The following is a 144,179-nucleotide window of genomic DNA, read 5'->3' as shown; positions in this document are numbered from 1 at the left end:
CATAACTTGTTTGTTTGCCTTCTTGCATGTTTAAGTACTCCTTAATGTGGTATTTGAATATTTCACATATATTATTTAATCCTTAGAACACTTATTGAACAAAAAGTTAACTTGTGTCCCTTCAGTACATGAGTAATTAAACAGAAAAAATAATTGCATGCCCAAGAGCATATGAGGACCCTTTGGTAGAATTGGAAACTGAGCCTATGTTTTTAATCCAGAGTCTCAGCTATGCTTAAAAATGACAGCATATGGTCTGTTTCTAAAAGTCCTTGCTTTGCATCTGCTATGTGAACTGTAGTTATTTTTGAGTTGTATGTGGGAGGATGGAGGAAAGCTGCTTACAATTAGGAAAAATAGTTTCTATGTGATCAGAATTACTTTAAAATGCATTTCTTCAAAATATCTATCACAAAGAGATAACTATGATCCTGAAAAACCAGAGGTAATTAATTAGAATTAATGCAGGGACCACCTCACGGGACGGGATTCATGGACCACGCATCAGACCAATATGATCAATACAGAAGCCATTTATTTTAGCATTCAATCACATTATATATATTATTATTTTCTAAATACATGATGTAATCTATTATGATTGGATAGCTCAGACTATCATGCCCTGTTCATGCGCCTAATAGCAGAATATGATTTGTTAAGCTTAACTATGTTAGTATCTTGATCGTACCAGTTTCTACATTCTTTTACCTAATTCCTTCTCTATCTAATTTCTATTCTAAGCTTGCAAAGTTTCTTTCCCACACACACAGCTGCCTTCATATCTACATTCTAATAAGCAACTCGTCCTTGACTATTCTTCAGGCCCACTGTCTGATATAACTAAAGTCTGAGGCCTGCATCTGAAGCCTGTGTCTGAACCTCATGCAGCTTACGGTCTCATATAACCAAAGTCTGGGTGGGCCGCATGTCCATTTTTCTTCAGGTACATAGCTACAAATTAATATTAAGGACTGTATTTACCATTGGATATAAGCAGTGATACAGACTTCAACGATTTCCAACATTTATATAGATGTAAGCACAACTGGTAAATTGAGCTAAGCATGCCTTGTGGCAGGAAGGTGAAATTAACATTAATGATGGATTTATGAGTGTAAGTTTTTATTAGATTATCTGACACACGTTTTTCTAGTATATTTATTTAGATTCCAGTTTACGAGTGTTTGTATGCAGATGTTCAAGAAAACAGATATACGTGCTTAACTTTAGGTTCATGGCCTAAATCGGAGCAACCCTAGGGACTGAGCGACCTTATAATTGTGATAAGTACACACAGAGCTGTCCAGCAGTGTTGCAGCAGAGAGGAATCGAATACGACCAATATGATCGATAAGCATGATTCGTTTATTGCAGCTCTGTGCTTGATTAATATAACACTAATTCATGAATATGGAAATACACACACTGTGATTGGTTTGATATAACTGAGGGCATTACATAGGACAGATATTTTTGTGGTTTACAAAGTACATTCTCAGATCCTTTTTCTCAGGCATCTGTCCCTGTTTATGAGTTACAGATAACCGCCAAGGATACATCATCCTTGCCTAAGATTAGCTGTTGCCACCTGAAGCTGGCCAGATTACTACATTTGCTTATTAGCTGGTGCACTAAGGTCTGCAAGCATACCTAACATATTTTACAGTTTCAGCTCTGCTTTGTTCTGTTTTATCTCACTGATGGGAACATGACCTTTTAATGTAAGCCAGTCTTCCACATAGCAGACTGGCAGAGCTGGAGTAGAGTATAATTCAATCAAGTTTCCTTTTTACTCCTGCTTCAGGCACATCAAGATGCTGTAGCTACAAAGGAGGGTGACAGAAGGCCAATTATAATCCTCCTTCATCAAAGCTGATATTCAGAGTCTGTACAGTTTAAAGATCAAGATTGAAATGAATACTGAGATTGTATTTTTTAAATATTTCATTGATAAAGATCTCAGTATTGGTGTCACTGTCATATAAAAATTTGGAATAGAGGTATGTAAATCTTATGCACTGATCAATGCATTATTGTCAGTGGAGTTGTGCCAGTGATGTGCAACGGAGAGGATTTTTCTTTATTTTTGAAAGGGCTAAGACTGTATTTTTACATTATTTTCATATCTTAATTATGTTGCAACTTTGATTAGTTTTGACCACAGAAATGAATTTTACCAGTTAATTCAGTTCCAGATTCTATGAACAGATTTATTCTATTTAAATACATATAAAAGTAGTATGTTTTGATCACCTATTCCATTTCTTTAAACTGTTTTATAGTATTGATTGGGATAGCTTGGATAAGTTTTCTGTATCTTTTGATAGACTTTGTATCTATATGATATCCCTTTTTTCTATAATAGCTAATAACAGGACAAAGGGTAATGAGATAAAGCTGGAACACAAAAAGTTCCACTTAAACATAAGAAAAAAACTATTTCACTGTGAGGGTGACGGAGCAGTGGAACAGGCTGCCCAGGGAGGTTGTGGCATCTCCTTCCTTGGAGGTCTTCAAGACCTGCCTGGACATGTTTCTATGCGACCTGATCTAGGTGAACCTGCTTCTGCAGGGGAGTTGGACTAGATGATCTCTAAAGGTCCCTTCCAACCCCTACCATTCTATAATTCTATGATATTTAAAAAAAATAATATGTATTTATATATATGTATGTATAATATGCAGAAGCTATAGGGGCCCAAGTATAGGGCTGCCATTCATGCTGAAATTTTCTGTTTAAAATATTTCATTGGTAGATATATACTTGTGTAGACCCAGTGTTGTTGAGTCTATGTATGTGATCTCTCATATACATGATAAATCAGTGTACATAATAATCTGTTTATGCATGTACATATTCATGGCCACATTCCATGGCATCATCTTTTAACAATATAGGAATAAACTTCCAAACATCACTTTTAGCCTCTGGAAGGTTTTCCTTTCCAAACCAAACTCCAGACTATAATAGAAACAATTAAAAAATGCACTGTTTCTTCTGTACTGAGTGTTTTTGAAATTTTGAGGTTTTGTTTGTTTGTTTTTTTTTTTTAATGAGTCAAATCTGAGATAAGGCCTAAAGTCAAATAAAATTCGCGTGTAAAGAAAACTTATGGGTTTTAAGCCTTGAGTACAGAATATAAAGTTTCTGTTAAATTATTCCTCTATTAAATAATTTTATAAAACATTTTCTACAAGCCCTCATGAAATCCCTTAAACATTCAATACATGCTGCTTATGAAGAATCTACCATTAAGGGCATTGATTTAAATAGTTGTTCAATGCTAAAGGCAAGACAAAATGTTTGGGGCAGAGAAGACAAAATAGGTAGTAGGTGACTAGGTACAAAGATGTAAGAAAATTGTTACTGTTAGGAACCAAAAGGAAATACTTGCAGAAATGATGGTGAGATAGCACAGGCCAGAGGTTTCCAAACCTGGTTAGTGGGTATATGGTCATCATTGGTAACTTCCAGTATCCAGGGTCACATGCTTTTCTAGCCATACAAAACCAGAGCCTCATCTATGGTTCTTCTCCTCCCAACTTTCCTACTGCATGTTCCCATATTCCAAGCTAGGACTGCAGTTCAATGCTCACACTCATCTTCCCCATCTATTTGTGCACCTGCAGAAGTTTACTCTAATTTTGCACTTCAGCCACATCCTTTCCCCTGCGTACATCCAAATCACGAATCTTCACTTCCAGCAAGTACAAAGTGGAACCTCAGCTTCCTCTGTGTGCATGCCATCACCCTGATCCTGGTCTTCCTATTTCCTCATGTCTTTGTCCTCTTCCTGTATCCTGAACCAGAAGTGCAGGTCTGCCTGGGGGCAGCAGAGTTGTTCGTTATTGTTGGATTCAGGTGGTGGCTGCAGAAGTTCCTAGCTGTGTTTACAGAGTCTTTACAGGACCTAGTAGGCAGTTACAGTGCTGCCTGTGTAAGATCAGTGAGAGCCAGGAACTGTGGCTCAGTTCAGCATTGAGCATACCACAAAAGTAGACACGAGTGGTTTGTGCACTTTATTTTGGCCATATCTCTTAGAGAAACAAGGAAAGTCAGTAGCAGACAAGTGTGGAGAGACAAGAGTCTGAATCTTATTGGAAAATAAAAAACATAGATCTGCTTTTTAAACCAAATAAGCTAAATCAATGCAGAAGTCCAAAGAGATGCCTGTATTTCAGTCTGTTTTACATAAGTTGAGCCTGAGTCCATTTCTTAGGAGGGAAAAAGAAAAAAACATAACTCGGTATTAAATTTAATTATTTTTTCCACATGTGATTTTGCAAATTGATGTATAGACAAGTTTAATCTAAATTGGTGCAACTTTCTTGCGCAGTCAAGCCCTAAGCTACGTGTTTGGAAATCAGGAAGGACTTCACTGTTCTCCATTAGTTGTAATGCAGTGAAGTGGAGTTAGCATAAGAGGTGAAAGCTTTAGTTATTGAATCACATCCATAGGTAGTTAAAAACAAACAAGATCAAGTTTAAATGGACCTTTTGAACAAACGGGAATCAATTACATTAACAATAACACTAGAATAATGTAATTATTCTTATATGTGAGAAACTAGTCAGCACTAGTTTGAAAATGCTGAAGGCTGAAGTGGAGATGCTTTGGGAGACCCGTGGAAAAGGAATTAGACAAACTGATGAGAAGAAATGACTGGGGTTTTGTGTTTGGTTTGTGTGTTGTTTTGGGTTTTTTTTAATAATCTAGAAACATTTCATGCTTCTTGCTAGCACAGAAGTGTCTATACTAGTGCAAATATGTGTGTGATTCTGTATCACATCTGCTTATCTTAAAATATCTTAACCTTTGATATATAAAAATCCAGTTGGTCATTTGGTCACCAATAAACCATTTTCAGTCTGCTTCCCTTCCAAAATCCTGCTCTCTGTAAAAGACATTCTAGAATCTTTCTCTGTTGCTTGACTAAAAATTGAACAATTGTCATGGTTTGACATGACAGCCTTTTATGGTAAGGGGAAGGGGCTGTAAAGATGGCTTCTGTAAGAAGTTGCTCACAGCTCTCCCCAGCTCAGAGCCAGACCCACTTCTGGGGCTGAGCCAATTAGACGCCTCCATGATCACTTTTTAAGAAGAAGCTGGAAGAGGAGGTTTCTTCCTCCATCTTCGTTGTTCTTCTGCCCCTTCTTTTTCTTCTGACTGGTGATGGTGCAAGGAGTAGGAACAGTGATGAAGCTGAGATTTATATTCATTTTTTTAAAGACCCTGCATCGGCAGTAGAGACTCATTTTGCTAATGACCCCATATCGGGCCAGAGACTCATTTTGCTACAGCTAGCCCCAGTCCAGGGGCAGTGATTCACTTCATTAAAGGCCCAAAGCCAGGGGCAGTGACTATGGCCAGAGGAGGCTGTGTCCTGTGAGAGGGACCTAATCACTTCACTACAGACCCCAAGCCAGGGGCAGTGATTTTCTTCTTTAAAACTATGGCTGGAAGAGACCGTGTCCCAAAGGAGGGACCCTTTATCACTATGGTCAGAGCAGGCCATGTCCCAAGGAAGGGACCCAATATCCATAGCTGTAACTGTGGGAAGGAACCCACGACAGAGCAGCTCATTAAACTTATGCCCAGACGAGGCCTTGTCCCGAGAGAGGGACCCTGTAACTGCAGAAACTGCAACTGTAGTGAAGGATCCACGCCTGATATGTTCACCAAGGACTGCGTCCCATGTGAGGGACCCCGTATCGGCAGAAGCCGCAGCTGTTGGGAACAACCCACACCAGAGAAGTTCGTTAAGGACTGTGTCCCGGGGAAGGAACCCCGTGTTGGAGCAGGGGAAGAATGCCAGGACTCCTCCTCATCTGAGAAGACAGAAGCAGCAGAGCCCATCTGTGAGAGACTGACCACATTCCCCATTCCCTGGCCCCTGAGGCATTGAGGGGGGAGGAGGTAGAGAGAGTGAGCTGGGCCCGAGAAGAAAGGAGGGATGGGGGAGGGAGATTCTAAAGTGCTGGTTGTAATTTTCTCATTGTCCTACTCCCTTTTTGCTTTTATTCCATTCTGTTTCTTGTAGAATAAACTTTCCTACTTTCCTCTCTAAGTCGAGTAGTGGAGTCTATTTTGCCCGGAACCGTAATTGGTAGAGAGCCCTCCCTGCCTTTGTCTTAATCCACATCAATCTTACTTATCTTTTTACTCCCATTTTGCTGGGGCCTCCGCCATCCTAACGAGGGTGGCGGTGAATGGGGGCACTGAGCGAGAGACTGTCATGTTGCTGCTGTGCTAGCTGGGCCAAACCATGACACTGATCTAGGCTGTGATGGCTCCTAGGAAACACCACCACCACCTCTTCCTACATTTTTCAGAAAGCATACTTGCTTTGAGACATTAGGATGATGTCAGAATAGTTTCAATGTGTTATCTTGCAGTGCTGAGGCAGGTGCAATTGGTTAGCTCATCACTTCCGTGAAGCGAAGTGTAGCCTCAGTAAAAGGAATATACCACCCCACGCTGGTCATGTGAAAATAAAAATGCCTTTCTTTTAAGGCCATGAGGGAGTAGAATCCAGAAAACACACAAATAGTTTTTGATACCACCAATAACAGTACCCATAGCATTTTTGGCCAGCTCCAGAAAGATTTCCTGAGGGCAACCTAAAGAGCCATATAAAAGTGTGTCTTGATCCCACAGTCAAGATACTGGATGCTTACATCAGTAATTGTCTAAGCGTTACTACTGCTTTTGCAAAGCATTTTAAACTCCTTTCTCTTCTATGACAATATAATTCTCACTCTTCAGAACCGCATGAAGATTTTACTCAGCTGTGCCTTCTGCTTTCAAGAGATATTCAGGTGTGACAGTGTCATGACAAAGTTAAAAATACCAATAATGACTGCAACTCAGTATAGGCACCTTATAGCCCTTCAGCACTAGACTGGGCAACATCATTCCTTCCTAGTGAGTTTGTCTGCTTCATCTCAAGTGGCACACACTTTTCAAATAGTACAGATTCAACAGTACAAATTTTTATTTTAGCATCTCCAAGGAAAAGAATATTTATGTATGTATTGGGTCTGGGATGGTGGTGATTTTCCACAGCAGCTCTTGTAGTGCTGTGCCTTCTGTTGGTAGCTAAAAATGTGTATTGATAGCGCATCAACTGTTGTGGCTACTGCTCGCACAGCATCAGGGCTGTCCCTCCAGCATTCCTTCCCCCACCTTCACCAGTAGATGTGGCTGGGCAGGATCTTGGGAGGTGCCATGGCCAGGACAGCTGACCCAGGCTGACCAAGGAGATATTCCATACCATATGACATCATCTCAGCAATATAAACTCGAGGAGAGGATCAGGAAGGCGGGACGTGATTCATTTTGACTTTCCAAAGCAACCGTTATGCGTACCAAAGCCCTGCTTGTCAGGAACTGGTTGGACAAAGCTTTTGCTTTGCTTCCCGCGCGCGCGGCTTTGCTACTTCTTTATTAAACTGCTTTTATCTCAACCCACGAGACTCCCATCTTATTTTCTCCCCTCCCTGGCTTGCTGAGGAGGGGGATGATAGAGCAGTGTGGTGGACACCTGGCATCCAGCCAGGGTCAAACCACCACAGTCTTTTTGGTGCCCAATGTGGGGTGAGATAACAGCGGTTTTACATTAAATGTGTGTCGTGGTTTAGGCCCATCAGGGAACAAAGACCACGATTAGCCTCAAGTACCGAAGAGGCTGAGAATTGCTCAAGGGCAGGGAGGGCTTAATTGCCGCTTAAGGTTCAGGACAAAACGGACCAGGCTACTCGGTTTGGGGAAGAAAAAAAAAAACAGAAAATAATTTAATGCAACATCAACTAAAACATACCCACAAAAACCCAAAACATAACCAAAACGAAACAACACAGAGGAATACGTCAATGAAGAGTCCAACCAGCCTTTTTAAGAACACCTTCCGGCCACACCTCCCCTCTTCCCGGGCTCAGAGCCCTGATCCCGGGGTTTTTACCTTGCCCCCCCCTGAACGGTTCGGGGGGGCAGGCAGTGGAGGTCTCAGTCAGTCTGCTCCCAATAGCTTCTGCCGTCTGTCCCTCCTCAGGACGGGTGAACTCCACACCAGTCCTCCCTGCGAGTCCGTGGGGTAACTCACACACATGGCAGCCCTGCACGGGCTGCTCCGACGTGCACCCATTCCAAAGGCTGCAGCTCCTCTCTGCCTCTCGTGTGGGGCTGCTCTGCGGCGTGCAGGCTCTCCAACACGGCCTGGGCCATGGCCGTCTCCCCACACAGTCCCTCGCCCGTCCGGGCTCACTCACATGGAGCTGCTGGTGGCTCTCAGTCCTGCCACGGATCTCCACAGGTTTCAGGGGCACAGCTTGCATTCTCGCCACGGCCTGCAGAAGGGTCTCCGGTCTACTGCTCCTCCTTCCTTCCTCCTCTGGCTGAAGGGTCCGCGTGGTCGCCTCCATCTTGTATCCCTCTTACACCTCCTGACTCGCATTTCAAATTCCCGTCCCCTAAATAGTGATCGCAGAGGCGCCAGATTGGCCCAGCCAGGCCGGAGGTGGGTGTGAACCCAGGAGCCGGGGGAGGGTCCGCAAACTCTTTACCGGGTCTTCACTGCAACCCGCTCCCCCTGTTACTAAGCCAAAAGCTGCTCCTTGCTAAACCAGAACAATGTGCTGTAACTATAGTAAGTTACTAAGTGCAAAGCTCCTGTGCAGGTCACGGAGTCATGCCGTTGTGCAGTTTATTTTTTATTTAGCAATGTTTGGGAACATGCTATTAGTAATACTGGCTGCTGTGCTGTGCTCTAATATTTATAGCTTTGCTGTGTTGGTTGTTCCACTCTGTGAGAAGGATGAAGGGACCTGGGAACATGATGGCCCAAATAATAACTATAAGTTTCATTCTGTTATTGATGCGTTTACTGTGCTGTGGGAGCTATCTTGTGGAGGTCATGGGGCAACGCACCTCCTTCTCCCCAGCTCAGACTGATGTGGGTAATTTTGTTATACAGACTTCCCAGATCCTTATTCACCCTTATGTGAGTTGTTTAATATTACTAATTAACATGGCTGGTATATTACGGATTTTGTGGAATATGGATTCATCCTGGTATAAGAGAGGACAAATTTGGGATGAAGAGATGTTGGAATGCCCCCTGAAGCAGCCAGTCCCTGGGTGGCAGGGTGTGTGGATGAATTTAGGCAAATTCCTAGGACGGTTATCACCCCCTGTAACCTGGGATTTTACACCTGAACAGGTAAAAAACCCTGCTTTACTGGCATGCCACCTGATAGAAGAGTGTCTTGCCTACCCCAATGAGACCCATTAGGTTCAGGCACTATACTGGGGCCTAGTCTGTGCCTATCGAGCTGCAGTCCAGTCCTCTCAGAGAACTATGGTTGAGGTGGAAACTCAAACTGTATCTGAGACCATCATGGTTGAGGCAGGGAATCAGACAACAATGCATATTTATGAATATTATTAACAATATTTATGTAACTTCAAGTGATCAGAATGGATGTTCTTCTCTGAACCAAAATATCTGTTACTGATCAGAGGCAATTTGACTGAGCTTTAAAAGTCTCAGGTAGAAGCTGAAAAATAAAGAAACTAAAGATGGATTTCAAATGACTCAGAAGAGAAGCACAGTCACATACCAAAGCTTCTTAGATGTAATATCATTTTCACTGGTAATAGAAGAGAGTAATAGAGGATCAGTAACTTTGCTACTTGTGTAGTCAAATATTAGAAAAAAATTAAATTTGAGAAATAATAATAAAAGATGAAATTGTGGTGGTGATCAATGGACCACATCTAGTTGGAGGCCTGAGGCTAGTAGAGTTCCCCAGGGATCGGTACTGGGGCCAGTCTTATTCAACATCTTCATCAACATCTTCATCACCTGGATGAGGGAACAGAGTGTATCCTCAGCAAGTTTGCTGATGATGCCAAATTATAGAATCATAGAATGGTAGGGGTTGGAAGGGACCTTCAGAGATCATCTAGTCCAACCCCCTGCAGAAGCAGGTTCACCTAGATCAGGTCGCATAGGAACATGTCCAGGCGGGTCTTGAAGACCTCCAAGGAAGGAGACTCCACAACCCCTCTGGACAGCCTGTTCCACTGCTCTGTCATTCTCACGGTGAAATAGTTTTTTCTTATGTTTAAGTGGAACTTTTTGTGTTCCACCTTCATCCCATTACCCCTTGTCCTGTTGCTAGCTACTATAGAAAAGAGGGATGTCCCAACCTCCTGACACCCACCCTTTAGATATTTATAAATGTTAATAAGATCACCCCTCAATCTCCTCTTCTCCAGACTAAATAGTCCCAGTTCCCACAGTCTTTCCTCATATGAAAGATGTTATATACCCTTGATCATCTTTGTGGCCCTACGCTGGACTCTCTCCAGCAGTTCCCTGTCCCTCTTGAGCTGAAGAGCCCAGAACTGGACACAGTACTCCAGATGAGGCCTCACCAGGGCAGAGTAGAGGGGGAGAAGAACCTCCCTCAACCTGCTGGCCACACTCTTGATGCATCCCAGAATGTCATTGGCCTTCTTGGCCACGAGGGCACATTGCTGGCTCATATTCAGTTTATTATCAATCAGGACTCCCAGGTCTCTCTCTGCAGAGCTGCTCCTCAGCAGTTTGACCCCCAGCCTGTCCTGGTGCAGGGGGTTGTTCCTTCCCAGATGCAGGACTCTGCACTTGTCCTTGTTGAAGCTGATGAGGTTCCTCTCTGCCCAACTCTCAAGCCGGTCGAGATCCCGCTGAATGGCAGCACAGCCTTCTGGGGAAACAGCCAGTCCTCCCAGTTTGGTGTTATCAGCGAACTTGCTGAGGGTACGCTCTGTCCCCTCATCCAGGTCGTTGATGAAGATGTTGAATAAGACTGGCCCCAGAATCGATCCCTGTGGAACTCCACTGGACACAGGCCTCCAACTCGACTCTGTGGCATTGATCACCACTCTCTGGACTCTGTCATTCAGCCAGCTCTCGATCCACCTCACTGTACATTCATCCAAGCCACACTGCCTGAGCTTTCTGATGAGGATGTTGTGGGAGACAGTGTCAAAAGCCTTGCGGAAGTCAAGGTAGATGACATCCGCTGCTCTCCCTTCATAACCTTCTAGCCAGCCGGTTATGCACTCATAGAAGGATATCAGGTTAGTCAAACAGGATTTCCCCTTGGTGAAGCCATGTTGACTCCCCCTGATAACCATCTTATCCTTCATATGTTCAGTGATAACATTCAGGATGAGTTGTTCCATCACTTTTCCAGGGATGGAGGTGAGGCTTACCGGCCTGTAGTTTCCTGGATCATTCTTCCTGCCCTTTTTGAATACTGGCGTGACATTGACCTTTCTCCAGTCCTGGGAGGTCTTTCTCCAAACTGGTCCTTTCTCCAAACTGGGGGGTCTGGCTGATTCACCAGAAGACTATGCTGCCATTCAGTGGGATCTCGACTGGCTTGAAAGTTGGACAGAGAAGAACCTCATGAGGTTCACCAAGGGCAAGTGCAGAGTCCGACATCTGGGAAGGGACAACCCCATGCACCAGTACAGGCTGGGGACTGACCTGCTGGAGAGCAGCTCTGCAGAGAGAGACCTGGGAGTCCTGATTGACAATAAACTGAACATGTGTCAGCAATGTGCCCTCGTGGCCAAGAAGGCCAATGGCATCCTGGGATGCATCAAGAAGAGTATGACCAGCAGGTTAAGGGACGTTCTCCTCCTCCTCTACTCTGCCCTGGTGAGGCCTCATCTGGAATACAGTGTCCAGTTCTTTTTACAACTGAGCATAACATTTTGTACTTAATATTTGGATTACAGTTGTGCCCAGGAACTCCACATCTGAATTAACACTCTAATATGTTAGTCAAATGTAACAAAACAGTCTTTTCTGCATATTGTTTAGAACCGAATTATAAAACAAAAGATAAATGCTCTACAAGAGGCAGATACAAGGAGAATGAGAACTATGAGAGACTCAGATCATCTATGAACATTGCACCAGAGGAGAATTTGTACATAAAATATGAGAAAGGGCAGAGAATATTTTGTAATGCCTCCATCTTTGTTCTTTTAAGGTTTTGGTTTGGTTTTTTTTTTTTTGAAGTGTGGCATAGGAGGAAGCATGCTGCTGGTCAGTAAATTTAGCCTTGAGGTGAAGGCTGTACAATCAGTAGCAGGGAAAAATGCCCAGATTATGCATCATGATAATATATAAGAACTGTTATATAGAACTGAGACATCAATTATATCATCATTATATAGAATTGATACATCAATTTCTACTATTTGAAATCCTATTTGACCAACCCAATAGCCTTCTATGGGTGCATTACTGGCTGTCTAGATGACGGGAGAGCAGCGGATGTCATCTACCTTGACTTCAGCAAGGCTTTTGACGCTGTCTCCCCTAACATCGTCATCAGAAAGCTCAGGCAGTGTGACTTGGATGAGTGGACGGTGAGGTGGATAGAGAGCTGGCTGAATGACAGAGTCCAGAGGGTATTGATCAATGGCACGGAATCGAGTTGGAGACCTGTGGCCAGTGGAATTCCACAGAGATCGGTGGCCAATGGCATCCTGGGATGCATCAAGAAGAGTGTGGCAAGCAGGTCGAGGGAGGTTCTGCTCACCCTTTACTCTGCCCTGGTGAGGCCTCATCTGGAATACTGTGTTCAGTTCTGGGCTCCCCAGCTCAAGAGGGACAGAGAACTTCTGGATAGAGTCCAGTGCAGGGCCACCAAGATGATCAGGGGACTGGAGCATCTTCCTTATGAGGAAAGGTTGTGGGAACTGAGACTATTTAATCTAGAGAACAGGAGGCTGAGGGGAGATCTCATTAATATTTACAAATATCTAAATGGTGGATGTCAGGAGGTTGTGGCATCCCTTCTTTCTATTTTATCTAGCAACAAGACAAGGGGTAATGGGATGAAGCTGGAACACAAAAAGTTATATTTAAACATAAGAAAAAACTATTTTACTGTGTGGAGAATGGAGCACTGGAACAGGCTGCCCAGGGAGGTTGAGAAGTCTCCTTCCTTGGAGGTCTTCAAGACCCACCTGGACGCGTTTCTTTGCGACCTGATCTAGGTGGACCTACTTCTGCAGGGGAATTGGACTAGATGATCTCTAAAGATACCTTCCAACCCCTATCATTCTATGATTCTATGATGTCTGATGGTATGGAATAGTCCTTAGGCTAGTTCAGGTCAGCTGTCCTGGTCATGCTCTCTCCCAGCTTCTTGTGCACTTCCTCACTGGCAGAGCATGGGAAACTTAAAAGTTCTTCACTTAGGATAAGTACCCAGTAGTAACGGACAAAGCATCTATGTGTTATCAACATTACTCTAACACTAAATCCAAAACACAGAACTGTACCAGCTATTAGGGAGAAAATTAACTCTATTCCAGCCAAAACCAGGACAAATACTAATAAATTCAACTTGTTTTTCTCATCTTAAAATACTGGTAGTTAGAGGAGGCAAAACCATTTTTGAACAGTTGTGGAGGAGAGTTGAGTATCTGTACTCCCACTTTTACCTTGCACTCTTTTTTTGTTTTGTTTTGGTTTTTTTATCTTTCTTCTTCATCTGATGCTTAAAAGAGGAAGATTGTCTATATTAATTCTTTAGCTCTCTTAGTAAGGTCAAGGAAGTTCTATTTGCTTATTTAGCTTAAGAGTTTTGCTTCTTTCACTAAGCTGCTTAGGGCATCATTCATTTTGTTTATGTGTATGATTGGAGTACTTAATTCCTCTCACTGATGGTCACATGCACAACTTTGTCTCTTTCTGAGAGAACTCCATTCCAGATCAGTAGCTATTTGCTTACTCTTCCACAAGGATGGAAATTCAGAATATTTATCTGAGACTAGAGAAGGACAAACAACTGTACTTAGGTTCATAGGACATAAGACTGAATTCAAGTTTCTGTCTCATGCTTTTTGAAGTCTTCTTCCATTTATATCCCTACAGTTTCATATATGTCTCCAGTTATTCCCTGTGCAGGACACATACTAGCTCATTGGAGTCACACAGGGACTAATATAAACCCAAATACTGTCACTTCCTTGAGGCAACATCATCTTAAGGATCTTAGTCAGTGCGGTAAGGAAATTCATCAGCCCTTCAAGACTAGTCTTCTATTAAAATGGCCAGTAATGTTGGTTTAACCTATAGTACTGCAGTCAGTATTGCAAGTATTACCAAAACAGTAATGTTACAATCAATGACAGCTCTGACAGTAGTGGCAAAATCACTTACAGTTGCATGTCTTAATGCATATTCTGTGTGTGAATGTTTTAACAAATATTGAATATTCAGAAAAAAAAACCCCAAGGGGGAGGGAAGTAGGTAAGTGTATGATTCTTAATTCTGTACATCCCAAAGGCAAGATATTTTATCAAGAAGTAAAAATCAAACTAAATCCTGACTAATCAGTTATTTCTGCCTCCAATATCATTTTTGCCTTGACCCCTATACTGAATTTCTAATAATACTGGATGAGTTTTGACCAGAAGAGACTCAGTTTTTGGAGACATTCTTTGTACTCATTCCTTTGTCATTGGTGCTAGTCCATACTGTGAAAAGATACTGGTCTGATTTAAACAGTGTAAAATAACTAATTTTAGTAATTTAAATAAAAAAGCTAAAAAAAGCTTAATTTCCTGTATTTGTTTTTAATCTTGCTTTTTACTTGTGGCTTATCCTCAATAGATCATTCTTCTCTCATTTATACATCAAAACATACTTGCAAATAAACATACAATGTTTCTTGGTTTTATTCTTTCTACTAACAAAAGGACTTCTCTACCTTTACATATTAATGTTTTGTATTTTATTAGATTCTGAGGTTCTACATTTATATGTTAAAAATATCAAAGATGTTTCTACAAGATAATTTTTATTTATAGTTAAGATAATGTTTTAGAAAAAAAACATTTAGACTATTTTGGTTAAACTGTCTTATGGTGGATATGTGTTTTATACATATTTTGTATTAAAATGGATTGGTTTATTAATGTATTACATCATCAGTTCTCTAATTATTTTGGTTCATTGTGGTGCAAATTTTTCAAAGTTAGCTTAAAAACATATAACCACTTCCTTAGGCCATCAAGGTTTTTTAATAATTGTGAATAACGTAATTTTCAAGAAGCAATTTATTTTATTTTTACTAATTCCTTTTAGTTGACAAATTAATACATAACTGAATGAAAGTACTACATCTCGGTCTTCTATCATTTTCATCCATGGCTGTGGATTTTTCGCAACCGTAACTTCATTTTTAAATTATTTCTGCTGTTTTTCTCAGGTATTTTCAGAAGTCTCAGTTCTAATTTATTAATGAGGAACAGATTCAAAACCCATGTATAATTTTGGTTTTATTTCTGTCTTGAAACAGCCTGAATCCTAACTTCAACCAAAAATCCCATGGACACCAGCTGCTTAGCCCCCTACAGCTAAGAGAAAGAATCATAGAATCATTTAATTTGGAAAAGATCTTTAAGACTGAGTCTGACTTTTTAATACCTAGCATGTGTGATTACAGTGGGGTAAAGGATTAGCAACATAAGAACTTTCCATTTGGCATCTCTATCTGTGGAAATGAAATAACAGCACATTTGAAGAGATGATGCATCCAAATGTATCCTTATGCAGTAGATCAGTTGATCCAAGGCATTTTAAATCAAGAGATCTTAGCAGGTTTGCATTATGCCTACCACTTGTTCAGTCAGATGGATTTTTTTATTCAAAATAGAATTCAAAGCATTCCTGGTGATTTCCAAATTGGTGATAGCTTAAAAAGTTTCTGTCTTTGCAGCTGTGTCATATATCTAATCGAACCTAGCAACTGCCATAGATTTGGTTATCAGTTCTGACTTGTATGTAAGCCTATGCTATGTGTTGATGTTTATAAACCTAGTTTGCATTAAGTCTTAATTATTCTACAAAACATCAAGTGTTTGTGCATGTTGTGGCCCATCATCCATTTTATCTGCAATGGTGTGGTGGATTTGCACCTTCATATGTATAGAAACTCTATTCTATGTCAAGACTGGAAGCAGCCTGGGCTGCAGTGACCATGCACTGGTGGAGTTTGCAGTCCTGAGGGATATAGGATGGGCAAAGAGTAAAGTCAGGATGCTGAATTTTAGGAAAGAAAATGTCCATCTGTTCAGGGAGTTAGTCAATGGGACACCCTGGGAAATTGTCCTCAGGGACAAGGGAGCAGAACAGAGCTGGCATATCCTTTTAAGGATGCTTTCCATAGAGTGCAAGAGCACTTGATCCCCAGGTGTAAGAAATCAGGAAAGGAAGGCAAGAGAGTGGCATGACTGAGTCAATATCTGCTGGTCAAACTAAAGGGTAAGAAGGAGTTCAGGATTTTGTGTTGTAGGAACAGAATACCAAGCAGGATCACAACCCTGGACTTTAGCAGGGCCAACTTTGGCCTTTTCAAGCAATTACTAGGGGACATCTTGTGGGACGATATTAGAGGATAAAGGGGCTCAAGATAGTTGCTCTGTATTCAAAGATCACTTTTTCCAGGCTCAGGATCAGAGCATCCCAGCAGGTAAGAAATCAAGAAAGGGAGCCAGGAGACCTGCATGATTAAACAGGGAACTGTTGGGCAAACTCAAGTGGAAGAAGAGTCTATAGATCGTGGAAGAAAGGGATGGCCACTTGGGATGAATATAAGGCTGTTGCCAGAGGATGCAGGGATGCAACTAGGAAAGCTAAAGCCTCGTTGGAGTTATACCTTGCAAGGGAGGTCAAAGACAAAAAGAAGAGCTTCTTCAAATAAATTGCAGATAAAACTAACGCTAGAGGCAATGTAGGCCCACTGTTGAATGAGGTGGGTGCCCTGGTGACAGAGGATACAGAGTTACTGAATGCCTTCTTTGCCTCTGTCTATACTGTTGGAGACTGTCCTTAGGAGTCCCAGACTCCAGAGGAAATCAGGATAAAGGAGGATTTTTGTTTAGTTGATGAGGACTGGGTTAAGGATCAGTTGAGCAATCTGGATGTATACAAATCCATGGGCCCCGATGGGATGCACCCACGGGTGCTGAGGTGCCGCAAAGTTTTCAGCTCTTGGCCTAAAAACCAGGCTCAAAGCCTGAAGAACAAAACCAGACTCGAAGTCTGAAAACCAGGCTCGAAGCCTGAAACCAGGCTCGAAGCCTGAAAAATAAAACCAGGCTCGAAGCCTGAAAAAACAGCTCTAAGCCTACTTCATGCGACAATCAACCCAAGGTCCGATTCTCAGCTGGGTGGGAAGAAATCCAGTCCTACTCAATGTGAGTGATAGCAGAAATCTTCTTCTTTATTGAGAGCAGGCTCTAACTTATATACACAGCAGCTTCAAAGCTAGCTCAGCAACAGCAGCTAATAGATTACATTTTCTTGTTCATCCTACTTGCGATTTCTGCGATAAGCAAGCTCCCTCACATTTTCCCATCTTGTTTTTCCCCAAAGTTGTTTACCACTTTTAGCCGAAAACAGTCCGACCTTGAGGGAATAGAAAGTGGCCTGCTGTCTACGTGACAGCAACTGCTTTAACCATGGCTCTGATTCTGGTCTTGACTGTGCATCAAATCCATATAACTAGAGCCCAGGCTGCCTTGCCCCAATGGGCCTAGCATTATACCCCGGGATCCATGTCCATGCTCCCTCATTTTTTCTCCACAATTCCCCCGTTTTGTTTTTGCACAATCAAGACTGAGTCAGTCAATTTATGCACTGCCTTTTTAATACAACTATATACTATTTTAAACATTATAAGCAAAAGCATAATAATCAATACCCATCTTAACCCTTCTTTGATTAATATAGTCAACCAAGGTGACAACCCCCCAAAAGCTGATTGAAGCCAATTATCCAAAGGTTTATAACCCACCATAATATTCTTAGCATGAGCCTTTAAATATGCCAAAGCTTTGTGAATAGATTCACTATGATCAGAAAGATTAAAACAACACATGCCTTCAAAGTCTTGTCATCCGTGCCCTTGTGCCAATAGCAAAAATCAATAGCTGCATGATCTTGCAATAAGGCATGTCTAACGCTTTTCTGGTCTGCCAGTAATTTTTCAATAACATCAGTAGTAACATTAGCTTGCTGCTCCGACCAACACACTATTTTTTCTAATTGCCGTAAGGCCTGGGCTGCAGCCAACCCAGGTACAAATGCTTGAAGCAAATACATTCGCCATAATGGACCACAATTGTACTTTACCATCACAATCTCCTTTTAAATTGTGGGTGTTTCTTGTTTTCCGTAACTTGGTAATTTTTAACCATTCCTGCTGTCGAGGAGCAAACAAAGTTAGTTTCCCTAAATAACATGGCCCTCCAATTGGGTTAGCTGGGATTCCCTGCCACGCTCAATCCCCACATATTAAGAAGATGTTATTAGGTAGGGCTTTAGCAGACCCATTGCTTCACAGAGTAGGCCCCTGAGGGGTCCCGCGTTCCCAACCAGTGTTACTTCCCCCATATATCAACCCAGATAAATTGACCATCCAAGTCCCATCAAATTGTCCTATGGCCAATCCACAATATCCTCCTTTTGGATCTACAAATCAACTATATGCACTTTTGGGGGAAACATCAGTCCACTGCTTAACCATATTTTTATATTGTTCCATTCCTCTTAGTCCTTGATATTTAGTCCCAAAGCTAAAACAAGTATGAGTCCAACTCCCATTCGTTATGTTTCCGATTGCTTGACTTCCCAGCAACTCCAACTCTTGTGGGTCCCAGGGAAGAGGGACTTTGAGCCGACTTAACAAGTCCGCGGCACAGTCCGATGTCACTTTGCCGGAACAGGAGGCGCTCCCACTGACATATTTCTGGAAATCACTAGGATCAAAATCTGGTATCCCAACCAGGCAGGTGCGGAATGTATCACTCACCGACTGAAGACTCAGACAAAAGTCAACTTGGCCTATCTGATTCGCCCAGGTGACCCACATGTTCTGACGTGGATTCACTTGATTCAATGGCGATGTGTGAACTGTCACCATCAGGATTATTAGGAGTAACAGCCACTCTAGTCCATTTCGCAGGAACCCATATTGGAACTGTAGATGTAAGCACAGACATATAACCCCTGCCTAAATACTGCACTTTAGCTGGGCCCTGCCATATACCTGTTCGTGGATCTCTGTAAGTTACCCACATTGCCGGCGGTCTTTTGGATGTTTCCACCATTCCTTGATGTAGTCGAGCTGGAGGTTCTTTCTCCTCCCCAAAGATACATAAGTGATTTATAGTAAACAATACCTTAGACAACCGTTCCTGTGGGTCCTGTATGTTGGAAATCTTACTTAAATATGATTTTAACACTTGATGAGTTCGTTCCACTATAGCCTGTCCTGACGGTGAGTGTGGTATCCCTGTAATGTGTTTCACTCCCCAGGTTTGGAAAAACTGTCTCACCCGTTGACTAACATACGCAGGGCCGTTATCAGTCTTAATGGTGCCTGGCACCCCCATAACAGCAAAACATACAGTGGCATGTTGGATTACATGCGTTACCCTTTCTCCTGCTTGAGTCGTTGCCCATATATACTTACTGAATGTATCCACAGTTACATGAACATATTTAAGCCTTCCAAATTCAGAAATGTGAGTGACGTCCATCTGCCACAATTCTAATGGTCCCAGACCCCTGGGGTTGACCCCTAGACCTAACCCTGGACCGTAGTGGCTACACTGCGGGCAAGCCCTCACTATCGCTCGAGCATCCTCTATTGAAAGGTCAAAACTTCTCTTTAGACCTCTGGCATTTTGATGAAAGGTGGCATGGGCTTCTCTTGCCTGATTGAATTTATTTACAGGCACCCCCAAAGCTAACAGCTTGTCCGCTCTAGCATTTCCTGCTCCTAAATCAATGTCATACTTATGACTTCTGATGTGTATTACACAATATGGAGATGTGCGCTGCCGGATAGCGGCCTGCATGGCTCTAAGTAGGTCAAAAAGACATCGATTGCGCACATCTTTAATGCGAGCATCTTCTATTCGCTGAGCAATTCCTGCAACATAAAAAGAGTCAGTTACAATATTCATCGGTTTACACCACCACATTTCAAGGGCCCAAACAACCACAAGAAGTTCTAAAGTCTGTAAAGAGTCCATTTCCGTGGCATGTAATAGCTGGTGTTTCCATTGTCCTGCCTCTTCCCAGAATATAACAGCCCATCGAGATTTCTTTCCTGCATCTTTATATGCTGTAATGGCACTTGACAAAGGTTGCTCACTTTAGCTTAGGATGAATAATCCACTGTTGTTGTGTCATCCACGTCAATACCTTAGATTTTAGGGACTGTACGTTTATCTTTTGGGCAGATGACAATAAGCTAAGCTGTAGAGGCTCCGATGTTTCCATGATCCATTCCAGATCTCTTCTCGCTATAGGCACATATATTGTCCCTGGCTCTTGGCCACTCACCTGTAAAATTCGAGTGCGTCCCTTTCTAATAAGCATTGCTAAACCCACAGTTTTTTGTTCAATTGTCCATTTAGGCTGTAACGTGGTGAATAGCCATTCCAGGACGATTAGCTTCCCTTTTTGTTTTTTGCACTGTGTCAATGCATCAAGAAACTGTTCTTTGCCCTGCAAAATGGTCAAATCAATGGGGCAATCTGGATCACGACGGTCGACTTGCCGAGTGGTAATGAGGTCAGAAATTTCAGTGATGGTTTGCAGTTGTTCTGCTGTCGGCTGTACTTTTGCCGACGGGTCTGTTCCCTTCAACAAGGGGCGCAGCGGTTCTAGCATGTCATTAGTGATTCCAACAATAGGGCGCAACCATTGCAAATCCCCCATTAATTTTTGTGCATCATTTACAGTTTTTATCTTGGTATGAATATGGAGCTTTTGCGGCCTAATATGAGCCTCCGTAATACTCCAGCCCAAATACTGCCATGCTGGATGTCTTTGTACATTTTCAGGAGCAATAGTCAGTCCCTGTGCTTGTAATATGGTTTCTAGATCTCTCTCTTGATCTACAGTAAATGCCTCCTCCTGAGCAATGAGGATATCATGCATACAATGATACACAAGTGCACGTCTAATACTACTTACGTCACTAATCAAGCCTTCTAATGTCATTGAGGTTTGGTTACTTTGTTTGCTAAGCCAGCATCCTAATTTGCATAGCTGAGTTAATAAAGCAGATACTCTTACACCTGGAGCAAATATACTAGTTGCTATTATTGCTGAGGGAGACCAAAGGTAACATGGTCATCACATTCGCCAGTAAATACATGCACAAATTGTTTTGGACAATGTTTCTAAATCATTGTGTCATTAGGCATCGAGATCGTTAGTTGTCCCAAACTGCATGGTCCCCTTTGTAATCTCAAGGGTATTCCAGGCCATGCCTGGTCCCCACAAATCAGAAAAATTCCCTTTGGTAAAAGTACAGGCACAAGACTAGACCTGGATCTTTTTGGTGAAGTATAATTGCACCAAGATGTTGTGTTCTTATACACGCCCAGGATGGGATCCACATTCTGTCTCAAATGTTTTGGTATTGCTGGTAAAATTAAACATAACACAAAAATCCATCTTTATAGATCCCAATAATTCTAACTCCTGTGGCTCTGTTGTCATTATTGGCAACCATGAAATCATCAAATCCCAGCTGTCAACTTTGCCATTACCCTTAACTAAGGGATTTGTTTCTAATGCATTTGGTACAGGCCATTGTGCCACATCTAATGGAACCCCCACCAAACAGGTAGAGAAAGGATTATCTGGAGTGGCCATTGATAAACATATTGTAGACTAATTGATTGCTTTGGCCAGTGTAACCCACATGTTTTGCTTGGGTTGTTGAAATTGCCTAAAACCATTTACAACAATCATTTGAAGCATCAACAGTATGATAAAATCCATTTTTTTTACTCCTGATCAAAAAAAATCCTTCACCAATGAGTCTAAAACACAAACCACCTTTTAGCTTCTCAATGTCAAAATGTTCTGTTCTTCCAAGTTCCATTTCTGACACCTAAAACACCTTAGAAAGTTTCCACTGTAAGAAAATCACTATTCATCATCACATTTACAGCAAAATGCATAACATCACGACCAACAGATTTTACACTCGTTGAGGCAATGGATTGAGGATGGAAAGGATGAGCCCAGCGGTCCGTGAGGGCTGGGGCCGGTGGTGTCGGCGCGGGGTGGGGAGGCTCCGGAGACACTGACCGGGCGCGGGAAGCGGCTGCGCGGCGGCGGCTGCGGATGGAAGGGGCGGGGGGGGTCTGGCTCACTCCGTGCCGTCCCCGGCGCCGGCGGCGCAGTCGGTATTACTCTCTCCTGTGTTTTCTTTTTCTTCCCTCGCGTGCCCGATGGTGCCCAGTCTAACACGGGGTCGCGCTCCCCCACGCTCCTCTGATCATCCTGCGCTGCACCCCCGCCCGACTCTGCCCGCTCGGCATTCCCCTGCAAGTCGTCCCAGAGGTAACTCGGAGGGCTGGGCTCGAATGGGAAGCAGCTCTCCCGCGGGGGCTCTGCTCCGAAGCCTCTTCGCCTCTCTGACTTTGTAAAAACTCTTGTGTAGAGAAGAACTTTTTTTTTTTTTTTTTTTTTTTCTCAGCACGTCCCACTCAGCGACGGGCTGCGCACCGGGCTGGCTTTCAGTGGCGACGGGCTGTGTTTCCATGGTCTCTTGTCGCTCCAGTTTCTTTAATACTTCCTGCAGGAACCTATCCGTTCCCTTGTCTGTCTCCTTCAGCCTCGGCGCAACAGTCAACGCCTGCGCTGCAGGCATGGCCACACGCTGTTCTGCTTGCATTTCTTTTAAAGTATTTATCACGTCCCTCCAAACGAGACCTAGATCTTTACTGATCTTACTATTGTCCTTATCACCACTAATAGTGGCTTCCCAGAGAAGGTTTCCAATTTCTCGCCACTCACCAGAAAAGGGAGATGAGACATAATTAGTCCCGATACCAAACAGTCCAGCTGTTGGCTCGGCTACAGTCTCAGGCATATCAAGCCGCTGAGTTACAGCAGTGGCCAAATCCTTTTCCATCTTATATCTCTTCAGACAGTTAATGACCTCTCTCCACGGTTTTATCAGTTTCCGAGCAGTTTTGTCTTCATCTATAACCAAGTCCCAAAGACAAGTCCCATATGCTCTCCACTCCTCCTCATCAAAATATTTCTCAGAGTCTTTAAAAAAGCCTTTACAATAACCATGTACAAGTAGACCAGATAAATAGGTCAACTTAAAGTCCACCCCCCGCTTTTCTAAAAAGCAATGTAAAAGTGAGAGTGCTACCTCCTTATCCATCTTGCCAGCTCCTCATCTCATCGCAACCTGTAGTCACTCTCCTGGGTACAGCAACTTCCTCTTGGGATCCGGTAGGCTTCCACCTCCGATGACTGCCTCTGCCTCCGGATTTTCAAGTCTCAGCTCCCCGCAGGCAGGCTATTTACCCGGTAACACCCAGTGAGGCCCCACGTTGGGCGCCTTTTTCCGCAAAGTTTTCGGCTCTTGGCCTAAAAACCAGGTTTGAAACCTGAAACCAGGCTCGAAGTCTGAAAAATAAAACCAGACTTGAAGTCTGAAAAAACAGCTCTAAGCCTACTTCATGCGGCAATCAACCCAAGGTCCGATTCTCAGCTGGGTGGAAAGAAATCCAGTCCTACTCAATGTGAGTGATAGCAGAAATCTTCTTTATTGAGAGCAGGCTCTAACTTATATACACAGCAGCTTCAAAGCTAGCTCAGCAACAGCAGCTAATAGATTACATTTTCTTGTTCATCCTAGTTGCGATTTCTGCGATAAGCAAGCTCCCTCACATTTTCCCATCTTGTTTTTCCCCAAAGTTGTTTACCACTTTTAGCCGAAAACAGTCCAACCTTGAGGGAGCAGAAAGCGGCCTGCTGTCTACATGACAGCAACTGCTTTAACCATGGCTCTGACTCTGGTCTTGATTGTGCATCAAATCCATATAAGTAGAGCCCAGGCTGCCTTGCCCCAACAGGCCTAGCATTATACCCCGGGATCCATGTCCATGCTCCCTCATTTTTTCTCCACACTGAGGGAGCTGGCGGAAGTCATTGATAGACCACTCTCCATCATCTTCAGTAAGTTGTGGAGAACAGGAGAGGTGCCTGAGGACTGGAGGAAAGCAAATGTCACTCCAATCTTCAAAAAGGGTAAGAAGGAGGAGACGGGTAACTACAGACCAGTCAGCCTCATTTCCATCCCTGGAAAGGTGATGGAACAACTTATCCTGGGTTCTGTCTCCAGGCATTTAAAGGACAAGAGGGTCATTAGGAGCAGTCAACATGGCTTTACCAAAGGGAAGTCATGTTTGACCAACCAGATAGCCTTTTATGAAGACGTAACCAGGTGGATAGAAGGTGGTAGTGCAGTGGACATGGTTTATCTGGATTTCACTAAAGAATTTGACAATGTTTCCCACAGCATCCTCGTGACAAAACTGAGAAAGTGTGGGCTGGATGACCAGGTAGTGAGGTGGACTGTTAACTGGTTGAAGGGAAGAAGGCAGAGAGTTGTGATCAATGGGGCAGGGTCTAGTTGGAGGCATGTATCTAGTAGAGTCCTTCAGGGGTCCGTGTTGAATATATTCAATATATTCAATAATGACCTTGATGAGGGAACAGAGTGCACTATCAGCAAGTTTGCTGGTGATACTACAATGGAGGGAGTGGCTGACACACCAGAATGCTGTGCTGGCATTCTACAAGACCTGGACAGGCTGAAGAGTTAGGCGGGGAGAAATATAATGAAATTCAACAAGGACAAGTGTAGAGTCTTGCATCTGGGAAAGTATAACCACATGTACCAGTACAGGTTGAGGAATGATCTGTTAGAGAGTAGTGTAGGGGAAAGGAACCTGAAGGTCTTGTTGGATAGCAGGATGCCATGAGCCAGTAATGTGTCCTCGTGGCCAAGAAGGCCAATGGCATCCTGGGGTGTATTAGAAGGGCTGTGGTGAGTAGGTGGAGAGAGGTTCTTGCCGCGAAGTTTTCGGTTCTTGGCCTGAAAAACCCAGGCTCAAAGCCTGAAACCCAGGCACAAAGCCTGAAACCCAGGCACGAAGGCCTGAAACCCAGGCACGAAGCCTGAAAAACCCAGGCACGAAGGCCTGAAACCCAGGCACGAAGCCTGAAACCCAGGCACGAAGCCTGAAACCCAGACACGAAGCCTGAAAACCCAGGCACAAAGGCCTGAAACCCAGGCACGAAGCCTGAAACCCAGGCACAAAAGCCTGAAAAACCCAGGCACGAAGCCTACTTCATGCGGCGATCAACCCAGGGTCCGATTCTCCTACTCAATGTGAGTGATAGCAGAAATCTTCTCCTTTATTGAGAGCAGGCTCTAACTTATATACACAGCAGCTTCAAAGCTAGCTCAGCAACAGCAGCTAATAGATTACATTTTCTTGTTCATCCTAGTTGCGATTTCTGCGATAAGCAAGCTCCCTCACATTTTCCCATCGTGTTTTTCTCCGAAGTTGTTTTCCACCTTGGGCTGTTAGCTCGTTAGCTGAAAACAGCCCGACCTTGAAGGAAGAGAAAGCGGCCTGCTGTCTGCGTGACAGCAACTGCTTTAACCATGGCTCTGACTCTGGTCTTGATTGTGCATTAAATTCATATAACTAGAACTCAGATTGCCTTGCCCCGTCGGGCCTAACATTATACCCTGGGGTCCATGTCCATTCTCCTTTAACCACTCCTCGACAGGTTCTCCTCCCTCTCTACTCTGCCCTTGTGAAACCATATCTGGAATATTGTGTCCAGTTCTGGGCCCCTCAGTCCAAGAAGGATAGGGAGCTGCTGGAGAAAGTTCAGCGCAGGGCCACAAAGAAGATGCAGTGGACATCTCCCTTATGATGGAAAACTGACGGAGCTGGGGCTCTTCAGCTTGGAGAAGAGGAGACTGAGGGGTGATCTTATTGATGTTTACAAGTATGTAAAGGAGGGGTGTCAGGAGGATGGAGACTGTTCTCATTGATGTCCAATGATAGGGCAAGGGGCAACAGGTACAAGGTGTGTCGTGGTTCGGCACAGCTAGCACAGCAGCACCACGACAGTCTCTCTCTCAGTGCCCTCATTCACCCCACCCTCGTTAGGATGGCGGAGGCCCCAGCGAAATGGGAGTAAAAAGATAAGCAAGGTTGTTGTGGATTAAGACAAGGGCAGGGAGGGCTCGCTGCCAATTACAGTTCCGGGCAGACTTCACTACTCGACTTAGAGAGGAAAGTAGGAAAGTTTATTCTACAAGAAACAGAACTGAATAAAAGCAAAAAGGGAGTAGGATGATGAGAAAATTACAACCAGCACTTTAGAATCTCCCTCCCCCATCCCTCCTTTCATCCTGGACCCAGCTCACTGCTCCCGATATCTCTACCTTCTCCCCCCTCAATGGCTCAGGGGGGCAGGGAGTGGGGGATGTGGTCAGTCTCTCACAGATGGGCTCTGCTGCTTCTCTCTTCTCAGATGAGGATGACTCCTGGCATTCTTCCCCTGCTCCAACATGGGGTTCCTCCCCCAGGACACAGTTCTTAACGAACTTCTCTGGTGTGGGTTGTTCCTAACAGCTGCGGTTTCTGCCGATACATGGTCCCTCACAGGGAATGCAGTCCTTGGTGAATATCTCAGGCGTGGATTCTTTGCCACAGTTGCAGTTTCTGCAGTTACAGGGTCCTTCTCTCGGGACAAGACCTCTTCTGTGTATAAGTTTAATGAGCTACTTTGTCATGGGTTCCTGCCCACAGTTACAGCTATGGATATTGAGTCCCTTCCTCGGGACACGGCCTGCTCCGACCATAGTGATAAAGGGTCCCTCCTTCGGGACACGACCTCTTCTGGCCATAGTTTTAAAGAAGAAAATCACTGCCCCTGGCTCGGGACCCTTAATGAAGTGAATCGCTGCCCCTGGTCTGGGGTCAGCTTTAGCAAAATGAGTCTCTGCCCCTGTTATGGGGTCTTTATCAAAATGAGTCTCTACCGCTGATGCGGGGTCTTTAAAGAAATGCAAATAAATCTCAGCTTCACCACTTCTCTCCATAGAATGTAGGGGAGTCTCTGCTCCAGCACACCTCCTCCTCTCTTTCATCACTGACCTTGGAGTCCGCATGGTTGTTTCTCTCACTGTTCCTACTCCTTGCACCACCACCAGCCAGAAGAAGAAGAAGAAGGGGCAGAAGAAGGAAGAAGATGGCGGAAGAAACCTCCTCTTCCAGCTTCTTCTTAAAAAGTGATCATGGAGACGTCTAATTGGCTCAGCCCCAGAAGTGGGTCTGGCTCAGAGCTGGGGAGAGTTGTGAGCAACTTCTTACAGGAGCCATCTTTAAAGCCTCTTCGTCCTTACCAGAAAAGGCTGTCATGTCAAACCATAACAAGGTGGAACATAAGAGATTCCAAAGAAACATAAGAAAAAATTTCTTCACTGTGAGGGTGACGGAGCACTGGAACAGGCTGCCCAGATGGGTCGTGGAGTCTCCGTCTCTGGAGACATTCAGAACCCACCTGGACAAGTTCCTGTCTGACCTACTCTAGGAGGTCCTGCTCTGGCAGGGGATTGGACTAAGTGATCTTTTGAGGTCCCTTCTAACCCTTAAGTTTCTGTGATTCTGTGACATCTTTCTGGCTGGGTGTTTGCAGGGATTTGCACCAGAGTCTCCTATTTCTCTTTTCAGTGCACTGAGACTACTGGGGGAGGGGGTATTCTGTTATATGTCTCCTAACTATTTGTGCTGTCTACATTTGTCATTTAAGTATTAACTGTCAATTATTAAACAGGATGTTGATTAGGAAACAGTTTCTAATCCAAGTTCCTGTTAATATCTGATTACAATATAATGGAAAACAACTTAATAGGAGAGAAAAAGTTAGGGAAGGTAGCGACCCTTCCTACTTTGGTCAGAGATCCACTGGTGCCGAGCTCCTCTGTCCAGCTCCCCTTCAACCTTCCTCCGTGTTGCAGCCATGGAATCAACAGGCTGTTCGCATCCGTCCGTGTTTAAGCGATTCACATTCAAGCACTGTCCCTGTCGGGGCAGCCTGCGTCCCTGTTCGGGTGCCAATTGATGCGCGGGAGCTTTCTGGAGTCAAAGACACATCCTCATGGAGGTAGAGTCAGTGCTCGTTTATTAGTAATACACATTGATATTTATACAATAGTACAGAATTCAGGTGATAGTAACATAACATTTATTGGTTACATCTGCAAAGCAATATGCTACTCAACACAAGCTAATTGGTTAATTGTTAAAGCTCATACTCTTAGTTTAAGCAAAATCTCAGTACAGCTGTGGTTAAAAATATCCTGCTTTTACTTCTTCTCAGCTGCTCACTGTTTTCAGGCAGCCTCCTCCTGGCATGCGCCCAAGGTCAAGCTGACCTGGCTATCTATGTGAAAGCTTGGATTGTGCAAACATGCTTCTAACAAAACTCCATATCCTGTATTAGAAAGAAATTTCACTACAAGAAAATGACCTAGTACACTGTAATGTGATAGTAAGGATACTTTCCAGAAAAAAAAAATTGGTTTATCACCCTAGAAAGTTGCATGAATTGAAGCCTGCCACATGCATTTAGAGCTACTACTCTAACTACTGGATTTTGAATGAGATAGCAATATTTATATTTTAGCCATTCTGTTTATTTCCTTGTATGAAAAATGCCATAAATGTGTTGTTTCAGCTTGCTCTATGAGACACAGAGAAAGGGAAGAGAGTGCTGGCAAAAAACCCAAAGATATAAAATTTACTTGTGGGTTCTTTGTGGATACTTGAGTAGAACAAGGCAAGGTTTGTGGAGAGAGAATTAAATTACAAATATCCTGGAAAGGTGATGGAGCTTCTCATCTCTAAACATATGAAGGAAATTATGGTTATCAAGAATAGTCAATATGGATCCACTAAGGGGAAATCCTGCTTGACCAACCTGATAGCCTTCTATGATGGCATAACTGGCTGACTAGATGAGGGAAGAGTAGTGGTTGTCATCTACCTTCACTTCAGCAAGGCCTTTGATACTGTCTACCATAACATCCTCATCAGGAAGGCTCAGGCAGTGTGGGTTGGATGAGTGGATGGTGAGGTAGATCGAGAACTGGCTCAATGACAGAGCCCAGAGGGTGGTGATCAACGTTGCCGAGTTGGAGGCCTGTGGCCAGTGGAGTTCCATAGGGATCGGTTCTGGGGCCATTTTTGTTCAACATCTTCATCAACGACTTGGATGAGTGGACAGAGTGTACTCTTAGCAAGTTTGCTGATGACACCAAACTGGGAGGACTGGCTGATTCACCAGAAGGCTGTGCTGCCATTCAGCGGGATCTTGAATAGCTTCAGAGTTTGGCACAGAGGAACCTCATGAGGTTCAACAAAAGCAAGTGCAGGGTCCTGCACCTGGGGAGGAACCCCATGCACCAGTACAGACTGGGGATTGACCTGCTGGAGAGCAGCTCTGTAGAGGAGGACCTGAGAGTTCTTGATGACAGCAAAGTAAATATGAGATAGCAATATGCTCTTCTGGCCAAGAAGGCCAATGGCATCCTGGGGTGTATTATGAAGAGTGTGGCCAGAAGGTCTAGGGAGGTTATCTTCATCCTCTACTCTGCCCTAGTATAGCCATATCTGGAGTACTGTGTCCAGCTCTGGGCTCCCCAGTTCAAGAGAGATAGGGAACTTCTGGAGAGAGTCCAGAGAGGGCTACCAAGATGATCGGGAGACTGGAATATGTCTTTTATGAGGAAAGACTGAAAGACCTGGGACTATTTAGCCTGGAGGAGACTGAGGGGAGTCTTATCAACACTTATAAATACCTGAAGGGTGGGTATCGAGAGGATGGGGTGAGTCTTTTTTTGTTAACACCTAGTGAAAGGACAAGGAATAATGGGCACAAGCTGGAACACAGGAAATTCCTCTTGAACATGAGGGGAAACTTCTTTCCTGTGAATGTGAGGGAGCCCTGGAACAGGCTGCCCAGAGAAGTTGTGGAGTCTCGGTATCTGGAGGTTTTCAAAACCCACCTGGATGTGTTTCTCTGCAGCCTGATTGGGGTGAACCTGCTTTAGCAGGGGGTGTGGACTATATAATCTCTAGAGGTCCCTTCCAACTCCTACCATTCTGTGATTCTGTGATTAGTTTGTTTGCCGGGACTTTTGATAATATTTTAATATTATGCACTATTGTGTTACCAGTGGATTCTGGAAAGGGCATTACATTTGAAACTTGTATAACAGAGAGAGATTAGATTCAGCATTTGTTCTAGACTCCTGTCTTCAATGAACATTTGTCTTCTTAACATACATAGGTGAAACATTTCAAATTTCTCTCTGGTGTATTCTGCTGTTTGAGTGGGATGAACTGGGCCATCATATGTTTTGATGAGTAGCTTTCCTGCTTCTGTCTTATACTTCATTTAACATTGATTCCAAATTCCTTTTTACACAAGAAGATTCTTGCTAGAGGGAAATACGTGCTAAGAAACAAAGGATATGGAAAGAAATGGTTTTCTCATTTTTTTTCTGTAATGTTCTTTGTTTTCAATCTGAACTTTTTTCTTGACTGATTTTAATTATAATTAAACTCCTGCTTCCTCACAGAATTTAAAGGATTGTGGATGGGTAAGAATAACTAAAAAATAATTATTCCCATTCATGTGGGAATGTTGTGGGCCTTTTTCTCTGTTTTCCACTGCAGAAGGATCTTACTGTGATTTAACTGTGATAATGTTCATGGAAAGGAAACTTGTGTCAGTTTTTCTTAGTTACGGATCCATGGCCTGCATCTCCCTGCTTTTTCTGTTCTGTGTCTCAACCTTCTTTTCTGGTCTCTTCTGTCTTCCATATTTAATCTTATTTTTGTCTAGTGCACTTGGTTTCCTGATAAAATTAGACAGATGTAATCCTTGTGTCATAATTTCTGGATAGTAACTTTTAAATCTCTAATTTGACAGTGGACCAAAAGATTCACAGATAATAAAATTTTGACAACCTTCCTGGCAAGGCAGAAGTTAGGGTAATGAGACCCAAACTAGCACTTCCTTGATTTGTTGGACCTCACCTTTCATCTGCTCCATCTGTGCAAGCATCGCCATGGAGAATCTTGCCCATATGGTTGTGAGCCACAAACCTAGGTTTTAATTTCCTGAGTCTGGGTAACCCAGATCCTTTGCTTGACACTTTTCTGTACTAGAGGGAAACTAGTGGAGATTCCCACTGCTCACAAAAATCTCATATAAACCTTTGTACCTGTATTTTCCTACTAACTGGTGGCAAGCCTTCACCCTCCTACCTTACTGACTCCATCTTGTAGGTATTTCAGTATGATAAGCTCTCAAAAGGTGTGCTGCATTAGCTGTCTGTCTTCCAAACAGCCTTATGATAACTATGACAATTGCTTAAACAGAAGAGGTTAAGAAATACGTCCCATTTCTTGGTTGTTTTTTTTAAAGCTGATTTTGTTCTCTCGTGCTGTTTTGCATACTTCTCTGCTATGTAGCTGTTTCCCACTTCTTATTGTAGTGCGCATGCTGTCCTGATTCATCAAGTACCCTCTTTCACTGTTCTCGTTATCCAGATATGTAGATATTATAAGTATACTGCCTGTCATACTAGTTCCCTTTGCTGTTTTGCTGGAAGCTATGCTGTGGATACTAGTTTTGGCTCCTTCAAGAGTGGTAATAGAAGAAAAGTTGGCTCAGGACACTTCTTAGCACTGGAGACTAGATAGCTGGCTGTTAACTTAAATACCGATTTAATTGAAATTGTTGGGGAGGTAAGATGAAGAGCCACACAGCAAATTACCTGTGCCAGTTACGAACCACTAGTGTTCCCTTTCCTCAGTGCCTCTGAACAGTTAAGGCTGTGATGTGCAGTATGTGTGTGGAACTCATATCTAGTATTGCAGCAGAGTAAACAGAAAGTGAAACTAGTTTTCGGTTAAAGCAGAAAAAAAATGACTAAAAATAAGATTGGAAAAAGATAAGGAATTACTGGGTTTTACTTTCATCTTTTAGATCAGTTTTAAGCAGTATGTGTTCTTATTTTGCCCAGTAGCATATGTATAATATATATAAAATAATGATATATAAAATGTATGTAATGCATATGTATTTATATATATATAAGCATGGGGCAATCATAAATTATATAAAATGTAGCAACAACAAATGCTGGATTCTGCACCTGGGTACAAATATAAATTGGGACAGGAGTGGCTGGAGATCAGCCCTGCAGAAAGGGATCTGGGTGTGCTGGTTGACAGCAGGCTCAATATGAGTCAGCAGTGTGCCCTGGCAGCCAAGAGGGCAAACTGCATCCTGGGCTGCATCAAACATATAACTCGCCAGTCAAAAGAGGTGATTATCCTGCTGTATTCAGCGTTAGTGCGGCCTCACCTTGAGTACTGTGTGCAGTTCTGGGCCCCACAAAGGATGTTAAGGGACTTGAATGTGTCCAGAGGAGGGCAACAAAGCTGGTGAAAGGGCTGGCAGGCATGTCCTGTGAGGAGCAGCTGAGGACTCTGGGTTTGTCTAGTTTGGGGAAAAGGAGGCTGAGTGGCAATTTCATTGCTCTCTACAGTTTCCTGAGGAGGGGAAGTGGAGAGGGAGATGCTGATCCAGTGACAGGACATGTGGGAATGGTTCAAAGGTGTACCAGTTGAGGTTTAGACTGGACATTAGGAATCACTTCTTTACTGAGAGGGTGGTCAGAGACTGGACTAAGCTTCCTAGAGAGGTGATTGATACCCCAAGCCTGACAACGTTTAAGAGGCATCAGGACAATACCCTTAATAACATGCTTTAACTTTTGGTCAGGAATTTGGACCAGGTGATCGTAAAATTGTTTAGGTTGGAAAAGACCTTTAAGATTATTGAGTCCATTGAGTTAGCCTAACTCCACCAAGTCCACTACTAAACCATGTGCCTCAGTGCTACATCTACAAGTCTTTTGAATACTTCCAGAGATGGTGACTCAACCACTTCCCTGGGCATCCTGTTCTAGTGCTTGACAACCCTTTCAGTGAAAAAAATGTTTCCTAAAATCATTGTAGGTTCCTTCTAACTGAACTAACTAACTTCTAACTTCTTCTCTTCTAGCCTGTATACACAAAATTTGCTAATTTTGACATGAGATTTCCTCTGATATATGTTGAGCCTAAGGAGATAAGATACACTAGGTCTTCAAGTAGTTTGAGTTTCTTTCCCCACTTCTTGTGTAGTTGGTCCTATTCCCTCTTTACATGTGAAATTGAGAGTTTATGAAATCTACACAGCATTAAACCAAGTCACGTAAAGAAGACGGCAAAGCAGGATCTGCATTCGCATCCCCACTTCTTCGTGGGCAGCAGCCTTCAGAGCTGGCGGCAGCTGCCCCGAGGAGGCTGGGCCGGAGTTCCGCTTTGTCCCTCGCCCGTCGGGGATGTTGGAGCTTTTTCTCTGTTTTCGGGAGGGACTGTGGCGCCCCATTTTCCGCTACCCGGAATTGAGTGGCTCGTGTTTTGTCGCCCCCAGGCTCCTGACGTTGTGGGACGCACTGGGGAAAGGCTAACGGTGGCGCCGGTGGGCCCGAGGCGGATCGGGCGGGCGGAGGCGTGCCCGGCGCTAGGACCCAGGAGGACGCGAAGCGGCTCTTGGGGCCAGATTACAAATTCACCGTGACTCAGACCGTTCGGTCTAGTGTACAGCGGGTGGCGGCAGGAGAAGGTTAGTGTTGTCTGTCTCTGGGCTCAGCGCAACTGGCTTGCTTTCCTCCCTCCCTGGGCCTGGTGTTCTGCTAACCGCAGCCGCTTGTTTGGTGTTTTGCAGCAAGCCAAGATGGAGTATGAGTGGAAGCCCGACGAACAGGGGCTTCATCAGATCCTGCAGCTGCTCAAGGAGTCTCAGTCTCCAGACACCACCACCCAGAGAGCCGTGCAACAAGTATCCTTGATTGCGGCCTACGCCGCGCGGGCGGGTGGGGCAGGCAGAACTGGGCCGCGGCAGCCCGGACGTGCGCTGGGAAGTCCGGAGACGCTGCGGGGAGTCAACGCGATCCCAAGCCGGCGGTGCGGCAGGCAACGGCGGCGACCGGGCCTGCCTGGGGAACCGTTACAGCGAGCGCTGCGGGTGGCCATAATGTTTAAACTGCCAAGGGGGTCTTTAGAGTCGTTTTCCCCCACTGGGATCCCGGGCACCTGTTGCGAGCCCGGAGACAAGGTTCGTATTTTGTTTGGTTTTTTTTTGTTTTTTTTTTTTTTAAAGGCCTGGCGTGGTTGCTTCGGTATCTGTTGCTTTCCCAGGTTACCCCACGGTGGGTTGCAGCCAACACCCTGCTCTCATCCACGGCGGTTCCCGCCCATAGAGCTGGAGCAGAGGGGGGGAGGGGTGCTGCCCGCCGGGATGGATTGGTGGTGCGGAGTGAGGTACCCTGCGGCAAAATGGAGGAGAGCAGGGGCTTCCAAAACTAATCCGGCGCTGGGATTCAAGGCAAAAGCCGTAGCTGGTGGGAGGAGTATCATTGGTGGAGCCGCTGTCTGCATGCTCTCGTTGGACTGCTTGTCTCTGACAGTGTATTTTGCTTCATTGTGAGGATGTTTCTGCTTGCCTACAATCCTCAGCTTGAAATGCTGTGTATTGCACACATTTAACGAGAAGGGAGAAATCTACTGTCTGTGGCTTCTTGTATAGCTTTGCATTGCATTGCATTTTAAGTTAGTGTTGTGGCTTACATTAGCAATGGTAAGTCCTTGCTGTGCTGAAATGTCAGTGCTTTCAAGGAGGTCCTCGTGGTCTGTAAAGGTTGGATGAGTGGCATGTTTTTACCATTGTATTATCAGTTTGGGAAACTTTTCTAATTACAACTTGTCAGGCTGTGTCCTATAATTAAAACAAAACTGTCCTTTGAGACTGTTTCCACAAAAAGTTGTGATGACTGTTGTATTGTGGAATGCTACTTATTAGCATGTTCAGGTAGGATAGTGATTAACGGTTTCAAATTTAAAGTACTTCCAGTCTATAAATTTTAAATAAGTTTATCAGTGTATTGACTTTCTCATGGTCTTTATGACAGTTTTGGTATATTTAGGTGTTTAGAACTCAAATGTAATAAAGCGAGGAGTATAAGTTAGCCAAAACCCTTTGTTAACAAAGTTATGAATTGTTAAGGCTTTCAAACATTTTTCGAAGGAAGATATAGATCTTTCTTAGAATGAAAAAGAAAAAGTTAAAGAAGGTGAAAAAAAAATAAGAAAATATGGCCTATAAGCTGTTCTTCGATTCCTAGATTGATTGGATGTTTTCTAATTAGTTTCCTCTTTCAGTTCTTTATGCTTGCTTTTTCTGCTATAGGAAACTGTTATTAGACTTCGTAGTATTAGAGGGGCAGAGGTGGAGATTGACAGAGGCTTCCACAATCAGGTATAGGCCTCCAGTGAATCTGATATGCCTTGGACCCTGGTGACAAAAAAAAGTAGGGCTCGTCTTCATAACTCCCCTTCTAGAGTGCCAACTGCAAATAAGTATGAGGCATTGGTGACAGGGGACTTAGACAAGCAAGCTCCAGAAGGGGAAATCCCAGCAAACAATTCACCATCAGTTGCTCCATCAGCAACAGGTAATGGGCACAGTAGAAAGAAGAGATAGGTGCTCGTTGTGGGTGACTCATTGCTAAGAGGCACCGAGACCCGGTCTCTCGATCGCATAAGGAGTCACGAGAGGTGTGCTGCCTGCCAGGAGCCAAGATGTAAAGGGGAAGTCACCAATGCAAAAATTGGACAAGTTAACTCCTGGCTAAGAGGTTGATGCCAGTGGGAAGGTTTGGGGTTTTTATGACGATGGATCCTTCCTTGGGGACTATAGCTTGATAGGACAAGATGAAATTCATCTCTCTCATAAGGGCACTGCAATATTTGGGAATAGGCTAGTCAACTTGATCAAGAGGGCTTTAAACTGAAGGACTTGGGGGATGGGGGGGGGAAGGGAAGAAGTAACATAGAACAAGCTATCCTGTGTAGCAGGGATAAGTGCCCCTCATCCGCACACCATGTTGAGATGCAGAGGACTATCCACCCTGATGCAGAGCCAAACCAGGGAGGATCCTCTTCCATCTGTCCAGGGAAACTTGTGTGTTTTAGTATGATAGAGTTCAAGATCCTGTGTGGAAGAGGCAGGACACAAAGCAGGACCGTGACCCTGGTGAGCTGACTTTGACCTCTTCAAAGACCTGCTTGGAAGGGATCTCATAGGATAAGATTCTAGAAGGTCTAGAAGGTTTGAAGATCTTCAAACGCCACTTCCTCCAAGCCCAGGAGCAGTGTGTCTCCACATGTAGGAAAGCAGGAAAAGGAAGCAAGAGACCACCATGGATGAGCAAGGATCTGCTGGGACAACTTAGGGAGAAAGCAGCCATCTATGAGAGGTGGAAAGAGGGCCTGATTTCTTAGGAAGAGTATAGGAACTTTGCCAGAGCATGCAGGGGTGCAATGAGGAAGGCAAGAGCACTTCTAGAATTAAACATAGCCAGGAAAATTAAGGAAAATAAGAAGGTGTTTTTCAGGTACATCAGCAGCAAAAGGAAGATTAGGGGGAATGTAGGCCTGCTGTTGAACACAGAGGGTTCCCTGGTGACAGAGGATGAACAGAAGGCTGAACTACTGAATGCCTTCTTTGCTTCAGTCTTTAGAGCCTAATTTGGCCCTTGGGAAGCCCAGTCCAGCAAGGCTAGTAGGATGACCTGGACAGCAGAGGACTTGCCCTGAGTGGAAGAGGTTAAAGACTTGTTGGCCAAGCTTAAGGCTCATAAGTCAATGGGTCCTGATGGAATGCATCCTAGAGTGCTGAGAGAGCTGGCTGATGTGATTGCTAAGCCTCTCTCCATCATTTTTGAACAGTCATGGAGGACCGGCGAGGTGCCTGAGGACTGGAGAAAGACCACAGTCACTCTAGCCCTCAAAAAGGGCAGGAAACTACAGGCTGGTCAGCCTCACCTCCATCCCTGGAAAGGTGATGGAACAAATCATCCTGAATGTAGTCACCAAACATATGAAGGGAAAGGTGGTTATCAGGGGGAGTCAACATGGCTTCACCGAGGGGAAATCCTGTTTGACCAAACTGATAGCTTTCTATGAGGGCATAACTGGTTGACTATATGAGGGGAGAGCAGTGGATGTCATCTACCTTGACTTCTGCAAGGCTTTTGACACTGTCACCCACAACATCCTCATCAGAAAGCTCAGGCAGTGTGGCTTGGATGAGTGGATGGTGATGTGGATTGAGAGCTGGCTGAATGACAGAGCCCAAAGGGTGATGATCAATGGCACAGAATGAAGTTGGAGGCCTGTGGCCAGTGGAGTTCCACGGGGACTGGTTCTGGGGCCAATCTTGTTCTACATCTTCATCGACGATCTGGATGAGGGGACAGTGCGCCCTCAGCAAGTTTGCTGATGACGCAAAACTGAGAGGACTGACTGTTTCACCAGAAGGCTGTGCTGCCATTCAGTGGGATCTTGACTGACTTGAGAGTTGGGCAGAGCTGAATCTCATGAGGTGGAACAGGCTGCCCAGGGATGTTGTGGCGTCTCCTTCCTTGGAGGTCTTCAAAACCCACCTGGACATGTTCCTTTGTGACCTGATCTAGGTGGACCTGCTTCTGCAGGGGAATTGGGCTAGATGAACTCTAAAGGTCCCTTCCAACCCCTACCATTCTATGATTCTTATTGGAGCCATTCCATTTATGGTTGTTAGTAATGTTCAACTGACTGTTTTGGTCATTATGTTTCTGGAGCTTGGAGAAGAAAGAAATAATTTTTAAATTTGCTACCCTACTTGTTGGCTGTTTGTGAAAGAGCTCTTTCGCATAGCACCTTTGACAGCAGTCTTTGGATGTGTGTTTCTTCATTTCTAGGAACCACGTAGAATGTTTGTTCTGTGTTTTTTTTCACTTACTATGTCCTTCCTTCTGTTTACAGTTAATCTCCTATGTGTTTTACAGCAAAGGAGCTGGTGGCTGTGATAAGTACACTTCAATCTCTTATTAAGCGGAAGGAGGGCAGGTTTCTCTAGCAAAGTTACTACTTGATGCAAGAAGCCTAAATATTTAAAAATGAAGTTTAAGTTTGTGATTGAGATGCTGGCTGTTGGTTATTAAAAGGACCATCAATGTCCTAACATAGGTACATTCAGCTAAGATTTACTGACTTTGAATGTTTAGAAATTTAAGTATACATCAAGTAAAGTAAATGCCTGTGAAGCAAATTATCTTACTACTTCTGAAAATATTTTTTTTATTCAATGACTTGATTGTTTACCATACTGATGGTATCTAGTATGTTTGGTAACTTAAAGGTGACACTGCATATTTATGACTTAAAATATTGTTTAGCATAATATTAATTAATACAGGGTGTGAGAATGCCAGATGGCTGTTCTAGCCAAGCAGTGTCAGAATACTTAGAGTTTTGAGACAGAAGTAATGATAATTTTTAGAGAAACAATTTCATACCTTCTAGCTGTTAAGAAACATCATTTTTCTTGCAGTATCCCCAAGGACATAGTGAAGAGGCTGGTACTACTAGGAAGATACTTATTCAGAGAGGTATCACCCTAGGAAATCTTTTTGTGTACAAAAGGATTTTTTTGTTTTTAGAGACCATGGATAAGTATGAACATCTTGGTACAAATATCTGGGCATTTAAAATTAAATAGATTCTCACTGTTGAGAACTCAGACTGGCTAGTTAACATAAAAGTATATGACTAATATTAAAGGGAGTAGCTTATAAAAATCATAATAGCTGTTGTAATTTAATGCTGAAATGCTTTTATGTATTGTGGAGAAAAAAATGATATATTATGGGATTGTGTCTCTGCATTCCGTAAGTTTGGCTGGCTTCTAAGTGTAAATATTAAAATCTAAAACTGTACAGAGGGAAGGTGAGGGGTTTTGTGGCTTAGGGATTTTGTTTGGTTGTTGTTTTTTGTTGGGAGGGGGTTGAGTTTTTTTGACTTAAAATATTTCTAAGGGTCTATTAATTTCTGTGTCTGTCCCTGGATTCTTTTTTTCATATTTCAACATAATTAAAAGCTACTTTTCAGTATGAAAGTTACAGAAACTGTTTTTAGTGTTTATACTCTATATGTTGTGAGTTTATAGTCACAACTGTTGACATGATGCAGTAGTACATAATTCACTTGATAATCATAGTATACAGAAAACTCTAAATGCTTTGTGTGAAGATTCCAATTTCCTTAACAGTTTCTCTTTTCAGAAACTAGAACAACTCAATCAGTATCCAGACTTTAACAACTACCTGATTTTTGTTCTTACAAAGTTGAAGTCTGAAGGTAAGTTCTTGAGATATTGTCTTTTTTTTTTTTTTTTTTCTTTTAAATGTATTTACCTTGAAAGAAATGGGAAGCTGATTTCTATAGTCAGTTTTCTGGTTGGTTGATCTCCATAGTCATGTAGAACTGAATGGAAGAAGGCAGAGAATTGTGACCTAGTTGGAGGCCTGTATCTAGTGGAGTCCCTCAGGGATCAGTGCTGGGACCAGTGCTATTCAATATATTGATTACTGATCTTGATGAGGGAACAGAGGGTACTGTTAGCAAGTTTGCTAGTGATATTAAACTGGGGGGAGTGGCTGACACACCAGAAGGCTGTGCTGCCATTCAATGAGACCTGGACAGGCTGGAGAGTTGGGCGGGGAGAAATCTAATGAAATTCAACAAGGACAAGTGTAGATTCTTCCATCTGGGAAAGAATAATCCCATGTACCAGTACAGGTTGGGGAATGACCTATTAGAGAGTAGTGTAGGGGAAAGGAACCTGGGGGTCTTGTTGGACAGCAGGATGACCATAAGCCAGCAATGTGCCCTCATGACCAAGAAGGCCAATGGCAGTCTGGGGTGTATTAGAAGGGGTGTGGTTTAGTAGGTCCAGAGAGGTTCTCCTCCCCCTTTAATCTGCCCTCATGAGACCACATCTGGCATGTTGTGTCCAGTTTTGGGCCCCTCAGTTCAAGAATGACAGGGAGCTGCTGGAGAGAGTTCAGCGCAGGGCTGCAGAAAAGATTAAGGGAGTGGAGCATCTCCCTTATAATGAAAAGCAGAGAGCGCTAAGGCTCTTTAGCTTGTAGAAGAGGAGACTGAGGGGTGACCTCATTAATGTTTACAAGTACGTAAAGGACGGGTGTCAGGAGGATGGAGCCAGGCTGTCTTCAATGATGTCCAATGATAGGACAAGGGACAATGTGTATAAGCTGGAAAATAAGAGGTTCCATAGAAATACAAGGAAGAATTTCTTCACCGTGAGTGTGATGGAGCACTGGAACACTCTCACCAGATGGATTGTTAAGTCTCTTTTTTTGGGACATTCATAACCCTCCTGGATGAGTGTCGTGGTTTTGTCCAGCCAGGAACAAAGAGCCACAAGGGTGCTCTCTCAGTCCTCCCCCTACGGGCGGAGCGGGGAGGGGAACCAGAAAAAAGGAGGAAAAACCCATGTAGGTTGAAATAAGAACAGTTTAATAGAACAACACTAAGAAGAAACAAGCTCGGAAAAAAAAAAAAAAACAAACAACAGTTTTAACAGTAAATGAGGGGATATACAAAAGGAATGGTGCGTGCCGCAGCTGCTCAGCACCTGGGACCCAACACGACCGCTCCCGACCGGCAGCCGAGCCCATGCTCCTGCAGCCCCGCCCCCGACTAGCTCCCTGCCTATATGTACTGGGCATGATGTCAGTATGGTATCAAATACCTTTTGGCCAGCCCGGGTCAGCTGCCCATGCTGTGCCCCTTCCTGCTTCCTCATCAAAGTTAACTCTATCCTAGCCCAAACCAGGACATTCCACCCCTTATTCTATACCATCTACGTTATGCCATGCTGTTAAAGGGTGAGTGAGTTTTGCTGATCACCCCTTGGCTCTCCAGTTGGTGAATCAACTTATGAATGGGAATCACTGAATCTCTGCTGGTGCTATATTGCCGCCGGTGCACTGTTATGGTCGCAATTGGCACCTGTTATTCTTCCACCATCAGCAACCCCACAACAGAAGGGTCCTCTGAGAGGCCAGGCATGCTGGACACTTGTTCACTTTCCTCTGTCTCCACTGTAGCCCCACCAAAGAACCACCGGTACCCTTTTGGGTCCTTAAAATACCCTCTCTTAAGGTAGTCTATGCCCAGGATACACGGAGCTTCTGGGCCTGTTACAATGGGGTGTTTGTGCCACTCATCCCCAGTTAAACTCCAGCTTCTAACAAGGTTAGCTGTTGAGATCCCCCTGTCACTCCAGAAATACAAACAGATTCTGTCCCTTTACAACTTGATGGCATCAGAGTGCATTGTGCTCTAGTATCCACTAAAGCCTTGTACTCTTGTGGGTTTGATGTGCCAGGCCATCGGATCCACACTGTCCAATAAACTCGGTTGTCCCTCTCCTCCACCTGGCTGGAGGCAGGGCCTCCCTAGTAGTGGCCATGGCAGTCATTAGATACTTTTTGTGGAAAAGAGCTAGAAGTCCCCTCAAGGGGACTAGAATAGAGCTCAACCCTTCTATTCTGTCTAGGCAGTTGCTCACTGGAAACTGGAGCAGCATCTTTCCAGGAGAAATTGCTTCTTTGTAGCGGTCTTTCCCCGTAACTGCTGTGCCCGTGCCCTTAAGGCTGAAGTAGGTTGCCCATGCCACTTGTTCATGTTCTCTCCCTGGTCCTGCAGATAAGACCACAAAGCACCTTGTGGTGTCTGCCCTCTATATTCTGTTTTGAACAGAGGGACATCTACTAATAGCTGAAGTATGGACTTGGGCAGGTGGAGAGTGGGACATATCTTGTTTGAATTGGTGGAACTCTTTTGACGTTTTATCTACAGCTGAAACAACAGCCTGTAGGGAGGAAGACAGACTTTCTTCATATTGCTGAAGTTGAACACCCATTTCCCCCACTGTTTTCCCCTCACCTTCTTTCCAGGAGATGACTGCCAATGAATTAGCATAAGATGATGGTGCACTTTGCAGAAATCTTCGCCACATAGATTGTGTGCACTGGACCTCATCTGGGTCTGTTGGTAACTGCTCATTATAAATCATTTCCAGCACAGCTAACTCCTTCAGGTACTGGATACCTTTGTCCATTGTGGTCCACTTTCCTGGGTGGCATATGATGTCTTCTTTGAAAGGGTATCTTTCCTTCACACTGGACAAAAGTCTTCTCCAGAGGCTGAGGATTTCTGTCTTTCTTCCAATCGCCTTGTCAATACCGCCATCCCGGGACAGAGAGCCCAGCTGCCTGGCTTCCCTGCCCTCCAAGTCCAAGCTGTGGGCCCCATTCTCCCAGCATCGGAGCAGCCAGGCGACAAGGTGCTCGTTTGGGTGGTGGCTGTAATCTTTTCGCACTTCTCACAGTTCACTCAGGGACAAGGATCGGGTGATTATCTCTGGCTCTGACTCTGACTCTTCCTCCCGCTCCCGTGATGACACTGGTTCATCTTCATCCCTCAGAAGGCAAACTGATTTTTTTGTGTATTTCTTTTTCTGGACAGGAGCAACTGACACTGGCACAGGTTGATCCTCTGATTCAGGATCAGTGTCTGCTGTTGGGGTTAGGGCAGCAACAGCATCAGTTGCCTCAGTTTGAATAGCCACAGTTTTTGCTAATCTGTACAAGTAAAAAACTCTTCCAATACCTGTTCATATTCTTCTGCATGTCAATCCTTCCATAGCTGCCCAACCTCATAACAGTCTGAAAAACAAATTTTGCAACTCTACCCAAGAAAAACACCCTACCTAGAGGACAGAGCAATAAAACGACAATGGCTGGGACATTCCAAGTGCATTCTGAATTGTCAAAAACTATTGCAGTTAACTTGAATGAGTAAGGGAGGATGGAAAAAATGTGAAAATTACGTCCCTCCATTTTTCCCATGAACTGAGTGTCATTACTGTCTCTACATTCTGAAAATAAATGTCCAAGTTGTAGAAATGCCAACCAAGTCATGTACAAGTATTGGCCTAGCTCCATACCCAGTGATATAACCATACCATAAGGCAATAACAAGTATATCAGAACGAGTGCTTTCGTCCCTTTTCCAAAGGCAATAAACACTATCACAGAGAATACATAGTGCATATGAGAAATTATTGGCCAACACCATTTAAGCATATAAATGAACATTGTGACCAGCAGCTTTTTTGTTAACTAATATCAGAAATGTACACAAGAAAATTATTTCAGCCCACTGTGTCTTACTTCAACCCTGCGAGCCCCATGTTGGGCGCCAAATAATGTCGTGGTTTTGTCCAGCCGGGAACAAATAGCCACGAGGGTGCTCACTCACTCCTTCCCCTCCCAGCGGAGCGGGGAGGGTAACCAGAGAAAAGGGGGAAAAACCCATGTAGGTTGAAATAAGAACGGTTTAATAGAACAACAATAAGAAGAAACAAGTTCGGAAAAAAAAAAGTTTTAACAGTAAATGAGGGGATATACAAAAGGAATGGTGTGTGCCGCAGCTGCTCACCACCCGGGACCCGACACGACCGCTCCCGACCGGCAGCAGAACCTGCGCTCCCGCAACCCCGCCCCCGACTAGCTCCCTGCCTATATGTACTGGGCATGATGTCAATATGGTATCAAATACCTGTTGGCCAGCCTGGATCAGCTGCCCATGCTGTGCCCTTCCTACTTCCTCATCAAAGTTAACTCTATCCTAGCCCAAACCAGGACAATGACTTCCTGTCTGACCTACTCTAGGTGACTTACTATGGCATGGGGATTGGACTACATGATCTTTCGAGGTCTCTTCAACCCTTAAGATTCTGTGATTAATAAATCATAGAATCGTAGAATTATAGGCGATGGAAGGAACCTTTACAGATCATCTAGTCCACCCCCCCTCCAAAGCAGATACACCTAGATCAGGTCACAGAGGAACACGTCCAGGTGGGTTTTGAAGACCTCTAGAAAAGGAGACTCCACAACCTCCCTGGGCAGCCTCTTCCAGTGCTCTGTCACCCTCACAGCAAAATAGTTTTTCCTATTCTTAAATGGAACTTTTTGTGTTCCAACTCCTTCGCATTACACCATGTCCTGTGATGTCACATCCTCCTGACATCCACCATTTAGATAGTTGTAAATATTAATGTCATTGGCCTTCTTGGCCTCAAGGGCACATTGCTGCCTCATGTTTAATTTATTGTCAACCAGGACTCCCAGATCTCTCTCTGCACAGCTGCTCTCCAGCAGGTCAACCCCCAGCCCGTACTGGTGCATGAGGCTGTTCCTCCTCAGGTGCAGGATACAGCACTTGTCCTTGTTGACCTTCATAAGATTCCTCTCTGCCCCACTTTCAAGCTGTTTGAGATCCCACTGAATGGCAGCACAGCCTTCTGGGGAACCAGCCCCAGTTTGGTGTCATCAGCAAACTTGCTGAGGGCACACTGTCCCTTCATCCAGGCCGTTTGATGAAGATGTGGAACAAGACTGGCCACAGAACCAGTCCCTGTGGAACTCCACTGACCATAGGCCTCCAACTTCATTCTGTGCCATTGATCACCACCCTCTGGGCTCTGTCATTCAGCCAGCTCTCGTTCCACCTCACCGTCTACTCATCCAAGCCACACTGCTCGAGCTTTCTGATGAGGATATTGTGGATGACAGTCTCAAAAGCCTTGCTGAAATCAAGGTAGATGACATCTGCTGCTCTCCCCCTCATCTAGTCAGCCAGTTATGCCCTTGTAGAAAGCTATCAGGTTGGTCAGACAGAATTTCCCCTTGGTGAATCCATGTTGACTACCTTTGATATTTGTTGTCGCTACCGGCAACATCACCAGGCCGCCTGCATGGATCTTTCAGCCCAACCCCGCTGAGGGGACAAGATCACTACATACTCAGTATAGATGATGCTATATTCCAACTAATTGTTTACACCACATGCTTTTATCTGCTAACACAATCACTACAACCCGTGCTCGCCTCTTCTGTACCCTCCACCTCTCACGTTACAACCCGAGATCTTCCGGATGCCTACATCTCCTCCTCCCTAAGCTCGATGACTCCAGCATCCTGTGGCACAGGCTGATACATGATATGTCTGCCCAGCACACGTGCTAGCTGAGCCAATTGCGGGAAGATATAAACAGGTGCTGGTCGTGTTCCACTTCACTGCCCAATCTCGCCAATAGTTGAGTGATCCCAGCTGGATCTGCGTTACAGCGAACACTCTGAAGAACACGTCAACCTGCAAAAGAGACTCAGTAGACTGTTAGACTCATATCTCTGGTCGTATTCATTTTGCCGGGACCCACTGCTGGGTTCCCTCCTTTTCTACACAAGCATACCCTCGACCCAGACATCTGAGCTTCCACCCTGACTCCCACTCCCCAGTGTCGATTTGCTGTAATTTGACTGCTGGTAATTTATCCACTGCTACCGGTTCTTGCTCCCTAAAGTGTGCTTGCACCGGTACGGGTCCTGACCCTCGAACAAAATGGTTAAGGACGTACAGACAGCGTATTAAAATATCATGTTGCCTTTAGGGGGGTAATTCTATGTCCCATGCTCTCCCCCTCTCTAAATTGGTTGAGCTGTACTTTTAGAGTAGTGTGAGCGCATTCAACGATCGCCTGTCCCTGGCTATTGTGAGGGATACCGTGTACCAATTTGATCTGCCAGGTTTGACAGAATTCCCATGTCACATGGGAGGTGTGACAAGGCCCATTGTCAGTTTTGATTTGTTCAGGACATCCTAGGACAACTATACATTGTAGCCAGTGCCTGATCGCGTGGCGCGCTGTGGCTTGACGCTTGGGGTTAGCTAGTATGTAGCCACTGTAGGTGTAAGTGGTGACATGGAGGTGATGGTTGGGACAAAAGGGCTCATAAATTGTGACATCTGTTTGACAGATCTGATTCTGGAGCAACCGTCGGGGATTAACTCTGGCTTTCCATGGTAGCGTTGAAGCACATTGAGGGCAAGCAGCAACTATCTGCTTTGCCAGTTGGAGAGGGATCTTGGTCTGATGATGGTCTGAACTTGCTGAGGGTACATTCTGTCCCCTCATCCAGGTCGTTGATGAAGATTTTTAACAACATTGGCCCCAGAATCGATCCCTGTGGAACTCCACTGGCCACAGGCCTCCAACTCGACTGTGCCATTGATCACCACTCTCTGGGCTCTGTCATTCAGCCAGCTCTCGATCCACATCACCATCCACTCATTCAAGCCACACTGCCTGAGCTTTCTGATGAGGATATTGTGGGTGACAGTGTCAAAAGCCTTGCGGAAGTCAAGGTAGATGACATCCGCTACTCTCCCCTCATCTAGCCACCTGGTTATGCACTCATAGAAGGATATCAGGTTAGTCAAACAGGATTTGCCCTTGGTGAAGCCATGTTGACTCCCCCTGATAACCATCTTATCCTTCATATGTTCAATGATAACATTCAGGATGAGTTGTTCCATCACTTTTCCAGGGATGGAGGTGAGGCTGACCGGCCTGTAGTTTCCTGGATCATTCTTCTTGCCCTTTTTGAAGACTGGCATGACATTGGCTTTTCTCCAGTCCTCAGGCACTTCACCTGTCCTCCATGATTGTTCAAAAATGATAGAGAGAGGCTTAGCAATCACATCAGCCAGCTGCTTTTTTTATACACTGAAAAAAACCCCCACAGCTTATAAACAAAATTATTACACTTGTGCTAAAAGTAAAAATCTATAGCAGCTCTATTTTGCAAGGTTGCATGTCTAATACTACTTACATCACTAATCAAGCCTTCTAATGTTATTGGGGTTTGATTAGTTTGTTTGCTAAGCCAGCATCCTAATTTGCATAGCTGAGTTAATAAAGCAGATACTTATACACGCCCAGGATGGGATCCACATTCTGTCTAAAATTTTTTGGTATTGCCCGTAAAATTAAATATAACAGAAAAATCTATCTTTATAGATCCCAATAATTCTAACTCCTGTGGCTCTGTTGTCATTGTTGGTAACCATGAAATGATCAAATCCCAGTTGTCAGCTTTGCCATTGCCCCTACCAATGAGTCCAAAACACAAATCTAAAAACACCTTAGAAAGTTTCCACTGTAAGAAAACCACTATTCATCATCACAATTATAGCAAAATGCATGGCATCATGGCAAAGGATTGAGGATGGAAAGGATGAGTCCAGCGGTCCGTGAGGGCTCGGTCTGGTGGTGTTGGCGCGTGGGGGGGGAGGGGCACTCCGGAGAAACTTAACAGATGTTAACTTAACAGGGGTCTGGCTCACTCCGTGCTGTCCCCGGCAGCGCAGTCGGTATTACTCCTGCGTTTTCTTTTTCTTTGTCTCCCCTTGTGTGCCCGATGGTGCCCAGTCTAACTTGGGGTCGCCCCCCCCCACTCTCCCCTGATCATCCTGCTCCGTACCCCCGCCCAACTCCGCCCGCTCGGCATTCCCTGTCCGCATCCTCTGCAACTCGTCCCAGGGATAACCCGGCAGGCTGAATTTGACTGGGAAGCAACACTCCCGTGGGGGCTCTGCTCCGGGGCCGCACCCCTCACTGTCAAGTTTATCACATTCCACATCCCCACATAGTGACGGACCCGTCTACACTCCCAGATTCTCCACCTTCACGCTCGTCTGAGCCTCCTGATCACTACAAACTCTCTCCTCTGTCTGCGCTTTCCGCCCCTCCCCCTGGAGAGCTTCCTGCGCCGACAATCAAAACTCTCTCCTCTGCTGCCTTAGTCCGAGTCCTCTTAATCTCCCCCCATGCTTTAAGATGCTGATCCATCCCCTTGGTCCCCACTAAGGCAGCCTGTAACATCTCCTCCTCCACTGCCGTCCAATTCTGGACACTTAATAACTTTGTGGGTGCCCGTACTGCACCCCGCCTCCGCATCCATAGGATGCACGCGGCCGTGAGCGTGCATTGAACCCGCATGCCCACATCAAGTGCCACCGCCTTAAGTACCTTAATCACTTGTTCCAACTGTGCCATGGCCACAGACGTCCTGCGTTCCGCCCATCACATTGGGGTCACCATATGTTGCTGTTACCAGCAACATCACCAGGCCGCCCACACAGATCTCTCAGCCCACCCCCGCTGAGGGGACAAGATCACTGCATACTCAGTATGGATGATGCTTTATTCCAACTAATTGTTTACACCATGTGCTTTTATCTGTTAACATAAGCACCTCCTTTTACTCCACCCCGTGCCCACCTCTTCTGTACCCTTCACCTCTTGCGTTACAACCCGAGATCTTCTGGACACCTACAACAGATAACCATCTTTTCCTTCATATGTTTGGTGACAACACTGACTATGAGCTGTTCCATCACCTTTCCAGGGATGGAGGTGATGCTGACTGGCCTGTAGTTTCCTGGGTCACCCTTCCTTCTCTTTTTGAAGACTGGAGTGACATTGGCCTTTCTCCAGTCCTCAGGCTCCTCGCCTGTCCTCCATGAATGTTTAAAAATGGTGAAGAGTGGATTAGCAACCACATGAGACAGCTCTCTCAGCACTCTTGGATGCATGCCATCAGTTACCATATTTGCTAGACTGATGTCTCCGAGGGTGAGCCTTGGCCATAAAGACTGAAGTGAAGAATGCATTCAGTAATTGAGCCTTCTGTTCATCCTCTTTCACCAGGGAACCTTCTGTGTTCAGCAGTGAGCCTTTCCCCCTAATCTTCCTTTTACTGATGATATACTTGAGAAACCCCGTCTTGTTTTCCTTTACTTTCTTGTCTGGCTTTAATTACAAAAGCACTTTAGCCTTCCTGGTTGCACCCCAGCATGTTCTTGCAATGTTCCTTTACTCTTCCCAAGAAACCAGGCCCTCTTTCCACCTCTCATAGATGGCTGCTTTCTCCCTAAGTTGTCCCAGCAGATCTTTGTTCATCCATGGAGGCCTCCTGCCTCCTTTCCTGCTTTTCTACTTTCGAGGACACACCAATCCTGGTCTTGGAGGAAGTGGTGCTTGAAGACTGACCAGCTCTCTTGGGCACTTCTACCATCTAGGATCTTATCCTATGAGATCATTCCAAGCAGGTCTTGGAAGTGGCCAAAATTAGATTGTCTGATATCCAGGCTAACAATCCTTTGTGATGTGCTGAGGACTGGAGAAAGGCCAATGTCACTCACAGTCTTCAAAAGGGGCAGGAAGGACGACCCAGGAAACTACAGTCTGGTCAGTCTCATCTCCATCCCAGGAAAGGTGATGGAACAAATCATCCTGAATGTAGTCACCAAACATATGAAGGAAAAGGTGATTATCAAGGGGAGTCAACATGCATTCAGCAAGGGGAAATCCTGTTTGACCAACCTGATGGCTTTCTATGAGGGCATAACTGGCTGACTATATGAGGGGAGAGCAGCGGATGTCATCTACCTTGACTTCCGCAAGGCTTTTGAGACTGTCACCCACAATATCCTCATCAGAAAGCTCAGGCAGTGTGGCTTGAATGAGTGGATGGTGATGTGGATTGAGAGCTGGCTGAATGACAGAGCCCAAAGGGTGGTGATCAATGGCACAGAATGAAGTTGGAGGCCTGTGGCCAGTGGAGTTCCACGGGGACTGGTTCTGTGGCCAGTCTTGTTCTACATCTTCATCAACGATCTGGATGAGGGGACAGTGTGCCCTCAGCAAGTTTGCTGATGATACCAAACTGGGATGACTGGCTGGTTCTCCAGAAGGCTGTGCTGCCATTCAGCAGGATCTTGACCGGCTTGAGAGTTGGGCAGAGAGGAATCTCATGAGTTTCAACAAGGACAAGTGCAGAGTCCTGCATCTGGGGAAGGAACAACTGTATGCACCAGTACAGGCTGGGGATTGACCTGCTGGAGAGCAGCTTTGCAGAGAGGGACCTGGGAGTCCTGGTTGACAATAAACTAAACATAAGGCAGCAATGTGCCCTCGTGGCTAAGACGACAAATGGCATTCTGAGATGCCTTCGCCCACAGACTATTACATTTTATTGGGATATCTCTTCCTTCAGGCAGTTCAACGAGGGATGTTTTTCTCTTGCTTTCAGGATGCAGGACCATTTTTACTTTGGCTCTATTTTAGTAGCAGGGAGAGTTAATGGGATCATATTTGCGTTTGTAATTAATTAAATCCTGGGCTACTTCTCCCCAGCTCCACATCTTCCTATCTGAGGACCAGCGGTACTGATCGGGCGTAAGTCCCTCCAAGGCAACCGTAACTCTTTCGCTCTGGGACATTGCCTATATTTTCCCCTGTAGTTCTATTACAATTGGCTTTAAAGACTCGGGGAGTCCTCGTATGAAAGGGGGTAATTCATTCAGGATTTACAGGTAGCATCATTGGGGTTTCATGTCTGGACTCTAATTTTCAATCATACATCATCTGCAAGTGAGCTGCCTTCTGCACACTCTCCACTAATTGCTCAACAGTCCCCATAATCATGAGGGGATCTCCTCTCTCCAGAGGATTTAGGCTCCCTGCCCATTAGGTTGCCTGCTATGTCAAGGACCAGGGGGACCGGTGATGTCCAGGGGTCCTGGTCCCCAGTATCCTGCCTCCTTTTCAGTTAGCAAAATCTGATTTCCTCCCCTCACCAGTCAATGACACTCTCCATATATACTCAGTCTCCAACTCCTTGGGGGACTGGCAAAACTCCTTTTTCAACTTTGCCAACTCGTTGGCAGTATAGGAGATTGCCTTAGTTGTAACTTGTGAAGGATCTCCACAATCATCATCATAAATATACTCAGTCTTAACTAAAGATCGTAAGGCAGGCAATTCTAACTTCTCCAATTTCTCCCTAGCCACTTGCAAATTGTCAAAAGGATAACTAGCTTTGGATTTTGCAGGCATTTCCTTATGGGCTGTACCCTCAAGCAATTGCTTCTTAAAAGAGATCTGCAAACATCTCATCTGATCTCTCTCCTCCTGCAGTTGACCTTTCAACTACGTCACTTGTCCCTGGAGGGCCTAGACAAGGTTTTGGAGAAATTCCCTAGCTTCTACAGGAGCAGCCAAACTGGCACCAAGAACAGCACAGATGATACATTTTCCTTTTCCTGATGTTACCCTCGCATCTTTTTGTAAGGCACTTGTTTGATCAACCGCACTCTGCAAATTATGCCAATTTCTCTGGGCCCAGTCCACCCTGGGCACAGAGGGTCATGCATTATGTTTCTCTAAAAAATTATACAAAGCTCTTCCCAAAGGAGCAGTTTTACAATTGCTCAGATCATTCATCTTCTATAAAATGGAGAAGCAGTCCTCTCAGGAAGGCAACAGGGAAGTTTCAAACAACAGATAAGCCTGCCCTCTTATGTTCCTGAGAGGTCACGCGTATCTGGAAAACAATATGGCACTCTCATTCAAGAGATCTTGTCTGTGACACCAATTTAAATGTCCCCATCCAATGTCGGGAAGATTTCGTTGTGATCCCAAGAATGAGATTAAGATGTAAACAAGGTCAAATGCTGTATATATGAAACAACTTTTTATTATCAAAAGTCGAAAACTGTAGTGATAGACTAGAATAGAAAAAAATAAGGCAGAAATTAAGCAAGCTGCCAGCTGGGATTGCAGTGATGCACTGAAGCATGTCAAACCCGCTCAGGTTTTCTGAAGGAGGAGCACTGCCATGACCAAGTGCTACCATGCTATATGCAAGCCCCCAATTTATTATAAAGAATTACATCATCTCGGTTTTGTTTTTACATCCTGCTGACCTTCAGATTTTTCCTGTTTTCCACTCTCATGCTGCTACTTCTCACAATTTGAACAGGGCATTCCGTAATGTTACCTCATTTGCCTACAATCAGTTTCATAATCTGAAGGTCAGTTACATTTTTTGCTAAGCACCAGTTCTTTATTCCCACATTTCCCCCTTCTTTGTTTTGTAGCTTCATTTTCATGGTGATCATTACAATCAGTTGCAATTCAGCCTTTATTTCATAGAGAATGATGTTACTCACCCATATCAAAGACAGCAGGAGATTCTTTCTCTCCACTCCAGAAGGTAACCTTAAGAGGCGTCCCTGCTCAATGGGGAAGATTTTCAGACACACTCCAAAGGAGAGTATGCAGAAATCCTCTCACCCCACAGAAATGGGACTGGACTTTTATAAAAGTGACTGACTGTTAGTCATCTTGTTGTTGAAAATATATCTCCAAAGAGATAGCAGGAACATCTAGTTTCCCTCAACGATGTTATCACAGAGATGTCTATTTCACTGCCCATTAGCTCAAGAACCTTCTCATCTTCTAAAGTTATCCTTGGAGATAGTCAAGTCAGGCTGATCTGTAACGATCCTTTTCCACTAGAAAACAGCATGACCTTGAGCTTATATCTTTTCCCTAGGCAAATTGCCCTACTAAACTCAACCTCGTGAATGTAGTCAATCACCTTTCCCTCATGAAATGATAATGCAGGTACCTCTTGCCTCCATGCTATAAAAGTGCCTCATACTTTATATGTCATCATCAAGTGTGTTAAGAAACATCATTCTCTCTATATTTTGGTGTATTTATTTTAATGTGGCAGGCCTAGGTGGTGTTAATCAGTTTAAGTCTTGAATTAAATACCACACTTCCAGATGTATGATGATTATTAAGACTAGGCATAACATGTTTACTATCAACAACGCTATTTCAGGATGTAGTATTCTATTCAAGATTCCAGTAGCAGTTGGAGATCATCCAAAAAAAAAGGTCGCACCAGTAATATTCTCCATCCTTTTTTACCCATTCCAGCACATGAGATATGTTCTGTGTGTCATGGTGAACTGTAATCAGTAATATGTAGTTGCACTGTGTATTCTGGTACACAGTCCTCAGTATAGAGTATCATAGAATCATAGAATGATAGGGGTTGGAAGGGACCTTTAGAGAACGTCTAGCCCAACACCCCTGCAGAAGCAGGTTCACCTAGATCAGGTCACATAGGAACATGTCCAGACGGGTCTTGAAGACCTCCAAGGAAGGAGACTCCTCAACCTCCCTGGGCAGCCTGTTGCAGTGCTCCATCACCCTCACAGTGAAATTGTTTTCCCTTATATTTAAGTGGAACTTTTTGTGTTCCAGCTTCTTTCCATTATCCCTTGTCCTGTCACTAGATAAAATAGAAAAATGTGATGCCCCATCCTCCTGACATCCACCATTTAGATATCTGTAAATATTAATAAAAAATTAGTCTCTTCTCTAGACTAAACAGCCCCAGTTCCCACAGCCTTTCCTCATAAGGAAGATGCTCTAGTCCCCGATAATCCTGATGTTCCTGCACTGGACTCTATCCAGAAGTTCTCTGTCCCTCTTGAGCTGAGGAGCCCAGAACTGGACACGGTACTCCAGATGAGGCCTCACCAGGGCAGAGTAGAGGGGGAGCAGAACCTCCCTCGACTTACTGGCCACACTCTGCACTTGTCCTTCTTGAACCTCATGAGATTCCTCTGTGCCCAACTCTCAAGTCAATCAAGGTCCCGCTGAATGGCAGCACAGCCACTGGTGAATCAGCCAGTCCTCCCAATTTGGTGTAATCAGCGAACTTGCTGAGGGTACACTCTGTCCGCTCATCCAGATCGTTGATGAAAATGTTGAACAAGACTGGCCCCAGAGCCAATCCCTGTGGAACTCCATTGGCCATAAGCCACCAACTCAATTCTGTGCCATTTATCACCACTCTCTGGGTTCTGCCATTCAGCTAGCTCTCCATCCACTCATCCAAGCCACGCTGCCTGAGCTTTCTGATGAGGATGTTATGGGAGACAGTGTCAAAAACCTTGCTGAAGTCAAGGTAGATGACATCGGCTGCTCTCCCCTCATCTAGCCAGCCAGTTCTGCCCTCATAGAAAGCTATCAGGTTGGTCAAACAGGATTTCCCATTACTAAATCTATGTTGAGTCTCCTTGATGAGAGTATATAAGAGTTACTGTGTCCAGTACCAGAACTGCAAGGGTGGGGGAGTAACTTTATGCAATTCTGTATAACCTACAGTCATTCTCCAAATGCCATCTGATTTTTGGACAGGCCAAATGGAGTTGTGAAAGTCAGTCACAGTTTCCCTAACAATTCCTGATTCTTGAGGTGCCTGAATGGTTTGGGTAATTTCCTCCTCTGCCCCTGGAATACGATATTGATTTTCATTTACCAGTTTGCTATGCACAGGCAGCACAACTAGATCCCACTTTGGGATCAGTTAGAGATAGAATGGCAAATGCTGCTTGGGAAGTCCCGAAAATCCAGGAGAGCTAATACATGTAAAATACTGGCATCTCATAACCTAGCGGTGTGATGTCAGTCAAATTTTCCATGGCTTGCTGAGTACAAAGATCTGCATACTTGGTCCTCCAAATGCAATACTGTGCTGGTGTTGACACTGTTTTTATAAGTGCTTGTCAGTCCCATGGGACCAATTGATATCCATTAGAGATCCCCTCCAATATACCCATTTCCAATGGACTCTGAAGCTTTTCTGCAATTCTTTAAAAACCTCATACGTCAGGGACTCATGTTGCAGCTATTGGTGGGGTCTTAAAATCACTGGCAATGCCACAGGGTTCCCATTATTTAATGCTTCCCTAAAACATGCCTGTAAACTAGACCCTTTTCCCTGGACTTCTACCAGGAATGCCTCACGAGGGGAGTGGTTGGGATTCTGAGGGGGAGTGCATGAGGTGAGTGAAGCTGCGGCTGCTCAGTTCCACTGTGCATGCATGGGTGTTGCCGCCACCAGCAACACCACCAGGCCGCCCGCACGGATCACTCAGCCCACCCCCACTGAGGGGACAAGGATCACCACACACTCAGCATGGATGATACTTTATTCCAACCCCTTGTTTACACCATGTGCTTATATCTGCTACCACCAGCACCTCCTCTCACTCCACCCCATGCCCAGTGCCTACCACACACAGGGAGGGGGATGAATAATTTGGGGGCTGGGATTCTAATTTCTCATCTTTATCTTTTGCACCCCGACTTGTTTCTCTTGGGGAGGGGGAGGTAGGGGGATAGGCACTGTTACTTCTTTCTCTTGTTGAGATGGGATTTCAAAGGGTTCTGTTATCTCTCCTGTCAGTGATTATACAGCCAAATAAATCAATCACCACATAATCACAACAGAGGTAGGTACTGCAAGCCCCAGCTCCTTTTTAGTTTAAAACTCATGTCCGACCTTGCATCATAATACTAAATCTAAACTTCCTTCTGCTGGGAACCATGTACAATATCTCCTAATAGAGCACAATAATTCTCAACTGATCATCTGTTACCAAACATTGGACAGCCTTCAATAGCTGCTTTAATACTTGCATATAGAAAGGCCAGATCCCATGATTTTAAATGAATGAGAGTGTCGGATGGACCTGGGTTGGTGGCGATGGGAGGCGGAGGGGGGTGGGTGCCACTGGTCGGTGGATGCTGAGGACCTGGAGTGCTGGGTCCAGTGAGGGCCCTGTGGGAGGGGGAGAGACGAGGGGAGAAGGAGAAAAGAAAAAAGAAAAGAAAGGAAAAGAAAGGAAAGGAAAATAAAGGAAAATAAAATAAAAGCCCCTTATGAACTTAAGTATTCTGGCAGCTTCCCATAGCCAGATGTTGTTTTCTGGTATGCACCAGATGCAGAAAAAATTTTTTAGTCCCGACATTGTTCCTTCTTGGCATACAAGCATGTCGCTGTGTACTTCACCTCCCAATGGGGCACCACTTGCTGGTTCCGGTGCAACCAGGATCGGGGCGATACGCTGAAACTTACCAAACCCACTCAGGTTTACTTGAAAGGGGAGCATTTCCATGAGCAAGTGCTACCACACTGTATGCAAGCCCCCAATTTATTGTAAAGAATTACATCATCTCAGTTTTTGTTTTTACGTCCTGCTGACCTTCAGATTTTTCCTGTTTTCCATTCTCACGCTGCTGCTTCTCGCACTCACAACAGGGCATTCTGGAACATTACCTCAGTTGTCCACAATCAATCTCATAATCTGAAGGTCCTTTTACATTTTTACTAATTACTAGTTCTTTATTCCCACACAAGCATGTGGGATAGAATTGCAAGAATAGTCACCAGTATTGATCTGCAGTGTCCCAGGGATCCAAGTCTGTCGGTGTTCCAACAGTGGACGATTACACAGTCTTTGTCTCAATGGGCCCTTTTTTTTCTTGTTCAGGGTCACAGTGCCCAATGAAGTTTTGGCATGACTCCATCTCCCACCAATGAGACTTGCATCTTACCCAATGCAGTGCTGTTCACAGAATCATAGAATCTCAAGGAATGGAAGGGACCTCCAAAGATCATCTAGTCCAACACCCCCTGCCAGAGAAGGACCACCTAGAATAGGTCACAGAGGAACTCATCCAGGTGGGTTTTGAATGTCTCCAGAGAAGAAGACTCAATAACCCATCTGGGCAGCCTGTTCCAGTGCTCCGTCACCCTCACAGTGAAGAAATTTTTCCTTGTACTTCTTTGGAACCTCTTATGCTCTACCTTGTACCCGTTGCCCTTTGTCCTATCATTGGACATCATTGAGAATAGCCTGGCTCCATCCTCCTGACACTCACCCTTTACATATTTGTAAACATTAATGAGGTCACCCCTCAGTCTCCTCCAAGCTAAAGAGCCCCAGCTCCCTCAGTCTTTCATCATAAGGGAGATGCTCTACTCCCTTAATCATCTTGGTGGCCCTGCACTGAACTCTTCAGCAGCTCCCCATCCTTCTTGAACTGAGGGATCCAGAACTGTTCACTTGACTGCTGCATGGCAGGGGACTTTGTAACTCTGGGGCCTCTCACCTTTCCTCAGGGTGCTCCTTCTGATAAGGAGATGATAATAAAGGTGGTTATCTCCATGACAACAGCATGTCTCCATTTGGGCAAACAGTCTTTGAGACAAAAGTTCTATGACTGATCTCTGTCAGTGGGTCTACCTCAGAGCCAGGAGATGTTTCGAGAACTGTTTACTGGGACAGGACTGCAGCCCCCTCCCCCTTTTACTGAGCAAAAAGTGGCTCCACACAAACCCATGATAAGGGGGAACTGATACTGGCACAGGTTTGTTGACTGTTGCTGGCATTGGGGGAGCTGCAGTATTTGTCACAAGGGTTGGAGTAACCATAGTACCTGGAGGTCTGTTTTACCTCCATTCCCCCTGAGGGTGCTGCTTAATGTCAAGCAGTGTTTAGTAGATACTGACCAGAGCCCAACACATTGCAGTAAGTTGTGCTGCTTTGGAATAGCCACAATATTTTCCTTTCTAGTACTCCATCACTCTGTCATGCCTTTGCAGTTGTTCAGGGATGAAGATCCAAACCATTAGGGGTGAGAAGTTTTCCAGATACCTGTTCATATTCTGCCACATGCCATTCCACCTATGACTATCCAGTCTTGGGGCAAATGGTTGGGCAGCATTCTTAAAAACAAAGTTTGCAACCTTAAACAAGAGTTGGAACAAATTCAGGAGACACAACAATAACAGCATGCTGACTGGAATGTCCCAAAGGTATTCAGAATTCTCAATAGTTGTTGGGATTAGCTTGAAGGAGAAAGGAAAGGTGAGAAAACAGGAGAAAATATCCCCCTCTGTCTTCCCAATAGATTGGATGTGATTACTAATGAATTCTGAGAGGAAAAGCCCAAGGTACTGGAATGACAATAATGCTGCGTACAAATACCAACCTGTCTCCATGACCAGTGATACAATCATCGTAAGCTGTTGTTATCCAGGATAATAAAATGGTGGTTCTCATCCCTCTCTCAGAGATTAAGAACAGTATTGCAGGGTATACATAGAACATATAAGAATTTATATAACACCACTACGTGAACAAGTAAACCAACACTGTGACCAGCAACTATTTAACAAATACAAGAAATGTATACAACAAATTTGTTTTATCACACTCTGATCAGATCTGTCCCCGTTTGAACCCTGCGAGCCCCACCTTGGGCACTAAAATGGACTGTCTGTTAAGCCTTTAAAGACTGAGGTATACGTCTCTAGAAGGTACTTCCCAAGAGACATAGTGCTTAGTTGGATGAGATGGAGTCCAGATTATTTGAAAAATATCTGAATGAAAGAAGTTTGGGTTTGCTAATTCGTAAATGAAAATTATCATTTAGATGTTCTCTTACTCTATCTGTTCCTTCTTGGTTTGTCAGGCATAAAACCTGTCAGATAATGTAGTGGCACTGCCCTGCCTTTATTTTTTGGTTAGTGTTTTTTTTGTTTATTTTTTGTGGTTTTTAATGTCCTCTGAGCTGAGCTCAGAATCCTATAGGCTTCTCTTCTGTTAATGAGTTGTTTTCTGGAGTGTGTGCATGTTGGTGCTGCTGTTTCTCAGATCACTTTCTTGATACATATCTGGGTTGACCTTTGCTGGCTGCCAGGTACCCACCAAAGCTGCTCTCTCCTCAGCTGGACAGGAGTTAGAAAATACATTGAAAGGCTCATGGGTTGAGATAAGGACAGGGAGATAACTCACCAATTACTGTCACGGGCAAAACAGACTCTACTCAGGGAAATGAATGTATTGCCAATTAACACCAGTGCAGGATAATGAGAAATAATAACAAATTTTAGAACACCTTCTCCCCACCCCTCACTTCTTCCCAGGCTTAACTTCACTCCTGACTTCTCTACCTCCTCCCTGTGAGTGATGCAGGAGGATGGGGAATAAATGTTGCAGTCAGTTCCTAACACTTTGTTACTCCTTCCCCCTCACACTCTTTCCCTGCTCCAGCATGGGATCCCACCCATGAGAGATAGTCCTTCAAAAACTGCTCCATTATGAATTCCCCATGGGGCACAGTCCTTCAGGAATGGACTTCTCCAGCATGGGTCTCCTGTGGGGTCACAAGTTGTACCAGAAAGCCTGCTCTAGCATGGGCTGCAGGTCCTGCCAAGAGCTTTCTCCAATACGGGTCTTGCACAGGATTACAGACTCCTTCAGGGCAAATCCACCTGCTCCAGCATGTGGTCCTCCCAGGGCTGCAGGGGGATATCTGTTCCACTGTGGACTTCCATGGGCTGCAGGGTGACAGCAGCTTGCCCTCACCATGGTCTTCATCAGGGACTGTAGAGGAATCTCTGCTCCAGTACCTGGAGCATCTCCTCCCCCTCCTTCACTGGAGGGAGGAGCTGGCTGGGACACTCCAGTGTGGCTGTGAGCAGCTGCATGGTTCTTTGTTGCTGGCTGGGCTTAAACCACAACAATGTCACAGCTTATTACTTTTTAGGTAAGATGTGACGTACCGAATGCCTCTCTGTAGTGAAAAAGGAACAGAACTGCTGATGAGAGGTTCTATTCTAGTTCCAGAGTCAGGCTGTCCATCCTTATTGCCAAACATAAATGTTTTGTGTCAGATCTACCTTTTATCCTTCTTAGACAAAGAGGACATGGTCAGTTTGCATAGTTTCAGTAAAGTTTTGAGTTTGACTTCTTTTCCTGTGTCCTTTAGGAGTGTTGCTGGGCTCTTGGCAGGACCTACACTAACAGGAACATATATTGAGATAAATGCATGATGTTTCTGGTCACTTTTTGCTGGCCCATATAGCCATTATCTATCCTGTTGCAACTATACAAAGTCCTTGTGATTCTGATCTTGGATCATGTTTTAGTGACAGATTGTTTACCCAATACTAATGTGGGAATTCTAGTCTTTGATCTTACTAGGGTGTTATCTCAGTTAATCAAGCATGGCCTGGTGTAAGGCTATCACGCTCAAGGATCAGAATCCTTGAGATGGACTTTTAGTCTGAGGGTGGATGAGCTGATATTGAAAACACTGCTTGAGTACTACCTTTGTCATTAGCTCTAAAGATGATCTTTTAAGTTTATTTCCAAAATGCTTTGGAGTTTTAAAACCAGTTAAAGATAGAGAAGTGTCTTTGCAATCTTGATCTTGTTCATATGATGACTTAATCATCTAGAATACCTTACTTCAACAGAAAATAGTACCATGGAGGAAGGTCCTGTCCCCATCCTCCCCCAAATTTTTGTTTTAATAGAAGTCACCACAGATGTCATCATTACTAGAAAATAAATTAGCACTAACAATTCCTCTAGCTCTGCAAGCAGAATTTGAAATGACTTTTTTGTAAACTGTTACTGGGATCCAAAGCGGTCTTGTGGGTTTGATGTGAATGTTTTCTGATGAGTGTTGGAATTTAAATTTGATCTGGACAGCAGTTTTCATGAGTCCATTCCATTATGAACTTTCTTGGTGTGTTCATGTTGAAAGATCTTTGAAGTTGAGCAAGAAAAAGACCACTGTGCGAAGTTAGGTGTTGATCAACCAGCTTCCAGTTTCAGGAAGGTATTTTTGGTAAACAGAATTAATCCTGAAAACTGGTTAAGCAGCTTTAACTGTTTAACTAAAATACCTCCTACCATCAGCTCCCCGCCCCCCCCCCCAAGAACATCATCCCGTGTGATGTCATTATTAATTAGGCTAAAAATCTGACTGGATAACAATTCAGAAGTCAAGTTGGATTAATGTATCCTTACAGTTTAAAATGCTGCATAACATATGTAGTGTCCTATTTAAACAGGTTTTCCCTTAAATTCAGATATGTTAAGAATAACAAAAAGAAACTAAGCCCAGATGAATTTTAGTAACAAAGTAATTGAGGTGTATTAATATCTTAAGGGAAACCAAGTTATGCGATAATGAATTTTGTCAGATCAGACCACTAAAAGTTCCATTTCCCCCATCCCCTTATGATGACTAATTCTTATCTATGCTTCTGTATAGACATTGCAATGCCGATTTAAAGAAAATGCTTCTCCTAAGTAGTTCTATGGCATACATACCACATGTAAGAAGTGTCAGGTTTTTATTTTTATTTCTTCAATTAAGAGTCTTGAAGGAATTCACTGATAGCTTCAAAGTTTGTGTTATGTGATTGAATGCTTTGGGAATACTTTCTTGAAACTCCTTATTCTGAACATCCAGAATGAGTGGAGCATGGGATCTCCATTATCTCTTTCCCTATCTCTGAAACCTATAAAAGGAAAGCATTAAAAAAGAACAGATGCAATAACAAGGATCTTGATCGTAGTACCTGTTTACTAGCTTAGTGTCTTCATGTATGGATGAGGAGCCAACAGAATTTATGGGTCAGGATTAAAGGGGGGGCAGGAACAGGGGACGTTACAGTAAGGGTCTGCTACAGGCCACCCAATCAGGAAGACTGAGTGAATGAGGCCCTATATAGACAGATAGGAGCAGCCTCACATTCACAAGCCCTGCTCCTCACGGGGAATTTCAACCACCCTGATATCTGTTGGAGGGACCACACAGCAGAGTATAAGCAATCCATCAGGTTCCTGGAATATATTAATGATAACTTCTTTCTTCGAGTGACAGAGATGCCAATGAGGCGAGATGCTATGCTGCACCTTGTTCTCACAAACAAGAAGGATCTGGTGGGGGATGTGAAGCTCAAGGGCAGCCTTGGCTACAGTGACCATGAAATGGTGGAGTTCAAGATTCTTAGAGCAGTGAGGAAGGAACACAGGAAGCTTGCTACCCTGTGCTTCAGGAGAGCAGAATTTAGCCTCTTTAGGGAACTGCTTGGTAGAGTACCATGGGACAAAGCCCTGGAGGGAAGAGAGGCCCAAGAAAGCTGGTTAATGGTCGAGGATCACCTCCTCCAAGCTCAGGAGCAATGCATCCCAACAAAGAGTAAGTTGGGTAAAAACACCAGGAGGCCTGCATGAATGAACGAGGAGTTCCTGGACAAACTCCCAACACAACAAGGAAGCCTATAGAGGGTGGAAGCAAGGACAGATAGCCTGTGAGGAAGACAGAGACATTGTTCGGGCAGCCAGGGATCAGATTGGGAAAGCTAAAGCTATGATATAATTAAATCTGGCCAGGGACATCAAGGGCAACAAGAAAAGCTTCTATAGGTATGTTGATGATAAAAGGAAGACTAGGTAAAATGTGGGCCTTCTCTGGAAGGAAACAGGAGACCTGATTACCTAGGACATGGAGAAGGCTTGAGGTGCTCAACAACTATTTTGCTTTAGTCTTCAATGGGAAGTCCTCCATCCACACCACCCAAGTCACAGAAGGCAAAGGCAGGGACTGGGAGAATGAGGAACTGCCCACTGTAGAAGATCAGGTTCCAGAGCAGCTAACGAACCTGAAGGTGCACAAGTCCATGGGTCCTGAGGGAACTGGCAGATGAAGTGGCTAAGCCACTATCCATAATCTTTAACAAGTTGTGGCAGTCTGGTGAAGTTCCTGCTGACTGGAAAAGGAGAAATATACCCCCCATTTAAAAAAAGGGAAGAAAGGAAGACCCAGCAAACAACAGGCCAGTCACTCTCACCTCTGTGCCCAGCAAGATCATGGAGTAGATCTTTCTGGAAACTGTGGGCCCATGTGAATCTCATGAAGTTTAACAAGGCCAAGTGCAAGATCCTGTATATGGGTCAGAGCAATTCCAAGCACAAATGCAGGCTGGGTGATGAGTGGATTGAGAACATTCCAGTGGAGAAGGACTTGGGGATATTGGTGGATGAAAATCTGAATATGACAGCAATGTGCCCTTGCAGCCCAGAAATCCAAAGATATCCTAGACTGCATCAAAAGAAGCATGGCCAACAAATCAAGGGAGGTGATTCTGCATTTCTACTCTGCTCTTGTGAGACCCCACCTGGAGTACTGTGTTCAGCCCTGGGGCCTTCAGCATAAGAAGAACATGGATCTGTTGGAGTGAGTCCAGAGGAGGGCCACGAAGATGATTCGAAGGCTGGAGCATCTCTCCTATGAAGACAGACTGAGAGAGTTGAGGTTGTTCAGCCTGGAGAAGACTCCTGGGAGACCTTATAATAGCCTTCCAGTACCTAAAGGGTGCCTATGAGAAAGCCAGAGCAAGACTTTTTGAAAGGACATGTAGCAATAGGACAAGGGGATGTGGCTTCAAACTGAAAGAGGGTAGATTTAGATTAGATGTAAGGAAAAAGTTCTTCCCTGTGAGGGTGGTGCACTGGAACAGGTTGCCCAGAGAGGTTGTGGATGCCCTCTCCTTGGAAGTATTCAAGGTCAGGTTAGACGGGGCTTTGTGCAACCTGGTTTAGTGGAAGGTGTCACTGCCCATGGCAGGGGGAGTTGGACTAAATGACCTTTAAGGTCCCTTCTAACCCAAACCATTCTATCATTCTGTGTACATAATCATATTGGTTTAGGTTCTTCAAAGGTGCTGTTCACTGTAAGCAAAGTCATTATGGGGGTGAGTCTTGAATTATATTTTCTCTCAAGTGGCTTGTAGAGAGAAAGGACAGAGATTTTCAGGCTTTCCCTAGATTATTTTTTGCTGTGCTGCCTTCTGAGTGTCAGGTAGTATTTGGTAAAGACTGATGGTTTGTTTCTTGTGGGATTTTTTTGTAAGTTGGAGGTATTTAGTCATCCTTTGAAGCCTTTCCTTAGTATTACTTAAGAGAGAAACATAGTCTGCTGCAAGGGGTGTTTCTTTGTTTACTTTTATTAAGTTAAACTCTCCTACTCGGTCATGTTTGCTTTATTGTTTCTCATGTCAGATCTAAGTGGACTTAAAATGCCAGTATCAAGCATCTCTGTGTAGTGATTCCCTAGAAAAGGGGAAGGTGTTGCTAGTGTAAATTCTAAATATACTTCTGTCCACCAAATAGTACTTGATTCAGTGCAGTTCATAGAATCATAAAATGGTAGGGGTGGGAAGGGACCTTTAGAGATCATCTAGTCCAACCTCCCTGCAGAAGCAGATTCACCTAGATCAGGTCGCATAGGAAAATGTCCAAGTGGGTCTTGAAGACCTCCAAGGAAGGAGCCTCCACAACCCCTCTGGGAAGCCTGTTCCACTGCTCCGTCACCCTCACGGTGAAATAGTTTTTTCTTATGTTTAAGTGGAACTTTTTGTGTTCCAGCTTCATCCCATTACCCCTTGTCCTGTTTTCTGTCTACTATAGAAAAAATGGATGTCCCAAGCTCCTGTCACCCACCATTTAGATATTTATAAATGTTAATAAGATCTCCCCTCAATCTCCTCCAGACTAAACAGCCCCAGTTCCCGCAGCCTTTCCTCATATGAAAGATGTTCTATACCCTTGATCATCTTTGTGGCCCTGCGCTGGACTCTCTCCAGAAGTTCTCTATCCCTCTTGAGCTGAGGAGCCCAGAACTGGACATAGTACTCCAGATGAGGCCTCACCAGGGCAGAGTAGAGAGGGAGAAGAACCTCCCTTGACCTGCTGGCCACACTCTTCTTGATGCATCCCAGGATGCCATTAGCCTTCTTGGCCATGAGGACATATTGCTGGCTCATGGTTAGTTTATTATCAATCAGGACTCCCAGGTCTCTCTCTGCAGAGCTGCTCTTCAGCAGTTTGACCACCAGCCTGTACTGGTGCATGGGGTTTTTCCTTCCCAGATGCAGGACTCTGCACTTGTCCTTGTTGAAGCTGATGAGGTTCCTCTGTGCCCAACTCTCAAGCCGGTCGAGATCCCGCTGAATGGCAGCACAGCCTTCTGGGGAATCAGCCAGTCCTCCCAGTTTGGTGTCATCATTGAACTTGCTGAGGGTACACTCTGTCCTCTCACCAGGTCCTTCTCTGGTGATATTTTTAAATCTTTGCCCTCTGACCAGTTTGTGATCACATCTAGGATTCCTGGGTGACTGGGATTTCCTATAGGGGCTCATTGTGTGATCAGTGTGACCCACTTACTCCATGTAGCATCAGTCGCATGATGTGTGGAGGAGAACATCCCTTGGAGCATCCAGCCCAGCACTGGCAGTCGGGGTGCCAGGAGGAGCTATGTTTCTTTGCCAATCACTTCCAAGGCAACTCAAACTCTTTCATATGTTGCCAATATCTCCTTCTTGGTTGGAGTATAGTGGGCCTCAGATCCTCTGTATCCCTAACTCCAAAACTGGAGGGGTTGGCCTCGAGTCTCCCTGGGTACTTTCTGCCAGAGGTTCCAGCTATGGTCATTCTCCCTGGCTGCAGTGTATAGCACATTTTTCATATCTGGTCCTGTGCAGAGCAGCTCAAGTGCCCTTTCATGAACAATCTCCAGCTTAATTTGGTCTAAACAAATGGCTCACCACCTGTGATCCAATGGCTTCCAATTGAAAATCAGGGTTCCTGAAGTGCCCTCCCCCAAATATATACTGGACATGATGTCAGTATGGTATGGCAGATCCATTGGCCAGCCTGAGTCAGCTGCCCTGATTGTGCCCCTTCCTAGCTTCTTGTGAAGGTTAACCGTATCCTGGCCAAACACAGGACAGATAATAACAGTGTAATAACTAAAATATAATAATAAAATATAATGCTATAGTTGTTCTTAAAAGGAATATTAAAAAGAGAGTGGGAGAAACAAATCCAAAGAAAAAAACAAGTGATGCCTGCAGATCACTGCTAGGGCATTGGTCAGTGGGTAATGAGCAATTGCATTGTGCCTCACTTGCCTTTTCCGGGTTTTGTTTCTCTTTTTGTTTTATTCATATTCTGTTTTAGTTATTACACCGTTCTTATTCTCAACCAACAAGTTTTGTTTTCTTTTCCGATTCTCCTCCCCATCCTACAGGGTGGTGTCAGGGTGCGGGGCCAAGGAGCAAACGACTGTGTGATCTTTAGTTGCTGGCTGGGATCAAACCATGACAGGTTTTGCTTTGAATTCAGAGAGTATTTCAGGCAAACCTGAATCTGATCAAGAGTTCAATTGAGAACTTCCTTTAGGTCATTCTCTGCATCTACATCATTGACATCTTCAAAACTTAAGCAATATGACTGTTGTGGTTTGGCCCAGCTAGCACAGAAGCACCACGACAGTCTCTCGCTCGGTGCCCCCATTCACTCCCACCCTCGTTAGGATGGCAGAGGCCCCAGCGAAATGAGAGCAAAAAGATAAGCAAGGTTGTTGTGGATTAAGACAAGGGCAGTGAGGGCTCACTGTCAATTACGGTTCCGGGCAAAACAGACTCCAGTACTTGACTTAGAGAGGAAAGTAGGAAAGTTTATTCTGCAAGAAACAGAACTGAATAAAAGCAAAAAGGGAGTAGGATGATGATAAAATTACAACCAGCGCTTTAAGATCTCCCTCCCTCATCCCTCCTTTCTTCTCCGACCCAGCTCACTGCTCCCAATATCTCTACCTCCTCCCCCCTCAGTGACTCAGGGGGGCAGGGAATGGGGATGTGGTCAGTCTTTCACAGATGGGCTCTGCCGCTTCTCTCTTCTCAGATGGGGACGACTCCTGGCATTCTTCCCCTGCTCCAACATGGGATTTCTCCCCCTGGGGCACAATCCTTAACAAACTTCTCTGGTGTGAGTTGTTCCCAACCGCTGCGGCTTCTGCCGATACATGGTCCCTCACACAGGACGCAGTCCTTGGTGAATATCTCTGGAGTGGATTCTTCACCGCGATTGCAGTTTCTGCAGTTGCAGGGTCCCTCTCTCAGGACAAGGCCTCTTCTGGGCATAAGTTTAATCAATTGCTTTGTCGTGGGTTCCTTCCCACAGTTACAGCTGTGGATATTGAGTCCCTTCCTCGGGACACGGCCTGCTCCGGCCATAGTGATACAGGGTCCCTCCCTCGGGACACAGCCTTTTCTGACCATAGTTTTAAAGAAGAAAATCACTGCCCCTGGCTCGGGTTCTGCAGTGAAGTGATTAGGTCTCTCCCACAGGACATGACCTCCTCTAGCCATAGTCACTGTCCCTGACTCAGGGCCTTCAATGAAGTGAATCGCTGCCCCTGGTCCGAGGCCAGCTTTAGCAACATGAGTCTCTGCCCCTGATATGGGGTCATTATCAAAATGAGTCTCCACCGCTGATGCGGGGTCTTTAAAGAAATGCAAATAAATCTCAGCTTCGCTAGTCCTCTCCGCAAAATGCAGGAGAGTCTCTGCTCCAGCACACCTCCTCCCTTCTTTCATCACTGACCTTGGAGTCCGCATGGTTGTTTCTCTCACTGTTCCTACTCCTTGCACCACCACCAGCCAGGAGAAGAAGGAACAGAAGAAGGAAGAAACAGGAAGAAGAAGGAGGGAGAAGCCTCCTCTTCCAACTTCTTCTTAGAAAGTGGTCGTGGAGGCATCTAATTGACTCAGCCCTAGAAGTGGATCTGGCTCAGAGCTGGGGAGAATTGCCAGCAATTTCTTACAGGAGCTATCTTTACAGCCCCTTCCCCCTTACCAGAAAAGGCTGTCATGTCAAACCATGACAATGACTAAGTTACTTCATTTGACTTGCCAAGTAATAATGATAATAGTAATACTTGTCACATCTCATAACTGCATTCTGTAGTTGAGAGGGGTTTGTCCACTCATCTAATCTTTAATATTTTTATTTAAAATAATAAAACTATTCTTCCAGAGAAGTTGTTGTTGCAGGGCTATACAAATGGAATGACTTATTTTTACTTTGTTTACAAGCTGGTGGACATTAAAAACCTATAGTGTAGGTGAAGTTATTGTATTGTTTCAAATATTGATTCATAATCCTTTCGACATAGAACATTCAGATCTCACTTTCAGCATGTTTCAGAAGTAATGCCATGCTCTTGGTTAAAGAAGTAAACGTGAGTCTGCTCCAATATAACCGAAAAATCTAGACTATTTTTTTTCCACTCCCCTTGTCTCAATAATTTAGAGGAATTTTCAGGCAAAAAGAGCTCAGTGAACTCAAACTGTTGTCTAAACTTTAATTATTACTCTGTTTAGATCAATTCTTGTGACTTTTTTCTTATGGTTCATCCTGTGTAACACCTGTTAACATTGTTTCAAGACTTTTTTCTTCTCCCTCTAATTATTAATTTAATCCATTAATAGAACAGATGATGTCTGAAGGGAGTACAATATTTTGTAGAAAAAATGAATGCTGTTTTTATGAGAGTAGAGAGTGGCAGACTTACTGGGTAGTCCTTACCTCATTTCTGGGTCTTACTATAGTGAAAGCTTGGTTGTCATCTATTTCATACAGTAATAGTGCTACAGCAAGCCTGTCAATATAATTAGAATGTCTTTGAATACTCTTTCATGAGTCTCCTATATCTTGTGAGTTGTGATTTTGCCCAGCCAGCAACGAAGCACCATGACAGTCTCTTGCTCACTGCCCCCCATTCACCCCCACCCTCATTAGGATGGTGGAGGCCCCAGCGAGACTGGAGGGAAAAAAACAAACCAAGAACCTTGTGGTTTGAGACAAGGACAGGGAGGGCTCACTGCCAATTATGGTTCTGGGCAAAACAGACTCCACTACTCAACTTAGAGAGGAAAGTAAGGAAAGTTTATTCTACTACCTACAAGAAACAGAATAGGAAAAAAAGCAAAAAGAGAGCAGGATGATGAGAAAAATGCAACCAGCACTTTAAGATCTTCCTCCTCCATCCCTCCTTTCTTCCCTGACTTAACTCATTGCTCCTGATATCTCTCCCTCCTCCCCCATCAATGACTTGGGTCGGGAGATTGGGGGGGAAGGGAATGGGGGATATGGTCAGTCTCTCACAGATGGTCTCTGCTGCTTCTTTCTTCTCAGAGGAGGACTACTCCTCGCATTCTTCCCCTGCTCCAATACAGGGTCCCTCCCACAGGACACAGTCCTTAATGAACCTCTGGCATGAATTCTTCCCAACAGCTACAGCTTCTGCTCAAAAACTCCTCCAGCGTTGGACTCCGGCCAGCAGCATTCTGGGCGCCTTCTGCTGCAACACCACCCTTCCATGAATTCACAGCCTCCTCTGGGCATAGTCACTGCCCCTGGTGTGGGATCCTCTATGAACTGCCAAAAAATCTCTGCTTCACCACTCCACAGGATGCAGCGGGGGTCTCTGCTCCAGCACACCTCCTCCTCTCTTGCCTCACCGACCTTGGGGTCCGCATGGTTGCTTCTTTCTCCTCCAAGTCCTTGCACTATCACCAGCCGGAAAAAGAAAAACAAGAGCAAGAAGGAAGAAGAAAAACCCTCCTCTTCTGGCTTCTTCTCAAAAAGTGATCGTGGAGGCACCCAATTGGCTCAGCCCCAGGGTGCGACTCAGAGCTGGGGAAAGTTTCGAGCAACTTCTTACAGTAGCCATCTTTATAGCCCCTTCCCCATTACCAGAAACAGCTCCACACAAACCCATAACATAAGTTCACATCTATTCCTTGCTTATCTATAAAAAATTTTCTTAAAATGTAGAATTTGAAATACTGATAGTCTAATTCTGAATAAATGGAAATAGTGAACTCTGAAACTAAAAGAACTTTGCTATGTGAATTGATGGGTATATTTGGAAGGAGAGTTAAGGAAATAAAGATTAATATCTCTCACTATAAACTTTGATTTTGTTGCATTGTTCTGGACACCTGATTTATCCTATGAGGTGACAGAAGTTTGAATGCAATTATTTTCTGTTGCAGATGAACCGACACGTTCCTTGAGCGGTCTCATCTTGAAGAATAATGTAAAAGCACATTTTCACAACTTTCCAAATGGAGTAACTGACTTCATTAAAAGTGAATGTCTAAACAACATTGGTGATTCCTCCCCCTTAATTAGAGCTACTGTAGGTAAGTTTACTTTTATTACTATTTTGTGCACGCTAGAAAAGTTACTGATATGAGAGCTGCATTATTGAGAGTTAATAAACTCCTAAAACTGTTTGCTTCTGATAATTGTCACCATTATACCATGTTTTGATACTGATATTAATCTTCACTATGAATATATTAGTCACATTTCTTTTTGCTTCATTTTCTCTTAAAACTGATTTAGCAATTGAGTTCTTATCTCTTGAAATGTGAGTGAACATAAGTTTACTTGGATCTACTAAAATTCAACTTGCTGCCAATTTTAATACCTAAAAACAGGAACAAGGTAAAGGTCTGACTTCAGAACTATTTCAGCACTCCACTTGCATCAATGAAACCCTTCTGTTAGCTGATTTCCACCCTGCCTCCCCCAAATATATGCACACCTCTTTGGGGAATCATTATACCATGCATAACACACACTAGGATAATGAGTTTGTTTTTTTAAAACATCTTCTATCAGAATAAAGTACATAAAGTGTGGTCATCAGAACATTAGCCAGAAGTGAAGTGATTTTTGTTGCATGAATTTCTGATTTCCTAAATACTGTGGTTTAGTACACCTCTTCTATAACATGCATATTTGTGGGTTTTTTTACTTATTTCTATGTAATGCTGATTTTCTGTCTGCTTTTTGTGATTTTTCCCAGTTACTACAACCATAGTATTTTCCTTGCCCACTCTCAAAGATTAAAAAAGTAAAATAAAAGTATATTTAAATGCAGTATAAAAAAAACAGAGGCTGGTTGCAAGTTCATAAAGGAATTCAGCTTGTATCAGCTGATTTCTCCTATAAAATAATCTACCAGTTACCAGTCCTTTAGAATCCTTTGCTTTTTCTATAGGATTTCTTCTTCAGACATCTGGGTGGCTTAAGGACTTTGGACTAGAGAAAAATGCTTTACTGTGAATTTTATTAGTGCCCCATTTCCTTAATGACAGTAAACCCAAGTCTTTGAGTAGCAGGTATGTTTGTGATTTCAGTTTGTAGAAGAGTTGTTCTTGTTTGTTTGTTCATAGAAGTTGTCAGTGGAGTACAATAGAGCTGCCTAAAGAATATGTTACAGCTCTGGATTGCTGTCTTAGAGTGGTTTGGTGGTGACTAGGGGAGAGGTCAAGGTGCGGGCTGTTGTTTGGTTGGGTTTGAGCAGTTTATTCTTTGATTTCTCCTATTAGGAAACATTTGTGGATTAGTAGCTCAATTACTGTTGAACTTTAAGTGGTCCTTGCCGGGATTATTCAAGCATATATGAACTCTAAAGATGCATACCAACTGATGAACTGTATACTTACATAATAATAGTTGCTATTTAGCATATGTTTTGCACCCTCTTGTGTGAAGTAATTAAATGTCGGATCCTGTAGGTTTCTATCTTAATAGTGAGATTGGTCCAGTGCTCACTCTTGATGCTATCTTGGTGTAAATATATTGCTACCTGCCTAGGCTGCCTTGTTACATATGAGTTGGCATGTGCTAGTCATAGCTGCTCTTTGAGATGCGTGGTTTTGCTGTTCAAGAACTATCAATTTAATGAGCCAACCACAAATAAGATCTCTGGAATTCTGAGAGGAAGATGAGCAAGTACATGAAAATAGCATCAGGGAAGGTGGTAATGGAGCCTTTGTGGTCTCTGGCATCTGGTGCTAACCAGACAAAAGATGATACTTTTGACCAAATGGAGGTAAACTGATTAATCCCATTCTCAGAAGTCACCTCACTGAGGACAATGAAGATGGCAATAGAGTCTATTTTAGAACTATTATTCAAGACCGAATAGTAACTATACATTGTTATATCCTTAGCTTTTCTCTATTTTAACCCTCAAATGATTAACAGTGTGGAACTTCTGTGCTATGTGGTACATGTTTTAAAAACCCTTGTGCCAACATTGAAATATGAATTCAAGTTCAAAAAAGATAGCTGTATATGTTGAGGACCCACAAACTTGCCAGGAAATAAATGCATCTATTTAAGAGGTGTCTATGATTATTCTTAAAACTTTCTAGGGATTCTAGTCTTGGCTGGACCCTAGTGTAGCTTCCTGCTTAAAAGCAGACAGGGGAAATAGTTTGAGTGTTTAAGAGTAGTAGCAGGACTGGAGAGCTTCATTGCAGAAGGAAAGAGAAAGCTAATGATTGTCCTATGAGGGGGGAGTTTTGTCATGAAGTTCAACTTTTTAGAAATGAGGAGTTAAGAAATCAACTTTAGGGGCTACAGAGGCAGACTACCACCCCAAAACCCCCAACCTTTCCCCTGTCCTGTTGTTGACATGAAAGTTACTGAAGCATAGTTGCTTCTTCTTTACATTCAAATTTTTGTATTGTAGAGTTGATGCTATAAACTGGAGTTGCATGTAATTCCAATAGTGACATAAAAGGTGCTGTCTTGACAATTACAGTTCTTAACAATTTCTGACATCTCTCTGGAGTCTGTTTTCTCATGTGTTTACTACTCAATTAGTTCAACTGCTGTACTTGATAGATTTCACATTTGTCAAGACAAATATCAACAGCTTCTTTAATACTGATTGGTAATTAAGTTCAGTACAAATCAAAGACCACCTTTATAAAGAGTTTCAGTTTCTAGTTTCTAACTTTTACACCTGAGTATGTTGGTCAGAAGGAAAGGCCTCATTTAACTGTCAACTCTAGCCCAAATCTGTCAAAAAGCTGTAAACTTTTAAAATATTTTTTAAATTGTTTATTTCTTTACTTTGATTATTCTTCTGAAGTCCTTGTTTTTATATCTGTGTTGCAGAGAAAGCCATAAAGGCAAATCTGTGGTGTCTTCTGGTCCCTGCTGGCTATCTAAAGAAGCAGGCGGGTGGGAAGTATTTCACATTTGAAAGGAGATGAAGCTCATTAGAAACCCACATAGATTTCTTTTAACATGAATATAAGTGCCTAAAACTTTATTTTATATGGCTATTTTTTCATTAGTCTTAAAACCTTTTGCAAAGCTTCAAATGCTGTCTATAGTGCTTCTTTTAGTTCACAGAATCGCAAACTATCAAATTCTTGATAGTCTATTTATTTGTATTCACATCAAAGTCTCCATTATTTAAAAATAAAAACAAACACAAAACCAAAACAACAAAAAAACCCCTGGTACAACATTAATTGACTTCTCTGCAGACCTTTACAAAAGGCTTGTAATTACATGTATTTTCTGAACTACATGTGTCTGTTGCAAGGGGATAATGGCCTCAAGCTGCTTCTTGCCTACACAATCAGAAGTGTTTCCTGCTAGATTATCCTGTTGCTGTCTAAAATAAGCCTTTTTCAGGAATGCTTTTAGAATCATAGATTCTTAAGTTTGTTTCTAAACTTTTGTTAATTCTACAAACCTGTTCCAGATCAAAGTCAGGGAGACGATTTTGTAATTTAACTGCATTGTCTAGGAGGCAAGAACATTCAATTATTTTGTTCAGTTTATGAAGTTATTGTTTTTAAAATAAAGCAGATCATTAAGATCCAGCAACAATAAAATATATATTTTCTGTTAATGCATCTGATATTCTTTGCAGGACCATAATATTCAGGAGAAATAGTCTTTAAGACCCCATAGATCTCCATAGGCTTTGGGGAAATCTATTCTATTCAGTTGCACTTATGAAGACAACTGGATACAAACTACTTCTGGAACTGTAAAATTGTGTTTTAACTCTGTCTTCATTTTTGCCTTTTGCTGTCTTGGGTTCTCTGGCCTTACTGCATCAAAGTAAACATGATCATAGAATCATAGAATGGTAGGGGTTGGAAGGAACCTTGATGCAAAATATCTTTGTGTCTTGATGTTGTGGTTTAAGCCCAGCTGAAAAACGAAGCACTACACAGCCTCTATTCATGCCCTCCCCCCTACTTCCTTAGGATGGTGGAGACCCCAGAAAGATGGGAGGAGAAAAGATAACCAAGGACCCTGTGGATTGAGACAAGGACAGGGAGGGCTTATTGGCCAATTATGGTTCCGGGCAAAACAGACTCAACTACTTCACTTAGGGAAGAAAAGAAGAACAGTTTAATCTACTGCCAACTAGAAACAGAACAGATAGAAAGTAAAACCAGAGCAGGATGATGAGAAAAATACAGCCAGCACCTTAAGATATCCTTCTCCCACCCCTCCCTCCTTCCTGGGTTTAACTACCTAGCTGCCTGCTCCTGATTTCTCTACTTCCTCCCTTCCTCAGTGGTGCAGGGGGGTCGGAAATGAGGGTTGCGAATTGTAGTCAGTCTGTTACAAATGATCTCTGCTGCTTCTTTAATCTCGGAGGAGGAGGACTCCTCACATTCTTCCTCAGCTCCAATGCGGGATTCCTCCCACGGGATATAGTCCTTAATGAACCTCTCTTTTGTCCTTCCCAAGGGCTACAACTTATTCTCACAAACTCCTCCCATGTGGGTTTCCACCATGTCCAGCAGAACTCATTCTGCTGCAATGCTGCCCTCCCACAAATTCATGTCCTCCTCTGGGCACAGTCACCACCCCTGGTGTGGGGTTCTCTATGAACTGCCAACAAATCTCAGCTTCACCACTTCTCTCCATGGCTTGCAGGGGGACAGCCTGCTGTCTCACCATGGGATACAGGGGGGATTTCTGCCCTGGCACACCTCCTCCTCTCTTCCCTCACTGAACTTGGGGTCCGCATGGTCACTTCTCTCTTCTCCAATTCCTTCCACCACCTCCCAGAAAAGTGATTGCAGAGGCACCCAATTGACTCAGCCTCAGAGGTGGGTCTGACTTACAGATGGGGAAAGTTTTGAGCAGCTTCTTACGGGAGCCATCATTGCAACCCCTTCCCCATTACCAGAAACGACTCCACACAAACCCATGACACTTGCCCAGAATGTCCTTTGCTCTGTAATGTCCTGTATTCTTGTATATTTAATAAGAATTTTCACATTTTATTACAAAGAAAAAGGATAAATGGTTATTAGCTCAATGGAGAAGCTTAGGAAAGCATTTTTCATCAGTTGTATTTGGGAGATTACTAATTGAAGCAAAACTTACACATAGTCAGTCCTAGTTTATAAGCAGCCTTCCCCATTCCTGTCACCTAATTGTTTTTTCCTGGGATTTCTGTATGTGCTGGAAATTGAATTAGTGACTCTTTGGGCCATCTTATCCGTTTGCTGGATCTGAATCAGCCAACCTCTACAGCTGATTACTGGATCACCTGCCATATTGTGTAAGCTCTTAGTAGGTATCTCAGTCTTTGAATGTGTCCTTAATATTTTGTGTAAATATAGTAAAGTTGTGAACACATAATTTACTATTGGGTTACAAGTTTATTGAATGACAACTTCACATGTTCATGCTTTTGTATCATAATGAAGAGGAGGTGATTTGAGGTGGATACTCCATGTTTACTGAAGGTCAAGATTTGTACAGTTTTTAGTTAGCTTAGCAGAACCTGTCCTGCAGTGTTCGGGCATGATTATTTCCTTAATTGGAATTACTTTGTGCTTGACTTCTCACATACAAGCCCTTCATGGTAGCAGGAAGGAACAACCTGCCTTTGCATTTCAAAGCCCTTCAAATACCATTTGTAATTAAATGTACTTCCTCTTCTTATTTTGCCAGCTCTTAATAAACCAAGAAATTTCTTAAATCCTTAGATCTTTGAGAGGAGTATAATTAGAAAAATTGGTGTGAAATCTGTAAAGATATATGAGATTTCATTTCCTTTATTCCTCTGATTAATTTAGGCATTCTGATAACAACCATAGCTTCAAAAGGGGAATTACAGAATTGGCCTGAACTCTTACCAAAGCTTTGCAGCCTGTTGGATTCTGAAGATTACAATACCTGTGAGGTAAGGAGAATTATTTTCAAATTGGTTATCATCTAAAATTTATTATTTTTTATTTGTCTTCAAAGATATGATATATACATATAGTATTTTGTGTGTGTATATGAACGTATATAATATCTTCAGAGAAGAGTGACTCACATTTGGTACTTTTTATTCTACCTGCATTCCATGCTCTTAATGTTCATTCAAATGAATTTGTTTTCCTTGCATAAACACAAAATTGGAGTGTAGATGGGTAGTCATAGCATCTCAACTAAGAAATGTTCTAAAGTTATTACTTTGTGAAACCCAATCTTTTAGACATCATCAAGTTGACCGTGAATTTTCTCTTACTTCAGAGTAGTGTTACAGAATCACAGAATCTTAAGGGTTGGAAGGGACCTCGAAAGATCATCCAGTCCAATGCCCCTGCCAGAGCAGAACCACTTAAACTAGGTCAGACTGCAACTCATCCAGGCAGATTTTGAAAGTCTACAGAGAAGGAGACTCTACAACCCATCTGGGCAGCCCATTCCACTGCTCTATCACCCTCACAGTAAAGAACTTTTTCTTTCTGTTTCTTTGGAACCTCTTATGCTCTACCTTGTACTTGTTGCTCCTTTCTTCTATCACTGGACATCATTGAGAATAGTCTGGCTCCATCCTCCTGAAACTTGCCCTTTACATATTTCATAAAATTATAGAATCATAGAATGATAGGGATTGGAAGGGACCTTTAGAGATCATCTAGTCCAACCCCCCTGCAGAAGCAGGTTCACCTAGATCAGGTCACATAGGAACATGTCCAGGCAGGTCTTGAAGACCTCCAAGGAAGGAGACTCCACAACCCCTCTGGGCAGCCTGTTCCACTGCTCCATCACCCTCATAGTGAAATAGTTTTTTCTTATGTTTAAGTGGAACTTTTTGTGTTCCAGCTTCATCCCATTACCCCTTGTCCTGTTACTATCTACTATAGAAAAGAGGGATGTCCCAACCTCTTGACACCCACCCTTTAGATATTTATAAATGTTAATAAGATCTCCCCTCAATCTCCTCTTCTGCAGACTAAACAGCCCCAGTTCCCGCAGTCTTTCCTCGTATGAAAGATGTTCTATACCTTTGATCATCTTTGTGGCCTTGCGCTGGACTCTCCAGCAGTTCTCTGTCCCTCTTGAGCTGAGGAGCCCAGAACTGGACATAGTACTCCAGATGAGGCCTCACCAGGGCAGAGTAGAGAGGGAGAAGAACCTCCCTCGACCTGCTGGCCACACTCTTCTTGATGCATCCCAGAATGCCATTGGCCTTCTTGGCCACGAGGGCAAATTGCTGGCTCATATTTAGTTTATTATCAATCAGGACTCCCAGGTCTCTCTCTGCAGAGCTGCTCTTCACCAGGTCAACACCCAGCCTGTACTGGTGCATGCACTTGTCCTTGTTGAACCTCATGAGGTTCCTCTCTGCCCAACTCTCAAGCCGGTCGAGATTCTGCTGAATGGCAGCACAGCCTTCTGGGGAATCAGCCAGTCCTACCAGTTTGGTGTCATCAGCAAACTTGCTGAGGGTACTGGCCCCAGAATCGATCCCTGTGGAACTCCACTGGCCACAGGCCTCCAACTCGACTCTGTGCCATTGATCACCACCCTCTGGGCTCTGTCATTCAGCCAGCTCTCGATCCACCTCACTGTCCATTCATCCAAGCCACACTGCCTGAGCTTTCTGATGAGGATGTTATGGCAGACAGTGTCAAAAGCCTTGCTAAAGTCAAGGTAGATGACATCCGCTGCTCTCCCCTCATCTAGCCAGCCAGTTATGCACTCATAGAAGGATATCAGGTTAGTCAAACAGGATTTCCCCTTGGTGAAGCCATGTTGACTCCCCCTGATAACCATCTTATCCTTCATATGTTCAGTGATAACATTCAGGATGAGTTGTTCCATCACTTTTCCAGGGATGGAAGTGAGACTGACCAGCCTGTAGTTTCCTGGGTTGTCCTTCCTGCCCTTTTTGAAGACTGGAGTGACATTGGCCTTTCTCCAGTCCTCAGGCACCTCACCTGTCCTCCATGATTGTTCAAAAATGATAGAGAGAGGCTTAGCAATCACATCAGCCAGCTCTCTCAGCACTCTAGGATGCATCCCATCAGGACCCATTGACTTATGAGCCTTAAGCTTGGCCAACAGGTCTTTAACCTCTTCCTCTTCCACTCAGGCCAAGTCCTCTGCTGTCCTGGCCATCATGTTATCCTTCGGCCTTCTCTGCATCCTCAGACACCAGGGCACCCTCAGCATTTAGCAGCGGGCCCACATTGCCCCTCACCATCCTTCTGCTGCTGATGTACTTGAAAAATGCCTTATTGCTGTCCTTAACTTCCCTGGCTAAATTTAATTCTAGAAGGGCTCTAGCCTTCCTAGTTGCACCCCTGTATGCCCTGGCAATGTTCCTATACTCTTCCCAAGAAGCCAACCCCTGTTTCCACCTCTCATAGGTGGCTGCTTTCTGCCCGAGTTGTCTCAGCAGATCCTTGCTCATCCATGGAGGCCTCCTACCTCCTTTTCTTCCTTTCTTGCACATTGGGACACACTGATCCTGGGTTTGGAGGAAATGGTGCTTGAAGATTGACCAGCTCTCATTGGCACTTCTATCATCTATAATCATATCCCATGAGATCCGTCCAAGTAGATCTTTGAAGAGGCCAAAATTGGCTTGCCTGAAATCCAGGGTCATGGTCCTGCTTTGTGTCCTGCCTCTTCCACACAGGATCTTGAACTCTGCCATCTCATGGTCACTGCAGCCAAGATTGCCTCCAATCTTCACATCCCCAACTAGACCCTCCTTATTCGTCAGCATCTCCCTTATGATGAAAGACTGAAGGAGCTGTGGCTCTTCAGCTTGGAGAAGAGGAGACTGAGGGGTGATCTCATTAATGTTTGCAAATATGTGTGCCCACTACTAAACACAGAGGGTGCCCTGGTGACCAAGGATGCAGAGAAAGCCGAACTACTGAATGTCTTTATTGCTTCAGTCTTTACAACCAAGGCTGGCCCTTGGGAAGTCCAGTCCAGCAAGGATAGTAGGATGGCCTGGACAGCAGAGGACTTACCCTGAGTGGAAGAGGAAGAGGTTAAAGACTTGTTGGCCAAACTTAACACTCATAAGTCAATGGGTCCTTATGGGATGCATCCTAGAGTGCTGAGGGAACTGACTGATGTGATTGTAAGCAGCTCTCCATCATTTTTGAACAATCATGAAGGACAGTCGAGGTGCCTGAGGACTGGAGAAAGGCCAATGTCACTCCAGTTATAAAAAAGGGCAGGATGGAACAAAAAGGTGATGAAGTAACTCATCCTGAATGTCATCACTAAACATATGAAGGAAAAGATGGTTATCACGGGGGAGTCAACATGCATTCACCAAGGGGAAATGCCTATCCTTCTTGAACCGAGGGGCCCAGAACTGGACACAATATGCCAGATGCGGTCTCACAAGGACAGAGTAGAGGAGGAAGAGATCCTCTCTCCACCTACTCACCACAGCCCTTCTAATACACCCCAGGATGCTATTTGCCTTCTCGGTCATGGGTGCACATTGCTGGCTCATGGTTATCCTGCTGTCCAACAAGACCTCCAGGTTCCTTTCCCCTACACTATTCTCTAACAGTTAATTCCCCAATCTGTACTGGTACATGGGGTTATATTTTCCCAGATGCAAGACTCTACACTTGCCCTTGTTGAATTTCATTAGATTTCTCCCTGCCAAACCTTCCAGCCTGTCCAGGTCTCGTAGAATGCCAGCACAGCCTTCTGGTGTGTCAGCCACTCCCCCCAGTTTAGTATCATCAGCAAACTTGCTGACAGTGCCTTCCGTTCCCTCATCAAAATCATTAATGAATATATTGAACAATACCAGTCCCCGGACCGATCCCTGAGGGACTCCACTAGGTATAGACCTCCAACTAGACCCTGCCCCATTGATCACAACTCTTTGCCTTCTTTCCTTCAACTAGTTAACAATCCACCTCACTACCTGAGCATCCAGCCCACACTTTCTCAGTTTTGTCACGAGGATACTGTGGGAGATGATGTCAAATGCTTTCCTGAAATCAAGATAAACCATATCTACTGCACTACCACCATCTATCCACCTGGTTACATCTTCATAAAAGGCTATCAGGTTGGTCAAACATGACTTCCCTTTGGTAAAACCATGTTGATTGCTCCTAATGACCCTCTTGTCTTTTAAATGCCTGGAGACAGCACCCAGGATAAGTCGTCCCATCACCTTTCCAGGGATGGAGGTGAGGCTGACTGGTCTGTAGTTACCCAGCTCCTCCTTCTTACCCTTTTTGAAGACTGGAGTGACATTTGCTTTCCTCCAGTCCTCAGGCACCTCTCCTTTTCTCCACAACTTACTGAAGATGATGGAGAGTGGTCTATCAATGACTTCCGCCAGCTCCCTCAGCACTCATGGGTGCATCCCATCGGGACCCATGGATTTGTATATATCCAGATTGCTCAACTGAACCTTAACCCAGTCCTCATCAACTACAACTGAACCTTAACCCAGTCCTCATCAACTAAACAAAAATTCCCCTTTATCCTAACTTCCTTTGGAGTCTATGGCTCCTGAGGACAGTCTCTGGCAGTACAGACAGCGGCAAAGAAGGCATTCAGTAACTCTGCCTTCTATATATCCTCTGTCACCAGGACACCTGCCTAATTCAACAGTGGGCCTATATTGCCTCTAGTGTTAGTTTTATCTGCAATGAATTTGAAGAAGCCCTTCTTGTTGTCCTTGACCTCCCTTGCAAGGCACAACTCCAACTCCACACTATGTTGTGTGCATTGGTGTACAGGCATTTCAAGATGGAAGCTGATCATGTAGGATTCACCTCTGGCACTGTCTTGCTACCCTTAGGCTCAAATCTAGCGAGCCTGTTTTTATCCCTTTCCTCCTTCAAAATTAGTTTAAAGCCCTTTCTATGAGCCCCACTAACTTGTTCACAAGGATCCTTTTCCCCCTTTGAGACAGATGAACTCCGTCTGTCACCAGACCTGGCATCATGAAAAATTCATCATGGTCAAAAAAGAGGCACCAGCCTCTCAGCCACCTCTTAATCAGGTGGGTTTTCCTTATTTTTTCGGTATTCCTCTCTACCATGAGAGGGATGGAGGAGAACACTACTTGTGCTCCCGAGCCATCCAGCATTCTCTCCAGTGCCCTGGAAGTCCTTTTTAATAGCTTTTGAACTTTTCTCTTTAACCTCGTCAGTACCAATCTGCATTACCAACACATGCTGTACCAGACCAGGGAGGTTCCTGGTAACATCTCTAACCTGGGCCCCAGGGAGTCAGCAGACCTCTCTGTGGGATGGATCCAGTCGATATATGGGACCTTCAGTTCCCTTCAGAAGGCAATCACCTACTACTATAACCCTCTTTTTTTTTGAGACAGTCTTAATGCATGATGTTGTTCATTCTTCTTATAACTTAATCTGGAAATGTGATCTATCATTGCTATATCAGACTAGTGTGAAATTAACTTCTTTTTTCAGTGTTTATGAAGGAAAACAAAGAAATACAAGCAAAATGTTTTTAAACTATGAGGAGAAAAAACAACCCTTGTCTCATTTTTAAAAAATAAAAATCTGTGATCACACAATTTTAGTTACTTGATGCTTTCTCCATAAGCGTGAAGCGTTTTGTAGAAAATAATACTTAGAGATATGACAATAGTCCAAGATGTTTTGATGTTATGTAGTGTTTTAGTGCTGGTTTCTTAAGAAGAAAAAAAAAAAAGATTGAAAAAAAAATTTAATTGACCATCATGTCCAGAGTTCTGTTTTGTCCTGTAACAAGCCATTAAAGGAAAAAAAAAAAAAAGAAAATGAATTGGATGTTTCTGCAACTTGTCATTTATTTTTCAAATAGGATCTTGCTTTTAAGTGTTATTTGAAATGACTGAATAAATTAACATTGAATGCTAAAATTAAAATTATAATTTATCTATTATAGACTTATTCAGCTTGAGAACTTACAGATGGCAGTATAAAGTGCTTAAATAAAAAGCCTTTAAGGATGTTTTAATTTACTTCCATATTTGGTTAGCTACATTTTCTGTGGTGCTGTGCTAAAATTACCTGGTCTGTACAAAACCTAAAATGTTGCTTTCTTCAAAAAGAAAAAGAACTGATTTTTTTTTTTTTCTTTTTTAAAAAAAACAGGGTGCATTTGGTGCTCTTCAGAAGATATGTGAAGACTCTGCAGAAATTTTAGATAGCGATCTATTGGACCGACCACTCAATATCATGATACCTAAATTCTTGCAGTTCTTCAAGCACAGCAGTCCAAAAATAAGGTAGGTTTAGGTGTTGTACTAAGGTTACCTGTTAAAAATATATTTACATGAGCAGCGAGATTGATATTTTATAGATCAGTTTAAAACAAGCTTAGTCTTTTTTAAATGATCCTGCATGTGCAAAAGTGAGAAGACACAGAAATTTCATGCATCAGTAATTTCCACACTTATCTGCTTAGTTAATAGATCACCCTCACCTATTTGCACATCTTCCAAATCTGAAATCTGTCTGAGTTGGAAAATCAAGCTGTTTCTTTTAAGATTTTGCATATTATTATGAAAAATTGCTGTGCTGTGGTGGTTTAGCCCTGGCTGGATGTCAGGTGCCCACCAAGTCATTCTATCACTCCCCCTCCTAAATTGGACAGGGGAGAGAGAATATAACAAAAGGCTTGCAAGACAGGGAGATCCCTCAGCAATTAGTGTGATGGGCAAAACAGACTTGACTTGGGGAGAAATTATTTCATTTATTAACAAGCAATCAAAACAGAGCAGGGAGATGAGAAATAAAAAATTAATCTTAAAACAGCTCCCCCCATCCTTCCCTTTTTCCTGGGTCCCTACCTACTTCCCCTCAGCGGCACAGGGGTAAAGGGGGTTTACGATCAGTTCATTTCCAAGTTCTTGTAGAAAAATATTTTTTCTGCTTTAACTTCACCAAACCTTAGAAAGCTCTTTATCTTTCAGCTGGATCAAATTAAATTAGTTGAATATGTTTTTACTTTAAAACAGAATTAATCTCTCCAAAGTAACAGAAATATAGGATAAAAGAAAAATTCCAGATTTAACTTGTTGCTAATATTTATGAACAAGAACTAGCTTTTGCCCTGAAATGAGCCGATAACGTGCCCTTGCCACAAAGGAGGTGAATGGTATCCTGGGCTGTAGTATTGTAAGCATTCGAGGTGATTCTTCTCCTCACCTTCCAGGTGAGGCCACATCTGGAATACTATGTCCAGTTCTGGGATCCCCCATGCAAGGGAGACATGGACATACTAGAGAGAATTTAGTGAAGGGCCACAAAGATGATGAATGATCTGAAGCCTCTTCTATGAGGAAAGACTGAGAAAGCTGGGACTATCGAACCTCGAGAAGGGAGGACTCGGGAGATTTTGTCAATATATATATAAATACCTGAAGGGAGAACGCAAAGAAGTTGGAGACAGGCTCTTTTCTGCAGTGCCCGGTGACAGGACAAGAGGCAATGGACGCAGACTAAGACACAGGAGGTTCCCTCTGAATGTCAGGAAGCTTTTTCTTATTGTGAGGGTCATCAAGCACTGGTGCCTAGAGAGGTGGTGGAGTCTCAAACCTTAGAGATATTCAAAAGTTGTCGGGATGTGGTCCTGTGAAACCTAGGTGTCCCTACTTGAGCAGGGAGGTTGAACAAGACCTCCAGAGGTCCCTTCCAACCTCAACCATTCTGTGTGATTGTGTGAAATGTGTTTTTGAACTCCTGTTTGAAAATTATATTGAAAGATTCTACATCTTGGAGGCAGCAATTATTGCCAACAATAGTAGATGATAAAGATTAAAAGGAAGAGTATAACTAGGAATATATCATGATGAGTTTCTAAATCTTATTTAAATCCTATGTAAAATAGATGTTCATTAAGAAAAGCATATAACAAAGCATGAGCTTGCACTTGTGGAAAGATAAGCTTAATACTTCATTGGAGCTGAGAAAGATGGAGAAAAATCTCCTTATTTCCTTATCACATTAAACACAGACTCACTTTTGGTATGCTGTGATATTTGTGATTTTGAGATTTCTGTGAGATAGTTAAACCAGTTTTTTATCTACTGAATACTTCATTTAAAATTATTTATTAGCTATATTGGAGTATAAGATGATAGTTAAAAATGTGGTTTAGTAATTTTTTGCAGTAATAATATAGATCTGCAGATTTGTTCTCTCTTGCCTCTAGAAGATGCTTGGACAATGTAATTTCCTTCCTAATGTTTTTGATGCCTATGTACAGTTTAGAAAATATTTAACTCATAAAAAATGTATATTTTAACTTTTCCATTTGTAGATCTCATGCTGTTGCATGTGTCAATCAATTTATCATCAGCAGAACTCAAGCTCTTATGTTGCACATAGATTCTTTTATTGAGGTGAGTGTTCATTCTTGGTTGGGGGGATTAAGTCAAATGACATACCTGGTTTATCATGAACTTTGATTAATGTTTTACAACCATCACTACCCTCAAACTTCACATTGCTGGCTTCCCATTCTTAGCTTCAATCCCCATGGATTGAAGTTTATTCTGTATGCTTATGCTCAGATTAGTGTAAGCACTCTCCCAGGCCAAGAAACAGTATTTTTAAAGATACTTCCTTTTCATAAATAGAGGAAACTCTTGTTGCATAAAGATACTAGCAGCAGTCTATGACTTATGTGTGATGGAGAGTTCAGTACAGGGATTATAATGTCACTGAGTCTGGATGATGGGTCTCTGTCCTGAGTTTGGCTGGGATAGTGTTAATTTTCACAAGAAGCTGCAAGGGAGCATGGGCAGGCTATTCAATATCATGCCGTAGTGCAGGAACCGTGGTTGTTCAGTCAGGACTGAGTGTCAGGTTCCAGGTGGTGAGCAATTGCATTGCCCATTACTCACTTTGTATATTCCTTTATTATTGTTATGACTGTTTCCTCTCTCCTCATGTTGTTCTACTGAATTGTCCTTATCAGAACCCAAGGGGTTTTAACTTTTTCTTCCAATTTCTCCTCCCCATGATTATATCACTGGTCATGGGGTTTGGTGGGTATTTGTATGCAGAATTGTCCTGTACTTCAGGTTTTTCCTCTCAGAATTCATTAGTAATCTCACCCAGTCTATCCGGAGGGCAGGAAGGGATACTTTCCCCAACCCTTTCACCTCCCCTTTCTCCTTCTGGCTAACTACAACAGCTGTCGAGGATGCTGAATATGCTTCGAACATTCCAGTCATCCTACTCTTACTGTTACGTCTCCTGAATGTTTCGTGTCTTGCTTGCAGTTGTAAACTTTTAAGACTGTCACTCAGAGATCTGCCCTAAGGCTGGATGGTCATGGGTGGTATGGCATGTGAATATGAGCAGGTATCTAGAGAACTTCTCACCTGCAATGGTCTGGAACTTCACCCCTGAACAACTACATGACCTTAATAGAGTGACAGAGTATTCAAAAGGAAAATGTTGTGGCTATTCCAAAGAGGCACAACTGACCGCACTGTGCTGGGCCCTGGCCAATATCTACCTTCTCACTTCTGATCCTCTTGAAGGGACATCTCATTCATTTTCACAAAAAGTGACTGATGCATGCCATGACAAGTAGTAGACTAACCGAGACTCTGATTCCCGTGCATAAGTTGATTCATCAAATGGAGAGCCAAGGGGTGACCAGCAGGACTCACTCACCCTTTAACAGCCCCATATGGCCAGTGCAAAAGTGTACTGGAGAGTGGAGACTGACAGTAGACTATCATGACCTGAATGAAGTCACACCGCTGCTGAGCACTGCTGTGCTGGACATGTTGGAACTCCAATACAAACTGGAGTCCAAGGCAGCCAAATGGTATACCACCATTGACATCACCAAGACATTTCTCAATTCCTTTGGCAGCAGAGTGCAGGCCCCAGTTTGCTTTCACCTGGAAGGGCAGCCAGTACACTTGCCCCAGAAGTGGAAACAGAACCCCACCATTTGCCATGGACTTATCCAGGCTGCACTGAAAAAGGATGAAGCCCTGGAACACCTACAATGTAATGATGACATCATTGTCTGGGACAACTCAGCAGCAGAAGTTTTAAGAAAAGGAAAAAAATAGTTCGAATCCTTCTGAAGGCTGGTTGCTCCATAAAACGAAGTAAAGTCAGAGGGCATGCAGAGGAGATACAATTTTTAGGAATAAAATAACAAGATTGATATCAGCACATCCCAATAGATGTGATCAACAAAATTACAGCCATGTCTGTGCCTACTAATGAAAAAGAAGCAGAAGCTTTCTTAGGGGTTGTAGGTTTTTGGAGAATGCACATTCCAAATTACAGTGTGATTGCAAACCCTGTCTATCAAATCACAGAATCACAGAATGGTAGGGGTTGGAAGGGAACTCTAGAGATCATCTAGTCCAACTCTCCTGCTAAATCAGATTCACCTGGATCTAGTCATACAGAACACATCCAGACGAGTTTGGAAACCTCCAGAGGACACTCCACAACCTCCCTGGTCAGCCTGTTCCAGTACTCTGTCACCCTTAGAGTAAAATAGTTTTTATTTAAGTGGTACATTTTATTTTACAGCTTTATTGACAGGACCCCTTGTCCTGTCAATGGACACTACAGAAAAAAGTGCCGCCCCATCCTCTTAATAGAATCATAGAATGGTAGGGTTGTGTCCTGGTTTGAGCTAGGATAGAGTTAATTCCCATGAGGAACCAGGAAAGGGTACAGCCTGAACAGCTGACCCAGGCTGGACAGCAGATATTTGATACCATCCTAACGTCATGCCCAGTATATAGGTAGGGAGCTAGCTGGAAGGAGCTCTCTTCCGGGGTTGCGGTTTCTCGGTCGCCATTCCGGAGCAGTCACTTAGGTTGGGTCCCGGGTGGTGAGCAACTGTGTCACTCACCAGTTTTCTTTGTAATATCCCCTTATTTTTGTTATAGTTGTTCCTCTTCAACTTTCCCCTAGTAAATTGTTCTTATTTCAACTTATGTGGGCTCTTTTACTTTTTTTTCCTGATCCCCTCCACGTTCCGCTGGGAGGGGGAGGAGTCGCAGTTTTTATCCCCTTTGCTCTGGCTGGGCAAAACCACGACATTAATTGGGCACCCAATGTGGAGCACACAAGATTGAAATAGAACAGAGTGGGTTTAAACAAACTCCTTGTGTACACTCCCAATACTAATTAACTAATTACTGGTCACAGTGTTGGCTGATATGCTTGTATGGTGGTATTACATGTCCTCTTATCTGCATCATGTATGCCCTGTGATAGTGTTTATCGTCTGTGGAAAATGTATGAAAATTCTCATGATACTGCACTGGATGGAATTGGCTTATGATATGATTGTGTCATGGGATATTAAGTTGGATTGAAATGTGTACATGGCTTTGTTGTCTCTTCCACATTTTCTCCTAGAACTTAATAATGGCACTCAATTTATGGGAATAACTGACACATATAATTCCTCCCCCTATGTTACTTACCCTCATTTCTTCAAGGTGCTTCTAATGGATTCTAACAATAATACTTGGAATGTTCTAATTACCATGTTTGTATTATTTTCCCTCGTTTTCATCTCAACTAGGATTGTAAAAATTGCCTTTTGGAGAATTGTGAGGTTCGGTAGCTACATGAGGAGAAGCATACGGAACATGGGCAGGTGTCCAAGGAACTTTTTACCTGTAAAGACTTGGAGAACACACGAATCCATTCCTAAATCAACTGTGTCAGAACCAGCTGCCATTCCAACTCCAGCATTGGGTGTTGCTGTTGCAGCTGTGAACGCTCATATCCAGATAGCAGTCTCTGTTGCTGTTACCACTGTGGACACTCATATCCAGACAGCAGACACTATTGCTGTGTCCCCTCAAAATCAGACTGCTGCTGCTACAACTGTGGATGCTCAAACCCAGACTGTTGCTGTTACAACTACAGCTACTCAAACAATTGCTGTTGAATCAGAGCATCAGTTTGTGCCAGTATAATTTGCTCCTGTACAGAAAAAGAAATACACAAAAAAATCAGTTTGCAGCATGAAGGATGAAGATGAACCAGGGATATCACCAGAGAAGAAGATGACAGGTGTTGACGAGGCCCCATCATATCCCCTCCGTGTTCTGCCAGGAGGAGTTGTGTTTTTTTTTCCCTTTGCTCTGGCTGGACAAAACCACGACAGGTTGGAAGGGACCTTTAGAGATCATCTAGTCCAACTTCCCTGCACAAGCAGGTCAAGCTAGATCAGGTCACATAGCAAAATGTCCAGATGGGTTGTGAAGACCTCCAAGGAAGGAGACGCCACAATCTCCCTGGGCAACCTGTTCCACTGCTCTGTCACCCTCACAGTGAAATAGATTTTTCTTATATTTAAATGGAACTTTTTGTGTTCCAACTTCATCCCATTACCCCTTATCCTGTTGCTAGCTACTATAGTAAAAATGGATGCCCCAATCTCCTGACACCCACCGTTTAGATATTTATAAATGTTAATAAGATCACCCCTCAATCTCCTCCAGACTAAACAGCCCCAGTTCCCGCAGCCTTTCCTCATATGAAAAATGTTCCAGTCCCCTGATCATCTTGGTGGCCCTGCGCTGGACTCTCTCCAGAAGTTCTCTATCCCTCTTGAGCTGAGGAGCCCAGAACTGGACACAGTACTCCAGATGAGGCCTCACCAGGGCAGAGTAGAGGGGGAGAAGAACCTCCCTTGACCTGCTGGCCACACTCTTCTTGATGCATCCCAGGATGCCATTAGCCTACTTGGCCACGAGGGCACATTGCTGGCTCATGTTTAGTTTATTATCAAACAGTACACCGAGGTCTCTCTCTGCAGAGCTGTTGTTCACCAGGTCAACACCCAGCCTGTACTGGTGCATGGGGTTGTTCCTTCCCAGATGCAGGACTCTGCACTTGTCCTTGTTGAACCTCATGAGACTCCTCTCTGCCCAACTCTCAAGCCGGTCAAGATCCCATAGAATGGCAGAGCAGCCTTCTGGTTAATCAACCAGTCCTCCCAGTTTGGTGTCATCAGCAAACTTGTTGAGGGTACACTCTGTCTGCTCATCCAGGTTGTTGATGAAGAGGCTGAACAAGACTGTCCCCAGAACCGATCCTTGTGGAACTCTACTGGCCACAGGCCTCCAACTCCATTCTGTGCCATTCATCACCACCCTCTGGGCTCTGTCATTCAGCCAGTTCTCAGTCCACCTCACTATTCTACTCATCCAATCCACACTGCCTGAGCTTTCTGATGAGGATCTTGACATACACCTTTTAAATACTTATAAATGATAAAGACATCCCACTTCAATCTTCTCTAAGCTGAACAGCTCCAGGTCCCAGAACGATTTCAAATGGAACCCTGAATAGCCAGAAGGTTTTGAACAAATTAAACAAATACAGACGTGGGCTGGCCAATGGATCTGCCATACCATACTGACATTATGTCAAGTATATATTTGGGGGAGGGCACTTCAGGAACCCTGATTTTCAATTGGGAGCCGTTGGATCACAGGTGGTGAGCCATTTGTTTAGACCAAATTAAGCTGGAGATTGTTCATGAAAGGGCACTTGAGCTGCTCTGCACAGGACCAGATATGAAAAATGTGCTATACACTGCAGCCAGGGAGAATGACCATAGCTGGAACCTCTGGCAGAAAGCACCCAGGGAGACTCGAGGCCAACCCCTCCAGTTTTGGAGTTAGGGATACAGAGGATCTGAGGCCCACTATACTCCAACCAAGAAGGAGATATTGGCAACATATGAAAGAGTTTGAGTTGCCTTGGAAGTGATTGGCAAAGAAACATAGCTCCTCCTGGCACCCCGACTGCCAGTGCTGGGCTGGATGCTCCAAGGGATGTTCTCCTCCACACATCATGCGACTGATGCTACGTGGAGTAAGTGGGTCGCACTGATCACACAATGAGCCCCTATAGGAAATCCCAGTCACCCAGGAATCCTAGATGTGATCACAAACTGGTCAGAGGGCAAAGATTTAAAAATATCACCAGAGAAGGAGGTGATGCATTCTGAAGAGGTCCCACCGTATAATAAGCTGCCAGAAAACAAGAAGCGAAATACCCTGTTCATTGATGCATCCTATTGCACTGTGGGAAAGCATCAGAGGTAGAAGGTGGCTGTATGCAGTTGCCCATGAAAAGCTGCAGAAGGAGAGGGTGAGTTGAGTCAATTTGCAGAGGTGAAAGCCATTCAGGTGGCTCTATGTGTTGCTGAACATGAAAAGTGACAAATAATTTACCTCTCCCTGGATGGTAGTAAATGCTCTCTGAGGGTGGCTACAACAATGGAAACAGAACAATTGGCAATGCCAGGACAAATTCATCTGGGCTGCCCCATTGTGGCGAGACATCACTGCACACCTGGAGAATCTGGTTGTGAAGATGTGTCATATAGATGCCCACATACCCAAGAAATGGGCCAATGAAGAACATCAGCACAACCAAGAAGTAGACCGGGCTGCCAAAATTGAAATGCTTCAGGTGAACCTAGACTGGCAACATAAAGGTGAATTATTTATAACTCAGTGGATCCATGATACCTCAGGCCATCAAGGAAGAGATGCCACCTATAGATGGGCTCATGACTGAGGGGTGGACTTGACCTTGGATGCTATTGCACAGATTATCCATAAATGTGAGACGTGCTGCAATCAAACAAGCCAAGCAGTTGAAGTCCTATGTGGTATGGAAGATGATGACTGAAATATAAATATGGAGAGGCCTGGCAGATTGACTGTATCACCCTCCCATGAATCTGCCAAGGCAAGTGATATGTGCTCAGAATTATGGAAGTAACCACTGTATGACTGGAAACACATCCCATGCCTCATGCCATTGCCCTTAACACTATCCTGGGCCTCGAAAAGCAAGTCCTATGGTGACATGGCACCCCAGAAAGGACTGAGACAGACAAAGAGACACATTTTTGAAACAACCTAATTAGATACCAGAGCCAAAGAGCATGGCATTGAGTGGATCTATCACATCCCCTATCATGCACCAGCCTCTAGGAATATTGAGTGATAGAATGGATTTTTAAAGACTACATTGACAGCAATCCCAATGGGGGACTTCAACCTCCCTGATATTTGCTGGTAAAGCCACACAGACAAGCACACACAGTCCAGGAGGTTCCTACAGATGTTGATGACAACTTCCTGTCACAGATGATTGAGGAACCAATGAGGAAGGAGTGTACTGCTAGACCTTGTGCTGACAAATAAGGAGGGTCTTGTTGGGAATGTAAAGGTTGGAGGTGTCGTGGTTTAGGCCCATCAGGGAATAAAAGACCACAATTAGACTTAAGTACCAAAGACCTGAGGATTGCCAAAGGGCAGCGAGAGCTTAATTGCCGCTTAAAGTTCAGGACAAAACAGACCAGGCTACTCAGTTTGGGGAAGAAAACAGAAAATAATTTAATGCAACATCAACTAAAACATAACCATAAAACCCCAAAACATAACAAACATAAAACAACACAGAGTGGTACAACAATGAAGAGCCCTTTAAGACCACCTTCTCCCCACTCCTCCCCTCTTCTCGGGCTCAGAGCCCTGATCCCAATGTTTTTACCTCCTCCCCCCATGAACGGCCCATGGGGGCAGGGAGTGGGGGTTTCAGTCAGTCTATTCCTGATAGCTTCTGCCATTTGTCCCTCCTCAGGGCAGGTGGGTACCCATCCTCCCTGCAAGTCCATGGGGTACCTTACACACACGGCAGCCCTGCACGGGCTGCTCCGACATGCATTTATCCCAAAAGCTGCAGCTCCTTTCTGCCTCTCATGTGGGTCTGCTCTACAGCGCACAGGCTCTCCAGCACAGCCTGTGCCATGGCCACCTCCCCACAGAGTCCCTCGCCCGTCCTGCCATGGCCCTGCATGGGTTGCAGGGGTACAGCCTGCATTCTCACCACGGCTCGCAGAGGGTTCTCTGGTCTAGTGTTCCTCCTTTCTTCCTCCTTCTCTGACTGTGGAGTCCACGTGGTCGCCTCCATCTCGTATCACTCTTAAACCTCCTACCAGCACTTCAAATTCCCGTCCCTAAATAGTGATCACAGAGGTGTCAGATTGGCCCAGCCGGGCTGGAGATGGGTCTGAACCCAGGAGCTGGGGGAGAGTCCACAAACTCTTTACCGGGTCTTCACTGCAACCTGCTCCCCCTGTTACCAAGCAAAAGCTGCTCCTTGCTAAACCATGACATGAGGCAACCTTGGCTGCAGCGACCATGAGATGGTAGAGTTCAAGATCCTGTGTGGAAGAGACAACGGGATCAGTTGACCTGCTGGTGAGGAGCTCTGCAGAGAGAGACCTGGGAGTCCTGATTGATAATAAACTAAACATGAGACAGCAATGTGCCCTCATGGCCAAGAAGGCCAATGGCATCCTGGGATGGATCAAGAAGAGTGTAGCCAGCAGGTCAAGGGAGGTTCTTCTCCCCCTCTACTCTGCCCTGGTGAAGTCTCATCTGGTGTACTGTGTCCAGCAGACCTGGTAAAGATTTCTCAGACTTTCCCCTGGCTATTGAGTTCAGACCCGTGTCCAGCCTGTCTGGGCCAATCTGGCAACTCTGTGATCACTATTTAAGGACAGGAATTTGAAGGACTTGGGAGGAGGTGTAGGAGTGGTACAAGATGGATGCAACCATGTGGACCCCACAGTCAGAAGGAGGAAGGAAGGAGGAGTGCCAGGCCAGAGACCCCTCTGCAACCCATGACGAGAACGCAGACTGTACCCCTGCAACCCATGGAGGGCAATGGCAGGACTGAGAGCCACCAGTAGCTCTGGGTGAGTGCACCCGGATGGGCAAGAGACTGTGTGAGGAGGCTGTCATGGCACAGACTGTGCTGGAGAGCCTGCGGGCCACAGAGTAGACTCACACGAGAGGTGGAGCGGAGCTGCAGCCTTTGATCGCACATTGGAGCGGCCCATGCAGGACTGCAGTGTGTGTGAGGTACCCTGCGGAGGAGCAGAGAGGATCGGGGAGGAACCCACCTGCCCTGAGGAGAGGCACATGGCAGAAGCTATCAGGAATAGACTGACTGAAACTCCCATTCCTTGCCTCCCTGAGCTGTTCAGCAGGGGAGGAGAAAAAGACTGGGATCAGGGCTCTGAGCCTGGGAAGATGGGAGGGATGGGGGGAAGGTGGTCTTAAAAGGCTGGTTGTGCTCTTCATCATTGTACCACCCTGTGTTGTTTTATGTTGGTTATGCTTTGGGGTTTTATGGTTATGTTTTAGTTGGTGGTGGATTAAATTATTGTCTATTTTCTTCCCCAAGCTGATTAGCCTTATCTGTTTTGTGTGGAGTTGGGGGGATCATAAGCAACAATTAAGCCTTCCCTGCCCTTTAGGAATTCTCAAGTCCGTGGTACTTGAGTCTAATCCTGGTGTTTTGTCCCTTGACGACCCTAAACCAGGACAATGAAGAATATGTTAGGAAAGATAGTTTGGGTTAATCCTGCCTCAGGCAAAGGCAAGCCCATACGAGGGATTGTTTTTGCTCAAGGACCTGGTTGCACTTGGTGGGTGATGAGGAAGGATGGGGAAGTTCAATGTGTACCTCAAGGGGATTTGATTTTGGGTGAGAATAGCTAGTGAATTAAATGGTATGATGTTAATTGCTAAACAACTCTGCCATTAATACTGGAGGTTCACCCACTCCATAAACATCACTTCGTCATGAGGACCCAGGGCTTTGTCCTTTGGTAAAGGCTATATTTTTTGTATGCTGGATTGCCAGAGCCAGTTTTAGCGAAGCACTTCAAGCAACAGCCTGTGGACTTATAGGTCTGATTCACCAAGTGCTTACTACCTTCATGTTACTGTGAATCTGCTATTCTGCCTTGAGTTTTTTTGTATAGTCCTTTGCCCCAATCGTGGTCTTGAGAAAGGTGTGACCCAATTCAGGAGACGCACCTAGCACTAGGAACTGAAAAGCTGATGTGGGTCTATGAAGCAGTGGATGGGTATCATCTGAGCAGGAAACTTGAAAGATTGCTATGACAGATGGAGCGCTGATATCATGGACTAAATGAACTTAAGGCACATGTTAGAGCGATGACTCATGGACTAAAGGAATGATATCTCTGTGTGTATACATATATAGATACATCTCAATGACAGGAAAAATTTTGATAAATAATTGGAACGTAGGACCTGTGTATGATATAGATGGTATTAGAATAAGGGATGGATAATGTTCTTGATTTGACTGAGGTAGAGTTAATTTTCGAGGGGATATGGCCAGGCTATTCAATCCCATGCTGACATCATGCTCAGTATATAGGGGATAGCTGGCCGGGGAAGGATATCAAAGGGGAATCATGGCTCTTCTGGACTGAGCCTCAGGTTCCGGGTGGTGAGCAGTTTCTCAGGCATTGCTCACTTATATATTCCTTTACTTTTGTTATGACTGTTTCTTCTCTCCTTGTACTGTTCTATTAAATTGCCATTATCTCAACCCACAAAGTTTTACCTTTTCCTCCCGATTCTTCTCCCCATCCTGCGGAGGTGAGAAGGAGTGAGCAGCTGCATGGTTTGGTGTTGCCAGCTGGGTTTAAACCATGACAGTCTCTCTTAATACTACTCCTGAATATGCATTTGAAGAGTGATAGTTTGGGTTATGTAGACTATTTTTGTTGCTGTTGTTATGCAGTAAAGGAGTTTTCTAGCTTCAGAACTTCGTTAATGTTTAGGGAAAAAAACAAAACAACAATGTTTTTGTTTCTAATGTACACATGACCAAAATACTGGGTCACAATATATACCGAGTCTGAAGAATTCATTTGCTAAACTTTATGTCTTTAAGAAATAATAATGATATTCTGAGATGTTGGGTGGGAGACTACAGAAGTGCATGGTTGCATACCATAGTTTGCCATTAATGTCAATTTAAATACAAGTTGAACTAGATGAATCGAGACTTTTGAATTGGTTTTATTTTCCAACAGAATCTTTTTGCATTGGCTGGTGATGAGGAGCCTGAAGTACGCAAAAATGTTTGCCGTGCCCTGGTAATGTTGCTGGAAGTTCGAATGGATCGCCTACTTCCTCATATGATTAGTATAGTTGAGGTGAGTCTCATTTCCCAGATTGCACACTGAAACATGCTTGGGGTTGCAGAAATAATAAGTTAAAAGCATTCATCAGAACATGTATGTTACTCTTGTGCTTGTCTACTTTTCATTTGCCTTGAATACTGAGGTTGTGAAAGTTTCTTTTTTGCTAATTGCCAACTTGACATTGTATTTGACAGATAATGCATATGACAATTGTTCATTCTTTATTAAGTTATTTGATCCTGAAATGGCCAGGATCAGCTATACTATGGAACAGCCAGGCATTGCCTAATCAGAAGTTAGAAAATCAGGGTAAAAATATTAGTTCTAGTGCTGATACCGCTACAGTTTACATATTGAAGCTGTCACCTTTTCTGGATCTTTTGACCGTAACAAGGATAAAGAGTGTTATTTTATACAACTCAGACGCTCTTTGAGCTACTAAGCTGCCCTCCATTGCATTCGATTGTAGAGGTTAGTCTGACAGTTTCTTTATCATTCTAGATTAGTGCAGACTTCCCTATCAGAGGACCAATCAGATGTTTTTTGTCTGCTCAGGTGTTTGAGTTGTAATTGTCGTGATTTGGCCCAGCTAGCACAGCAGCACCACGACAGTCTCTTGCTCGGTGCCCCCATTCATCTCCACCCTCGTTAGGATGGCGGAGGACCCAGCGAAATGGGAGTAAAAAGATAAGCAAGATTGTTGTGGATTGAGACAAGGGCAGGGAGGACTCGCTGCCAATTATGGTTCTGGGCAAAACAGACTCCACTACTCGACTTAGGAAAGTAGGAAAGTTTATTCTACAAGGAACAGAACGGAATAAAAGCAAAAAAAGGAGTAGGATGCTGAGAAAATTACAACCAGCACTTTAAGATCTCCCTTCCCCATCCCTCCTTTCTTCCCGGGCCCAGCTCACTGCTCCCAATATCTCTGCCTCCTCCTCCCTCAACTGCTCAGGGGGAGAGCGAATGGGGAATGTGGTCAGTCTCTCACAGATGGACTCTGCCGCTTCTGTCTTCTCAGATGAGGAGGAGTCCTGGCATTCTTCCCCTGCTCCAACACAGGGTTCCTCCCCCGGAACACAGTCCTTAACAAACTTCTCTAGTGTGGATTGTTCCCAACAGCTGTGGCTTCTGCCGATACAGGGTCCCTCACACGGGACGCAGTCCTTGGTGAATATCTCTGGAGTGGATTCTTCACCGCGATTGCAGTTTCTGCAGTTGCAGGGTCCCTCTCTCAGGACAAGGCCTCTTCTGGGCATAAGTTTAATGAGCTGCTTTGTCGTGGGTTCCTCCCCACAGTTACAGCTGTGGATATTAGGTCCCTTCCTTGGGACACGGCCTGCTCCGGCCATAGTGATAAAGGGTCCCTCCTTCGGGACAAGGCCTTCTCCGGCCAAAATCACTGCCTCTGGCTTGGGGCCTTTAATGAAGTGAATCGCTGCCCCTGGTCCGGGGTCAGCTTTAGCAAAATGAGTCACTGCCCCTGATGCGGGCTCATTTTCAAAATGAGTCTCTACCGCCGATGCGGGGTCTTTAAAGAAATGCAAATAAATCTCAGCTTCACCAGTTCTCTCCATAGAATGCAGGGGAGTCTCTGCTCCAGCACACCTCCTCCTCTCTTTCATCACTGACCTTGGAGTCTGCATGGTTGTTTCTCTCACTGTTCCTACTCCTTGCACCACCATCAGTCAGAAGAAAAAGAAGGGGCAGAAGAAGGAAAGAAGATGGAGGAAAGAAACCTCCCCTTCTGACTTCTTCTTAAAAAGTGATCGTGGAGGCGTCTAATTGGCTCAGCCCCAGAAATGGGTCTGGCTCTGAGCTGGGCAGAGTTGCGAGCAACTTCTTACAGGAGCCATCTTTACAGCCCCTTCCCAGAAAAGGCCATCATGTCAAACCATGACAGTAATTTACATGTTTCTGGGAAATACTGACAGTTTCTCAGTAGCCTTTACATACACTACTTGCTAGAGTACTTGCACATTTCATGTGGATAAGTGGGTCATAACCCAGTGTCAGTTTCCATAAGGGATAGGTCCAGACAACATGGAGGTGTCAAGTTTTTTTGTTGCTGGACAAAGGCATTAGAGAGACATAAAACTGAGGCAACCTGTGAGAGACTTGGCCTACTGTCTAGTGTTCCTATGTGTTGTCTTGAATTCCATTACACCAACCCTGGCAGATGTTTTCATGTGACATAAGACAAGTAGGGATTGTTGGTACTTAAGATTTGTTATTTTTTTTTCCTTTGGTTGCATTTGGGTTTTTTGGCAGAGAGAATAAAGCTTTGGAGATTATATTGTCAACAAGGGATAACTTCTCTGTCTCTTCATCCTCTTAAGATCAGAAAGGAAATTCTGCATATTGTCAGTAGAATTGATGTCACCAACTAGAAGAAGATCCAGGATTGTATTCTTATTATATCTGGTATTTTGTTGTTGGGAAAACTGTTACTAAGGTTTCTTCTCTACAAAAGACATCGGTAGTGAATTTTTGTTCTATAAGAAAATTTAGACTTCCCTCCTCCCCAAGTTTTGGGATTACTGTGTTCTGTTAGTGATTTCCCTAGTTCTGTATACATATTGATATGTATCAATATGTACATGTAAATATATAGAATCATAGAATGGTAGGGTTGGAAGGGACCTTTAGAAATCATCTAGTCCAACTTCCCTGCAGAAGCAGGTCCACCTAGATCAGGTCGCATAAGAACATGTCCAGGTGAGTCTTGAAGACCTCCAAGGAAGGAGACTCCACAACCCCTCTGGGCAGCCTGTTCCAGTGCTCTGTCACCCTCACAGTAAAATAGTTTTTTCTTATATTTAAATGGAACTTTTTGTGTTCCAGCTTCTTCCCATTACCCCTGTCCTGTTGCTAACTACAATAGAAAAAAGGGATGCCCCAACCATATATGTAAATGCAAACTAAAGCCAGGGCTCAGAAAGAGAATGTCCTGCAAAAGACTGATGCATCCACCCAGACAGAGCTGGGTAGCAAGGATGCTTCAGTGCAGGTGGACTGCAGGGGTTGTTTATGTACATATCCTGCTAAGGTAAGTATGTGTGATAGGTGCCTTCAAGTCCAAGAACTGTAGCATCAGGTAAAAGAACTACAAGAAACCATTAGTAGACTCCGAAGAATTAGAGAATTAGAGGAGCTAGAGATTGACAAATGATTCCAAAACCGTGCACCAGACTCAACTGAAAATTAAATCCCTTGGACTCTGGTGACACAAAAAAGCAGGGCTCCGCTCTGCAACTTTCCCTCCAGTGTTCCAATCAAAAATTAATATGGAACATTAACAATGGAGGACATGGATGAGCAAGGTCCAGATGGGAAAACCTCAACAACCAATCTACCACCCAATGCTCCACTGGCAAAAGGCAGCTGGCACTGTAAAAAGAAGCAACTGGTGCTCGTTGTGGGTGACTCACTGTTAAAAGGCACCAAGAGACATATTTGTTGATAGGACAAGGAGTCATGAGAGGTGTGCTGCCTGTCGGGAGCCAAGATCCGAGACGTGGCTGAGAGAGTGCCATGTCTTGTCAGGGACGCATACTACTATCCCCTACTCCTCTTCCACGTGGGTATGAATAATGTAATGAGTCATGACATTACCAGAATCAAGGAGGATTATAAAACCTTGAGGAAACAAGTGAAGGGTAGGGGGGTCCAAGTTATCTTCTCTTCCATCCTGCCTGCCAGAGGAAGGGGGGCAGTCAATAATAGTAAAAAATTAACAAATTAACTTCTGGCTTAGAGGTTGGTGCTGACAAGAAGGTTTCAGTTTTTATGACAGTGGAACCTTCTTTGATGACTATAATTTGATAGGACAGGATGGAATACACCTGTCTCACAAGGGCACGGGAATCTTTGGGAATAGGCTGGCCAACTTGATTAAGAGGGCTTTAAACTGAAGGATTTGGGGGGTGGGATATGAAATGGCAAAGTATGTGCCATTCTGTCCAACAGGGAAACAGATCAGGGCAGGAAATGCAATGATGAGTGTTCCTCAACCCCACACCAAGATGAGAAGCAGAAGGCTGGCCACCCTGAGGGAGTGTTAAATGAGGGACGATCCTCTTGCATCCATCCAGGGAAACCTCTGTGCTCGAGTAAGCCCTTGAGTTGCCTGTACGCCAATGCATGTAGCCTGGGGAATAAGCAGGAGGAACTGGAAATGTGGGTGTGGATGCAGGGCCATAATCTCATTACAATGAGAGAGACATGGTGGGACAGCTCCTATGACTGGAGCACATTCATGGATGGCCATGTGCTATTTAGGAAAGACATGCAAACGAGGTGGGGGAGGATGTAGTTGCTCTCTATATGGGAGTTTACTATAGGCCACCTGATCAGGAAGATGATGTGGATGAGGCCTATAAACAGCTGAGAGCTTCCTCACAGTCACAATCCCTGGTCCTCATGGTCCACCATGAGATGGTGGAGTTCAAGATCCTGTGTGGAAGAAGCAGGACACTAAGCAGGATTGCGATCCTGGACTTCAGGTGAGCCGACTTTGACCTCTTCAAAGACCTACTTGGAAGAATCTCATGGAACAGGATTCTAGATGGTAGGAGTGCTCAAGAGAGCTAGTCGATCTTCATGCACCACTTCCTTCAAGCCCAAGGTCGGTATATCCCTACAAGTAGAAAATCAGGAAAAGGAGGCAAAAGGCCTACATTGATGAAAAAGGAGCTATTGGAACTACTCAAGTAGAAGAAAGAAATCTATGCAAGGTAGAAAAATGGCCTGGTTGCTTGGGAAGAATATAAGAATATTTTCGGAGTATGCAAGCATGAAACCAGAAAGGCTAAAGCCTTTTTGGAATTAAATATGGCAAGGGAAGTAAAAGACAACAAGAAGGGCTTTTTCAAATAGAGCAGCAGAAAAAAGATGAACAAGGAGGGTGTCCTGGCGACAGAGGATGCAGAGAAGTCTGAACTACTGAATGCTTTCTTTGCTTCAGTCTTCACTGCCAAGGCCAGGCCTTGGAAAGTTCAGTCCTTGAAGGATAGTCAGAGTGTCTGGAAAATGGAAGACCTTCCCTTGGTGTATGAGGACCTGTTGGTCAAGCTTAACACCCATAAATCTATGGGACCTGACGGGATGCACCCATGAGTCCCGAGGGAGCTTGCTGATGTTATTTTTAAACCACTCTCCATCATTTTCAAATGATTGTGGAAGACTGATGAGGTGCCTGAGGACTGGAGGAAGGCCAATGTCACTCCATTTTTCAAAAAAGGCAAGAAGGAAAACATGGAAAACTACAGGCCAGTCAGTCTCAGCTCCATCCCTGGAAAGGTGATGGAACAACTCATCCTGCATGTCATCTCAAAAAACATGAAGATGATTATCAGGAGGACTCAATATGAATTCACCAAGGGGCAATCCTGTTTGACCAACCTGATAGCCTTCTATGAGAGTATAACTAGCTGGCTAGATGAGGGGAGCACAGTGGATGTCATCTACCTTAACTTCAGCAAGGCTTTATACACTACCTCCCATAACATCCTCATAGAAAAGATCAGGAAGTATGGGTTGGTTGAACAGAGGTGGATCGAGAACTGGCTGAATGACAGAGCCCAGAGTGTGGTGATCAACATAGCCAAGTCTACTTGGAGGCCTGTGACCAGCAGGGTTCCACAGGAGTCGATTCTGGGGCCAGTCTATTCAACATCTTCATCAACAACGTGATTAAGGGGACAGTGTACCTTCAGCAAGTTTGCTGATGACACCAAACTGGGAGGACTGGCTGGTTCCCCAGAAGGCTGTGCTGACATTCAGTGAGATCTCACTTGAGAGTTGGGCAGTGAGGAACTTCATGAAGTTCAACAAGAACATAGTGCAGAGTCCTGCATCTGAGAAGGAATAACCCCATGTACTGGTACAGACTGGGGGTTGACCTGCTGGAGAGCAACTCTGCAGAGAGAGACCTGGAAATTCTGATTGATACCAAACTAGACATGAGGTCGAGGGAGATTCTACTCCCCCTCTACTCTGCCCTGGTGAGGCCTCATCTGGAGTACTGTGTCCAGTTCTGGGCTCCCCAGCTCAAGAGGGACGGGGATCTTCTGGAGACAGTCCAGCGCAGGGCCACCAAGATGATCAGGGGACTGGAGCATCTTTCTTATGAGGATAAGCTGTGGGACCTGGGACTATTCAGTTTGGGTTAGAGTAGATTGAGGGGAAGTATTTAAAACATGTATGCCAAGAGAATGGGGCTACAATTTTTTTCTGTAGTGTCTAGTGATAGAACAAGGGATAACGGACAAGAGCTGGAACACAAGAAGTTCCACTTAAACATAAGGAAAAACTAGGTTACTGTAAGGGTGATGGAGCACTGGAACAGACTGCCCAGGGAGGTTGTGGAGTCTCCTTCTCTGGTGGTTTTCAACGCATTGCTGTGCAACCTGATCTAGGTGGACCTGCTTTAGTAGAGATGTTGGACTAGATCTTTAGAAGTCCCTTCCAACCCCTACCGTTCTATGATTCTGTGTGATTCTGTGATATGTGCAAACGTAATATTTCAGAACTGACTATTGTTCAATGCTTAAATGAGTCTGGATTTACTCCTTTGAAGCTTGAACACCTTCGAGCTCAATGCTGGTGATGGTGGCTGCTCTAACCGAAGGAAGTCTTAAAAAGAGATAAATTTCTATCTACTTAATAGGATTTCTTATGCTTATGCAGAATCACTTTTAAAGTAGTTAACAATTGTACTGATCCAGTAGTGATTCTAAGACAGTTGTTCTTTGCCAGTATCATGCTTTTGAAGCAGTTATGTTTAGTATTAACTTTCTTGCTAAGTTCCTTGAGCATACAGAAATGCAGGAATGGTTGAGTTTGAATTTCAGCAGGGGGTTTTGCGCATGTAATTCCAGGTGAGTAGAAGCACATGTGGATATTTGGGGGTTTGTTTTTTGGTTGGGTTTTTTTTGGTGGAGTTTTTTTGTTTGGTTTTTTTTCCTTCTTTTGTCTCAGAACATGACAATAGGAAATGTCAGTGATACCATAAAAGAAGTGATACTCTCTAAAACTCAGGTTGGAGTTTTAGAAAGCTGGCATTCTTTTATTCAAAGCTGCAGCAATGAAGAAACACTGGGATATTTCCTCTAAAGTGTATGTCTTATTACACTTAGCTATCCTTATTTTTAGGTGAGTTACATACTCATTATATTTCTCAGAAAATACATGCGTATTCATTTTATTTCCAGGTAATTATTTACATACCCCTCATTCCCTTGTGCATGCTCCATGATTTCAGTCGGGGGTCTTTGGGAGGGTCTCTGGTGGTCTCTAGTGGTCGTTTTGGAGTGTCTGCTGTTTGACCCTAAGGTAGTTAGTCCATATAGTTTTCCTTAAAAGGAATTGTTAGTTACAAAGACCTTGTTAGTTGCAGGTGTATTCATGAAGATCTTGTTTGCTGATGTATCTTTTTCTAAGTTATTTATTACCTCCACCCCTTATCTTCTCTTATTTCTATCTTTTGGGTTAGCTCGTTAGCACTTATTTATGTTTTCCTACTGACTACAAAGTTTCCACTTTCTACACCTGTGCTCACTAAATAAGCATCTTGCCTCAGTTTCACTTAATTCAAGGCCTGCATCAAATTCTTTATTGTTTAATTTTTCTATCATTAGTAGTAGGCTGACCTAACAGATTTCAGTTATTAGATTGTACTTGTATGTTCATAGAGCATATTTAACCAAACACCTTGCTCCTAAGATCTTTCTCAATACAAGTCTTGACTTTTAAATGTACAATGAGTAATGAGATTACTCATATTGATGTTATGAAGTTCTAACACAGAAACTTAGGTTGTTGATGAAGTCATAAGATTGTGTCCATCCTGTTGCTTTCTTCAGATTAAGATATGTTATTGCTCAAAAAATATGTTCTTAATGCTTTGTACATCATGCTATTCTTTTCTTCATGGTCTGACGTAACAAGACTAACACAACACTGTTACAGAGTATGCAAACTATTTCTGAATAATCTTCCTATGCTATTTCGTAATTTATTGTTATGAAGGAACTATTTCCATTGCCTAAAGCCAGTAGAACTTTATAATTTATCATTAAAAGTACTTATTAAAATTTGACATAATATTATTTTTTTTTAGGAGCCTTCAAATATTCTTCCCACACTTTGCTACTAGATCACTGTTCTTACTATGGGGGCCTACAGGAAAGATGGGGAGAGACTCTTTATCAGGGAGTATAGTGATAGGACAAGGGGTAATGATTTTAAACTGAAAGAGAATAAGTTTAAATATTAGGAAGAAATTCTTTACTGAGAGGTGGTGAGACACTAGAACAGGTTGCCTAGAGAGGTTGTGGATGCTTCCTTCCTGGAAGTATTTAAAGCCAGGTTGGATGGGGCTTTGAGCAACTTAATCTAGTGGAAGGTATCCCTGCCCATGGCAGGGGGCTTGGAACTAGATGATCTTTAAGGGCCCTTTCAACCTAAATCATTCTATGATTTTCAGACTATCTAACTCCATGGAGCATATACTGTAATAAATACTTGAAGGGGAAATGACAGAGTGAGGAGCACCTTCAAACAGAACACTTTTTGCAGTTTTGTTTTTGACAAATAACTGGATACAACAAAACAGTAGATTTTCAGTCCGTCTGGGGAAAAATGCCAAATCTCTTTAGGTACATTAATGAATCCTTGCTTGCAATGGGTAGGATATTTTTCAGATTTTCCAAGCTGTAATCTGTTGACAATTCTGTTGCAATCTCTTGAATAGAGCAGTATTTCTGTTACTGTGAGTTCTTAATCACAGTAGTGACTCTTTAGGAAATACTTTCAATTTAGTGCAGTTCTATATGAAGGGGTGTGTTTGTGGCAAATCTTGCATCCCAAAAATGCATAAAGATAATATAGATCATCCTCTTTATTTAATTTTGAGAATAAAATCTTATTCTGAAGGAAGATTTCCTTTGCTCATTTTAAATCCATGTGTGAGGAAAAGTAACTGCATGGACTTCCATTAGACTTCTAAAATGAGTGGAAGATGCAACGGTTTTGGAAATAAGAGCTGGCATAGAAGAATGCAGAAATTACTATTTTGGAAGTTGAAAGCATCTTCTCTAAATTATTTTGGCAGTTGTGTATAAGAAACTGATGTAGCCTTGGTATATTTAGAATATTTAGGCTTTCTGTTTATGCAGATATTTCATTATTTTTTGTTTAAGAGGGATTAAATTTTAGCAGCAAGCTTAAGGTTTTGATACTGAATCTCTGAATTACCATTTATGCTAGAAAAATGTGAGACTTCTTTTCCCTATTAAGGGTTCCATTTAATTGCATCAAGATTTTAAAAAGAAGATTTTCATGGTACTGGACATAAAAGTTATTTCAATTTTACTAAGTGTATAGTTGTACCTTTTTATTCAAAGGTGCAAAGGAGGGGTGGTAAAATAATAATTTTTAAAAAAAAACTATTCTCAAGAAACTGCTGTTTATTATCTTGGGTCTCTATCTATATCTACAGTTTCTTCGTAAAAATGTTCTCATTTGAGCAGTGAAGAAACAGAGTCTGAATCATCTATCATCAAGAAATAAGTCTTTTGCCTTATTCTCACAATAGGCTGAAGTAGTCTCTTATATCTGTTTCTTTACCTCAACCCAAAGAAATAAAAATACTCTCGTAGTAGCACACTGTTTTTGGAAACATACTTTGAAATGTTGATAGCTTCTTCTGGGCACTTAAAACTTATATCTTATACAGGTAATTTTTTTTTTTTTTATATTGTGTAGTATATGCTTCAAAGGACCCAGGACCAAGATGAAAATGTGGCCTTGGAGGCTTGTGAGTTTTGGCTGACTTTGGCTGAACAGCCAATTTGTAAAGATGTATTATGTCGGCATCTTACTAAGTAAGTATTAAGAGTTATAACTCCTAGTAATTTTGAAATAGTCATCTTCAAACTTCATTTTTCTTGTATCTAACTTGCTGTATGTTTAGAAGGAGTTTTCTGTAGCTAGTTCTTGGGCATATTAAAAATGGCTGTAGCACAGAGGTCACTGAAAAGACTTCTGAAGATTTCAGACTTGGCTCCAGAAGCAGCCTAAACTGTGTCACTGATGTTTTACCTCGAGCTTAACAGCCTGTTAAACATCAGAGGGATGCAAAAGTATACTAAGGTGCACAAAAGCTTAAACAAATATCTCCACTTGACATTACCTGTAATATCTGCTGTACCATCAGAGAATCATAGAATGTTTTGGGTTTGAAGGGACCCTAAAGATCATCTAGTTTCAACTCACTGCCATAGACAGGGACACCTTCCACTAGATCAGGTTTCACAAAGCCCCATCCAACCTGGCCTTAAACAATTCCAGGGAGGAAACATCCACAACCTCTCTAGGTAACCTGTTTCAGTGCCTCACCACCCTCACATGGAAGAACTTCTTCCTTACACCTAATCTAAATCTATCCTCTTTCAGTTTGAAGCCATTTCCCCTTGTCCTATCACTACATGCCCTTGTAAAAAGTCCCTCTTCAACTTTCTTATAGTTCCCCTTTAGGTACTGGAAGACTGTTATAAGATCTTCCCAGAGTCCTTCTCCTCAGGGCTGCTCACAATCTACTCATCATCCAGCATTGATCCCAACGTTGACCCCTGAGGAATGCCACACATCACTGCTCTCCAGCTGGACATTGAGTTGTTGACTGCAACTCTTTTGAGTGCAACCATCCAGCCAATTCCTTATCCACAGAGTGGTCCATCTGTCAAATCCATGTGTGTTCAATATACAGACAAGAGTGTCATGTAGGGGCAGTGTAAAATGATTTGCACAAGTCCGGGTAGATGATGTCAGTTGCTCATCTCTTATCCACCTGTCATAGAAGGCCACCAAATTTGTCAGGCATAATTTGCCCTTAGTGAAGCCATGTTGGCTGTTGCCAATCATCTCTTTATTTCCATGTGCCTTAGCATAGTTTCCAGGAGAATCTGCACAGAGGCGAGACTGACTGGCCTGCATTTCCCTGGGTCTTCATTTTTTCCTTTTTTTAAATGCGGGGTATGTTTCTTGGGAAGAGTATAGGACTGTTGCCAGAGCATGCAGGGATGAAATTTTTAGCTTTGAAATTTTTAGTAAAACAGATAAGAGTTACATTATACATCTCATCTTTTGGTGTCATATTTCTTGAATGCAACTTATTTCAAGTTGCCTTTTCGCAGCCAAAGTAAGACTAGTGAGAATGTGAGCTCGCTGCAGAGATGCAGAGAAAGCCGAGCCTTCTTTGCTTCAGTCTTTACTGATGATGCTGGCCCTTGTGATACCCAGCCCCTAGGAGATAGTGAGAAAGTCTGGAGAAAGGAACCACTCCCCTAGTGTGGTTAGAGACCTATTAGGCAAACTGGACACCCAGAAATCCATGGCTCCTGATGGAATGCACCCACAAGTGCTGAGAGAGCTGACTAATGTTATTGCCAAGCCACTCCCCATTTTTTTTGAACAATTGTGGAGCATAGGTGAGGTGCCTGAGGACTGGAGGAAGGCCAATGACACTCCAGTCTGCAAAAAGGGCAAGAAGGAGGATCTGGGAAACTAAAGGCCAGTCAGCCCCACCTCCAGCCCTGGAAAGGTATGGAACAACTCATCCTCAATGTCACCTTTAAACATACGAAGGAAAAGATGGTTATCGGGGGAGTCAACATGGATTCACCAAGGGGAAATCCTGTTTGACCAACCTGATAGCCTTCTATGAGAGTATAACTGGCTGAGTAGACGAGGGGAGAGCAGAGGATGTCATCTACCTTGACTTCAGTAAGTCTTTTGACACCATCTCCCATGACGTCCTCATAGGAAAGTACAGGCAGTGTGACTTGGTGGACGGTGAGGTGGATTGAGAATTGACAGAATGACAGAGCCCAGAGTGTGGTGATCAATGACGCCAAGTCTAGTTGGAGGCCTGTGGCCAGTGGGATTCCACAGGGGTTGGTTCTGAGGCCAATCTTGTTCAACATTTTCATTAACGACCTGGATGAGGGGAGAGAGTGTAACCTCAGCAAGTTTGCTGATGACACCAAACTGGGAGGACTGGCTGATTCTCCAGAAGGCTGTGCTGCCGTTCAGTGAGATCTCAAACAACTTGAGAGTTGGGCAGAGAGAAACTGCATGAGGTTCAACGAGGACAAGTGCAGAGTTGTGCATCTTGGGAGGAACAACCCCATGCACCAGTACAGGCTGGGGGTTGACCAGTTCTGGGAGCAGCTCTGCGGAGAGAGACCTGGAAATTCTGACTGACAGCAAACTAAACATGAGCCAGCAGTGTGTTCTCAAGGCCCAGGCAGCCAATGGCATTCTGGGATGCATTTAGAGGAGTGTTGCCATCAGGTGGAGATACGTTCTCCTCCCCCTCTACTCTACCCTTGTGAGGCCTCATCTGTGTCCAATTTTGGGCTCCCTAGCTCAAAAAGGACAGGGAACTTCTGGAGAGAGTCCAGTGGAGTGCTACCACGATGATCAAGGGACAGGAACATCTTTCTTATGAAGAAAGACTGTAGGACCTGGGACTGTTCAGCATAGAGAAGACTTAGGGGGAACTCATCAACACTTAGAAGTACTGAAATGGTAGATATCAAGAGGATGGTGCGACACTTTTGTGTAGTGTCCAGCAACAGGACTAGGGGTAATAGGCACAAGCTGGAACACAGGAAGTTCCACTTAAACACAAGTAAAAATTTCTATACTGTATGGATGATGGAGAAATGGAACAGACTGCTCAGGGAGATTGTGGAGTCTCCTTCTCTGGAGGTTTTCAAAACCTGCCGGTATGTGTCCTGTGTGACTTGATTGAGGTGAACCTGCATTAGCAGGGGAGTTGGACTAGATGATCTCTAGAGCTCCCTTCCAACCCCTACCAGTCTATGATTCTATGTTTGTTGAAAAGTCCTTTTTGAGTAGGGAGATCCATGAATTTTCCAGTGCTTTCTGATAATCTTAAAGTTTTTGTATTAGATTGAGACAAAATCTTCTAAAAACCTCTTTGTTTAATATCTTATTCCATTTTCCTCCTGTATAGTTTCTTATAAAATATATAGCTCCTGCATAATTGATGAAGTATGCTACAGAAATGCCAATGAATGACTTTTAATCCGAATACTTCTCTTTCATTAAAAGTTCAGATGGTAACATGCCATTGAGCTATGTGAATATTATTGCTGACCCGAGTACCTTCAGAAACTATACTCCTCAGCTGCAGAATACACAAGGATTGAGTCTGTCACTGGTGCTGTGTCAGTCCATGGTGATTTCAGTGTTAACTTGATTTGGCTTGCAATATATATTTTTCATAGAATCATAGAATCATAGAATGGTAGGGGTTGGAAGGGACCTTTAGAGATCATCTATTCCACCCCCCCTGCAGAAGCAGGTTCACCTAGATCAGGTCGCATAGGAACATGTCCAGGCGGATCTTGAAGGCCTCCAAGGAAGGAGACTCCACAACCCCTCTGGGCAGCCTGTTCCACTGCTCTGTCACCCTCACGGTGAAATAGTTTTTTCTTATGTTTAAGTGGTACTTTTTGTGTTCCAACTTCATCCCATTACCCCTTGTCCTGTTACTATCTACTATAGAAAAAAGGGTGTCCCAACCTCCTGACACCCACCCTTTAGATATTTATAAATGTTAATAAGATCACCCCTCAATCTCCTCTTCTCCAGACTAAACAGCCCCAGTTCCCGCAGTCTTTCCTCATATGAAAGATGTTCTATACCCCTGATCATCTTGGTGACCCTGCGCTGGACTCTCTCCAGCACTTCCCTGTCCCTCTTGAGCTGAGGAGCCCAGAACTGGACACAGTACTCCAGATGAGGCCTCACCAGGGCAGAGTAGAGGGGGGGAAGAACCTCCCTCAAACTGCTGGCCACACTCTTCTTGATGCATCCCAGGATGCCATTAGCCTTCTTGGCCATGAGGGCAAATTGCTGGCTCATGGTTAGTTTATTATCAATCAGGACTCCCAGGTCTCTCTCTGCAGAGCTGCTCTTCAGCAGTTTGACCACCAGCCTGTACTGGTGCATGGGGTTGTTCCTTCCCAGATGCAGGACTCTGCACTTGTCCTTGTTGAACCTCATGACGTTCCTCTCTGCCCAACTCTCAAGATGGTTGAGGTCCCACTGAATGGCAGCACAGCCTTCTGGTGAATCAGCTAGTCCTCCCAGTTTGGTGTCATCATCAGTGAGGGTACACTCTCTCCCCTCATCCAGGTTGTTGATGAAGATGTTGAACAAGACTGGCCCCAGAACCAATCCCTGTGGAACTCCACTGGCCACAGACCTCTAACTCAACTGTGCCGTTGATCACCACCCTCTGGGTTCTGTCATTCAGCCAGCTCTCAATCCACCTTACTGTCCATTCATCCAAGCTACACTGCCTGAGCTTTCTGATGAGGATATTGTGGGTGACAGTGTCAAAAGCCTTGCTGAAGTCAAGGTAGATGACATCCGCTGCTCTCCCTTCATCTAGCCAGCCAGTTATGCACTCATAGAAGGATATCAGGTTAGTCAAACAGGATTTCCCCTTGCTGAAGCCATGTTGACTCCCCCGGATAACCATCTTATCCTTCATATGTTCAGTGATAACATTCAGGATGACTTTTCCAGGGATGGAGGTGAGGCTGACCAGCCTGTAGTTTCCTGGGTCATTCTTCCTGCCCTTTTTGAAGACTGGCGTGACATTGGCCTTTCTCCAGTCCTCAGGCACTTCACCTGTCCTCCATGATTGTTCAATGATGATAGAGAGAGGCTTAGCAATCACATCAGCCAGCTCTCTCAGCACTCTAGGATGCATCCCATCAGGACCCATTGACTTATGAGCCTTAAGCTTGGCCAACAAGTCTTTAACCTCTTCCTCTTCCACCCAGGGCAAGTCCTCTGCTGTCCTGGCCATCCTGTTATCCTTGCCGGACTGGAGTTCCCGAGGGTCAGCCTTGGCCATAAACACTGAAGCAAAGAAGACTATTCAGTACTTCAGCCTTCTCTGCATTCTCAGACACCAGGGCACCCTCAGCATTTAGCAGCGGGCCCACATTACCCCTCACCATCCTTCTGCTCCTGATGTACTTGAAAAATGCCTTATTACTGTCCTTACCTTCCCTGGCTAAATTTAATTCTAGAAGGGCTCTAGCCTTCCTAGTTGCACCCCTGCATGCCCTGGCAATGTTCCTATACTCCTCCCAAGAAACCAGCCTGTTTCCACCTCTCATAGATGACTGCCTTCTGCCTGAGTTGTCCCAGCAGATCCTTGCTCATCCATGGAGGCCTCCTACCTCCTTTTCCTCCTTTCTTGCGCATTAAGACACATTGATCCTGGGTTTGGAGGAAGTGGTGCTCTCATTGACACTTCTACCATCTAGAATCATATCCCATGAGATCCATCCAAGTAGATCTTTGAAGAGGCCAGTCTACTTGCCTGAAATCCAGGGTCATGGTCCTGCTTTGTGTTCTGCCCCTTCCACACAGGATCTTGAACTTTACCATCTCATGGTCACTGCAGCCGAGATTGCCTTCAACCTTCACATCCCCAACCAGGTCCTCTCTATTCGTCAGTACCAGGTCCAGCAGCACACCCCTCCTTGTTGGTTCCTCAATCATCTGTGACAGGAAGTTGTCGTCAACAATCTGTAGGAACCTCCTGGACTGCGTGTGCTTGGCTGTGTGGCTATCCCAGCAAATATCAAGGTGGTTGAAGTTCTCCATGAGGACCAGGGACTGTGATCGTGAGGCAGCTCTCAGCTGTTCGTAGAAGGCCTCTTTCACATCCTCCTTCTGATCAGGTGGCCTGTAGCGGACTCCTACAACAATATTACCTGCCTTGCCCTGGCCATAAATTTTTACCCATAAGCACTCTACTCTCTCCTCATCCCCACCCAGGCACAGTTCAGTACACATTAATTGCTCTCTCACATAGAGAGCAACTCCACCTCCATGCATTGTCAGTCTGTCTTTCCTGAACAATACATAACCTTCCATGGCTGTGCTCCAGTCATGGCAACTGTCCCACCATGTCTCTGTGACTGCAATGAGGTCGTAGCCCCGCATCTGCACCCACATCTCCAGTTCCTCCTGCTTATTCCCCAGGCTGCGTGCATTGGTGTAGAGGCAGCGCAGGGGCTTACTCAAACACACAGGTTTCCCTGGGCGGGTGTAGGAGGTTTCTCCCCGGTTTGGCTCTTTCTCAGGGTGGTCAGCCTTCCGTATTTCAGCCCAGTGTGCAGATGAAGGGCACTTATCATTGCATTCCCTGTCCTGCCCTGTTTCCCAGCTAGAGGGGACAGCTTGTTCTGTTTTGCTTCTCCTCCCACCCCCCCAAGTCCCGTAGTTTAATGACCTCTTTATTAAATTTGCTAGTCTACTCCCAAATAATCCAGTGCCTTTACGGGAGAGATTAATCCCATCTCGTCCTATGAAGCTGTAGTCCCCAAAGAAGGATCCATTTTCAAAGTACCCAAAGCCTTCCCGCTGGCATCAGCCTCTCAGCCAGGAGTTCACTTGGCTGATTTTTCCTTTACAAACTCCTCCTTTATCACCAGTGAACAGGATAGAGGAGAAAATAACCTGAGCCCCTCCACCTTTTACCTGCTCCCCCAAGGATTTAAAATCCATCTGAATCCTGGAGATGTCATGCTTCATGACATCATTCATACCTACATGGACTACAAGTAGGGGGTAGTAGCCTGCATCCCTGACGAGCCGTGGCACTCTCTTGGCCACATCCCTGATCTTGGCCCCAGGCAGGCAGCACACCTCTCTTGACTCCCTACCTGCTCCACAGATGGGTCTCTCAGTGCCCCTTAGCAGCAAGTCACCCACAACAAGCACCAGTCGCCTCTTCTTGCGATGTCCATTACCTACTGCAGGTGGAGCAGCTGATGGGTTGTTTAGTGGGTTTTCCCCTTTTGGAGCTTGCTCGTCGAAGTCCCTTGTCATCAGTGCCTCATACTTATTTGTAGTGGGCACTCTGGAAGGAGGGCTTTGAAGACGAGCCTTTGTCTTTTTTTTTGTAATCCATTTTTTATGGATTAATTTTTTTAGTGAATGTGTTTTTATGTGAAATATTAGACTTTTTTCTCCAAGTCCTTTTTTTTTCTGTATTGCCATACATCAGTACTGTTGGAGTCCCATGGCTTCTCTCCAGTCTCTCATACCGCAATTTGTACATATACTCAGGATTACCTCATCCCAGATGCAGAATCTGGCACTTGCTCCTATTAAATTTCTTACAGTTGATGATTGCCCAACTCTCTAGTCTATCCAGACCTCTCTGTAGGGTCTCTACCATAGAGGGATGCCACAGCGCCTCCTAGTTTAGTATCTGGCAAACTTACTTTAAGTATATTCCGTTTCTACATCCAGATCATTTATAAAAACATTAAAGAGCACTGATCCTAAAATTGGGCCCTGGGGAACCTCACTGGTGACTGTCCACCTGCCTGATGTAACCCCATTTACTATAACACTTTGAGCCAGACCCATTAGCCAATTGTTCACCCTGTGTATTACAGACTTGCCTAGCTGTATACTGAACCTTTTTTTCCAGAAGGATTCTGTGAGAGACAATATCCAAAGCTCTACTAAAATCCTAAAAGAATCCCATATCTACTGTCTTCCCTTGGTCGACTAGATGGGTGACCTTGTCATAAAAGGACCTCAAGTTAGTTAAACAGGACTTTCCCCTTGTGAACCCATAGTAGCTTGGACCAATGACTGCATTGTCTCTCGAGTGTTTTTCAATAACTTCCAGAATTACCTTCTCCATCATTTTGCCAGGCACCAAAGTGAGACTGACGGGCCTATAATTACCAGGGTCTTCCTTCTTGACATGTATCAATATTTCTTTGTAGACTGATACCTGTGCTGGTAAATGGTATGAAATATTCAGAGATTGATATAATTCTGTTGAAGGTAAGCATTGATTTCTTTTATACTCAATAAGAATTATCTGGTTAGCTTCTGACTTGTAAATCAGAATGATAACAGATTTAGGTTTCTGGGGCAAGTTGTGCTGTTCCAAAATCTAAATGCAACTGCCGCCATCTTTGTTGGAAAATACTTTTGGGTATTTTTCCTGATTCGCTTCCACTCAATTTTGTCAGAGCTGGGATACTTTTACCCATGAATTACTGCAGAAAAGCAGCCTAAAAAAATTATCAGAATGAAATGTATTGCCCTTATAGCTTTAACTACAGTTTTTTCTATCAAAACATTTTTTAAAATATATCTGTGTATTAGAATTTCTCTATCTCTTCTTCCTTCTAGTTCCTTCCTATCAAGAGTAATTTCTTAATGGAAAGGATACTTTGTGCTTTTGTGTGAGCTTACCTCTCTTGCTTCTATTTTTCTGTCATTTTTCTGGTAAATACTGTAGCAGAATGCAGGGACAATGACATTTTTAGTTAGCTGGGTAGCACAAGTGGGATTTGAATCTTTCATATGCTTATAAAATCTTGAACTAAAATCTACAAAACGTTGTTAACTTCCTTGAGTCATATAGTTGCACTAGTTTATCTGATAAAACATTTTCATAACAGGGGGATGTTGAAGAAGATGAAGCTATTCCAGATAGTGAACAGGACATAAGACCTCGTTTTCATCGTTCACGGACAGTAGCTCAGCAACATGAAGAAGATGGTATTGAAGATGATGACAATGATGATGATGATCTTGATGATGATGATACTATTTCTGATTGGAATTTAAGTATGTCAAAATAATGTGTAAAATGTTTTAAAATATAGCTACTTGCATAATACAAGAACCACAGTAAAAAGAGGAGTTTGTGCATAAGAGTACTGAAGCTTTGCTTTTGAATAGAAAAAGAACTATCTGATGATATAGTTGGTGATTGGGGGGTAGTCTTTCAGGTGACTTTTTAGGCTATTTAACTGTTGATAAAAGCTAGCCATTTGTAAGTTTATTTCAAATATGACCGATAGAGCTGCAAACATCTACTGTATGCGTTGAAATAGAGACTTTGGATTTTGAATTTTAGTTCTACAAGATAATACAAATAATGGATCACCTGTTTATTTTTTATAAAGTGTCTTACACCTTGTTCTTAACTTGAGGAATCTTAATAACGCTTTATTTTACTTCAGTTTTCCCTCTAAATCTGTTTTTTGTGTTTTGACTTTTTTTTCCTCTATTTGAGAATGCTACTACTGACAGATGTTGCCAGTAGTTCAGATCATAGAATCATACAATTGTTTCAGTTGGAAAAGACCTTTAAGATCAATGAGTCCAACCACCAACCTAACACTGCCAAGCCCACCACTAAAACATGTTTCTTAGCACCTCATCTACACAGCTTTTAAATATCTCCAGAGATGAGGACTCCACCACCTCTTGTTTAACAACCCTTTCAGCGAAGAAGTTTTTACTAATGTCCAATCTAAACCTTCCCTGGCACAACTTGAGGCCATTTGCTCTTGTCCTGTCACTTGTTTCTTGGGAGAAGAAACTGGCCTCCACCTCTCTACAACTTCCTTTCAGGTAGTTGTAGAGAGTGATCATGTCTCCCCTCAGCCTCCTTTTCTCCAGACTGAACACCCTCAGTTCCTTCAGCCACTCCTCATCAGACTTGTTCTCTAGACTCTTCCCCAGCTCTATTGCCTGTCTCTGGACATACTACAGCACCTCAATGTCCCTCTTGAAGTGAGGGCCCAACACTGAACACAGTATTCAAGGTGTGTCCTCCCCAGTGCCAAGTACAGGAGAATGATCACTGCCCTAGTCCTGCTGGCCACACTATTTCCAATATGAGTCAGGATGTAGTACAGATGAATGTACCTTGAAGCTTATGAATCAAGCAACTTTGAGACATATCTAAACTTTTAAAAATATTATTTTGGAAGAAAATAAGCACAAATATACTTGCTTTTGTATAGTATCTTTTTTTCTTTATAGTTTACATTCATAATGCTGTTCTTGTAGTTGTATGTAGAGATTACAGAATTACAGAATATTTAAATACATGTTTTTTGAAAAACATCTGAAATAACAGAGGATGCCCTATGGTCTATAGTTTTGTTCAAGATAGTGAGGAAGCTAAATCTGACTAGGAAAGAGAGAGAACAGAACAGTTCTGAACTTGAGAGGATTTGGATTATCTGAAATTCAGAATTGTGTGCCCTATATCTTATCCACTGTTCTAAATTTGACAATTAGCAGCATTACTGTCGAATGAGACCTGGTAACTAAATATGGGAGCCTACCGTTTTTTCCTCTAGTAGAAAGCTGAAATAGTCTTAGTTGAAAGCAGCAGGTGCTGGTCTTAGGGAGTCTGTACTCTTTATTATTGTTTTGCCATGGAGATCTGCTCTGAGTTGAGGGCTCATGTTTTTTTTTATTCAAACCCATTGGACATCATTTAGGAGCAGAGCAGAAAAAGTTTAGTATTTATTACCTGTTCTAGTAGTTACTACCTCCCAGATGAAAACTTATCTGTGTCCTCTTTGAACCCACTAGAAGTTTAGATCCACTTTAAGATCTTTTGCATGTTACATTTGCTGCATATATTTTACTTGATTATGTGTCTCATATACTTTTGTTCCAATTCAATAATTTCTGATAGATTAAGAAGGAACTGAGATCATAATAACCAAAAAACATGCAGTATAAATTCTATAATATAAGCATTCTTTATAAATCCATCTTAGCATTATTTTTCTAGGCATATGTCATGGTTTAAATCCAGCCAGCAACTAAGCACCACACAACCCCTTTCTCACTCGTCCCTCTCCCAATGGGATGGGGAGAAGAATCAGAAAATAAAAAAGTAGAACTCATGAGTAAAGAACAGTTTAATAACTAAAATGAAATAAAATATAACAATAACATTATTAATAAAATATAGTAGTGAAAATGAATATAACAGAAAAACAAAACCCAGGAAAAGACAAGTGAGACACAGCGCAATTGCTCATCACCTGCTGATCAATGCTCAAACAGTGATCTGCTCCTCCCAGCTAACCCCCTCCCCAGTTTCTATGTTGGGCATGAAGTCCTATGGTATGGATGAGACATGGATCGTGTTTGAACATTTTCTTATTAATCAATAGCTAATATTTTTGACTATTTCTCCTTAGTTTTTCCAGTATGTTACATTCATGTCACAGACCTTCTCTCTTCTATAGTGTTACATTATCCTGAAATTATGTATTGTATATGATGTTGCAATTAACAATGTGGTTCCTGCCAGTGAGTGTTTTAATATCTCCAATATAAAAAGCTATACAAAATCTGAAAAATTTGCTTTCTAAGAGCTGTGGCTTTGTACCAGAGCACAGTAGATCCCTGTGTATTGTAATGAAATGGAATTATTTTTCTTCCTAATGCCCTGGCAGCTCAAAGTTATAATGAGGATTATACTGTCTAATTATAACTGCAACACTGTTAATTCCTCTCAGGGAAATGTTCTGCTGCTGCTCTAGATGTCCTCGCTAATGTATTTCGTGATGAACTTCTGCCACATATCTTGCCCCTTTTGAAAGAATTGCTCTTCCATCCTGAATGGGTAGTTAAAGAATCTGGTATACTTGTTCTTGGAGCAATTGCTGAAGGTAAGGCAACAGTGCATGTCAAGTTGCTGAATTTTTGATTGCTTCTAAAACCACTCTGCGATTCCTTCTAGGTGAATTTGCTTGTGCAAACAAATATATGTCCTTAGCTGATTTGGGTCTAGTTATTAATCTCTAAATCTATTAGTTGATGACTGCAGTTATTTATTTAATATTTCATTTTCAAATCTATGTATGTTTTGGAGACTAAATAACTTAGATAATTTATTTTATTTCTTCCTTTCTTGACTGTAGCATACATTTATTGGTCTCTCATGAAGTACTACCTTGACTTAATATTTAATAAATTTGAGCCTTACATTTCATTCAGTGTTTTTGTAAATGGAGAAGACTGATCCTGTGACTTCAGTGCCCTGAGCTACTGTGGACGGTTCTCTGATTTAAATATGATAACTTCCATTTCTTTGTATTTACTCACAGACTTGACTTTTTGCCTATATTTCCAGCATCTCTGTCTATTTTACAAACCAAAGGAATTTTTGGGTCTATGCCTGCATTATCTATCTTTTTCCTACAGTGCCTAGTAAATATTTTTGTTGGTTTTGATGTCAATTCAGGCAAGGTAAAAGTTAGTACTTATGGCAAATCTCAGTGTATTACTGCCCTTGTTGACTTGAAGCGTGTAACTTCTATTGCTGGTCGGTATTTTAGGAGAAAATGAGAAGAAAATAAAATTTCTTAAGTAATCCTTTTTAATTATTTGAGAATTAGTTATGAAGACCTAATCTTTCTCTACTTATTGTCTTGATCACTCGGAGTAGAATGGCATAAGACTTCCAAGCTTTATAAACTAGTTTTATTTGAATGTTCTTGCTATATTCAATTTAATAAAGCAAAATTTCTGGGGATTGGGGAAGCACTAAAGTAGAAATGTATTTGAAATTAATGTAAATTTAACTGGGGATTTTAATTATTGTTTATGGTGAGGTTTCTTTTGAGAACTTAACACATATTAGGTAGACTTGCTTTTGTATATTGTTAAAATGTATTACTACTACATGATAGAGGATGAAAATATGTCCCTTCTAGGAAATAATAAAAAGTTATATTACATTTTCTAATTCTCATATTGTAATAGCTATATTTTTCCTTCTAGGCTGCATGCAGGGTATGATTCCATATCTTCCTGAGCTGATCCCTCACCTTATTCAGTGTCTCTCTAACAAAAAGGCTCTTGTGCGATCCATTACATGCTGGACTCTTAGTCGCTATGCACACTGGGTAGTTAGTCAACCCCCAGACACATACTTGAAGCCATTAATGACTGAGTTGCTAAAACGTATTCTGGATAGCAACAAGAGAGTACAAGAAGCTGCCTGCAGGTGAGCCAAAACTTAAAGAAGTAGCATTATCCATGACACAGCTTTTTCATGGGAAACTATTTTAATGCCTTTATCGATGAGTACATGACTCAGTATATAGTTCTTAATGCATTCTATCTTTTTTCCTTTTAAATTGGAGTAGGTTCAGCTTCTCATGAAGTAGGTACAAATTACTCTGAGTTCCAATAAAATAAAAATAGATAATCATAGAATCATAGAATGGTAGGGGTTGGAAGGGACTTTTAGAGATCATCCAGCCCAATCCCCCTGCCAATGTAGATTCACCTAGATCAGGTTGCACAGGAACGCATCTAGATGGGTCTTGAAGACCTCCAAGGAAGGAGACTCCACAATCTCCCTGGGCAGCCTGTTGCAGTGCTCCATTCTCCTCATAGTAAAATAGTTTTTTCTTATGTTTAAATGTAGCTTTTTGTGTTTCATCCCATTACCCCTTGTTCTGTTGTTAGATACCATACAAAAAAAGAGATGTCTCAACCTCCTCACATCCACCATTTAGATATTTATAAATATTAATGAGATACCCCCTCAGTCTCCTCTTCTCTAGACTAAATAGCCCTAGTTCCCACAGCCTTTCCTCATAAAGATGTTCTAGACCCCTGATCATCTTGGTGGCCCTTTGCTGGACTTTCTCCAGAAGTTCCCTGACCTTCTTGAGCTGGGGAGCTCAGAACTGGACATAATATTCCAGATGAGGCCTCACCAGGGCAGAGTAGAGGTGGAGGAGAACCTCCCTCGACCCGCTGGCCACACTCTTCTTGATGCATCCCAGGATGCCATTGGCCTTCTTGACCACGAGAGCACATTGCTGGCTCATGTTTAGTTTATTGTCAACCAGGACTCCCAGGTCTCTCCAGCAGGTCAATCCCCAGCCTGTACTGGTGCATGGGGTTGTTCTTCCCCAGATGCATTTGTCCTTGTTGAACCTCATGAGGTTCCCCTCTGCCCAGCTCTCAAGCCAGTCGAGATCCTGCTGAATGGCAGCACAGCCTTCTGGTGAATCAGCCAGTCTTCGCAGTTACTTATATCTGTATGTACCACCTGTTTATTTTCAATATTTGAAGTTTTATTGACCAGAAATCTAGCTTTTAAATGCCTATGAACAAGATTAATACCAATGACAATGGAAAATTATCCTATCATTGCATTAGTGGTGTTGTTCATATTTAGCTCAGGATTACCAAAAGATTTGGGTTACAGTTATTTCAAAGGATATTCCCTTCCTCTTGAAAGGAGATCCTTGGAGGTAAGATTCCCTTCTCTCTCTTGTCTGCTGATATTTAAATAAATAATTGTATTTTTTTTAAATGTATGGATACACCATTAATAAAATGGGTACACCTCTTGTGCAAGAAGCTCAGCAAATAAAGGTTTTTTACGTGTCATTTTGTGTGGGGCATATTTTTAAATTTTACTCATCACAATGTAAGAACTGAATCTTTGTTTTCAATCAAAATAGATTGAGTTGGATGAATTTGAGGGCTAAATATAGTTCCATGTTTACACAGAAATGGATAGTGTGTATTGTTTTGAGGTGACCGTGTTTTGTTTTTTCCAAGATACTGACCGATCTGTTTGGAATGTGTTTTTTTGTCATTCAGTGCCTTTGCTACTCTAGAAGAGGAGGCTTGTACAGAGCTTGTTCCTTATCTTGCATATATACTTGACACTTTGGTCTTTGCATTTAGTAAATATCAGCATAAAAACCTGCTCATTCTTTATGATGCTATAGGAACTCTAGCAGATTCTGTAGGACATCATCTAAATAAACCAGTGAGTATACTTTATATTCTGTAGAAGCATTTGTCATATATTGAAAAACTGATTTGATAGGTTTTGTAGTGTGCTTTATGTTATAAAACAGAAATTATGACCTTTTTGTGTAGATTTCAATGAAAATAAATATTTACATATAAAATACATAGACTACTGTTCAAGCAACTTCTTACATGAGCCATCTTTACGGTCCTTTCCCCATTACCAGAAAGCCATAACAACTACATACAATTTTCCCACTATACAAATGTTCTCCATTTTGAATAAACAATTCTCTATGCGGTGGCTTGTGAAATGTACTTCACATTATTGTGACTTTTTTTTCTCATTCTCAGAATTTTTCAACTGAGATACATATATCAATATAGATATGAAATAGAATTTTAAAGAAATTGGTGTAAAGTGTGTACTAATTTCTAATGATTCATTTGTTTGGTTTTTTTCTTTTTGTAACCACTTTAAGTATAGCTAAGCTGTTCTATGTGTCTTTCTGTGTGTATTGGAGCACATCATCATTAGAAATTGCTTTATTAGAGAGTGAAACAGGTGTGTATTTTATATATAAAAACATAGAAACCTTTGGACAAAGTACAGATAACACATAGACAAATATAGTGGGGTTTTTGTCATGTACTTATGTTAATAGATTATGCATACATGTCATACATTTTATGTATATACTGTCTGTATAGTGCTTCACAAAATATAGACACACTAGAATAAAACAATTTGGGTTGTTGCTATGGCATTTCACTTGCTGTCTAAGACTCCACGCCATCAGAGGACATCTTTTCCAATCTTTCTTTGGCCCTGGACAGCTTAACATTTAACAGCACCAGGAGGAAGCTAAATGGGACCTCCTGGTGATGGCAGAACTTTCTTCAGTCACTTAGAATATTATATCTTTGGACATAGCATTAGCTGCCAGCATCTGTTGGCTCTTTGACTACTTTCTGAGGGCAACAGTACTACAAGGATGCCTTGCTTAATGTCCTTGTGATTGTGACAGCAGTGTCTGAGAAGATGTAACATTTTAATACAGAATTGGTAAGTGTGCCCTTCTGGAAAATTACTTTATTTATGGATGGGTAGTTGCTTGAGGAAGAAGTTTCAGGAACTTGAGGGGATAGGGTTATAGCATTAGGACAATGGGAGATGGTTGAGAAAAGCAGGTTACAGATGCACAGCCAGATTGCATTGCTGGTAAAAACATTTTATGTAGTCCTTGAGGCAATCCTATAGATTTGTAACAACCCAGGCAGCTATTAAAAGTTGCTAGACTGAAGCCAAGCCTGGAGGAAAATTATTTATTTTGCAAAGATATTTATGTGCCTCAGAAAAAAATTGAAAATTCTAATATTATACTACTTCTACATATTGCAACAATGATTGAATTGCAGCATATCAATTTTGTTTTGCTGAAAAAGTAGAATATACCAATTCTTAATCTATCAATTTTCTAACTTTGAAATAAAATAGAATACAGTGAAGTGTTTCAATAGCTGATACGTTTTCATACTAAACAGGAATATATTCAGATGCTAATGCCTCCATTAATCCAGAAGTGGAACATGTTGAAGGATGAAGATAAAGATCTCTTCCCTTTATTAGAGGTAAATGTTAAAACTCAAATATGTTTTATCAACTTTTAGGAATTAACCCTTTTAATAAAGGTACTCCTACTAGGAAGTGTGACTATAAAAGCTGACAGTGTTAGGTATTTCTCATGGAGAAAATATTATAACTGTAGTGAGAAAATCTCGTAACCGAGAAAATGTCATTAGATTAGCAGTAATTTTTTTAGATTTTATTTTTATTAAAAAAAAGTTTCATCCCCCTGTTGTTCTTGTCTTCTTTCTCTCTCCTGCCTCTCCCTTCATCCCTCCATTAAAACTATTATCAAACAGTCTGAAGATATGAACCAGACCATGTAGTCTATTGTCCATACTTTTTCAAGCATGAAGCAGGAAAAAACTTACAGAGAAATTAGTTTTGTAACTCTTGGGTAATGTTAGAGCTTACTGAATTATAGTAGCTGTCTTCATGTGAACTTTCTTGGACACCTCTTAGAAGATGCTATATCTGAGAAATTTTCTCAGACATATAGGAGAGAGTAACAATTAGCTGACAGTTGCCTTGGCTCAACTAATCAATATTGCCTTTCTAGGTTGTTTTTACTTAATCAACTACTTGTGGGCATACTTTAAATGCTTAAAATTTTCCTCTCCCAAGTAAAAGATGCTTTGGGGAGGTGAGGAAAGTGTGTGTGTGTGTGTGTGTTTGTGTTTGTCTTGGTCCTTTTTTTTTTATTTATTTATTCCAGTGCCTGTCATCAGTTGCTACTGCCTTGCAGTCTGGCTTTCTTCCATACTGTGAACCTGTGTACCAACGTTGTGTAAATCTGGTGCAGAAGACTCTTGCACAAGCCATGGTATTTTTCAATTACTATTCCAATGTTTTCAGAATATCTCCTTAAACCAGTGTATTAACTATATAAAGTTATGGGTTTACAGGGAGATTTGTAGTATTAACTGTTGAATATTTAAATGAAGCTGCAATTCTGAAACTGTTTTTGTTTTTACTTTTACACATATCCCTGAGAAAATGTAATACTCATTTTGAAAACGCATACTTATTTGTTGCAGTTACACAATGCTCAGCCAGACCAATATGAGGCTCCAGATAAAGATTTCATGATAGTGGCTCTTGATTTACTCAGTGGTTTAGCTGAAGGACTTGGAGGCAGCATTGAACAACTAGTGGCTCGCAGCAATATCCTGACACTAATGTACCAATGCATGCAGGTGAGATGAGTAACCTGTTGAATCCAAGGATTTTCTTTCTTAAGAGAATCAGAAACAATTCTAGAATTGTCAGGTTTTTTTTCTTCCTCTCTTTAGGATAAAATGCCTGAGGTACGGCAGAGTTCTTTTGCATTGTTAGGTGATCTGACAAAGGCGTGTTTTCAGCATGTTAAGCCTTGCATCGGTATGTTTCTTTTACATAATAAATAATTAACATGTTTTACAAAATGATAAGAGACTGGATTAGTCATTATTAAGTTCCCTTTTCTGTGTCTTGCCTTGTCATTTTGTTGTAAGTTTTGGGTTTTTTGCTTTATTAGCAAGTTTCTGTAGTCTTTTCTCCTTTGAACTGTGTGTTTAAGACATGTTCTTTTCGTAGACAGTGCAAAACTTCATTTTGCTGCTTGATTTTTATAATATAACATGCTTCAAAACAGGTGTACTTAGACTTCAATTAGAACAGTTGCTTTGTTTGATAAATTCTTGAATTTGTAGCTCTTTTATTCTACTAGATTCTATAGTTACATAAAATTTATATATATTGAAATTAGAAAACTTGACTAGACAGTAAGTTTTGTGTTTGTTTTGTTTTTAATTTCAGTAGGGAAGTAGCATCAGTTTTACATTTCCACAGTGTTCACTCTCTTCCCTCAGATACTTTTGAAATACACTTAACTTGATAAATGAATGATTGTAGAGGCTTGGAATTTAAAATTTATTTGACAGATGTTATAATCTATCTTTGTGAATAATATTTTATTAAAATTTAATCAGTGCTGTGATTTGCCTTCTAGACTTCACTGTTGTTGGCTGTTGAGTGGGATTTTGTTGGCTTTGGTTTTGTTGTTCTTGTTGGGGATTGGGAGGGACGTTTGGAGCATTTTTTGTTACTTGGTTGATTTGTTTATTCGTGGTTTTTAGCACAGCTGAATACATAGCTATCCAGGTCTCTTTTTTCTTCCTTCACCCCCGGGAAGGGGAGAAAAAAAGATTTCTAGAGTTACATAAAGGTAAAGAAATATTTTTACAACAAATATTATTACAAGACTTTAAATATGCTTATATGATTTTTAAACACTCATTCCCCCCACTTCCATAATCTTACAGTAATGAGACAAGATGATTCTCTTGTGTAATGAGATTTTTAAATGTTATTCTTTCTAGCTGATTTCATGCCTATTTTGGGAACCAACCTAAACCCTGAATTAATTTCTGTGTGTAACAATGCCACCTGGGCAATTGGAGAAATCTCCATCCAGATGGGTAAGATTTTTTTTTTTTTAATCTTCGCACATTTAGAATGGTTTTTCTGTTGTTTTTTTTATTATTTTTAATAAATTCTTTCATGTTAAAATTTAAATTAAATTTTATATTCTTGTCCATAATAGAAAGTTCAATGTATTATGTATATTATGTATTGATTATGTATATTAATGGTCATTTTCTTCCCAATTTTTCTTTTTGGCTGTTTCAGGTATAGAGATGCAGCCTTATATTCCAATGGTGTTGCACCAGCTTGTAGAAATAATTAACAGACCCAACACACCAAAGACATTGTTGGAGAACACAGGTACCCAAAAGCTGAACCATTCATGGTGAAGGGAATTAGAGACTTTTTATATATAATAATTAATTAATTAGATTATTAAGGTTTTTACTTTCTGACCTTTATAACATTTTCTATTTATTTTTCAACTATTTAAGTAATCTTCTAATTTTATTTATGTGTACAATATGCCAAATATATGCAGTAATACTCAAAGACTTAGTGACTTTACACTGATTTTAACATATGCATGTCCTTACAATATATACTGTGTATATATGTCTAGTGTTTGGAACAAATGTAATTGGCATATATAAACCAAATAATGAATTCTGAATTTACCAAAAAATCTAACAGTGGCATGCACATTTTTATGTTCTGACCAGCAGCTTTGTCTTCCAAATTGAGAGCAGTCCCCAAATGCCTTATTGAATTGGAATTTCTGAGGCTTGTTTCTTTTGCATTTATAGAGGACATGTTCTGGTATGAAGAGCACCTTCCGTACTTCAGCAAAACTTTATTAATAATTTAACAGGTTTCTGGTTTACTATTTTACTAATTGAGAATCTTTTGAAATTTTTCTGTTTAAAAACTGGCTTGTAAGAAAAATAATATTTTAATCATTATACTTGATGTAATTTAAAATTAGGCAAATTCAGTGCTGCAGTTACTTTTCGTTTTGAGCTAAGGATGAGAAATTGGAGAGATATTTCTTTCAATGCACATTTTTTCTCCAGTATTCTCTATAACACACCCCCTTGTTTAGTATGGAAGGTGAACTTGAAGGAAATTTGCCTAGTTGTCTGGCAAAGGTACTGCTTTTCAGAAAGATAATTTTGGAGCAAATAACTACTTGTTTTGAAACAGACTATAGAATATTATAGCAATATAAATTTTCTTCCCCCCTGCCCCAACCCACTTCATCTGCACTGATGGAAGTGTAATACTTATAACTGAGAAGCATCTAGAAGTTAAAAGTTTACCAGAGATTTTTTTGAAGCATCCAAGCAGTGACCTTTTTTTTTTTTTCAGTATTTTAATAGTTACTTTAAATGTGGATGCATAACTGCAAAAAAATGTTGAGTGTGATGTACTTATAAGTTTGTTGTGGGATATTGTACTGCATGTAGTTGGTATGTGCAAGGATATCACTGTTTTCTGCTTTAGGTTGTTATGTATTGAGCTATGAAAACACTTCTATGGAAACATACAAGACCACCTTAAGTGAAAGTAATTGCATAGAAAGTAATGAGTATATGCCAAAAAGTTAAGCTTTGTTAGAAATTACTATTCCTTGTACAGACTGTAGCTGTGATAAACATTAAAAGTGTATTTTCATTGGAAAGTAGCACTTCAAATACAGTTTTATAAGTTAGATCTGTCAAAAATTTGAAACACTGCATATTGAAATCGAGTAATTGGAATGAGTACATTTCAAACTGCTAGTATATCCTATGCAAAAGTTTTATTGGTGAAAGCATCATCGGCTTTATTGCATGTTACATGAAATTACTGTTGCATATGTCCCTTGAACATAAATTTTCTTTCTTTGCTTCATATAAATCTGCTGGATTGTAGTATTATTCACATTTTTTGCTTTAATTAATCCTAATACATTATTCCTCACCTTCTCCTTTTTCTGAAGATTAACCCTTCATTAATTGAGCAAACCGTTAAAACACATTTGCATGGTGATATTTTCTTCAGTCTATCCATCAGAACAAAGGACCATACTACCTAATTATCCAAAGAAGCAGTTTTACTTTTCATGTGTCCTTATACTTTTGTATCAGAAGTCAAATTCTTACACAAATTATATGAGGAAGTCTTTCCTGAACAGGAGAAATATTGGGATTAAAGAATTCATTTTCTGCAGTCACTTGCTGTGAGTTAGCAACCACTTTAAATTCTCTACAAGATTATCAAGAAAACGAATATTTTGTGCTCTTTGAGAAGTGTTTAATCTATTTAGCATTTATTAGATAGATCCTAATATATTCTATTCTGAAGTATTTATAAATGTATTTTTACTGATAGACGGTAGATCTATTAAAAGTCTTTCATTCAAAATACTGAAAAAATAAAATGTTTAGGACTACTTTTAGACTACTAAAACTGAAAATGACTAATTCATTTCTGTTGAGAGTATCCATAATAGTATATTTAATAAAAACTTTGAAGTATATGGTAGGTAAATTTACTGTAAGAGATGATTCTGAAGAGGGCAGAATGGCTGCTTACATCAGAAAGCCTTTGAATTTTAAATTGTGGGTTTTGGTGTTCTCTTATTTTCTTTCATTTTTCTTTTATCCTGGAGAATATATCATATAGGTTGCTGCCTCTTATTTAGGGGATGGTAATAAACAGCACTGGTGAAATCTTATGTTTACTATCATACATAGATTCTGTTGGCTTCTGTTTCTGAGTTATTTGTTGTTTTTTCTTTATTTTTTCTCCCCCTCCTCATTTGCTCATGTCTTGGTTGGCGTTTGGTGGTGTATAACCATGATTGCATTACCTTAGCAATAACAATTGGTCGTCTTGGTTACGTTTGTCCTCAAGAGGTGGCTCCCATGCTACAGCAGTTTATAAGACCCTGGTGTGTATTATTCAATTTTTTTTTTTAAAACATTTTTCTTTTCTCTCTCTTTCTCTCTCCTTTTTTCTCTCTCTCTTTCTATCTCTTTCTCTCTCTCTCTCTCTTTTTCTCTCTCTTTCTTTCTTTTTCTTCTGTCTCACTTTCAGATATATTTTCAGTTTGTTAAAAAAATCTCAGTCCTTAATCATTGCCAACCATGTGACTAATCTTGTCCTATCAGGTTTGTGAGTTTTTAGTAGCACTGTCATGTATTCTTTATGTTGTGGCTAACGACTAATTTATGCATGGGATAAGATTGTCACATGCTTGAGTGTTAAAGCTTGACTATTTTTCAATACACCTATTTTAAAATACACCAGAATGATAATATAAAGTATGCAAATACTGTAAAATGTAAACTGTACATTACTTAAAATTCAGTCTGAGGCTTGAATTGCTGTAAGGAATATGTTTCTAAACTTGTTATGTATAATAGCTTGCTTGCTGCTGTAAATTTAAGTAACTGTTCTGTAAGCGATATCTGACATAATTCTGTGGTGGTTTAGCCCTGACTGGGTGCCAGGTGCCCACCAAGTCGTAATATGAATCCCCCCCCTAAACTAGACAGGAGAGAGAGAAATAGAACAACAGGTTTGCATGTCGAGATAAGGACAGGGAGATTGCTCAGCAATTTGCATCATGGGCAAAACACATTAAACTTGGGGAGAAAAGGGTTTGATTTATTAATGAACCATCAGAACAGGAAGATGAGAAATAAAACCGAATCTTAAAACACTTCCCCTCACCCCTCCCTCTTCCCAGGGCTCTCCTTCCTTCCCCCCCCCAGCAGGGCAGGGTATGGGGAATGGGGATTGCAGTCAGTTCCTTTGCTGCTGCTTCTTCTCAGGGAGAGGTCACCTCACACTTCCCACTGCTACAGTGTGGGGTCCCTCCTACAGGAGACAGGCCTTCACGAACTTCTCCAACATGAGTCCTTCCCAGGGGCTACAGTTCTTCACGAACCGCTCCAGCATGGGGCCTCCCATGGGGTTAGCTGCCCCAACGTGGGTCCTCCATGGGAAGAACAGTCCTTCAGGTACCAACTGCTCCAGCGTGAGTCCCTCACAGGATCACAAGTCCTGACAGAAAATCTGCTCTCTGGCTTGGACTCCTCTCTCCCCACGGGCTCCCAGGTCCTGCCAGGAACTTGCTACAATCTGGACTTCCCACAGAGTCACAGCCTACTTCAGGCATCCACCAGCTCCAGTGTGGGGTCCTCCATGGGCTACAAGTGCATCTCTGCTTCCTGATGGTCCTCCATGGGCTGCAGGGGGACAGCCTGCCTCACCATGGTCTTCACCACAGGTCACAGGGGAGTCTTTCTTTCAGGGCCTAAGCACCCTCTTCCCCCTCCTTATCCCCTGACCTTGGTGTCTGCAGAGATGTTCTCACATTCTCACTCCTTGTTGCTGCTGCAGTTTAGCAACTGTACAACAACTTCTTCCCCTTCTCAAATACATTATTCACAGAGGTTTTTCCTCAATCACTAATTGGCCAGGCCTTGGTCAGCTGCAGATCTATCTTAGAACTGACTGGCATTAGCCCTATCAGATACAGGGGAAGTTTCTAGCAGCTCTTTGTTTGAAGAAGCCACTCCTGTAGCTTCCCCACTACCAAAACACCTGGCCCAGACAAAACCACTACAAATTCATACTGCGATACTATTATATGTTTTACTTCTAATAATGATAGTTTCTAGAAATCATAAGTATCATAGAATCATAGAATGGTAGGGTTGGAAGGGACCTTTAGAGATCATCTAGTCCAACATCCCTGCAGAAGCAGGTCCACCTAGATCAGGTCACATAGGAACATGTCCAGGCGTGTCTTGAAGATCTCCAAGGAAGGAGACACCACAACCTCCCTGGGCAGCCTGTTGCAGTGCTCCTTCACTCTCACAATAAAGTAGTTTTTTCTTATATTTAAATGGAACTTTTTGTGTTCCAGCTTCATCCCATTACCCCTTGTCCTGTTGCTAGATACAGTAGAAAAAAGGGATGCCCCAACCTCCTGACACCCACCATTTAGATATTTTTTTTAGATATTTAGAAATATTTCATATACATGTTTATTTTTTATATTAAATAGAATACAAGTCACACTTTCTAACTGTATATAGTACAACAGGAAAACAAGATTATGGAGATGATACCTAATGGGAATATACTAGTAAAGACTATGTGCAACAATTATTTTTCTTAAGTGTTCAAATGGTGTTTCAGATAATCTTATCAGTGTGACTTATTCCATCAAATACTGTCATCTAGTTCTGACTTGATTGAATGAAAAAGTAATAGAATTATCTAAGTTTTTCTCTTCAACTTATTAGGTGCACCTCTCTGCGAAACATAAGAGACAATGAGGAAAAGGATTCAGCATTCCGTGGGATATGTACCATGATCTCGGTCAACCCTAGTGGAGTAGTCCAAGTAAGATAAATATATAGATATTAACTTTTTTTTCTTTATTCATGTGAAATTTAGTGAAAGCTTTATATGAAGTATAAAAAAGGTTAGCTTGATGTTGAATCCCTATAGTACATGATGTAGCTGCTTTTTTTACGTCAAGGAGACCAAAATAATTATATTTCAAATTATACATATCATGATACTTCAGAATTTCTGCTTTAGTAATCATCATTTCTGGAAAGGAAAGGACCATAATGTTAAATTCTTCTTTTTTTGTCTTTTACTTACAATGAATATGTAAATCATGAACTTTGATTAACTATATGTTAATACTTCTATCAATCTTTATTACGTTGAGAATATGTATATATTTTGCCTTGCATTTACTAGTCAAAAGTCGACATACTAAAATCTATTTTTCAGATGCAATCTAAGCTTTTAAAAAAAGAAACAGAACAAAAACAATACCTATCATTTCATTTTTAAAACCTGGGTAGGGAAGATTTTGTTTCAACTTTGGATATATTGCTTAAATAGTTAATAATACAAGGAACATACATCTCTTAAAAATAATTCGTACATCTCAAAAATACACTTCTTCTTTGGTATCCGCAGCTCCAAAGTAAAGCTTTTTAATATTTTTTAAGATAAAAAAGAAGGTGAATTTCCCTTTTCTTTGCCTAGAATCCTTCTCCCTGAAACACCAGAATTTATTTTTTCAGTTCATTTCACTTATCCTTTATTTTGTACTTAACATTTCCCTCCACTGCTGCCCATTTGTTCTTTCGCACAGCTTAAAGGGAGGACTCTTCATTATTCCAGCTCTCCTCCTATATACTTGCTATCCTCAGTTCCTATCCAAAAACATGTGCATTATCAACTTAATTATTAAAACTGATGTTTTAATGGTGTAATAGGAGGTAATGCATGACAGCAGATTAACTAAACTTAGGGATTTTGGAGTGGCTATAGTTTTGAACCTATATGATTGTCATGGTTTAACCCCAGCCAGCAACTAAGCACCATACAGCCTCTCTCTCACTCCATTTGCCTGCATGGGATGGGGAGGTGAATTGAAAACAAGTAAAACTCAAGAACTGAGATAAGAAAAGTTTAATAATGGAAATAAAAATAAAATATAATGCTATTAATAAAGATTGTAATGAAAAGGAATATAACAAAAATAGAGATAAATATGACTCAAGAAAAGACAAGTGATGCACAATGCTCACCACACACTGATCGATGTTCAGTCAGTTCCCAAGCAGCAATTGGCCTCTCCCTAGCCAACTCACCCCAGTTTATATACTGGGTATGATGTCATATTGTATGGAATATTCTTTTGGCTTGAGTCAGCTGTCCTTGCTTTGTCCCCTCCCAGCTTCTTGTGTACTCCCAGCCTCTGATGACAGGGCAGGGTGAGAAGATGAAATGTCCTTGACTTAGTGAAAAAACACTGCTTAGTAACAACTAAAAAATCAGTGTGTTATCAACATTATTCTCACTCTAAATCCAAAACACAGCACTGTACCAGCTACTAGGGAGAAAATTAACTTTATTCCGGCCAAAACCAGGACAATGATAAACATTCTGTGTATCCCAGAAACAATTTCTGGCTGTACTTAATGAAATACAACAGCTTTTTTTCCAACTGGAAATACGTGAGAGGAAGTTGCGAGTGTGGTCTAGAGTTCGTCAATGGTTATTAAGATGATTGGTTCTCAAACTCTGTACGTGTACTGAAAGAATTAGACATGTTGGGAGGGGAGGAGGTGTGTATTTGTTGGTTTTAGGGTTTTTTTAACTCTGGTTTTATTTAATCAAAAATCAGATTAAACAAAGCTATTCCTACACTCAGCTACTTCTATCTCCATGCACTTAAGCATACAATAACTTACCATTATTGTCTGAATTAATTGGAAAATAAAGACATAAAATCAAAAGCAGTTGTTAATTAGGATGTTCCTATGCAACCTGATCTAGGTGAACCTGCTTCTGCAGGGGGATTGGACTAGATAATCTCTAAAGGTCCCTTCCAACCCTACCATTCTATGATTCTATGAAATACCCTGCATAGTTTATAGACTGAACATCAAGCATTGTTTTCAGACATATAAATTGAGGTTTCTAATCTATGTGATTGTTTAATCTTATAGGACTTTATTTTTTTTTGTGATGCTGTTGCATCATGGATTAGCCCAAAAGATGATCTACGAGACATGTTCTGTAAGGTAATGTTTCTTGTATGACAGTATATTGAACTGTGGCTGTTTTGGATCCTCTATTTCTTTCTTGCTTTTTATTTCTACTATTAGCACTTTATTGAAAAAATTCTTCAGACTTTCAGACAAAGCATCATGACATTCTAGAGTTTTTTTACGTATATTTTTTTACATGCTTTCAGGTTATTCCAAAATTCTTTTAAACAGTGTTGAAAAGCTCACTTGAGATCTTATTTGAAATGATAAGAGCTTTTCATAATGTCCAACCTACTATGTTTTGACATTTGGCATTTGGAAGAACAGGGTTTTTTATACCACATCGAAAACTCTTTTTTCTGGGGTTTTTTTTTTTTCTTTTCTAGAAAATTATATTTGTGTGGTTCAAGACCTCCCCCCAAAGATGCCTTTTTTTATATAAATATCAAGAAAATTGCAAATGAAAAATCTTCCAGTAGTATCCTAATCTGTTTATCTTGCTTCAACTGAAAATAAGTTTTTGGGATGACTTCATCCTCCTTAGAATCCCTCTTGGATAAGCAAGTCTTCAAGAAACTAATGTACAGTGATAGCCAAGAATGCATCTCTAGACAAAGTGTCAGTAGAATTTAAGCAAAAGTACTGTTTGCCTTGTGTAAAATAAGCACAACAAAATACAAAACAAAACAAAAAAAACCCAAAACCACTTGGAAAGCAATATATTGTGTTTTGGCACTAACCAAAAAAAACAGAACAAAATGAACTTAGTTCAGTTTCATGGACAGATACTGTTACTATTAGTACTGTGGCTCCCTTCATATGTTGTAAAGTGAAATCTCTATTTTTAGGAAGGATGTATGTCAAAAGTGAATGGTCCTCTAAAAGCTAAAATGGAGCATATTTCTTAAGTATGTACTTGGATCATGGGGTCAGTATCGGTATATTCTCTTCAAGTAATACCAAGTGTGCACATCAGAACAGAAGTGAGAACTTCCGAATCCCATCTTCAGCAGTAAAGACAAAAATCTCACTGTCCTAGTTAGCCTCTCAGATAACTGACCTCCTTCAAAGGAACATCAAAGTCAGGAAATATATGGCTATAATTATTCCAGCATCAGTAGAAGGAAACAGGAAATACAAGCTTAAAAGAAAGTCCAGGATGCTGTCTGTGATGATTGTCCAAAACAGTTTCAGTACATGTTTCTGTCATGATCCTTCAGCATTCAATACTTGCTTCAATAAGCTGCGCTCTTCTTTTTTCAGATTCTTTCCTGGATATCCATATGGGATCTAATGCATTCAAACTTGACACAATGTTTCTTGGTCACTTGACCTAAGGACATCTTTGCTTTTTAAAGTTTATTCTTTTTTGCATTTTGCCATGAAAGAAAGGAGACAAAGCTTTCAAGTGCTTTCAAAGCTTTCAAAATGTCATGCAAATTTTTTTTATTACTTCCTCATTGGAGTGAATTTTTATGCTAGCTGAATACATGATTACTGTAGTCCAGTTACATGTTTTCCCAACAATAATTATGCCAATAATTTTTCAACAATAATTAGGAACAGTGGAAAAAAACTTTTTGTAGTCCCATGGGGTCTTTGTCTTGGTAGTGGATTGTCCAGTGTTTTGTTTTTGGGATGAGTCAGTTGATTTGTTTGTTGTTTTTTGGAGCACTAGAGCTGAGAGAGAAAATATCTACCTGTGCTCTTGGAAGGGGTAAGCTACCTGTGCTGATATCTAATACATACCCTAAGTATTGTATCACATTTTAGAAAAGCAAGATATCTGAAGACTGTAGCAGAAGCTCACTTGCTAAAATTGTACTGGAAGATGATTTTTAAAAAGTGTTCCTTTTGTTATACCTGAACATTCTTAGATTTTGTTTGGTAGTTTCTTGGCAGCTGGCTAATCAGACTCTTTGAGTTAGGGAAGAGAGATGAATCTGCATGTGGAAGGTCTCTTTCAGGGACAAAAACAGTAAATTAACTAGTGACACCATAATGTTATTGCTACATGCTGTTTAAGAACAGCTCTGCTTGAAAAAGTTGTGTTGAGAGTGAGTTCAGTACAGTAAGCTTTAACTTTGACATTGTCTTTTTTGTGAGGATGTTTTCATGATAGACTGTTCTACAATTCAGTATCCTTGAGCTTAAAAAAAGAAAAACAACCCAAAATTTAGAGACTCTACATTGTTTTCTATTAGGAGGAGCCATTTAATCTGCTTTTCTTCTTTCATATGTTTCCCTTTTAACCTGCTTGATTTTTGTTTGAGTTGGTTTTTTTGTTTGGGTTTTTTTCCCCTCTCTTCCCATCTTATGCTGGCTTTTGACTGCTGTGGATCCCTGTTCTTTCAAAACACAAAAGAATTTAATAGCTTCCTTTTTAGTAATAGTTGTCTACAGGTTCAATGGAAAAAACATAGCTCTCGGGATGATTTTTTATGGAAGTTGACAGGCATTAATTCTGTCAAATGCTGGCCATGATTCTAGCTCAACTTTCCTCCCAGGAAAGTTTACATGTTTTAAAAAAATAAAGGTGAATACAGTAATCTTAACATATAAACTATGTCAATTGACAAAATGTTTAGCATTCTGAAATGGACTAACTCTAGGTTGTGAGTTACCATAGTCAATAAAAATACATGCACATATATATTTACATATGATAGAATATATATTTATATATTTTATACTGATTTGTGTGGGTAGCTTTATTCTATATGTCACCCTTTACTGAAATGTTGTGGGTTTTTTCCTTTTAAGAAAGACATTACTAGACTTCCTTTGTTTCTTAGTAACACTTAAATATTAAACTGGGGAATTCAAATAAACAGATGCACAATCCAAAAGTTTGTGTCTTACTGCATATGTTGCTAATAAATAATGATCATGTATCTACTGTTTAATGATTATCTTTACTTACTCCCCTCCATTTGTAGATTCTTCATGGATTTAAAAATCAAGTTGGGGATGAGAATTGGAGGCATTTCTCTGACCAGTTTCCTCTTCCCTTAAAAGAGCGTCTTGCAGCTTACTATGGAGTTTAACTTTATGCAATGCAACTGAAGTCCCATAATTAGAGGTAAGCACATGAATCTTCCTTTTTAAACAGGACTGTATAACAGACTTCCTCCCTGTTTACATTATATGAAACATAATTAATTCACTAGACTAAAATTTTTCAGATATGCTGGAACAGATATCTTTCCTTTCTACAAGAAGAAAAGAAAAAGATGATAGTGTACCTAAATGGTATCAGCTGTAGCAAAAGCAGTTCTCTGAGACTGTTCTTTTATTTTTACAAAGAGAGTGAGAAAGAGAGCAAGTGTACAATATGCATATCAAGATAAGATTGGAGGTGTAGGTGTAACAAAGTGCCTGTTCAGGTTTAATAAGCAAAATTATGATTATGATCCTCAAGCTATCATACTAAAGTCACAGGCTCCCTTATGTCCTATGAATTAGTAGATGGTAGATATATGTGGTCTAAGCAGGAATATTTTCCTAGGACAGGAAAGAAAGTTTCTTAAGACACTTTAGTTATGAGAAGTCAAATAGATTCCTAACTACATACTAGATGATCTTTGCACTGTATAAAGGATGTTATGCTAATCTGCAGCTCTACTGACTGTAGAGTTTGATGTTTTGGGAAGACTGATGTATTTATTGTTGCCATGTTCCACTTTATGCTCCATTTCTGAATTGTTACAGTTCTGTCTAGAGAAGGATTCAAATTCAGCAAAGAACAGTGACTGCATTCTTGAATACTTGTATTCTTATTCATCCTTGTTTTGTATGCTATATGTGCACGTACAAAGCTAAGTTTTCCCATGTAGAGTGATACCATGAAGAGATTATTATACTACCCAAAAAAGAGGACAAATTAAGTTTATTCATTCAATATTTATATTAATTTGATACTTACTCTAGATGTGTTTACTGAAATTATGGGAGTGAATCATGCAATTCCGTTTTATTATTGAATGTACAACCTTTTAAAAGTCAGCCTGAGATTTGTCAGTCAATGACATAAGAAATTTTTTTAATTACATTTTTGATCTGAACAATGAATTAAAAAGAAACCAATTTCAAACATTTACATATTTATAATGAGGGCATTTTACTTCTGAAATAAGTGGGGATTTTTATCCTAATGAAGAGGAATCCAAAGTTGTAAAATTCTCAGTTATCCTCGGTTTGTACTGAGGATATACTATGTCTATCTTGTTTAATCCACCTAAAAGTGAAATTGTTAGGTTGGTAGACAGTATGCTTAATATTCTTTCTCAATGTCATTACGACATCATCATCTTATACTAAAATGGCAAAAACTTCAGGACTGCTTTTATCTTAAATCTAAGCTTAGTTATAATAGTGGAATTGTCAGTGTAGCTTTAAAGTATAAGATGTTGTTTCATAAATAATAATTTAGCTGGTATTAATGGGCTCTTAAACAGACTTAAAATGGAGAATCCAGTCATAAAATTGTTTTTAAGTTCAAGGTTGACACCTACCACTTAAAGGCAAAAAAACTCTTTATTTATACGCTGTTCTGTCAGTTAAAGTTCAATGTAAGATTTAGCTATAATCATCTTTTCTTTTACAGGCCCTTCAGTCTGGGAGACTATGAGGGAGCCTCTGCACCCAGGAAAAACATTACCCTTTACTGGGGGGAAGGGTAAACCAGTAGGGAATACAGTACAATCCCAACCCTACTGGGAGGGGTGGGAGGGAGTTGTTGCCATCACTGTATTAAGCTGATGTTCAGAAATGTTTTAACATCTGGAGCCTTTGTGGGTGGAAATTTTGTCTCCTATTACAATTCTGCACTAGATGTGAAGAAGAAACAAAAATATCAATTAACAAAACAGCACATTCTGGTCCATTGTGGGGAACTGTACCAAAATAGGCACCATATAGTTGAACCATAGGGATATGTAAAGACGAAAACTTTTGTGCACAATAAAGGAAACCTAAGAATGCGTGTCACAAACAGTAAAAAGCTTTCTTTTCTCTCTTATATTGATTTGTTTGGTTGGTTGGTTTTTTAAGTAGGAGTTTTCTACGTTATTTCATGCTACTTCATGAGATTCCTAGGTAATTTGCATGTTAATGAATAACTAAACTAATTAATTTAGTACAGTTAAAATACAGCTTGTGTCGACATTAGGAGCAGGCGCTTACAGTGTACAATATAGAAACCCTGTTGTAAATTAATAAAGATTAACTTTGACAAAATGAAGCAAGATACCAAATGAGTCACTCCTTTCATTTTTGGACTAAGGAGGGATACTTCAAAGGAAAAACTGATATCTTAATTTTCACATTTAAAAAAAAAGTAGTGGATATGATTTGGTCATTGTACTTAATGAGATCTAATTTCTAGAGTAAGGCATTATTCTTAACATGAGATTTAAGGTTCAGGCATAGTGATCAGAAGTAATTTAAATTAGTGGGAAAGTAGCATGCTTGCATCACATGGAGTGAAATCAGTATACATTTACCTATGTTGCACCAGTCTTGTGTTGCAGTTTACCAATTCAGTATAGCCATGCATTTAAAATTCCTTTTCTGAGATTCTGTGGATCTTATTTTTATTAACAATATAGATATAAAGTACTGTAGTTAACAATTAGGCCTTGAAATACCTTTTTAGCATGTTACAGTTGATTGATAATGTATTGTGTGTAACCTGCACAATGTGGAAAGAGAATATAACTGCAAAATATTTGCCTCTGTGCTGTCAGTGTGATGTGCTTTCTGAATGGTTATATACTAGTAATTTTTAGCAGAATCTCTAAAAATTTGCTATATGGCAAGACCTGATAAAGACTACATAAATGTTAGTTGGCACGTAAAGGCAGTTATAGAAGTTGATGACATGATTGCTATATTTGTGTTTTATTCCCACTTAGTGTATTACCTTTTGTGATTTCTTTTTGTTCACAGCATGATCTTAGAGATGTTTAAGTTAATGGATGGGATGCAGGGTATATATAATATATCGACATCTGTTGGTGGCCATTTATAGTTAAACACACAAGAGTGGGAGTTTAAAGCTAAGGAGTGAAAGTTGGTTTGGATCCTCTTCATTTCATTTGTTTGATTTTATGTTGATGGGGTTTTTTGGTGTTTTTGTTTGGGTGGTTTTTTTCCTCTCTACTTACATGTATTCCTGTGAATAAATCCTTGTTAATTTAACCCTTTATTTTCTTTTCATGTGTATTTTCTTATGTACTATGAATGTGAAATCCTGATACACTTGATCTTGAGTTCATCTGAAAGTGGCAAGTCTTTATTAATTTAGATTGCCTAAAGAGTATCCCATGATGATAAAGAAAAAATTGAGAGATTGACTCTGCTACTCAGAGGCAAAGCCCCAATTTTTCATGTTTCAAGTGTTGCATAATTAATCTACAAAATAAAACTAGGCCATAACAAGCTTTTTATAGATTTAGTTTCTCACCTTTGCATTGCAAAACTGGATACTGGATGACAATTTGGGTGTTTTTTTGGTATTTTATAGTTTGTTTGTGGGGAGTTTTTTTGGGGGGGGGTTGTGGGTTGGTTTTTTTGTGGTTTGATTTTTTTTAAAGGACTTGTTCTTTGCATGGTTCTATTCTTTGAGTGTTAAATTATAGTCATTGCACTGAAGTTTGAGCTGTATGTGTGGATTTATAAATGCTGTTTAAAAAGTTCTGGGGGGGTTTTATGCATGATAGTATGCATGTCGTGTGTGTGTGTGTATCTGCACTTTTTTCTTTTTTTTTTTCTTTTGGCTTTTAAAATTTGAATGGATTATGCCTGAAGAATAGTTTGGACATGTACTGCATGAAATATATTCAGTACTGCTAGTACATAGTATTTATTCAATTTGATAAAAATTGCATGTGACAACTTGCTTTCAAATTACATTCCTTTTGTAGCAAATACAATATTCCTTCTCTAACTAATAATGCTGAAGTAAATTAGTAATAATTTTAGTCACTACAAGCACTTTAAAACCAAATTATGTAAGAAGAAGGAAAAAAACATTTAAAATGTAGCAAGGTAGGATATTATATTTAAATGCAATCTTGCTTTAATTTTGAGTGAACATTTGTGAAGAGTTTCAGAGAAGTGACATTAAAAAAAATGTAGAATACAAGACCTACCCAAATAATATTGTAGCATTACAACTAGAATCTGAGATAAACTAAACTTTTTGCATTTTAGAAAGGCCCTTTAACCAAATAAAACCACTTCACCTTAGATTAACTTAGAATGCTTCTTTTGTACATAGTATTTTAATAGATCTTTGTACAGATATGAACTGATCTGGTATAACAGCAAAGAAAACAAGGCATAAATAAACAGTACTGACAAAATAGTCTTTTATATCAGTAAGTTCTCTCTGGCATATTTTTAATCAAATAATATTCCTAATGCGTAATACAATGCAGAGACTTGCAGAAGCCATTTAGGGTTTCATTTTGGGTAAGAAAAGTTCTGAATTGGCATTAACAGTTAAAATGCAATTATTACATCATGGGATATATAAACAACATTTTAATTCTTGTGGTATAATCTTGACAGTTCTTGAATGTTGACTGCATATTTATACTGGTAAAATTGTGAGTTTGTTACATTCCAGTGTTTCTGCCTCTTGGCATACTAAAAGCATGGCTTCATTTGCTCCTTATACTGTTAGTCTGCTAAACTACAGAAATAGCCGCTACTAAGTAATGGTGCAGATTTTCTACTTGAGTATTTTTGTTGTAGGAACCTCAAGAGGTCAGTGTTTACTAGTTTTATATATGAGTTTTTCTTGGTTTGAGTTTCCCTTTTTGAAGGGTTCAGAGAGTGAAGAAAAGCTGCTGATCAACCTAAATTGGTAACATAAAGGATATTTAAAATCCTTATAAAATACATCTTTTGGGGAGTTCTAAATTGCTATTTAATTAGAAGTTCAATACTAATTTTTTCTATTACACACTCAGGAAAGAGCTCTTTTCATTTAGGAAAAAATAGAATTGTTCATTATTTTAAGAAGTGTAAGCAAAAATAATCAATTTTGTACACTTTTTCCAAAACTTGATTATTTTCTATATCATCAAATATTTATATATTAAAATTGTAAAAAGCTAATTGTTAGGACTTAGTTTATTGCTCCTTAAAGCTTGTACTCAAAAGATCAGTTTTGGAAGAATGGGTTTTAAATTTATAATAATTCTCATTTTTTAAAGTTATGAAGTAGCATAAATTTTGTATATAATAATATTGATACACTGTTTTTTTGTTTCGATTTTTTAGGACTTTTAGCATCAATCAATTACTTAAACTGCATATATTGCATAATAGTAAAATGTATATTTTTTATATTTCAAATGGCTTCCCTCAAGCAAAACTCATTGCTACTTAGAAATATTCAAATACTAGCTTTATCTCCGGTGAATTCTCTTCTACCCTTTTTGTTCTGAACACATGCTTATATAAATATCTTACTAATATCAGTTTATGTATTTTATATTAGTCAGCTCCTCTGTCTTTAATTTACTCTAAATTAACCTTCTACTATCGAACAATAATGATTTTTGCTTCACCTATTTTATTCATATTTAATGTATTAACAAATAAGGGTACAAAGATATTCGTTCCTTGAGAAGAATGCATTCATATTCAAACAACTGCTTTAAATGTGACATTGTATTGGAAATCTTTGGTTTCAGATTTTGTCAAGGAAAGAAGTTTCAAATTAATACTAATTGCTTCAATACTGTCTCTTTCATGAGGATAAATGCATAAAGCTTCTATGTAGATTAAAACTTTTCATCTTAGATAAAACTTAAGCTCTAGAGTGAAATGACTGCTGTAAATTGCAAAGCATTCTGCAGTTGTTTCAGATGTACTTTGCATACATATTTGTGATATTTTATGTATTTCCAGTAACCTCATCTTAAGTAAATAAAGCTTGATCAGCAGCTGTGTATTTCACTCACCTATGCATTCGCCAGAATGACTTGCATCCATCAGTCTACTAAATATTTTTCTCCAATAAAAAACTTTTTTTCTGACGCTGATGGTCTTTTCGTCTTTGCACTTAACGGAGCAAGCCAGTTTTAGATAGCTAGTTTAAATGGGAAACTCTCATGTGAGTACTCTTGTTGCTTACCTTGTAGAGTATATTCTGCTAAAATAATAATGATACTTACTTGAATGTATTTATGTGAGGGAAGTTAAAATGACTCTATAAAAGATGAATCCCTATGTGGTGTTGTATACTTTTAAAGTAAGCCAAATACATCTCAAAGAATTTGGCACTTATAGTATCACTTTTCAGTAAGTTGGTTGTACTGTGCTACTTTCATCTTAGGTATCTGATTCCTTACTTTGGGTGAGCAACAAAACTGAGAAGGCCTGGATGATTTTTGAGGGGATGATGATTACAAAAAAAAGATGGGTATAAGCAGATTTATTTGTCTGTTGAAATCTCCAGTGTAATACTATATTTTTTCATGGCTAGAGATAGGTATCTATATATGTCTGACTAATACTAAACACTTCTACATTTTTTAATTGGATACAGTATATAAATAGTTTAAAATGAAAGATGACTGATCTTTCTACTGACAATTTGTTGTATAAGTTTTGTTTGAAAGCTTTAAAACTGATGTTTCTGTGTCTGCCACAATGTTGGAATATTTCCTTCAAACATATCCCCCTGCAACTTCTCAAAATGTACTAAATTTAGTGATATTTCTTGAAGTCTGCCTATTTACCAATTGAACTTCATTTTTGATAAGCTGACAAATTGTAAAGAGTTTTTGGGGCCACCAAATATTTTAGATCATGCAGGGAATATATATTGTACTGTAGTAATTTTGTATTTATATTTGTATGATGTGACATAATAGATGTGAATGTTAATCATTGCTTGACTATGTTAATAAAGTTTAAATCTAAATATTACATTTCAATTTGTAATGAAATATAAAAATTCCATGTTCAGTTTGTGTTTTGTCTGACTCAGTAGGGCACTCTTCTGATTCACACATATATGTTTTTGGGCCTTTTGAATGAGGAAGCTTTTCATTTTATCTGAACGAAAATGAACTTTGGATAAGTTAAGGTCAATTCAGTTTAGATGTTTTATGCTGCTTGCATAAATGTAGAAATAAGAGGTTTATCTGAATTGAAATTAATATTCATTGGGTGATACTGGTAACTGCTCTACTACTGAGAAATGTTACATTGACTGCATTTTTGTTTTAAACAGCTGATGCTTGCTAAGTCTGACCAAATGTGAATGGTATAGGATGATCATTCTTATTACTTTTGTTTATCAATAATCAAAATTAAAATTGGAGTAAACTAAAAACAAATTTAAATTATTCGTCACCTTAAACCAAATCTTGCAGTGATCTTAATCTAATTTTATCTAGCTTTTATGGGATGATAATACAAAGCAGTTAAAGGTCTGTTCTTCAACTTATATAACTTTAGAGACAGGAGTCTTTAAAATGAAAGGATGAAACTGACAATAGTACTTCTCTGGACAAAATCCACCCATGTTGATCTGAATGTTCTATGTTCATTTCCAATATTTAACAGTAGGTCAATAATATATAGACAATCTAGACAATTACATATGTCTAGCACAGGTGGGTTCTGTATTGTAATGATTAAATTCAATAAAATGCATTGTCATGATATAACTACTAAGTAAATTCATAATAAAATTTATAGTAGAAATTAATTACTGCATATTTGGATGAAAGTCTGCTTAACTAAGGACTTAAATTTCTGCCCCCAGAAAGAGAAGGCCATTGGAATATCTGTTGGCAGCAGTGTAGGTGTGAGATCAATTGATTAGAAGATAGATCAATTCCTGTTGGCCATAAGACAAAAGTACAACATTGATTGGGGAGAGGTAGTTTTTGTTTTGTCTTCTTTCAAATAGCTCTCGCCACTCCCATTCTGTTATGGGGTACTTGTGATAGGACATGCTACTGTCAGTGGGAAACTTGGAACAAAACATCTGTCTACTGACTCAAAGTCTGATCTTAAGCTATGGCTTCTAATTTTGAGTTTGAAGTTAAAATAAGATGAGTAGAGTAAGTACTAGTATATTAAGTAACTGAAATTAATGTTATGACTAAGTTTGTGGTGAGATTGCAACAATGCAGAGGATTATCCTTTAAATATGTCCTGCTATTAATTTGAAAAAAAAAACCAACCAAACAAAAAACCCCAAAAACTCACACCATGAATTTTTCCATCTCATTTAGAAATGTACTTAAATGAAAAATAAAACATTTTATGTATGCATAAAATCATAAATCATTACAATTGGAAAAGACATTTAAGATCATCGAATCTAACTACTAACCTAACACTGCCAAGCCCATCACTGAACTAAACCATGTCCCTCAGCACCTCATCTATGCGTCTTTTAAATATCTCTAGAGATAGTGACTCCACCACCTCCCTGGGTAGCCCCTTCCAATGCTTCATAACTCTCTTGGTGAAAAAGTTCTTCCTAATGTCATAAAATCATAGAATGGCAGAGTTGGAAGGGACCTTTAGAGGTCATCTAGTCCAAGCCCCTGCAGAAACAGGTCAACCTAGATCTGGTCACATAAGAACAAGTACAGACAGGTCTTGAAGATCTCCAAGGAAGGAGACTCCACAACCTCCCTGGGCAGACTGTTGCAGTGCTCCGTCACCCTCACAGTAAAGTAGTGTTTTCTTATATTTAAATGGAACTTTTTGTGTTCCAGCTTCGTCCCATTACCCCTTGTCCTGTTACTAGATTCAATAGAAAAAAGGGATGCCCCAACCTCCCGACACCCACCATTTAGATATTTATAAATATTAATAGGATCCTCCGTCAGTCTTCTCTTTTCTAGACTAAACAGCCCCAGTTCCAGCAGCCTTTCCTCGTATGAAAGATGTTCCAGTCCCCTGATCATCTTGATAACCCTGCACTGGACTGTCTCCAGCAGTTCTCTGTCCCTCTTGAGCTGAGGAGCCCAGAACAGGACACAGTACTCCAGATGAGTCTAAACCTCCCCTGGCACAACTTGAACCCATTTCCTCACGTCCTGTCATTCATTAATAGAGAGAAGAGATCGACCCTCACCTCAGGTAGTTGTTGAGAGTGATCATATCTGCTCTCAGCCTCCTCTAGGCTAAACATCCCCAGCTCCCTCAGCCGCTCCTCATAAGACTTGTGTTCTAGACCCTTCACCAGCTTCATTGCCTCTGGACATGCTCTAGCACCTCAGTGGTCTTGTAGTGAGGGGCCCAGAAATGAACACAGTATTCAAGATGTGGCCTCACCAGTGCTGAATATAAGGAGACAATTACTTCCTTGGCCCTGCTAATCACACTATTTCTGATACAGGCCGGGATGCCATTGGCCTTCTTGGCCACTTGGGCACATTGCTGGTTCATATTCAGCTGACTGTTGACCAACACTCCAGGCAGCATTCCAGCCACTCTGCCCCAAGACTGTATCGTTCCATGGAATTATTGTGGCCCAAGTGCAGGACCCAGCATTTGGCCTTGTTGAACCTCATGCAATTGGCCTCAACCAATTGATCCAGCTTGTTCAGAACCCTCTGAAGAGCCTTCCTGCCCTCAAGGAGGTCTATGCATCCACCCAGCTGGATGTCATCAGCAAAATTACTGAAGGTGCACTCAATCCCCTCATCCACATCATTCATAAAGATATTAAACAGAACAGACCCCAGCACCAAGTCCTGGGGAACACCACTGGTGACCAGCCATCAGCTGGATTTAACACCACCACACTCTGGGCCTGGCCATTCAGATAGTTTTCCACGCAATGTAGAGTATGTCCATCCAAGCTGTGGGCAGTCAGTTTCTCCAGGAGGATGCTATGGGACACTGTGTCAAAGGCCTTACTAAAGTCCAGGAAGACCACATCCACAGCCTTTCCCTCATCTACTAAGCGGGTCATGTTGTCATAGGAGATCAGATTGGTCAAACAGGATCTGCCTTTCATAAAGCTGTGTTGACAGGACCTGAACCCTTGGTTATCCCGTATGTGCCTCAGAAGGGTGTTCAGGATAATCTGTTCCATAACCTTCCCCAGCACCAAGGTCAGGCTGAAAGACCTGTAGTTCCTAGGATACTCCTTCCGACCCTTGTAGGTGGGTGTCACATTTGCCATCCTCCAGTCCACTGGGACATCTCCAGTGAGTTAGGACTGCTGGTAGATGATGGAGTGACTTGACGAACCATCCGGCCCCATCGACTTGTGTGCACCAAGGTGGAACAGCAAATCACACATAATTTCCCCTTGGATTAAGGGGACCTCATTCTGTGCCCCTTCCCTGTCTTCCAGCTCAGGTAGATGGGTACCCAGAAAAGAGCTGGTTTTACTGTCGAAGACTGAGGCAAAGAAGGCATTAAGTACCTCTGTCTTTTCCTCATCCTTGTTCACTA

The 144,179-nt window shown here is 42.0% G+C and overlaps 1 protein-coding gene across 8 annotated transcripts; it reads left to right on the top strand.

Moving 5' to 3' along the window:
- The first annotated feature begins 33,442 nt into the window (after window positions 1–33,442).
- LOC133628454 (transportin-1-like) lies at window positions 33,443–136,923 on the top strand. Of its 8 annotated transcripts, XM_062016617.1 has the most exons (26): window positions 33,826–33,909; window positions 39,240–39,308; window positions 56,094–56,284; window positions 68,550–68,938; window positions 69,314–69,463; window positions 75,191–75,297; window positions 81,497–81,630; window positions 83,667–83,748; window positions 94,305–94,427; window positions 104,184–104,302; window positions 112,283–112,343; window positions 112,970–113,138; window positions 115,847–115,999; window positions 117,114–117,339; window positions 118,959–119,130; window positions 120,660–120,746; window positions 121,457–121,564; window positions 121,779–121,937; window positions 122,034–122,121; window positions 123,102–123,200; window positions 123,412–123,507; window positions 126,007–126,082; window positions 128,451–128,550; window positions 130,686–130,760; window positions 133,667–133,809; window positions 135,334–136,923. In XM_062016617.1, the coding sequence occupies exons 4-25, from the start codon at window positions 68,635–68,637 to the stop codon at window positions 133,772–133,774; spliced, it is 2,796 nt and encodes a 931-aa protein (XP_061872601.1). In that variant the 5' UTR covers window positions 33,826–33,909; window positions 39,240–39,308; window positions 56,094–56,284; window positions 68,550–68,634; the 3' UTR covers window positions 133,775–133,809; window positions 135,334–136,923. The 8 variants fall into 8 exon arrangements, 7 of the variants coding, with proteins under 7 accessions (XP_061872603.1, XP_061872601.1, XP_061872599.1 ...); XM_062016619.1 differs by lacking the exons at window positions 56,094–56,284; window positions 68,550–68,938 and adding an exon at window positions 33,443–33,693 and having other exon boundaries at window positions 33,796–33,909; window positions 39,233–39,308; XM_062016615.1 differs by lacking the exon at window positions 56,094–56,284.
- The last annotated feature ends 7,256 nt before the right edge of the window (window positions 136,924–144,179 follow it).

This window comes from Colius striatus, chromosome W (assembly GCF_028858725.1).
Source record: "Colius striatus isolate bColStr4 chromosome W, bColStr4.1.hap1, whole genome shotgun sequence".
In the NCBI taxonomy this organism is placed as follows: Eukaryota; Metazoa; Chordata; class Aves; order Coliiformes; family Coliidae; genus Colius; species Colius striatus.
Note: the sequence above shows the minus strand (reverse complement) of the source record. Positions and strands in the feature narration are given on the sequence as shown.

Excerpts from the sequence above, each read along its gene's own strand:
- LOC133628454 (XM_062016615.1), top strand. The coding sequence starts at position 68,635 with ATGAATTCACAGCCTCCTCTGGGCATAGTCACTGCCCCTGGTGTGGGA. Across the intron at positions 121,565-121,778 it reads AGACTCTTGCACAAGCCATG|TTACACAATGCTCAGCCAGA; the intron begins GTATTTTTCAAT and ends TATTTGTTGCAG. Across the intron at positions 121,938-122,033 it reads TAATGTACCAATGCATGCAG|GATAAAATGCCTGAGGTACG; the intron begins GTGAGATGAGTA and ends TCCTCTCTTTAG.